This window comes from Chiloscyllium plagiosum, unplaced genomic scaffold, assembly GCF_037043375.1.
Source record: "Chiloscyllium plagiosum isolate Xiang-an unplaced genomic scaffold, Cpla_swu_hap1 HiC_scaffold_13, whole genome shotgun sequence".
Taxonomy (NCBI): domain Eukaryota; kingdom Metazoa; phylum Chordata; class Chondrichthyes; order Orectolobiformes; family Hemiscylliidae; genus Chiloscyllium; species Chiloscyllium plagiosum.
Window position 1 is genome coordinate 47837992 of NW_028270151.1, and position 144179 is coordinate 47982170.

Below are 144179 nucleotides of genomic sequence, written 5' to 3' on the forward strand. Positions count from 1 at the left end.
GGGGACTGTCTGGATCCCTCTGTCTGACAGGGGACAGTCTGGATCCCACTGTCTGACAGGGGACAGTCTGGATCCCACTGTCTGACAGGAGACAGTCTGGATCCCACTGTCTGACAAGAGACAGTCTGGATCCCACTGACTGACTGGGGACAGTCTGGACCCCACTGTCTGACAGGGGACAGTCTGAATCCCACTGTCTGACAGGAGACAGTCTGGATCCCACTGTCTGACAAGAGACAGTCTGGATCCCACTGTCTGACTGGAGACTGTCTGGATCCCACTGTCTGACAAGAGACAGTCTGGATCCCACTGTCTGACAGGGGAGAGTCTGGATCTCACTGTCTGACAGGGGACAGTGTCGATCCCACTGTCTGACAGGAGACAGTCTGGATCCCACTGTCTGACAGGGGACAGTGTCGATCTCACTGTCTGACAGGGGACAGTGTGGATCCCACTGTCTGACAGAGGACAGTCTGGATCCCACTGTCTGACAGGGCACAGTCTGGATCCCGCTGTCTGACAGGAGACAGTCTGGATCGCGCTGTCTGACAGGAGACAGTCTGTATCCCACTTCCTGACAGGAGACAGTGTAGATCCCACTGTCTGACAGGAGATAGTCTGGATCCCACTGTCTGAAAGGGGACAGTCTGGATCCCACTGTCTGACAGGGGACAGTGTGGATCCCACTGTATGACTGGGGACAGTCTGGATCCCACTGTCTGACAGGGGACAGTCTGGATCCCACTGTCTGACAGGGGACAGTCTGGACCCACTGTCTGACAGGAGACAGTCTGGATCCCACTGTCTGACAGGAGACAGTCTGGATCCCACTGTCTGACAGGGGACAGTCTGGACCCACTGTCTGACAGGAGACAGTCTGAATCCCACTGTCTGACAGGGGACAGTCTGAATCCCGCTGTCTGACAGGAGACAGTCTGGATCGCGCAGTCTGACAGGAGACAGTCTGGATCCCACTGTCTGACAGGGGACAGTGTAGATCCCACTGTCTGACAGGAGACAGTCTGAATCCCACTGTCTGACAGGGGACAGTCTGGATCCCACTGTCTAATGGGGGAAGGAGAGTGGATCCCACTGTCTGACAGGAGACATTCTGAATCCCACTGTCTGACAGGGGACAGTCTGGATCCCACTGTCTAATGGGGGAAGGAGAGTGGATCCCACTGTCTGACAGGAGACATTCTGGATCCCACTGTCTGACAGGGGACAGTCTGGATCCCACTGTCTGACAGGGGACAGTGTGGATCCCACTGTCTGACAGGAGACAGTCTGAATCCCACTGTCTGACAGGAGACAGTCTAGATCCCACTGTCTTACAGGAGACAGTCTGAATCCCACTGTCTGACAGGAGACAGTCTAGATACCTCTGTCTAATGGGGGAAGGAGAGTGGATCCCACTGTCTGACAGGAGACAGTCTGAATCCCACTGTCTGACAGGAGACAGTCTGGATCCCACTGTCTGACAAGAGACAGTCTGGATCCCACTGACTGACTGGGGACAGTCTGGATCCCACTGTCTGACAGGGGACAGTCTGAATCCCACTGTCTGACAGGAGACAGTCTGGATCCCACTGTCTAATGGTGGAAGGAGAGTGGATCCCACTGTCTGACAGGAGACAGTCTGGATCCCGCTGTCTAATGGGGGAAGGAGAGTGGATCCCACTGACTGACAGGGGACAGTCTGGATCCCACTGACTGACAGGAGACAGTCTGGATCCCACTGTCTGACAGGAGACAGTCTGGATCCCACTGTCTGACAGGGGACAGTCTGGATCCCACTGTCTGACAGGGGACAGTGTGGATTCCACTGTCTGACAGGAGACAGTCTGGATCCCACTGTCTGACAGGGGACAGTCTGGATCACACTGTCTGACAGGGGGCAGTCTGGATCCCACTGTCTGACAGGAGACAGTCTGGATCCCGCTGTCTAATGGGGGAAGGAGAGTGGATCCCACTGTCTCACAGGAATCAGTGTGGATCCCACTGTCTGACTGGAGACTGTCTGGATCCCACTGTCTGACAAGAGACAGTCTGGATCCCACTGTCTGACAGGGGAGAGTCTGGATCTCACTGTCTGACAGGGGACAGTGTCGATCCCACTGTCTGACAGGAGACAGTCTGGATCCCACTGTCTGACAGGGGACAGTCTGGATCCCGCTGTCTGACAGGAGACAGTCTGGATCGCGCTGTCTGACAGGAGACAGTCTGTATCCCACTTCCTGACAGGAGGCAGTGTAGATCCCACTGTCTGACAGGAGATAGTCTGGATCCCACTGTCTGAAAGGGGACAGTCTGGATCCCACTGTCTGACAGGGGACAGTGTGGATCCCACTGTCTGACTGGGGACAGTCTGGATCCCACTGTCTGACAGGGGACAGTCTGGATCCCACTGTCTGACAGGGGACAGTCTGGACCCACTGTCTGACAGGAGACAGTCTGGATCCCACTGTCTGACAGGAGACAGTCTGGATCCCACTGTCTGACAGGGGACAGTCTGGACCCACTGTCTGACAGGAGACAGTCTGAATCCCACTGTCTGACAGGGGACAGTCTGAATCCCGCTGTCTGACAGGAGACAGTCTGGATCGCGCAGTCTGACAGGAGACAGTCTGGATCCCACTGTCTGACAGGGGACAGTGTAGATCCCACTGTCTGACAGGAGACAGTCTGAATCCCACTGTCTGACAGGGGACAGTCTGGATCCCACTGTCTAATGGGGGAAGGAGAGTGGATCCCACTGTCTGACAGGAGACATTCTGAATCCCACTGTCTGACAGGGGACAGTCTGGATCCCACTGTCTAATGGGGGAAGGAGAGTGGATCCCACTGTCTGACAGGAGACATTCTGGATCCCACTGTCTGACAGGGGACAGTCTGGATCCCACTGTCTGACAGGGGACAGTGTGGATCCCACTGTCTGACAGGAGACAGTCTAGATCCCACTGTCTTACAGGAGACAGTCTGAATCCCACTGTCTGACAGGAGACAGTCTAGATACCTCTGTCTAATGGGGGAAGGAGAGTGGATCCCACTGTCTGACAGGAGACAGTCTGAATCCCACTGTCTGACAGGAGACAGTCTAGATCCCACTGTGTAATGGGGGAAGGAGAGTGGATCCCACTGTCTGACAGGAGACAGTCTGAATCCCACTGTCTGACAGGAGACAGTCTAGATACCACTGTCTAATGGGGGAAGGAGAGTGGATCCCACTGTCTGAAAGGAGACAGTCTGGATCCCACTGTCTGACAGGGGACAGTCTGAATCCCACTGTCTGACAGGAGACAGTCTAGATCCCACTGTCTTACAGGAGACAGTCTGAATCCCACTGTCTGACAGGAGACAGTCTAGATCCCACTGTCTAATGGGGGAAGGAGAGTGGATCCCACTGTCTGACAGGGGACAGTCTAGATCCCACTGTCTTACAGGAGACAGTCTGAATCCCACTGTCTGACAGGAGACAGTCTAGATCCCACTGTCTAATGGGGGAAGGAGAGTGGATCCCACTGTCTGACAGGAGACAGTCTAGATCCCACTGTCTAATGGGGGAAGGAGAGTGGATCCCACTGTCTGAAAGGAGACAGTCTGGATCCCGCTGTCTAATGGGGGAAGGAGAGTGGATCCCACTGTCTGACAGGGGACAGTCTAGATCCCACTGTCTTACAGGAGACAGTCTGAATCCCACTGTCTGACAGGAGACAGTCTAGATCCCACTGTCTTACAGGAGACAGTCTGAATCCCACTGTCTGACAGGAGACAGTCTAGATCCCACTGTCTAATGGGGGAAAGAGAGTGGATCCCACTGTCTGACAGGGGACAGTCTGGATCCCACTGTCTGACAGGGGACAGTCTGGATCCCACTGTCTGACAGGGGACTGTCTGGATCCCTCTGTCTGACAGGGGACAGTCTGGATCCCACTGTCTGACAGGGGACAGTCTGGATCCCACTGTCTGACAGGAGACAGTCTGGATCCCACTGTCTGACAAGAGACAGTCTGGATCCCACTGACTGACTGGGGACAGTCTGGATCCCACTGTCTGACAGGGGACAGTCTGAATCCCACTGTCTGACAGGAGACAGTCTGGATCCCACTGTCTAATGGTGGAAGGAGAGTGGATCCCACTGTCTGACAGGAGACAGTCTGGATCCCGCTGTCTAATGGGGGAAGGAGAGTGGATCCCACTGACTGACAGGGGACAGTCTGGATCCCACTGACTGACAGGAGACAGTCTGGATCCCACTGTCTGACAGGAGACAGTCTGGATCGCGCAGTCTGACAGGAGACAGTCTGGATCCCACTGTCTGACAGGGGACAGTCTGGACTAACTGTCTGACAGGAGACAGTCTGGATCCCACTGTCTGACAGGGGACAGTCTGGATCACACTGTCTGACAGGGGGCAGTCTGGATCCCACTGTCTGACAGGAGACAGTCTGGATCCCGCTGTCTAATGGGGGAAGGAGAGTGGATCCCACTGTCTCACAGGAATCAGTGTGGATCCCACTGTCTGACTGGAGACTGTCTGGATCCCACTGTCTGACAAGAGACAGTCTGGATCCCACTGTCTGACAGGGGAGAGTCTGGATCTCACTGTCTGACAGGGGACAGTGTCGATCCCACTGTCTGACAGGAGACAGTCTGGATCCCACTGTCTGACAGGGGACAGTGTCGATCTCACTGTCTGACAGGGGACAGTGTGGATCCCACTGTCTGACAGAGGACAGTCTGGATCCCACTGTCTGACAGGGCACAGTCTGGATCCCGCTGTCTGACAGGAGACAGTCTGGATCGCGCTGTCTGACAGGAGACAGTCTGTATCCCACTTCCTGACAGGAGACAGTGTAGATCCCACTGTCTGACAGGAGATAGTCTGGATCCCACTGTCTGAAAGGGGACAGTCTGGATCCCACTGTCTGACAGGGGACAGTGTGGATCCCACTGTCTGACTGGGGACAGTCTGGATCCCACTGTCTGACAGGGGACAGTCTGGATCCCACTGTCTGACAGGGGACAGTCTGGACCCACTGTCTGACAGGAGACAGTCTGGATCCCACTGTCTGACAGGAGACAGTCTGGATCCCACTGTCTGACAGGGGACAGTCTGGACCCACTGTCTGACAGGAGACAGTCTGAATCCCACTGTCTGACAGGGGACAGTCTGAATCCCGCTGTCTGACAGGAGACAGTCTGGATCGCGCAGTCTGACAGGAGACAGTCTGGATCCCACTGTCTGACAGGGGACAGTGTAGATCCCACTGTCTGACAGGAGACAGTCTGAATCCCACTGTCTGACAGGGGACAGTCTGGATCCCACTGTCTAATGGGGGAAGGAGAGTGGATCCCACTGTCTGACAGGAGACATTCTGAATCCCACTGTCTGACAGGGGACAGTCTGGATCCCACTGTCTAATGGGGGAAGGAGAGTGGATCCCACTGTCTGACAGGAGACATTCTGGATCCCACTGTCTGACAGGGGACAGTCTGGATCCCACTGTCTGACAGGGGACAGTGTGGATCCCACTGTCTGACAGGAGACAGTCTGAATCCCACTGTCTGACAGGAGACAGTCTAGATCCCACTGTCTTACAGGAGACAGTCTGAATCCCACTGTCTGACAGGAGACAGTCTAGATACCTCTGTCTAATGGGGGAAGGAGAGTGGATCCCACTGTCTGACAGGAGACAGTCTGAATCCCACTGTCTGACAGGAGACAGTCTAGATCCCACTGTGTAATGGGGGAAGGAGAGTGGATCCCACTGTCTGACAGGAGACAGTCTGAATCCCACTGTCTGACAGGAGACAGTCTAGATACCACTGTCTAATGGGGGAAGGAGAGTGGATCCCACTGTCTGAAAGGAGACAGTCTGGATCCCACTGTCTTGACAGGGGACAGTCTGAATCCCACTGTCTGACAGGAGACAGTCTAGATCCCACTGTCTTACAGGAGACAGTCTGAATCCCACTGTCTGACAGGAGACAGTCTAGATCCCACTGTCTAATGGGGGAAGGAGAGTGGATCCCACTGTCTGACAGGGGACAGTCTAGATCCCACTGTCTTACAGGAGACAGTCTGAATCCCACTGTCTGACAGGAGACAGTCTAGATCCCACTGTCTAATGGGGGAAGGAGAGTGGATCCCACTGTCTGACAGGAGACAGTCTAGATCCCACTGTCTAATGGGGGAAGGAGAGTGGATCCCACTGTCTGAAAGGAGACAGTCTGGATCCCGCTGTCTAATGGGGGAAGGAGAGTGGATCCCACTGTCTGACAGGGGACAGTCTAGATCCCACTGTCTTACAGGAGACAGTCTGAATCCCACTGTCTGACAGGAGACAGTCTAGATCCCACTGTCTTACAGGAGACAGTCTGAATCCCACTGTCTGACAGGAGACAGTCTAGATCCCACTGTCTAATGGGGGAAAGAGAGTGGATCCCACTGTCTGACAGGGGACAGTCTGGATCCCACTGTCTGACAGGGGACAGTCTGGATCCCACTGTCTGACAGGGGACTGTCTGGATCCCTCTGTCTGACAGGGGACAGTCTGGATCCCACTGTCTGACAGGGGACAGTCTGGATCCCACTGTCTGACAGGAGACAGTCTGGATCCCACTGTCTGACAAGAGACAGTCTGGATCCCACTGACTGACTGGGGACAGTCTGGATCCCACTGTCTGACAGGGGACAGTCTGAATCCCACTGTCTGACAGGAGACAGTCTGGATCCCACTGTCTAATGGTGGAAGGAGAGTGGATCCCACTGTCTGACAGGAGACAGTCTGGATCCCGCTGTCTAATGGGGGAAGGAGAGTGGATCCCACTGACTGACAGGGGACAGTCTGGATCCCACTGACTGACAGGAGACAGTCTGGATCCCACTGTCTGACAGGAGACAGTCTGGATCCCACTGTCTGACAGGGGACAGTCTGGATCCCACTGTCTGACAGGGGACAGTGTGGATCCCGCTGTCTGACAGGAGACAGTCTGGATCCCGCTGTCTGACAGGAGACAGTCTGAATCCCACTGTCTGACAGGAGACAGTCTGAATCCCACTGTCTGTCAGGAGACAGTCTTGATCCCACTGTCTGACAGGGGAGAGTCTGGATCCTACTGTCTGACAGGAGACAGTCTGTATCCCACCGTCTGACAGGAGACAGTCTGGATCCCACTGACTGACTGGAGACTGTCTGGATCCTACTGTCCGACAGGGGACAGTCTGGATCCCACTGTCTGACAGGGGACAGTCTGAATCCCACTGTCTGACAGGAGACAGTCTGGATCCCACTGTCTTATGGGGGAAGGAGAGTGAATCCCACTCTCTGACAGGGGACACTGTGGATCTCACTGTCTGACAGGGGACAGTGTGGATTCTGCTATATGATGGGGGAGAGTGAGTGTCCTACTGTCTGACAGAGACAGTGTGATTTCCACTGTCTGACAGGGGACAGTGTGGATCCCGCCATCTAATGAGGGAGATTGTGGATCCGTTTCTAACCAGGGCACAGCACAGGATCCTATGTCCAGAGAGAAGGGGGAATCAGTGTCCCTGCTGTGTCTAACTCTCTGCACAGCTGCTGGAGAATTCTGATCCAGGTAACTATAGTGTTTGAGTGTTTGTGGTTCTTCGTTCAGACGCCAGATAAAAATGTTTCCGAAATACTTATTTAATCCAATTGTTGGGGAAGCAACCATCCTCCAATCATAACTGCATGTCAGAAGAAGTCAACACCCGCTGTGATGGGTATTAATTTGATTCCAGTTTCTGCTTCTCTGTACTTATTAAAGTATACATGTGAGCAACAGATTGCTGAAGACGTCTAATTAAGTTAAGCCTTTTCTAAATATTATTTAAATTAAGTGCCCAAAGCATTGAAAGTTATGTGTACAGTGATGTTTACTGATGTAGGAAATGCACTTCTCTTCACTCCTAAACCATTGTCACCATCAACCTTCATGGTTGAAGACTGCAATTTACTATTCAGCACCATTCGCTATATTCGTCTTTTCCCCTAACCCTTATCCCGACAAAAGGAGTTTTTCTAAATGTGCTGGCACTCTGGCTCTAAATTTACAAATTTCTCTAGTTTCACCTTAGTATTCTTATTTCTAAAGATCAAAATGTATAGACATTAATCTGAAATTTGTTGGGTTAGCCAAAATTAAATGAGAATTATGTGAAGCCTATGGTGGTGAAAAGTAAGCCAGTAGGATGGTGACCCAATGATTAGAAAGGTCACTGGTTTTAATGTGTTTCTATGTCTGAAGGATGTGTGTTTGGATTAAGAGCTGTAACTCACAGTAATAAACTAAACTTTCACAGTATGTCTGAAAGTTTGTTGTTCTAATAGACCAGGCAATCAGATGTGATAATGAAGACAATTTATGCTAATCAGACAGAATTTGATCACAGAATTATGCTATGTAAATATCATAGAGTTGATTAGTTGACATAAAGGTAGGAACAGCATGAACAAGATAGCTGAGGTAAACGTTTGGTAAAACCAAGAGATAAGCCTCTTTTCAGTGAAAACGAGCAAGTCCTAATGAGAAATTTGTGGTAGTTGACACATTTGTCATGTTTACCAGTCACCAAATTGCTGGACATTAGACTGTGTCGTTGTTTGATTGCACAGTTTGTCTAAGTGGAGACAGGGAATAAGAAAGCTTGCATCAGAGCAATGGTTAGATAGTTCAGGTCAAGGTGATCTGATTAGTGGCCGGAGGCTGAGACAGAGTGACCTAATTACCTGTTTCATCTGACATGTCCACGTAAACTGGTTCACGAGTGCTTGTAAGCATTGTACAGGTAAGTTATTTTTGCAGTATTTTGTCATAATTGCTTTACTTTAATAAAGAACATTGAATATCTCCCGTTGTTAGGATTATTGATATCCAGATTATGTTTAACAGACCAGGGAAATAGGGATAAAAGCCTGCCTTTATATGATTTGTTCAGTTAGAGATAACATAACAAAGGAAATACTAATAGGAGTAATTTGTAAGTAATTTATAACATACTGTTATAATATATAACAGTAAAAATGGTACAGGACCTGATATATAGGAAGAAATAATGGGGCCTTATAAGAAAATCAAAATAATTATTGTGGGTGATTTGATTGAAGAAGCTGGCAAACGTAGCTGGAAAATTAGTTCATAGAGCATTTTGGGGACAACTTCCTGGAGCATTATGTCCTAAAGCCACGCAGAGAGCAGATTATTCTATATCTGGATTACATAACAGTAACAAAGCTTCTCAGTGGTAATGAGCAGGAAGGGAAGAGTAAGCTTAAGACTGTTGTTTTAAATTTAAACCAAAGGTCCGAAGATGGTGCTGGCTAAAGTGAACTGGGAAAATAGAGTAGATACTAGAAATGCAGAGGAAGTTATTTAAGGAGATATTTCATGACTTTTGGTAAAGATGTAACAATGAGAAAGACTCCAGGAGAAGGGTGCCCCACTAATTAAGAAAGTTAAAGCTAATGTCAAATTGAATGAAAACGCTGGAATTCTGCAAAGACTAGCAGCAGATCAGAGGATTAAACAGACTTAAAAGAACAGCAAAGAATGATTTAAAAATTGTTAAGGAGGAAGAAATTAGAAGATGAGAGACAGCTAGTTAGAAATATAAAAACAGATAATCAGAGTTTCTGCAACGATTTAAAATAAAAAATAACATAGGTTAGTGAATTCATCAGTAAAAGCATTAAACAGATATTTTCTTTCTGTCTTCATGGCAGTAGGCATAAATAACACAACAGAAATACTCTGCATTAATTTGATGCATGAGAGGGAGGGAGGAACTTAAAACTATTCCAATCAATAGGAAAAAAGCTTTGAGAAAATTAACCAAACTAAAGACTGATAATCACCAGGACCTTACAGACTTCATCAAAGGGTCACAAAATAAATGGGTGTAGAGATAGAAGATATATTCTTTGTAATTTTCCAACCAGTACATGAATATCTGATGATCTCTGACTTCTGTAACAGTCTACTTGCCATTTATGACAACGTAACTCTGCAAGCTAGAACTTCCAACTCTGGTGTACATAAAAAAAAATAACGTGAGGGAACGCTTGTCAGAGAAACAAGATTCTTGATTGGTCCTCTCATCAATTTCTCCCTGGATTAAAATGTTGTGCACACACTGGCAGGCCCCAGGATTCCTACTAACACAGTAAATTGTGATTTACTCTGCATTTTGCAATCATCTATTATTCATGAATAGTTAGAAATAGTTGAGTTGAGCAAAGTTTGAAAATGTTTGATTGCAGTCAAAAGCAGTTTTTATGGTGGATTTGAAACATCAATGCTTTTGATTCTCCTTTAGCTTGACTGTGTGCATTATGTTGCAAACCTCTCTAGTAAGGCCGTAACTATACCGTAAAAGTCAATGTGACATTTTATGAATTCATTCAACTGAGAAAAGTGAGTGTACTGTGGAATTGTTTGTCTCATTGAAATGTGCCGTGAAACTGGAAAGGTTGGGAACCACTGACATGGAGCATAATTTATTAATAGAGGCATAGAATGGAAGAATATGGAAGTTATGAAGCTTGTATAAAACAACAGTTTAGGAAAAAAAAACTGATCCTCTTATAAAATGATCAAAAATACGGGCAAAGATTTAAGGTAATTGGAAAAATCAGAATGGTGATATGAGAAATCTTTTCGCACAGCAAGTGGTTAGATTTGGAATGCATTCCCTGAAATTATGATGGAGTCAAGTTCAATTGAGGCATTGAAGAGGGACTTTGATTTGCACATTCTTTCCTTTTCCAATATTTGTATCTTTATTAATGTATCTCTACATTTTCTATTCAATGAACCCTTGGCTGGCCTTACATTCTCCACCTCTAATAAATTTAAGGTTATCCAAAATTCTTTTTCTCAGAATCCAAAATTATCAATTCTTGTACAATCATTGCTCCTGTGCTTGTTGATTGTGTTAGCTCCCAATTAAGTAATGCCAATAATTTAAAAATATTTATCCTCATTTTTAAATCCCTCTCTGCCTTCACTATTTCTACCTCCCTCATCCCACACTCTAGGCACCTGCATTTTTCAAATCTCTGGTCCTAAAAGACTGTGAGATACCAGTAATTCTGTTATTTTGGCTTCTTGTGGATGCACAGTTTTAATAACTTCACCGTGGGAGATTGTGTCTTCACCTCCCAAGTCCCAAAGCCCTAAATATGTTCACCAAACTCAAAAATTCCCCGTCCAGGAACGCAGAAACATGCAGCCTCGCAAATGCACTGATAAGAGCTGCCTGCTTAAAATAAAAAGTTTGGAGTGAAAGTTAGTCAATACTTTATTCTCCAATTGACCTTTGCAAATCTGTTATACTCAATCATCCCAAATAATCTGCAAGCCATTGTGCACTCTTCAACTTGCCTGCAGTTGTTGAATGTGTTGTTGCATTGTGATTAGAATCAGAGTGCACAGAAACAACCAAATCATGCTTAATTTTCCACAACTCTATGATTTAATATTTTTAATCAGTTTTTTGCCCTACCACAACACTGAAGAGATTCATAATAAAGTTACATATGACATTTTATACAATTGTGACCAGGGTGTGCTATAATTCTTTATTTTTAAACTGGCTGCAGTATTTGAAATGGTTAACTACAGTATCTTCCCCCAGCACCTCTCATTGTCGGGTGAGACGGTCTGCCCTCACCTAGTTCCATTTTTGTTTGTTTCATATAGATAGATAACTTTCTGCATTGCTTCTCTTCCTGCTCTCACACAATTTCCTCCAGAGTGCTCCAAAGATTCATTTTTGCCCTTCATACTTCTCAAGAGCATGCTGCTTGCAACATCATTTACAAACATGCAAACATATTAAATTCAATAAGTATGCTGATGAAATTCAGTAGTGCCTGACTACCATTTCTCCTCATTCCCTCCATTGTTTTTCCTGCCATTCAGTATTGGATGATCAGAAATTACATCCAATTAAACATTGGAAAGACCAAAATAATTATCTTTGGCTCTTGTAAGCGCAAGTTCATCTAAAACTCTGTAGCTGTATCCTAACTTACAACAAATTTGATTCTCCCATCAGCCCTGCACTTGCTACCCTACATTTATATTTAGGTCAGCAATTTGTGAAATGTAATTCCTAACCTCTCCCTATCTCTGTAACTTTCTTCAGCCTACAGTCTTCATTCCTCTTAACCTAGACTTTTGTGTGTGAAATGACTCAACAGAGGCCAGTATCCTGTCATTAAGTCACCCTTTATTTACACATGGAGAGTCCTTGACATTGATCCAGCTTCCTCAGGGCCAGCTCTCAGAGTGAACAGAGCCTCTGACACTTCTGTACTTATCTGCCAGCAGGGCTCCCTGTTTGGACCTGATTAACAGCCCCTCTCAGGGAACTCGTATTCTATGAGGTCCACTTGGAAGCCCTGTTACAATCCCCCTCCCATTGATTCTGAGGACATAGCCATGTCCTTTTGTTGTAGCTCCTCCTGGGATGTTTTAGTCCTGGGTCAGGTTCCTCCAACTCTGCCTCTGGTACGAGTGCCATGTAACACATATGAGCTCTCCTCTTGTGCCTGGAGAGTCTTAGAAGAAATTCATTCTCCTCTCCAGGAGGAAAAGGTGTCAAGGTAGCAACATCCTCCATGTTGATCTCAGTTTCTGAGGCATCTCCAACGTTTGAAGGAAAGGGGGAACCCACAGGTTCTGAAGCAGTTGAAAAGGCAGTCAAGAACTGAGTACGTTTTGCTCCCGCACTGTTTGTGAGTTTGCAGCTTTCAAATGGTCCATGTATTTGTTCAGGACCATCACACCTACCCGAACTTTAGTCATCACTGGGCCTGACCTCGCTTTGACCATGCCTGTTACCCATGCAGGACCATTCCCTTGTTTCCTACACAAACTTCATCCCCTGAAGTAAACTGTCTCTCTTGCTTACCAGAGTCTTGTGTTTGGCATTGCTGTTCCTGATGCAATTTCACCCTCTCCCACCCAGGTCCAGGAGGATCAGATTTAACCAGGTGCAGTCATCTCCCCATTGGCTACTCTGCTGGAGCTATCCCTAATGGCATGGGATAGGCATCCTATAATCAAGTAGGAACCAGGCAAGTTTGGTATCTAGTGAAACTGTAAGCTGTTTCTTTAATCCCACTCTCATCACCATTGGAATAACTCCACAGAGAACGGTATCCCATCACCAAGTCACCTTTGACACTGATCCAGCTTCTGCAGAGTCAGCTCTGAGAGTGAACAGAACCTCTGACACTCCTGTTTATATCTGTCAGCCAGGGCTCCCTGATAGGACCAGGTAACCACCCCCTATCAGGGAACTCATATTCTATGAGATCCATCTGGCTGACCTCATTACAATCACTACATTGTGCACCTCCACTTTCCTGCACCCACAGTTCCCAGCCATGCCTTTATTTAACTCTGAAAACCAAAAACTCTCCTGAAAATTCACTGCATCTTTTTTTTTCTCTCATCATTCGGACTACCCCTTAAAATATACTTCTTTTGACTAGGCCTTTGGTCACCCACCCTAATAGTTCCATATGTGGCTGGTCTCAAATTCTATCTAAGAATGCTCCTCTGAAGTATCTTGGACACTTTACTAGAAGTTAAAGCCATGGTATAAATTCAAGCTATCATTGTTTGGTAAGTATTTATAATACAAAGTTTTCCCAGGTGTGAGATCACAGAAAGCAATGCTGAGGTGTTTAGCAAAATTAGCAATATTCCTGATTCCTCAAGCTGATTTTTCCGATGACCTGGATTCTAGCTGATCTATAGCCCATTCCATTTACCTGCATTTGATCTATATCCTATATATACGTTCACATAATAAAAATCTATCCATCGCTGTCCTGAAAATTCAAAATGATGCAGAATCCATACCATGTGGGAGAGATAATTCAGCATTTTCACAAACATTTCTTTGAAAATCTATTTCTCACTTACACTCCTGAATGGCTGCTAAAATAATTCAATAGAATATATACGGAGAAACTATTTTCTATGTGAGGAAATCAAAGATAAGAGTATACTATCTTAACATGTTTATAGTAGTATTGACATCTCTCTGTTGCCTTGAAAGGACAGCAATTTTCCCTTCCCCAAGGGGATTATTGAACCAGTTTGGTTTTATCCCTTTATTTCCAGAAGTGCTTTTAAACAGAACTGAACACGTTTGTTTCCATAACCAAATCACCTGTGGTATTTTTTCATCTGTTAACCACATTTTTCAGGTGCCTAATTTACATGCAAAACCTGTTGGGGCAATACAGACCATCAAAAGCGAGGGAGAGGTTGGGGTGGGGGGGAGGGGGAGGGCGCTAAATCAAACTGGAGTTGGAAGAGGAGACAAAGCACTGTACTTCGTGGGGTGGCCAACTCCCTTTAAAGTCATCAAACGTATTGGTGAACATCACATATTTCCTCTCCAAGGGCACCTAGACACAAATGTAACTCAGGAAGACAGGCAGATAGTCAGCAGCTATCAACCCCCCCCCCCCACCCCCACAGTCCACTGCCATCAACTCAGTTTTTAGACTTCATTAGACTTTTATTCAAAATTTTATTGTATTCAAATGCTCCATTCTGCCATGGTAGGATGTGAGCCAATGTTCCACATTATCTAGGTCTCTGGATTACTACTCCAGCAAAATACCATGATGCCATCACCTTTACTTAGGTTCCATTAAGATCACTTTTTATTCTTCTGAACCTCACTGGGTAAAGGCCCACCCTGTCCAACCTTTCCTATTAATGTTCTATGATCTTTTTTACTTATTAGCCTTATATGTATATGAGCATTTAGTGATACAAACAAATCTTTTTTTCAGCTTTATTCCAATTTGTCTTCGCTAAATCAGGTGCTACCACTGTGAAATGTATTGGGACTTCTTATATTAATGCTCCCAAGGAATGCAAATTGTTGTTCTTGCTGTTGTGTTTGCAGTTGTGGTTATGGTGGTCAATGCATAATACCCAACTAATATTGGGAGCATGAGGCAGTACTGATGAAGAGAGAGGTCGAGAATGTGCATTTGGCAACTCATGGCGCGCTGAACATCCAACGATACCTGAGATCCTGGGTGGTTTCAAAACGTGAAGGATGAAACTTCAATTTGGATTCCACATGGGGTGAGTCTGAACTGGAGGCAGTCACTAAGGAATGTAATGTGGCTGTAGAAGCAAGTTTTGGCAAATACCTTGTCAAACACAAGGAGTGACAGTGAAAGTAATGATGTTGAACAAAATGAAACATCAGAATGGAAATCCTGTCAAAGAGAGGCACGGAACTTCTTCAAGGTTGTCATACCTGGAAGGGATGTTGTAGTGGAAGTCAATGGTCCAACAGGACTTTGGACCATTAGATTAGATTCCCTACAGTAAAGAAACAAGCCATTTGGCCCAACAAGTCCACATCAACCCTCTGAAGAGTAACCCACCCAGACCCATCCCCTTATTTTTATACATTTCCCCAGACTAATGCACCTAATACTACATCCAGTCCCTGTACACCTCCATCCCCCATCACGAAGGACTCAAAGCCCTCCGCTTCTTTCTTTCCCGCCGTACCGACCAGTACCCCTCCACTGACACCCTCCTTCGACTGACTGAACTGGTCCTCACCCTGAACAACTTCTCTTTCCAATCCTCCCACTTCCTCCAAACGAAAGGAGTAGCCATGGGCACCCACATGGGCCCCAGCTATGCCTGCCTCTTCGTAGGATATGTGGAACAATCCATCTTCCGCAACTACACTGGCCCCACCCCCCACCTTTTCCTCCGCTACATCGATGACTGTATCGGCGCCGCCTCGTGCTCCCACGAGGAGGTTGAACAGTTCATCCACTTCACCAACACCTTCCACCCCGACCTGAAATTCACCTGGACAGTCTCAGATTCCTCCCTCCCCTTCTCGATCTTTCTATTTCTATCTCAGGCGACCGAATCAACACGGACATCTACTACAAACCGACCGACTCCCACAGCTACCTGGACTACACCTCCTACCATCCTGCCCCCTGTAAAAATGCCATCCCATTCTCCCAATTCCTTCGACTCCGCCGCATCTGCTCCCAGGAGGACCAGTTCCAAAAACGCACAACCCAGATGGCCTCCTTCTTCAAGGACCGCAATTTCCCCCCCAACGTGGTCGACGATGCCCTCCACCGCATCTCTTCCACTTCCCGCTCCTCCGCCCTTGAGCCCCGCCCCTCCAACCGCCACCAGGACAGAACCCCACTGGCCCTCACCTACCACCCCACCAATCTCCATGTACAGCGCATCATCCGCCGTCATTTCCACCACCTCCAAACGGACCCCACCACCAAGGATATATTTCCCTCCCCTCCCCTATCAGCATTCCGTAAAGACCATTCCCTCCGTGACTCCCTCGTCAGATCCACACCCCCCACCAACCCAACCTCCACTCCCGGCACCTTCCCCTGCAACCGCAGGAGGTGCAAGACTTGCGCCCACACCTCCCCCCTCACCTCCCTCCAAGGCCCCAAAGGAAACTTCCATATCTGCCACAGATTCACCTGCACCTCCACACACATCATCTATTGCATCCTCTGCACCCGATGTGGCCTCTATATTGGGGAGACAGGCCGGCTACTTGCGGAGCGTTTCAGAGAACACCTCTGGGACACCCGGACCAACCAACCTAACCACCCTGTGGCTCAACATTTCAATTCCCCCTCCCACTCCACCAAGGATATGCAGGTCTTTGGACTCCTCCATCGCCAGACCACAACAAAACGACGGTTGGAGGAAAAGCGCCTCATCTTCCGCCTAGGAACCCTCCAACCACAAGGGATGAACTCGGATTTCACCAGTTTCCTCATTTCCCCTCCCCCCACCTTGTCTCAGTCAAATCCATCAAATTCAGCACCGCCTTCCTAACCTGCAATCTTCTTCCCGACCTCTCCGCCCCCACCCCAGTCTGACCTTTCACCCTCACCTTGACTTCTTTCCACCTATCACATCCCCCAAGTCCCTCCTCCCTACATTTTATCTTAGCCTGCTGGACAAACTTTCCTCATTCCTGAAGAAGGGCTTATGCCCAAAACATCGATTCTCCTGTTCCCTGGATGCTGCCTGACCTGCTGCGCTTTTCCAGCAACACATTTTCAGCTATGATCTCCAGCATCTGCAGACCTCACTTTCTCGCCTAACACTACAGCCAATTTAGCATGGCCAATTCACCTGACCTGCATATCTTTTTGGATTGTAGGAGGAAACCCATGCAGACACAGGGAGAATGTACAAACTCCAAATTTGCCCAAGGTTGGAATCGAATGCAGGTTTCTGGCACTGTGATTCAGCAATGCTAACCACTGAGCTACCGTGCCACCCCTAGTGGGAGAAGGGTTTGACAGTATTGTATGGAAGCAGGGTCTAGTAGTATTTTGGCATTTGGTAAATTTTAGGTCGACAAGCAGTGATAATTTCTTGTTCTCATATTACTGGTCTCTTCCTTGCCTTAAGTTGAAGAGCAGTATCCTGCAAATTGTACCAAGATCCTTCATTGTGAAATCAATATTGATCTATCTCAGAGAAACCTCTTTTAAAAGACACACTGAAAAGCAATCTATAAAGAAATATCTGATTGTAAATCTAAAAAGATTTGTTTTATACAATGTATATGTTTTTAAAATATAGTACTTTAGCATAATTAATTGATCTCCTGCTGGTCCTGGTTACATTGAAATAACAAACAATGCATCTCTGGTGCATTCTTGGCAAAGCTTCTATACAGGTTAACAATCTCTGTACCATCTGTCATACAATTTAGAAAGCAAGATCTCATTGAAAGGCTTTCTCTCACTGTTTGAAATTCAATTTTTTGACATATTTCAGAATCCAATTGGAAGCCAAAGGCTGTTATCGCTGGTTCAGCAAGTTGAAGATTGATTTGCAATTTGTCAATCAATGTTACCACCCATGTCTCTCATTGGTGTAAGAGTTATATCATCTGCAATGCCTGCTTAGCTAAATTGGGATTGTGCTAAGCAGTTTCCATTATTTTAAAACTGATGTGGTCTGGATGAGAGCACACGTCTTTGATGGCTCATTCAAACTAGAAGTAACAAAGTACTCTGCAATCTCCCATTTATTTTGTGCTTCTGAGGAATATACTCTCTTGTAAAATAAATCTAATTCAAACCAACAACATGATATAATTTAATCCAAATTCTCTTCCAGTCTAAAAAGGTAAATATCTCAAATGAAACATGGATGCAGAAACTGGCCTTACAGCCAATGTACATTTTCAGTAACTTCATAAGTTTTCTGCCTTTTTAATACTGGCATTTAAGAGTACATAAGTAGTGTTCCTCCTATTTGCTCAGAATGCATACTGAGATGGCATGGTGAAAATGTGCTCAGATTCGTACTGCAATTTGTGGATTGGAAAACTGAGGACTGGAGATGCGCAATTCACTAATATGTGCTCCCGGTATGAGCAGTGGATTCTCGAATGTGGGTCTCACTGATTAGCGTAGCATCCATTGCCTATTGTTGGTTATTTTTGGTAAGGTAGTGGTCCTGGAATCGCTACAAACCATGTGCTTTCCTAACGCTGTTACTTAGAGAGTTTCAGGACTTTGACCCAGTAACAATTTTAAAAGTATGGTGATAAATATCGAGCAGAGTATTCTAGCCCTTTGGACTTGGCCCATATGTTATTAGCCTTTTTGATTACATTTTCAACCAGTATACAATCAACTAAGGAGGAACTGAGGAGGTTCTGGGGAGATTTAATTGAGGTGTAGAGAATTATCAGTGATCTAGGTAGAGTAGGTAGGAATGACGTATTTTCCTTAACAGAAACAGATAATCAGGACCATTTATTTAAAATACTTGGTAGAAGAATTAAAGGCTCACAGAATTACAGAACTGTTAAGGCACAGAACAAGGGCATTTGGCCCATTGTGTCTGCACCAGCTCTCTAAACAAGCATCATGACTTAATGGTATTCTCCTGCCTTTTGCCCATTTCCTTGCACCTTGTTTCTATTTAAATAATCATCCAATGCCCTCTTGAATGCCTCAAGTGAAACTACCTTCACCACACTTTCAGGAAGTGAAATTCAATGTCCTTTTGAAGTTCTACATTTTCCTCATCACGGTTTACAATGCTTCCAAGTTTTGTATATTATTCCCTGCACATGAAAATCTATATCATTAATAAATATCAGGAAAAGCAAAAGTCCTAATACTAGCCTCTACGGAAATCCACTACACGTTTTTGCCCAGCCTGAAAAAATACATCGAACATTACATCAAACTCTTCCATGTGACTGCATTTCTATCTTGAATATCTTACGAAAACAGTTTTGTGATTGTTTCATGAAACATCCCCAGCACTGAGGTTAAACTGACTAGTCTGAAATTAGTCTGGATTATCCTTACAATACCTTTTGAACAAAGTTGTAATGTTTAGAATTCTCCAATCTTCTGACACTCCAGGCATGTCTCCCCCCCACCACCCCCGCCACTGACCTCCATATGTAAATGCCATTTTTGGTCCCTAGATGGCCCTACTTATCCTTCTACAATTATTTATGAGCCTACTGAACACTTTGGGATCGCCTTTATGTTAGCTGCCACTGTTTTTTTTATCATTCTTCTTATATATATTTTACAATATATATGTTCACTTGTCTCTGAAGCTTTTGTATTGCTCTTTGTTCTCAATTTTATTTTCTGGGTGGCACGGTGGCACAGTGGTTAGCACTGCTGCCTCACAGCGCCAGAGACCTGGGTTCAATTCCCGCCTCAGGCAACTGTCTGTGTGGAGTTTGCACATTCTCCCCGTGTCTGCGTGGGTTTGCTCCGGTTTCCTCCCACAGTCCAAAAATGTGCAGGTTAGGTAAATTGGCCATGCTAAATTGCCTGTACTGTTAGATGTAGAGGAATGGGTCTGGGTGGGTGCGTGTCGGTGTGGACTTGTTGGGCTGAAGGGCCTGTTTCCACACTGTAAGTAATCTAATCCCTAAGAAGCACTCTTTCTTCTTTAACTTAATTTCAATCTCTTTTTCATCTAACATTGTTTGTCCTACCTTTCCCTTTTGAGGTAAGATACTTTGACTGTACCCAAACCATCTCTAATTCTTCAAAGGTACCTCATTGCTCAGTTCTACTTTTAGTTGCCAGCATTTTATTTGAGTCTATTCAGCTCAGCCCCGTTCTTGTCCCATGCAAGCGGATCTGTGCAATTGATTTTTATTAGTCTGGATTGACCATTGTCACACTCTGTCAACATTCTAAACCTTACCTCACTGTCTCTTAAATGTTCTCCCACTGACAGATTTTCCAATCAGCTTACTTCATTTTCCAAGAAGCAGATTCAAAACTGCATCTTTTCATGTTACACTGGATGCATTGTGCTGAAATATTCTTCTGAACATAATCTGGGAACATCTTCCTCTTGGAACATGTACAGTTGAGAATAAAGAGCAATACAAAAGCTTCAGAGATAAGTGAACATATATAGTCGCAGCTAACATAAAGGAAATTCCAAAGTCTTCCACAGGTCCATAAATAGTTATACAAGAAGTTATTGCTCTTTATAAGTTTCAAGTTTATATGTGGTTAATCAAAATTCTCCATTATGATTACTCTACATTGTCATCTCTCTGCAATTTCCCTGTAATTTCTTCCTCTATGTCCTTCCCACCCATTGATGGTATATGGACTAAAACCAATAACATAATTTCACTCTTGATCCTTAACTCTAACCAAATTGATTCTGTCCTTGATGCCTTGAAGATTTCCTCTTCTGCAGCACTGCATTGCACACCTTAACTAATACTTCCTTCCCTCCTCCTTTCTTTCCTATGTTTTCTGAACACGTTGTAGTCAGGAATATTTAATACCCCGTCTTGTTTCTCCTTGAGCGTTGTCTCTGTTGTCACTGCATCACTATATTCCACATGACAATCTGCACCTGTAACTCCCCAATCCTATTTACTATGATCGATGTATTCATATATTTGCACAATAATCTTCATTTAGATTTCATTACTTTCTCCCTTACTCTGACTCCACCTATTAACTCCCCATTCTTACTGACCTATTAACTCACTATGCCAGTGCGATCTGTCTCTCCCAGTATTTAGTGAGCCCTGGTATCCTTCTCTAATATTCTCTCATCGTTGTCATACCCCTGCGAAGTTAATATAAAGCTGTTCACCTTACTGAATGTGTTAGTGCCATAACTCTCAGCCCTGCAGATAGACCACAGTGACTCCAACCACTGCTCAAGTTACAAAATCTGAAATCAAGTTTCTGCAGCTTACAGCACTTTCAGCACTAACAAAGCACGTTGCAAGTAACTCATTCCCAGCTTTATTCATGTGCAACCTGTTTCCTTGTACTGTTGCCATCTTCCCTAGAACCAGTCCCAATGTCCCAAGAATCTAAAACTCTCCCTCCTGCACCATCTTTCCAGTTATGTATTCATTTACTTTATCCTACTATTTCAGTGCTCACTAGCATGTGGCAACGGCCACATTCCTGAGATTACTACATTTGAGTTTCTGCTGTTTGTTTTTCTACCTAGTTCCTTAAATTCTGATTGCAGGACCACAATCTCAATCCTGCATACATCATTTGTACCAGTGTGGATCAGTGGGCGGCACGGTGGCACAGTGGTTAGCACTGCTGCCTCACAGCGCCAGAGACCCAGGTTCAATTCCCGCCTCAGGCGACTGACTGTGTGGAGTTTGCACGTTCTCCCCGTGTCTGCGTGGGTTTCCTCCGGGTGCTCCGGTTTCCTCCCACAGTCCAAAGATGTGCAGGTCAGGTGAATTGGCCATGCTAAATTGCCCGTAGTGTTAGGTAAAGGGGTACATGTAGGGGTATGGGTGGGTTGCGCTTTGGCGGAGCGGTGTGGACTTGTTGGGCCGAAGGGCCTGTTTCCACACTGTAAGTAATCTAATCTAATGACCTGCACCTTTTCACTCTCCCCTAGAAGAATGTCCTGTAGCTGCTCAGTGACATCTTTGATCCCGACACGAGGGGTTAACATACCATACTGGAATCACATCTGCAGCCAAAGAAAACTGTTACTTACCTGTTTCCCTAATTAGTGCATCCCCTACTGCTAGTGCTTTCTTCCTTCTTCCCCCCACCCCCCTTCTGTATAGTCAGCCACTGATTGTGCCTTAAACAAAATTCTGACTGCATTCCCTTGAGGAGCCAGATCCTCACCATTTCCAAAGCAGAAAATAGCTTTATGACCATACCCTATGGGATTCCTGCACTGCCTGCCTGTTTCTCCTGGTCTGCCTTGTGGTTACCCATCCCTATCTGCCTCCAGGCCATAAAACTGTAGTATGACTTTCTTGTGGAACATGCTAGCTAAGTAACTCTCAGCCTGGCACTGATGTTAGTTTCAATATTTAATAAGGGGGAGATCATTGAGGTTGCAGTGTTGGAGTGCATTCAGAATGTGGGCAGATGGGCATGCTGGGACTGTTACTGTGCTTGATGGAGCACTTAAGAGAATCGCATCCATAATTTTTTGATTTATATCCCCAGTAGCTGCTGGTAATCTTCAGCATCAGTGCTTCTTATCATTAGCTTTTTCCTCAGCCCTTTCCTTATCTTGCTTTTGCATTTCTTCACCTCTGTAATGTCGGCAAGTCTTAGGATAATTTACTTCTATAATTGTATTACATGCCACAAATTACTGCAAAGTGGCAAATATTTACTCAAGGCTATACTTTTCAAAGATTATTCATTCAGGGAATGTGGGCTTCCCTAGTTGGTCCAACATTTATTGCCCATGCCTAATCACCCTTGAGAAGGTGGTGGTGAACTATCTTCTTGAACTGCTGTAGCCAATTTAGTATAGTTTTATCCATAATTTTGTTAGGGAGGGAGTTTCAGGATTTTGATTCAGCAACTATGGACACCACCATATTTCCAAGACAGGATAATGAATTGATTTGAAGAGAATATGCAGGTGGTGGTCTTCCATTGTACCTGCCACCCTTGTTCACCTAAATGATAGTGGTCTTGAATTCGGAAGGTGCTGTGTAAGGAACCTTGCTGAATTTCTACAATGCATCTTAGAGATGGTTCACACTGCTAATACTGTACATCAATGTTGGAGGGAGTGAATGTCTGTGGATGTGATGCCAATCAAGTGGAAAATCATTATATCCAAATACAGCATTTTGGGCTGATAGGTGGCAAATACATTGTGTGCTGCACAAGTGTCAGGCAATGGCTACCTCCAACAAGAGAGAATGTCACCATCACTGAATGCCCCATTACGAGCATCCAGAGGGTGACCATTGACAAGAACTTGTGCTGGACTAGTCATGTAAATATAGTGGCTGTTGGAATGGATCAGAGGCTAGGAACTATGCAGTGAGTAATGCACCTCCCTATGCTCCAAACCCTGTCCACAGTCTACAATGCACAAGTCAGGAATGTGATGGAATTGCCTCTACTTAAGTGGATAAGTGCAACATCAACAGCACTCAAGAAGCTTGACACCATCCTGGACAAAGCAGTCCACTTTGGGGGCCAAAGATCTTACTGCTATGTCTTATGTTCTTGTTAAATGAGTAGAGCATTCCGCAGTAATGGAGCCAGACCAATCCTTCACAACATGGGCGACAGATGGAACCTCAGTCCTTAGTATTTACGTATGAAGGACATGAACTTTACTCAAATACATTAATCATGGCAATGTTCATTTAGCTGGGGATGGTAAAGGAATATCTTATAGTGCCAGTCACTTTCTATATGCACTTAGGGCATGAGGGCATGGGATGGCATACATGATATGGTGATCACCGAATTTTGTTTCCATAAACCTTGCAAAACTAAAATAAATACCCCACGATGACTTCTTTGTTGATCACTCTATATGCACTATCCTGTGGATCTTCATCTGTTGCTGGAAGGTCATCAACTCGTGAAGGACACTTGATGTGTGCCTGAAACCTGTTGGTCTTTCAGCTATCCATGACTGAGTGTTACAGATTGGCACTGTCCAAGGTTCAGGATGATGTGCTAAAGGATGTTTTAAAGCTTTGAACAGCCACATAATGTACCTGGTAATGTAATTTTACAATGTGAACTGCAGCTTCTTGAACTTTCACATAATATAATTTCAAATTTCATGAAGAAAAGTGTATTTTTGTGAAAAGAAGTGCTCCTTTGGTAAAGAGGTGCCCCGTAGCTTTTGATTCCATTTATTCTCAAGGCACACAGAAAAATATGGTCTAAACAGTCCTTGAGTTGGATCAGGTAGTAGGATTTAAAAGAATCAATACCTCCATTAAGGTATCTCTCTGGATTTCAAAAATACAGAAAGTTCTTGAAAAACTCAGTAGATCCAGAGATAATTTTCCTGGATTTTGACAATTAAAGATGGTAATGTATTTACAAATCATGATGCTGTGTGTCATGTATGTAGTGGTATTCCCAAGCTGAGTTGTAGTTTTAGGAGGTGCTGTCAAACAAAATCTTGGCAATGTCAACCTTGGCAATTTGTCGATGATACATACTAGAGCCATGTTTGGGTTAATGGTGAAGGATGTGATTGTTTAAGTTGGTGGATGGGATGCCAAATAATTATCTCTTTGTCCTAGATGGTGTGAGCTTCCCTAGACTGATGGTGAGCTGCAATTATTGAGGAAAGTGGAGAGAATCTATCATACTCCTGCCTTGCACCTCGTAGATAGTCAAAACTTGTAGATACTCAAAACAGTTTGGGGAGTCAGGAGGTCAATCACTCATTGAAAAATATGTAGCTTCTGACCCTTTCTTGCATCTATAATATTTAGATGCCTGGTCTACTTAATGTTTTGGTCAACAATGATTCTGAGGATGGTGCTGGAGAAATCAATGACATTTATGTCATTACATTTCAGGTGGAGGTAGTTAGATTCTCTTTTACTGGAGATAGTAATTAAATGCTACTTGAGTAATGTTAATTTTATTTGGAGTAAATAGCCCAAGCCTAATGTTGTCCAAATCTTGCAGCATGAACACCAACTGCTTCAGTACCTGACACTGAACATTGCGAAATCATTAGCCAACTTCCCCACTTCTAAAGCTATGAAAAAATCCTGGGGCTGATATGATTGCCCTTCAACAGCCTTAATTATTTTTTTGGATGGGAAACCCATGAATGGGATTGCAAGATCAGTGAAGAGAATGAAGGGGGTGCTGAGTTTGCGGCTCATCAAGCTGTATGATGACTTCCTCGGTACATCTGCAGAGAATGTGAAGTGTGGCCCAGATTGCAGTTATGGGCATGTTCCAGCATGAAATGAAAACATGATGGGAAAGCAGAGTAATAATGAAGTGTTGTCAAGTGGGAGGATGAATAAAATTCCTTTGAGGATGGAAATAAAAAGCAGCATAATGAGGAGACTGGAAGGAAAGGAGGCTGAAGATAAAGGCCCAAGACTGGCAAAGGGAGATAGCAGTTCAAATCCGGAGTCAATATACACATACACACAAATGTGGAGGGGTTTTCAGTTACATATGCATGACAGGAAAGTATTGTAAACAGAGAGGGAAGAGTCCAATGTTGAAGTTCCGAAATTCAAGAGGGAAACAAACTTGACTTGTCAAGAAGGTGAAGCAAGCTTGGACCACCCAGAAACCAGTGTCCCAATTCGGGAACATCCATTTGGGAGAGGGCAAATCCAGTATTACCTCAATAGCCAGAGTATTACTGGGACACTGCTGAAAGTAATAACTTTACCAATAAATCTCTAACTGAGATAATATGTCTGTCTGTATTATAAAGGTAATTAACGTATCAATTGTTGCTTCTTCATTGGGTTCAGAATCTAAGTCTTGTACTAGATTGCAACTTTACAATGCTTCAGGCACTCACATCTTTTACATTGGGAAATGCCACTAAATTAACAACTGTACAGTGAATTTATAGTATGTGCATAGTATGTGTTGATAGATTGATATAACATAAGATGAGAATCATTGAATATATGATTAACATAGCCTTCTAATTTAATCAGGCCCACTGTGTCAGAGAATCTTCCTCCCTGTTAATTGTATAATTCTCGGTTACCATGAAACTAAAAGTTCTCCTGGGAGGATCCCACCTGTTCTCCTCCTGTCTTACCATGATATGTGACTTTTACCTTTAAACATAAACCTTTGAGGATTAAGTCATTAATTTGGCACATCTATATCCATTCCCTTCATACTGTGACTACAGCTTTCTTTAAAAATATCTTTTAATCAATTGCCATTTAACTTAATCTCCAAATTATACGTTTAAACTCTATTTTAAAATAATGCTTTGTGGCAGAGAAATAAGACTCTTTATGCATATACAGTGCCACCTTTTCAGGTAGCATATCATTTACATTTAATACCCTGGCATTAGCTTGATAATTTTTTATTCCCCAGTCACCTCCCCGTTCAAACTGTAAAGCTCATTCTCGAGTTAGCTCTAGCCTTTGTCATTGATGAGCCTATGACCACAAGAGGCATGTTTAACTTTGTGCCTTGGGTAAGGACAAGAAAGAGATGGGACAACATAATGGGAGAGAGAGAGAGAAGACAAGGGAATGAGAAAGGTAGGGGCAGACTGGGAATGGGAGGGAGAAAGCACAAAGAGAAAGAATTGGAAGAAAAAAAGTCGAGGATGGGAAACAGGAAAAGGGGAAGAGAAAGAGAGAAAAGAAAGGGTATGACAGTGAAAAGATGCACAAGTAGTGAGAAGGCTCATTGGCAGAATAGAGACAGAGGCGGGGAAGGACTAGGAAAAACAGCAAAAGACAGAAGGTTTCTATGGGAACCTTGCAAAGAATGCTATGGTTATTTGATTAACTGCATGTGTACAGTGTAAGGTGTATTATTTATATATATTCATTTCATTTATTTTGAGTTTGGATTATGGACTAGTGACATGTGCATTTTGGTCTATGTGTATGAGGGTTTAACAATTAATGTGTCTTTCCGGAGGCATGATTTTAAACCAGTTTGTGTCAGAGAGCAAATGAATGGGGGCCCTCCTGGAGTGATGATGCAAGTTTGTTTATGTTTTGAAAGCTTTGCAATCAGAGAACACAAACATTGAAAGGCATTAGCTTGTTTTTGAATTAGAAGAATCAAGATTTTTGTTTAGGAAAACCCATAGGTTAGAAAGCCTTTCATTTCAGTTCACAAAAAACCTGACTGGGGTCAGATTTATGAACGATTTCTCCTGGAGAAAGGAGTTAGTTCAGAACCGTTATCTCCTTGTAAGAATTTTAGTTAAGAGGGTGACATTGACTTTTGGAATGTGCATCACCAACAATGTAGAAGAAACTGTTATTTATGTGGATTACAATCCATTGAAACTTTTGAGAAAAAATTGGAAAAGAAGTTATAATTCTTTCAGTGCAACTTAATTTTCCAGCTGTGCAATTTGAAAATCATTCAAATGCCTGGAAAATATAGTGTTATAGTGGGCATTTTATCAAGAGCACATATAGAACATAGAACATTACAGCGCAGTACAGGCCCTTCGGCCCTCGATGTTGCGCCGCCCTGTCTTACTAATCTGAAGCCCATCCCACCTACACTATTCCATGAACGTCTATATGCCTGTCCAATGACCACTTAAATGTACTTAAAGTTGGCGAAACTACTACCGTTGCAGGCAAAGCATTCCATACCCTTACTACTCTCTGAGTAAAGAAACTACCTCTGACATCTTATATCTATCTCCCCTCACTTTAACGTTGTGTCCCCTCGTGTTTGCCATCCCCATTCTTGGAAAAACGCTCTCCCTGTCCACCCTATCGAACCCTCTGATTACCTTGTATATCTCTATTAAGTTACCTCTCAACCTTCTTCTCTCTAACGAGAACAGCCTCAAGGCCCTCAGCCTTTCCTAGTAAGACATTCCTTCCATACCAGGCAACATCCTAGTAAATCTCCTCTGCATCCTTTCCAAAGCTTCCACATCCTTCTTATAATGCAGTGACCAGAACTGTACACAATACTCCAAGTATGGCCGTACCAGAGCTTTGTACAGCTGCAGCATAACCTCCTGGTTCCTGAACTCAATCCCTCTATTAATAAATGCCAAAACACTGTATGCCTTCTTAACAACCCTGTCAATCTGGGTGACAACTTTCAGGAATCTGTGTACATGGACACCGAGTTCTCTCTGCTCATCTGCACTCCCAAGAATCTTACCATTAGCCCAGTACTTCGCATTCCGATTACTCCGTCCAAAGTGTATCACCTCACACTTGTCCACATTAAACTCCATTTGCCACCTCTCAGCCCAGCTCTGCATCCTATCTATGTCTCTCTGCAACCTACTACATCCTTCGTCACTATCCACAACTCCACCGACCTTAGTGTCGTCCACAAATTTACTAACCCACCCTTCTAAGCCCTCATCCAGGTCATTTATAAAAATGACGAACAGCAGTGGACCCAACACCGACCCTTGCGGTACGCTGCTAGTAACTGGACACCAAGATGAACATGTTCCATCAACTACAACCCTCTGTTTTATTTCAGCAAGCCAATTAATGATCCAAACTGCTATGTCTCCCACAATCCCATTCCTCTGCATTTTGTATAATAGCCTACTGTGGGGAACCTTATCGAACGCCTTGCTGAAATCCATATACACCACATCAACCTATTTACTCTCATCTAACTGTTTGGTCACTTTGTCAAAAAACTCAATAAGGTTTGTGAGGCACGACCTATCCTTCACAAAACCGTGCTGACTGTCCCTGATCAGATTATTCTTTTCTAGATGGTTATAAATCCTCTCTCTTACAACCTTTTCCAACACTTTACCAACAACTGAAGTGAGACTCACTGGTCTGTAATTACCAGGGTTGTCTCTACTACACTTTTTGAACAAGGGAACCACATTTGCTATCCTCCAGTCCTCAGACGCTATTCCTGTAGACAATGATGATTTGAAGATCAATGCCAAAGGCTCGGCAATCTCTTCCCTTGCTTCCCAGAGTATCCTAGGATAGATCCCATCCAGCCCAAGGGACTTGTCTATTTTCACACTCTGCAGGATTTCTAATACCTCTTCCTTGTGAACCTCAATCTCTTCTAGTCTAGATGCAAGTATCTCTGTATCTTCCTCGCCAACATTTTCATTTTCTATAGTGAACACTGTCGAAAAATATTTATTTAGTGCTTCCCCTATCTCCTCTGACTCCACACACAACTTCCCACTACTATTCTTGATTGGCCCTAATTTAACTCTTGTCATTCTTTTATTCCTGACATACTTATGGAAAGCCTTAGGGTTAACCCTGATCCTATCTACCAACAACTTATCATGTCTCCTCCTGGCTCTTCTGAGCTCTCTTTTTAGGTCTTTCATGACTTCCTTGCAACGCTCAAGTGCCCTAACTGAGTTTTCACATTTTGTACTAATATAAACCTTCTTCTTCTTCTTGACCAGGGATTCCACTTCCTTAGTAAACCACGGCTCACGCATTCTATATCTTCCTCCCTGCCTGACAGGTACATAGTTATCTAGGACACACAGGAGCTTTTCCTTGAATAAGCTCCACATTTTTAATGTGCTCATCCCCTGCAGTTTCCTTCCCCATTTTACACTTCCTAAATCTTTCCTAATTGCATCGTAATTTCCCTTCCCCCAGCTGTAACTCTTGTTCAGTGGAGTACACTTATCCCTTTCCATCACTAAAGTAAACTTAACAGAATTGTGATCGCTGTCTCCAAATCTACTTCCAAATCTAACACCGGGCCAGGCTTGTTACCTAGTACTAAATCTAAAGTGGCTTCGCCCCTTGTAGGCCCTGTCTACATACTGTGTCAGGAAGCCCTCCTGCACACACCGGACAAAAACTGACCCATCTATAGTACTTGTACTGTAGTGATCCCAGTCAATATTTGGATAGTTGAAGTCCCCCATGACAACTACCCTGCCTCTCTCACTCCTATCGAAAATCATCTTTGCTATCCTTTCCTCTACAACTCTGGGACTATTCGGAGGCCTATAGAAAACTCCCAGCATGCTGACTTCTCCTTTCCTGTTTCTAACCTCAGCCCATACTACCTCAGTTAACGAGTCCCCAAACATCCTTTCTACAACTGTAATATTGTCCCTGATCAACAATGCCACACCTCCTCCTCATTTACATCTTCTCTGTTTTTACTGAAACATCTGAATCCCGGAACCTGCAACAGCCATTCCTGTCCCTGCTCCAACCATGTCTCCATAATGGCCACAACATCGAAGTCCCAGGTACCAACCCACTCTGCAAGTTCACCCTCTTTATTTCGGATGCTCCTCGCGTTGAAGTACACACACTTCACACCAGGTTCTCGCTTGCCAGTATCAGATACTTGATTTTGGAACTCCCTACTCTCACCCTCTTCTGTACCTGTTCTACAATTTTGGTTCCCATCCCCCTGCTGTATTAGTTTAAATCCACCTTAATAGCTTAAGTGAATTTCCCCCCAGAATATTGGTACCCCTCTGGTTTAGATGAAGACCATCCTGCTTGTAGAGGTCCCACCTACCCCAGAAAGAGCTCCAATTATCCAAAAACCCAAAGCCCTCCCTCCTGCACCATCCCTGTAGCCACGTGTTCAACTCCTTTCTCTCCCTATTCCTCACCTCACTAGCACGTGGCACGGGTAGCAAACCAGAGAAAACAACTCTATTTGTCCTAGCTCTAAGCTTCCATCCTAACTCCCTGAATTTCTGCCTCAAGTCCCCATCTCTCTTCCGACCTATGTCGTTGGTGTTCATTGCAACTCTAAGTATTCTCCTAGGCATGATGCAGCTGTATGGCTTTAATATTGATTCCAATAAATTCAAATCTTACCTACAATTTCCATTATAAGGACAAAACAAAACTTAAAAATCTCTGCAGGTCAGGCAAAACCTGTGGAGAAAAGCGAGTTAACATTTCAAGATGGTGATCTTTCATGAGTTTTTGTTGCATTTACTGTTATTTGTTCAGCTTTGCAGTAGCTACAGTACTTTGCAAAATGTTCACTTCCTGTCTTGGAAGATAAGAAGGCAATGTATGGTGGCAGTACTAACATTTTTACAAATAACGAGGGGATAGAAAGTATTGGTGTGCCTTTGTGTAAAGGATCCTCTGATGAAACAATATGCTGATAATGTCTTTTGCACCCTTGGTGTCAACTATTTCTTTTATCAGGCTTCTGAGCTACTGAAGTCTGCTTTGCCAAATTTCCATGTTTCCTTCTCTACTTGTGTGAATAACTTCTTGTAAAGTCATTCACACACCTGCATTTTTTTTAATTTGATTTGTTTAATCCTGTTTCAGATTGTCTCATGATAATATCACTTTGACAGTTTGATTGCCTCTTGATTTTCACCAAAACCTTCCACAAGTTATTCTATTTATCTGTATCTGTTCTACGGTTCTCACCACTTCCCTTTAAATGTTGTTCCTCAGAAATATCTTGCAGTCTTGATGTCAGTTTGACTATTCTGTGCAGAGATCTTGGCTATCCTTTGAGTGATTCCAGGATCTTCTGCTTTGATTGAATGATCTTCACTTGAATAAAGTATAAAAGACTTTTGACATATAAGAGCAATATGTCAGGATTTTCAGTGGAGGGAAGGAGCAAGCCAGGAGATGAGAAGAGGGAATTAATTCCAGAAGATAATTGTAATTTTTAAAAATTATTCAAGGGATCAGGATATTACTGGGAATGTCTGCATTTATCCTTTATCTTAATTGCCTTTAAGCAGATGGTGAGTTATTATGAACTCCTATAGACCACTCGCTGTAAGTACTCATGGAGTTGCGTTAGGAAGTTCTGGGATTCTGGTCCAGTGATGATGAAGAAACGTAAGTATCATTCCGAGTCAGGTGTATTTATACTTGAAAATGAATGTTTGATGGCCTTCACCCTCTTCATAACAAAGGTTATAAATTTGGGAGGTGATGTTAAAGAAGTCTTAGCAATTTGTTGCAATGCTTCTATTAAGTGGTAACACTTTGTTCAGTGGAAGTGGAAAGAGTAACTGTATAAAGTGATGGATGGTGAGCTGTTTTTGTCCCTGATGGTTTGAGCTTTTTGTGTGTTGTTGAAGCTCTACTCATTGAGGCAAGTGGGGCGTATCTCAACATGCACTAAGTAATACTTTGTAGATGGTTGAAAGATTTGGAAAGTCAAGCAGTGAGTTACTTGCCATGAATTCTCAATCTCTGATGTGCTCCTGTAGGCAAATAATATATTTATTTGTTATGTTTCTTATCAATTGTGACTTCATGGATGTTGATGGTGGGAGGTTCAATAATGGAATGTATTTCCTGTCAAAAAGAGTCAGTTATATACAGTCTTGTTGGAGATGGTTATATCACCTCTTTGATGCCAAGTTTTAAATCACTAGATCTATTCTGAATTTACAGCAGGTATCCTGGTAGTAGTGTCACATAATACAATGGATGGTATTCTCACAAGTACTATGCACTTATCAGTGCAGATATGGATTGATGCATCTCTGGCAGGTGGATTGGTGACAGTGAGGTTAAGCAGATTTTTCTGTCTTAGTTCAGTCACCACCTGCTATAGGTCTAGTCTGCCAGATATGAGCTTCAGAACTAAGCCAACTCGATCAGAAGTCGTGCTACCAAGGCACTTTTGGTGATGGCTATTCAAGTCTTCCACTCAGTTGCCAGTATTGATGTGCATAGCATTAAATCTGCTATGCGATGTGTCTCTACGCTGGCCTTCCTGGCCAACATTAAAGCCGATGTCCTGTTTCTGCAGGAGTGTGGGATACCTCACCTCAGCAGCTACACGAGATGGTCGAGCTCGTGGGCCCATGGGCTGTCAGTTTGGTCGGGGGGCAACAATAGCAGCGCCTCAAGCCTGGGTATCCTGTTGCGAGGAGGCAACTTCACCATCTCCAAGGTTAAGGAGGTGGTGGACGGGCACCTCCTCGTCACTGACGTCATAGAAATGCTCCCCTGAGACTGATTAATGTGTACGCCCCAACGGGTAAGAGTGAACGGTTGGCCATCCTGCAGCAGCTTCCACTGTTGCTGGCTACGTCCAGGCCGGTCATTTTGGCCGGAGACTTCAACTGTGTCATTGATGCAGATGGATGATCTGGCGGGGGGGACAGTAAACTGGACACCACATCCGGAGCACTGATGGAAACAGTTAAAGATGCCAAACTGCATGACATCCTCAGCACCCCTGCAGACGGAGCGCAGTGTAGATACACCTGGTCACGGGCAGACAGGTCTATACGCTCAAGGATAGATTACCTGTTTCTGTCCCAAACGTTCTCAGTCAGATCCACCAATGTCAAGCCGGTGTTCTTTTTCTGACCACTGCCTCCTGCTGGCCGACTGTCACTAACAGGATGGCCAGTGGACTGGCAAGGGAACGTGGAAACTGAACACTAAGCTGTTGACCCCGGGAAACATTGAGGAGCTCAAGAGGATTACGCAGGTTGGAGAACCATGAAATCCCTGTTTGAGCCTCCAGCGGACTGTTGAGAAACATTAAAAGGAAACATCAAGAGGTTCTTCATCCTCAAAGGTGTTCAGGAGGCACGAGAGTGAGGCGGGGAAAACTGTCCCAGCTCCAGGAAAGTATGCAGAACCTGCTCCTGCTGCAGACGATGGGGGTCAATGTCACGGAGGACCTCAAGTAGGTGAAGGGCCAGCAAGCCTCGCTGTTTGCCTCAGAGGCCTCCAAGATAATCTTCCGGTCCAGGGTCCGCTCTGTGGAGCAGGACGTGACGTGCTCACGTTTCTTCTTCCAGAAGGTGCACAAAGAGAGCTCTATGCTCAGCAGCCTGAAGGGAGAAGGCTGACGTCATGAGGATCAGCAAATCTTTCTATGCCAGTCTGTATGACTCAAAGCCAACTGACAGCGTGACCTCCCAGTTGTTCCTGTCCTCTATCACGGAGGTCTTAGACGACAGAACACGGGAGAGTCTGGACCAGCCGCTATCTCTGGATAAGCTGACCAAGGCCCTCAAGTCCTTCGAAAAAAATAAAACTCTCAGAAGTGACGGCTTACCGGTCGAGCTCTATTCTGCTCTGTGGGACTTGATTGGCCAGGACCTGCTGGAGGTGTAAGTCAGTATGCTTCGGACAGGTACCATGAATGAATGCATGAAGAAAGACATCATCACCCACATCTACAAGCGGAATGGGGAGAGAGAGGAAATCAGGAATTGGAGACCAATCTCACTATTGAATGCCGATTACAAAATCTTGGCAAAGGTCATCGCCAACTGGGTCAGGTCTGCTCTGGATCGGTGATCCACCCTGACCAAACCTGTGCTGTACCAGGCAGGAAGATCGCTGAGAGTCTCGCACTCCTCAGGGATACGATCGCCTATGTGCAGGAGAGGGTTGGACACCTGCCTCATCAGCCTGGACCAGGAGAAAGCCTTTGACAGGATATCATATACATATATGAGAGATGTTCTCTCCAAAATGGGCTTTGGGGAGGGAATCTGCAATTGGATCAGACTGCTTTCCACCAACATTGTCAGTGCAGTCTCAATCAGATAGCTTCCCAGTCAGATCTGGAGTCAGGCAGGGCTGCCCTTTCTATCCTGCCTTGTTTCTGTGCTGCATAGAGCCATTTGCCGAGTCCATCAGGAAGGATGTGAGCCTGAGAGGGGTGACTATTCCTGGCAGTGGAGGCCTGCAGGTTAAGGCCTCCCTGTACATGGATGATGTCGCTGTTTTCTGCTCGGATCCGCTGTCCGTGCACAGACTCTTGTGCATATGTGACCAGTTCGAACGGGCCTCGGGGCAAAGGTCAACCAAGGCAAGAACAAGACCATGCTCTTCGGAAACTGGGCCGACCAATCCTTCATCACCTTCACCGTCAGGACTGACCACCTGAAGGTGCTGGGTATTTGGTACGGGGGGGCTGGGGCGTGCGCCAAGTCTTGGGGGCAGCGAATCAAGAAAGTGAGGCAGAAACTGGGCAGATGGAAGCTACGGTCTGCTCTCCATCGTGGGTAAAACCCTGGTCATCAGGTGTGAGGCACTGTCACTGTTGTTATATGTTGCACAGGTCTGGCCTATTCCCAGGCCCTGTGCCGTCGCAGTCACCTGGGCCATCTTCCATTTTGTATGGAGATCAAAGATGGCCAGGGTCCGAAGGGACTCAATGTACAAAGCTCTGGGCAACGGGGGAATAAACATACCCAATGCAACCCTCACCCTGATGGCCACCTTTGTGTGTGGCTGCATCAAGCTGTGCGTGGATCCCCGGTACGCAAACACAAAGTGTCACTACATACTGAGGTTCTACCTGTCCCCGGTGTTGCGAAGGATGGGCCTAGCCTCACTGCCATGGAACGCTCTGAGTAGTTGGACCGTTCCGTATCACCTGTCTTTCGTAGAGAAGTTTATGAAGAAAAACACCTTTGACCACAAGTCCATCAGGAAGTGGTCAGCGTGCAGTGTCCTTGAGACCCTTCGGGAAAAGGAGAGAGCGGATCCTGTTGAGCGGTTCCCTGGGTAGACTGTCAAAGTCATTTGGCAGAATGCGTCTTCGCCAGAACTTTCCAACAAGCACCAAGACATGACTTGGCTGGTGGTGAGAAGGGCTCTGTCTGTGAGATCCTTTATGCACGCCCGTACTCTCTGCCACACCACATGCTGCCCTCGAAGCGGCTGCGGAGGGGACAAGACTATCACACACCTTCTGGAATGTGCCTACGCAAAGGAAGTCTGGAGACGAATGCAGTGATGTTTGTCGAAGTTCGTCCCGAGCAGCTTCATGACGCGGGACTCCGTGCTCTACGGTCTGTTCCCGGGACGCACACCGAGACAAACATCAACTGTGCCTGGACGATCATCAACTCGGTCAAAGACACTCTTTGGTCTGTCTGAATCCTGTTGAGCTTCCAGCTGAAGGAGCTGACCCCAACTGAGTGTTGCAGGCTGGAACATTCCAAGGTCCAGGACACGTGTTGAGGGACGCGGTGAAGCTTGGGGCAGCTCCTGCCAAGGCGCGGTGGGGAAAGACCACCGTGTAACGTCTGCCTACCAAAGAACAGGGGGCTCACGCAGTAAGTGGGCTCCACTGATGCCTCAGCTAAACATATGGATGGTAAATGTACAAACCTGTATATATGTTTGATTACTCAATCTCTGTATGCAAAGAAATAGAATGTATACGTATGTATGGCATGACCAGTTGTGCAGATCATCAAAGTATTTATGAATGAAGTATATTTTTGAAATTAAAAAAAATTCAAGTCTTCCACTCAGTGTGCCTTATTTGTCCAAGCCACACTCAGTGCTTCTTCCAAGTAGTGTTCAACATAGCAGAGTATTGATCCATTAGCTGAGGAAAAGTAGTATATAGTAATCAGAATGAGGTTTTCTTGCCCATGTTTTCCCTGCTCTCATAAATTTCATGCAACCTGTACTCAGTGTGGAGCACTCCCAAAGCCATTCATTCCCAACATTTACCTCTGTGCTGCCATCTTTGTTGACTTTGTCGTAATGCTGTTGAATGACTTAATAGATTTTACCTCACTTAAATTTCATTCACTTACGGAGAATTACAATTAGGCCAAATTGCAAAAGAAAAGGTTTTGTCAATCAGATAGTCTATGCATAAATTTCACCAGGTTATAGGCAGGTTTCATTGCCATAGCAAGGTACAATGAAACCGTTAAAATTCACAAGGACTATTGGTGAGGAATAGCAATTGTATTTCTTTGTTATTCAGCAAATTATCAACTTATTTCCTGATACACTTTCATATCTATAAGGACAGGTGGAAATAGTAAAATACCAAAGAGAGGAAAATGCAGAGCTGTTCGGGAATTATCCATTATAAGCTTTCCTAAAAGGAATGGTGGCAAAACAACAAATTCATTAACAGTTGGCTGAACTGTTGCGTTAGTTAAGTTGGGAGAAAATGAATAAACATCTCATGATCCTTTTCAATATCACCCAATCACCAATTATCATCTCGGCCCAGAATTCAATCCTCTACTTCTACTTCTATACTTCCATTACTTCTTCTTTATGCCACCCTAAAGCCCACCTCTTTGATCATGCTTTTAGTCCATCTTTCTAATTGCTCTTTCATCTAGCACTAGTTCTTATCTGATTATACCTCTGATGTTTTATGTGGTAAAGATTCTGGATAAATGTAATTTCTTACTGATAACGACTCAGCCAGTTAAGCTGTTTCCAATTCTTACAAGATACCATAATCTTACCACCAGCTCAGATTTTAACATAGAAAATGGGTTTCTTTTAAAGTCTATTGTTACTTTTAATTAATTCGAAAACACTTTTCGTTGTTTAGATATTTTGTCAGGTTATTTGGAAAGGACTGACTGGATATTTTCATTGCACTTTCATTATAGAATTTATTCAACTTGAAATGAAATGAATTTGTAATTACAAATGTCAGTACAAAATGCTGTCATAATTAGCTGTTTGCAACTCAATCCTCAAAGTCAATACCATTTGAAGGTATTAATGGTCAATAGAGGGCACTCTCATCAAAAGCTCAGTCTGTACGAGGTAAGCTTAGTTAAATATGCTACACTTTAACAACTGTAAAATCCTGGCAGAAAACATTAACTGTCCATTGTCTTTCTTGCTTTGAAGGCAGCTTCTTTTCAGCTGACATTGGAGAAATCAGGGAAAGAAAATTTGAACAGGTTTAAGGGTTAAATGGCCTACATTTGGACTTATGTTCTTATTTTAGAAAAGACAAGTTATTAACAATCTGTTTAAGATAAAGTCCTGCAAATTTACCCCAGAAGATGAGTGGAATATAAATGAAATATTAACTCAAGTTCAATATAAACAGACATTAGTCATTAGCAAATATTAAGATTTACAACCAGTGCAGCATTCATACAGTACAATAAAAAGTTTGAATTTGTAATAACATTAATAGTTACATGTTTTATTATGTTAAAAATCACACAACACCAGGTTATAGTCCAACAGGTTTATTTGGAAGCACTAGCTTTCGGAGCACTGCTGGATCACAACCACTTGATGAAGGAGCACCGCCCCGATAGCTAATGCTTTCAAATAAACCTGTTGGACCCGGTGTTGTGTGACTTTTAACTTTGTACATCCTAGTCCAACACCGGCATCTCCAATCGTGTTTTATTACGATCTCCTTTCCTCATTTTAAACTACCTTCTTGCTCCTATCCATTACTGTAAGTGCAATGGCTTTTTCTCAGTCTAAAGTCCACTAGACACTGGAAAACTGTACTGTCTTTTGGAAATGGGATTGGGATCTCTTGTTATTTTCTGCTAGTTGTTATTTTTATTATTACCAATAATATTTATTCTTGTTCCATCTTACCGGCTTCTCACTGGCTGCCTGGTGTTTTGCATTCATTATACTGGTAGTTTACTTTTTTCAGACTTCTCCCTCAGCTAGATTAAACATAGACTATCGCCTCCTTAGTTTCTCATTGCCCATCATTAATTATCCTGAAGACAGTGGTGAGCTGCCTTCTTGAGTGGCTGAAGTTTTTGGGTTTAGGTTCACCCACATCCAGGATTTTGACCTACCTGCAATGAAGAAACCGTGATCTAGTTCAAAGTTAGAATAGTATGTGGGTTGTAGGAAAGCCTGCAGGTGGTGTTTCCACATGTATCTGCTGCCTTGTTCTTCTATATGGAGAAAACTGTTTTTGGGATGTTTCCCTCAACCTAACCTACACAGAACCAGCGGCCTTCTCAGCGGCTCAGCTTAACAGCAAACTATTCTTCACAGGGTCTCCCTCTCTCTCTCTCTCTCTCTCTCCACACTCCCCAACCCCCTCCCCCACCCACCTCTCGTACACTCACTCATTCTCCAATTGTGTATAACTTTTGACTGTTCTTCAACAACTTTTGACTGACCAATTGAAAACCTTGTAACAAGTCCTGTCTTGTTCCTAAGCAGGATTGAATTTTATACCACTGGAACTCAAAAGTAATTTGGAACTGTCTGATCTCCCAATATTACACTGTTTACAGCTCGGTGGCATTCACAGTACAAATTGCCCATAACAAGAAGAGGATTTGATCACTTAGTTACAATGAGAATAGTATTTGAATTCTGCCATATTTTTCTGTAATTATATATGACTTTGCTACTCAATAAATCCCATGTGACAAATATATTTTGAAACAAGTGGTTTGTATATCTGGGAAGAAACTGTCATGAGTGGGGCAAAAGGTGGGCATTATCTGATTTAATAATTGAAACTTTCATGAAGTAAAATAGTTGTAAATGGAATAACACTGACTTAAACTGGTTGCAGTAATCAGCTTATCACAGGTTAACCCAGTTTTATGAAAGCAATGTGAAATAAACAAAGACAGTATGAGCTGAAATTGACATTTTAAAAAGGCATTGACGCTTCAGATCTGTATCTCCAGTTTGATGTATACATTTATGGATAAGTTTCACATGTTAGAGACAAAAGAGTCACCTTCAAATTATCCAACTCAGAAAACAATGAGGTCAAAAAAGGAATGCATGAATGAACTGTATTTCACACAGCTGCAGCACAGCAGAGACAGAATAGGGGAAAGCCTCCTCCCTTTAAAAATGTTTCATTTCAATATCACTCAAAGGACACAACTGCAGTGATAAAACAAATTGGAGAAACATTCTGAAGAAGAATCTCTCGCCTCGAAACGTTAACTCTGCTTCCCACTCCACAGATGCTACCAGACCTGTTGAATTATTCCAGCTATTTCTGTTTTTCTTTCACATTTCAGCATCTGCTGTTTATTGGTTTTTTTTCTTTCTTTGGTTTCTTTTTTGGGAGAAAAATCTGTTTACCAAGGACTCAACAATAACTGCCATATTCACTAATATTGAGGATACGAATGATTAATTACTAAATCATGGTCTCAGTTTAAAGCCTAACATCTTGAGAGCATTCTACAGACATTTCAACTGCGAATTTATTTTCTTCATTTCTGTGCTAGGAACTCTTCCTTTTACACTTTATATCTTTATTTATGGGAGTGTTTGATATCACATCTTTGTTCATTCCCCCTCTGTTAGCAAGGAATTAAGTCACTCAAGAAATTTTTGTAATTGGCTCTTTGTCACAGGCTAATGAGGAGGTTAAAAAGAGGGGAGCTAATTTACCTCCTCATCTGGTCAAATCAAAATTGGGCTCAACTGATACATTCTAACAATGCTGAGTAAGAATTGGAGTGAGAGAAATACTGCAAAAATGTGTTCTTTAATCTGTAATATTAAAATGTCCTCATTTGATGTTCACACTTCCATATAACAGGAAGAGGCAACTTACAATAAAAAAAGGCATTATCCTTGGAAGAATTAAAAGAGGTAGCTAGGTAATTAGAGTTGTGGAGGCTAGATCACTGGAAGTATTTTAAAATAGTGTTTTGAAGTATTTACAAGTTGAGAGCAAAGAGGATCTGGCACAAAAGAGGAATTGTGGCCTGTGGCAGATCAACCACAATCAGAATGAAAGGCAGAGCAAGGACAATGGCCAACTTGTGATCCTGTGTCTTATGTTGATGTGTTCGTCTGCACAAGGAACAACATTCACTGACAGTGAATCATATCAATCTATCAAGATTGAAAATCACAAATGCAGGGAAAGATTAGATAAACTAAGATTGGCTTCCTGAGCAAAGCAGAGGTTAGGGATGTCCTAATTGAGGTGGATAAAAGTTTAAGATGCCGAGACTGAAATGGACAAGAAAGATCTGCTTCCCCTGCACCTAGATTAATGACTAGGGAGTACAGTTGTGAGGTGGTTGGTAGAAGGGTTAGAAGAAGTATAAGGAAAAATATCTTCCTCTAAAAATGTGAGTGTCAGGAATTTTCTGCCAATTTGGTAGTGGAGGCAGAAATACCTAGCTCATTTAAAAGGAACTTAGATCTGTCCCTGAAGAGCTGTATCCTGCAATGCTATAAACTATGTGATAGAAGATGGGACTAGAATGGGTCTTTGTACTTTTTCATGTTATGCTAGCACAGATATGTTGGTCTGAATACTATTTCTTAACTTTTCTATGAATCCATGGTCTTGAGAATTCAGAAGAAATGCGTGATTTGGCTGTAATCTTCACTGTAAGGAACACACTTCCACCACTATCAACAGAATCTCCAACAGAACATCTGTATCAACTGGTGAATTTCAGTACAAGATGAGTGTGGACAAAGAAACGTGGTCCTCCTGCCTCAGATGTATGGTCTGGGATAGGTAAATGAGAATGGACAGAGACTACTTGCGTTTTGCTGCTCTTATGAGTTTGCATATTGAACATAATCTTTCAGAAAAGCAAAATGTCACAAGTTGTTACCTTGCCATCCACAATCAGAACATTGATATAAATTACCTGATCATCACCAAATCAGAGTCATTCGATTGTCTTTGCAACACATTCAGTTACAATAATGTTGACCACAAAGTCCATCACTCTCTGATATACACCAGGTTTAGGATTCAATCCTTGAAGTTTTTCATTCAAAGCTCAAAAGCCATTCTGTTATGACATCATAACATTCAAATGTACTCGAGCTTGGGGCAGCTGCCACCAGGCTCATTGTGGAAATGGTCCATTCAGTTATTGGACCTTCTTGTTTCCTCAAATGCATATAAATATAGTCTGATTCATGTGAGAGATGCCTTTGAGTTGTTTGGATGGAGTCAAACTCCAACGTTTGTTTCCTTGCAACTGTGCAGAACTGAACAGTGTTTGTGTCTACATGTGTATGTTTTTTGTATGAATAACCTATGTATTGAAATAAAAAAGTCATAACATACAAAAAGTATGCAGAACCTATACCTGCAAATGAAGCGGAAAATAACTTGGTGAATGCAACAGTGCAACTTCTGGGAATGGGCCAGAACTGCACCATGTTCAATAACAGAGAGAGTGCCTTACATCTGATGCCCAGGTTTTTACCTACAATGGAGGGGCAGCGGTAATCCCAAAAACCCAGTTTCTACCTCACCTTCGCAATTGTCTTCACAAGTTTTTGCGCATTCCCCAGCCCCTTTGATCCATATTCCCAGCACCTGACCTGACAGTGAAGGGAATAAAGGTTTGGACAGCCCAGTTCCCAAAGAACATGGCCTCTTACTTGCTTCAATTTACCTTGGCTTCCAAGGCTAGTTTGAACCGGTCGCAGATGCTGATGGTTCTGTGCACTGTCAACGGATCTGAGCAGAAAACGGTGACATCATCCATGTACGGGTAGGCTTTGACCTGCAGGCTTCCACTGCCTGGAATAGTCACCTCTCTCTGACTCTATGTCACGGTCTGTGGTCTGGACTTTAGAGCAGGATGAAGCATGCTCATGTTTCTTCTAACAGAAGGTGCACAGTTCTGTGCTCAGCAGCCAGTAACGCCATCTCAGTTTGACGTCCTGGGGATCAGCGAATCCTTTTACATCTGACTGTGTGGCATGAAGCCTTCCAACAGCTCAGCTTCCAGTTATTCCTATCCTCTATCACGGAGATTTTAGATGAGAGCATGAGGGAGAGGCTGGACCAGCCACTACCTCTGGATGAACTGACCAAGGTCCTTGAGTCCGGAAAAAGAATAGAAATCCCAGAAGCAACAGCTTACCGGCCGAGATGTATTCAGCTCCGAGGGACTGATTGGCCAGGGCATGCTCGGGGTGTATGACAGTATGCCTCTGGGAGGAAACATTTGTGAATCCATGAGAAAAGATATCATCACCTTCATTTATAAGTGGAAAGGGGACAGGGAGGAAATTAGAAATTGGTGACCAATTTCACTAATGAATGCATACTGCAAAATCCTGTCTAAGGTCATAGCCAACTGGGTCAGGTCTGCTTTGGGATTGGTGACTTACCCTGACTAAACCTTTTCTGTACTGGACAGAATGATCTCAAAGATCCTCATGCTCCTCATGGATACAATCACCTCTGTGCAGGATGGGGTGGGGGGGTGAGGTGGATGCCCGCCTCATCAGCCTGGATCAGGAGAAGGCTTTTGACAAGATTTTGCTCACCAACGTGTGGGACATGCGCTCCAAAATGAGCTTTGGGAAGATAATTTGCTATTAGATCTCACTGCTCTACACCAACATTATTAGTGCAGTCTCAATCAATGGGTGGGAATCAGAAAGCTTCCCAATCAGATCTGGAGTCAGGCAGGATGCCCATACTCTCCTGCCTTATTTGTGTATTGTATAGAGCTTTTTGCTGAGTCCATCAGGAAGGATGTGAGCCTGAGAGGGGTGACTATTCCAGGTAGCGAAGGCCTGCAGGTCAAAGCCTCCATGTACATGGATGATGTCACTGTTTTCAGTGCGCAGACCCATCAGCATCTGAGACCAGTTCAAACTGGCCTATGGAGCCAAAGTAAATCAAGACAAGAAAGAGGCCATGTTCTTTGGGAACTGGGCCGCCCAATCCTTTATTTCCTTCACCATCAGAACAGGTTACCTGAAGGTGCTGGGAATATGGCTCGGACGGGCTGGGGCATGCGCAAAAACTTGGGCAGAGCATCACGAAGATGAGGCAGAAACTGGATTTTTGGGACTACCACTCCATCACCATTGTAGGTAAAAACCTGGTCATTAGGTGTAAGGCACTCTCTCTGTTGTTGAACGTGGTGCAGGTCTGGCTCATTCCCAGAACCTGCACTGTTGTAGTCATTAAGCCATCTGAGACTTCATCTGAAGGTCAAAGATGTAATGTATCTGAAGGGACACCATGTACAGAGGTCTGGATAAGGGGGGGAAGAATGTACCCAATGCCACACTCAACACAATGGTCTCCTTGGCATAAAACTGTGTGTAGCCCCTCGTTACGCAAACAGCAAATGTCACTGTGTACTGAGGTTCTACCTATCCCTGGTGCTATGAAGGATAGGTTTGGCCACGTTGCTGTAGAACACTCCAAGTAGTTGGACGCTTCCATATCACCTGTTCCTTGTTTAAAAATTCGTGAAAAGGACATCCTGGGGATTGAAATTAACGTGGATCCAATCATTCTTCTTTTGGGGTTGCCAAATTTGCTCTCTCTGAGGGAAAACGGGAAGAGATTGTGTAACATTCTTACCCATTATGCGAGGAAGAACACTCTACTGAATTGGATGTCAGAAAAGCCACCAGGTCTCATGGGGTGGCGTAGGCTGGAGATGGAGCACCTCCCCCAAGACTACCTCACAAATATGGTGCACCATAAAACGGAACAGTTTTACAAGACATGGCGGTCCTTTTTAAATTATATTGATGCTGATTTATCAGCAATATTAATTAGGGTCGTGGTATTTCCATGGGAATCAATATGGGTGCCCGTGGGGCTCCGGGAGGAGGAGACTGGGGAAAAAGAATATGGGTACTGTAGATGGTGCTCCCAGGGATGGGAGCCTCAGTGGAGGTGTGATGAGTGAGATAGAATAAAGTAGTGAGAAATTATTTAATTTATTTGAATTTAGATTAAGTTAGTATTTATTTAATATGTTTGTAGTTTAGTTGAAGTTAAGTAGATATGTTTGTTCTGTTAGAATAGTAGGTCGTTCATTAACAATAGTACTGTGTTATGGCTTTGTTTTACTGCCTTTTTTTCTGTTTTGATGGTTTTTTTGTATATAGATGTTTTGAAAGAGATTTAAAAAGATTTTCAAGAAAATTTTTATTTTAAAAAAACTTTTATTTTAAAGAAAGATGCTCGAAACGTGTTGGTCTTCCAGAACAAGGAGTTGTCCTCAGCCAAGTGCTGCAGACTGGCACATTCCAAGGTCCAGACCTATGTGCTGATGGACATACTAAAACCTGGGGCAGCTGCTGCCAAGGTGCTGTGGGGAAAGACCACCATCTGCCAAAGTATAATTGGGGATCCATTCAGCTATCAGGCTCTCCCGGTGCCTCATATGTATGTAAGTATAGTCTTGTACGAAATGGTGCAATTGTATATTTTGAGCCTTGCTCTGAGAGATAAAAGTCTTCATCTTCTTTTAAAATGGGCAATATTTTCATTTTCACCTGTGCCCCCTATTTCTTGATTCATGGATCTAGGGGAGGGGAAACATCCTCTCAGTGTGTACCCTGGCAAATTGTCCCAATCTGATAAATGCAATCTGACAAGGGCAATATTCTGGCCACAATGCTCATCTGGGAGCTGTCTCAATAGCTGATGTAATCACTGTAGTCATGCTTGTCCATGTATACACTCTTTATTACATGCATATCCCAGGGCACTGTCCTTCCTTGCAAATGCTGGAGGAGTCTTTTTCAATTTAGGCGAGGAACTGTTTTGGTTGTATGTTGTTTTTTTAATTTCACAAATATATTTTATTCATAAAAAGGTCTTTATTTCTGTCATCACTAGAGCAATTCGATTTTGTACAGTCTTCACATATGGAGAAGAAACAAACCAGTTTGGTGTATAAATCCTTAATGCGAGGAATCGGTATTTATTTAGCTGTGAGAAATATCTTACCATTTGGTTAAAATCACACAAAGGTGAACTGACCCACTGGGCCTCACAATCGGTATGATCAGTGCTGCCCATTCCGCAAACTGGATAGTTGCTTCACTTTCCAGCCTTTTAATTTCTGCCTCTATTTTTGCCCATAAGGCAAGTGTCACGGGACAGGCCTTGCAGAATCGTGAAATTGCCTCCTGGTCAACATGCAAAATGTCTTTGGTCCCTTTGATAGTCCTGAGACCTTGTAAAAAAACTTTCTGGTATTTAATTTGGACTTCACTCAGGCAGCTGTTTTCTCATTGAAAAATGTTAAGCCAATCAAGGTGAATCTTTACTAAATCAATTACACCCCATCAACCTTGGGCCTGAGCTTTTTGCTACAATCAATGATCACTGAAACAGCTGCTTCTAATATGAGATTGGAACTGAAGTTGTACCCTTAATCTGTGAAGGTTCCATAGATTCTCAGCCAAGCCAAGGTCCTGTGCAAACCTAAGGGTTGGAGTCCAGAGCTGGTTCTGTAATGACTGAAACGGGCATGTCGGTATCAACCTCCATTAGAACCAGGTGACCATTTAACATGACGTTTATTTTGATTGGTTCTGATTTGGATGTTGCTAAGCAAGTTAACTATTCCAAACCAGGTGTAGGCGGATGTTCCAGGGTGTGCACTCTCCCGGATACTGGCCTATGAGTTTTCTTACTCCATTTAGGTCTACTGGGACTCATTTGATGTCTCAGGTCTGCAGACTGACAACAAGAATAATGGCTTGCCAGCCCAAACCTGAAGAAAATTTTAACCATTTGGCCAAGGCTTGGCTTTGTTTCAGGGTTTTGGTGTGGTCTGACCTAGAGTCCCTCTGATCAGGATATGTCCTGAGAAGGCGATGCAATTGCCTTCACTCATGTTTCCAAGTTCAGTCGGACTGGCGAGGGTGTCCACATCCATCAGAATACCCTGTAACCCATATGCTCCACTTGCTGCACTTTTTAATGTTAAAGCCAACTATAGTGTCTGTTTGAAGTCCAGTTGGGCTTCAGCGAGTAGGTGCTTTCACATGTTTACATCATTAATTCAGCTCTTGTCACCATTGAAATAACTCCACAGAGGCCATTATCCCATCACCCAATTATCCTTTATTTACACATAGACCAGATTAACAGCCCCACTCAGGGAACTCATATTCTATGAGGTCCACCTGGCTTACCTTGTTACAATCACTGCACACTACACGTTCAGATTATGTTTCTATCTTTTCTCATAGTAGAAGAAAACAAATCAATTATCAAATATGTAAGTCAGAAATTCAGAACAAGCTTCATTGTAGCATCATAGCACGGAGACCTGGGCGCTGCCTGTGACTGTCTTCTGAGACCTGAAGAAGGGCTCATGCCCAAAATGTCGATTCTCCTGCTCCTTGGATGCTGCCTGACCTGCTCCGCTTTTCCAGCAACACTTTTCAGCTCTGATCTCCAGCATCCGCAGTCCTCACTTTCTCCTCTGAGACCAGAATTCAATCATGTCTGACTAGGGGTCCAGTAGTCACATGATGGAGATGTTTTCACCTTTCAAGAAAATGGTAGCCTCTATCAGGACCACTTCCCATCTGGTTGATCGTTGTCCATTGTTTGTGAGGAAGGTTGGATCTTTCAGGTTGTGCTGTGTGTTGGGGGGGGGGGGGGTCCTTTTAATGGAATCCACCTGGTACATCTTGTATCGACTTGCAAATTAGGAGTAGGCCACTCAGCCCCTCAAACCTGCTTCACTATTCAGTAAAATTACAGCTGATCTCACTGCAAACTCCACTTCACATTCTCACCTACTCCTGATAACTTCCACCACCCACTCCCCCCTTCCTTAATGAGAGTCTTTCTTTAAAATATGCAAATTCCCTATTTCCACTGCCATTTAAGGATGAGCATTCTAAGTGCTTCAGAGCATTACTCTATCAGTTAGCAAAGTTGAGAGAGTTGCTGAAGGGCCTAAGCACATGTCCAAAGTGGTTTCTGGATTTAAGGCACATTGTTCTAGTTAATCTCAGTCATCACATTCTTGCCAAGGTAATGTTGCTTTTTTTTATTCATTCATGGGATGTCACTGGCTAGGACAGCATTTATTGCTCATCCCTAATTGCCCAGAAGGCAGTTAAGAGTCAACCATATTGCTGTGCGTCTGGAGTCACATGTAGGCCAGACTAAGTAAAGACTAGGTAAAGTTTCCTTCCTGAAAGGACATTAGTGAACCAAATGGGATGTTCTGACAATCGGCAATGGTTTTATGGTCATCATTAGAATCTTAATTCCAGATTTTATCAAATTCAAATCAAACCCGAGTAGCCAGAACATTATCTGGGTCTCTGAATTAACAGTCCAATGATAATACTGCTAGGCTGTCACCTCCCCATTAGAGATTGTACATCCATGGTGTAAATGGAGGTGTGATGTTTATAAGCACAGGCAGCTGAAGTTGGTGATGTCGATAAACAGTGATAATTCTCATAGTCGAATTCAGCTGTCTATTATGGCACTGTGGTTAGCACTGCTGCCTCACAGTGCCAGTGACCCGGGTTCAATTCCCGCCTCAGGTGACTCTCTGTCTGGAGTTTGCACATTCTACCCATGACTGCGTGGGTTTCCTCCGGGTGCTCCAGTTTCCACCCACAATCCAAAAAATGTGCAGGTTAGGTGGATTGGCCATGCTAAATTGCCCATAGTGTTAGGTGAAGGGGTAAATGTCGGGGAATGGGTCTGGGTGGGTTGCGCTTCGGCGGGTCAGTGTGGACTTGTTGGGCCGAAGGGCTTGTTTCCACACTATAAGTAATCTAATCTAGTCTAATCAATGAGAAGCAATATTTCTCTGTAAAGTATAACAGGGTAACTGCTCTATACAGTGTATCAGGTCAAGTGCTGCTATATGGGAAGTTTGGGTGTCTTTTCTTCATTAGGATTGGTCAGGTATGGGATCAGGTTGACTTTGTAAGAAAATAAAAGCAAAATTAAAGCAATAGCAGGTGGTGGAAATCTGAAATTAAAACAGAGAATGCTGAACAAACTCAGCAAGTCTGGCAGCATCTGTGGAGAGAACCAGAATTAACAGTTTCAGCTTGATGTGACTCTTCTTCAGAACTGTCCTCCTGTTTAAGCTACTGTTTATTCAATAGGGTGCAGTTGAGCAAGATCCCCACACAGAAGGTGTTGAGACCTGGCTTACCTCTGTAACACGGAAGGTGATTTTCATGTCTCTGCTTACTTGATCATGGTTAACATGGAATGTTGAAGTAGTGGGCTTTGTCAGTTTTGGTCAAATTTGCCATGGGTGAAGAGAGGTCTTGTGACTTAGGCTAATATTCAGATCTATTCATCACATTTTATTGTTTTTCTAAATTCGGTATACAAATCTGACCTTTATTGCTTCGTACTGTATAATTGATGCATATCCACTTAAAGGTCTCTTCACACTGCCACTGGTTTTCAGCTCGTGCTGGATGGAGGGCTCGACAAGCAGCAGACGGAAAAGCAAACGCTGTGAACTGGAGGTTCTCATTTAAAGATACAAAGCACCAGACCTTGCATCAGCAAGAGAGGTCCCACTAAGAGCCACACGCCTGTCTACGCTGCTTAGCTCCCTCACTCCCACACTGCACTGCCCCCATACTTCCATCACTCACCTGAGGCTCGGGTGGTCGTGGGCCTCAAATGAGTGCATTGTTGATAGCTGTCATTGCTCTATCCCTAATGACTCTGTCAATGAATGCACAGCTTTAAGTCTCTGATTATCCAGCATTTCTCTGGGGGTGTGGGGTTGAGATTGGGGGTGGGGGGGGAAGGTTTCCTGGGTGAGAGTGGATTCCTGCCCTCAAGACCTCGATGGGAATTTACTTCGACTGGCCTAACTGAAAGGAGGTGACAAAACCTTGTGCCTGTTCTTCAGCCAACACTCAGGCCCCCATCACCTTCCATGAAACACTGACCAGACTTCCACAATGTCAGACAAAGAGAGGTTATGCTCCTATGCTGTCTTCAACATTTACCCAAAATATAATACACACTAAGCGTACCAGTTTCTCTTTTATAACATTACTGTGAACGTTACAGTGGACTATAATTTCTCTGCTGTTCATTAAAGGTATGTTAATATGAATTTAAAATAAAATGAGTTCAATGTATGATGTCAAAATATCCTTTACTTCTGGAATTGCAAAAACAACTATGATTTTATATTATTAAATAATTGATTATGGACCAAACCGAAAGAGAAAAGTACATATGTATTTAACTATTAACAAGCCAATTGCAATCATAGAATCCTAAATACAGGGAGAGGCCTTCTGGTCCATCATGCATGATGATAGTCTAATGAAATATGCCTACGCTGTGAAAGCTATTTTACAAGTGGTCAAAGGGTTAAGCATTGGCTGTATATGCCAAGATTTCTTTCTGTAATGTGTAACACTGTGACTATCTGACTGATTTCTGTCCCACCCAATGTTGTCAGTGTTCCAATCAATTTGTGTGTTTATAAATTCAATTGGCTTTTCTAGCATCAAACAACAAAATTAAATTTAAGGATAAAGAGTGCACTGTGACATTGTTAAACACAGAATCAAGAAGCCCATTGGCCTTTCCTTGCGTTGTAAAATTCTGCGGTTCTATCAAATCCATCATTGCTGCTTTCATTTCCTTGTACCTTATACTGAACTCCATTAATGCTACTGTATTTGCAGGTTTAATATGTAGTGCAAAATAAACATGATTGTTGTTAAACAGAGGCCTGAATAAATTAGGTACTAATGTTTATTATAGACAAGATAGCACAGAAAGCTTTTATTTGCTCCAACCTGAATGTTGTTTAATTGAATACTATTTGCTAATGCACGCTCTGTAGTTGTAAGCTCTCACTAGCAACTAATAATTTATAACTTGTAAATTTTCTAAAAGGTTTGCTTTATAATAAGTGTTAAGACATAAAATTCACGACTGAAAAATTTCAATGCTTTTGCTTTGGACATATTATTTGTTGTAAATTTCAGTGTGATATTTAATCTTTGCACCAAATAGATAACACAAGCTTCTGAGGAGGTAAGCAAACTGCTTGGCAACTTGAAGTTTTTAGGGCTTAAACAATCAATAAAATATGAGAAAGCTATGAATGATCCAAGATCCATAAATGGACCTGGAAATTATCACCTAGGATTTATGGAAGGCTACTTCTGATCAGAATTACTTGTTAAAGTAATTCTTCATTATCAGATTAGTGGCTTTTCCCCAGTTGGTGGATTTCAGGTATTCTTAGAATTTCATAGAATCTAATTTCTATCAAGTTGTGACCATCTCTGTTACAAGGTGTACACTATGTTAGTCTATTATATATTTATTTTGATATAACCAAACCATTGCAAACAATATACCTGTTAATTTACTCTCAGTTTTCTCTCCACCTCCTCCACATGATCACTGCACAGTTCAGTGCCTTTTATTTCTGTGTTATTCACAGCAGCAAGTACCAAGGAGCTGTTCACCTACAGGAAGCATTGCAAACAAATTTCCATTAACCATTCTTAACAATCATCAAGAATCAATAATGGAACATTCCCCAGATTATCCTCTTGAAATCAAAAAGCATTGGAGATTAATTTATACATCCCTCCTGCTGCCATGCCTCCGGTCAACTATGCAACATGAAGGGATTGAACATGAATGCCTCTTGTCTTGAATTTATTTTGATTTGAATATGCACATTTCTGCTGAAAATGATCTAAAACAATGCAAAATTTTCTTAATGCTGCTGCAAAATGTGATTTGGTATGGACTATATAAAAAGTCATCCAATATTTTTTGGATATTGGAATTGTTAGCTTTGGATATATTTGAAATATACTGGAAGGTTTTCATGTATATTTCAAACATTGTGCTCAAAAATAAAATGAACAATAAATTATGAAAGCATTGCTTATAAATTATTGCAAGTATTTAATCCAATGTCTAAACAAGTGAATGTACTGGTTAGAGTCCAATTTTGGCTAAAACAACAAACATGTAAGCAGTCCAGAAATACTTCAGATATTATCTAAGAAATGACTAGTAAATGCTTATCTAAGTTCCTATAATTTTTGAATCAACTTTGATCTTCAAGGACAAAGGAAGAGAAAGGTTACCAAGTCAAGAATGTGCTATTGAGACAGATGATTAGTCAGTCAACAAGAAGTTGCCATTGTGTTCAAAACAAATACTTCTGGTTATTTAGTTTACATCCTGTATTTGGACAACCATGTCCATCGGGCATAGAAATAACTTTGACTTCAAGGAATTCTTAATTTTTTTTGCTTGGCATTTTTATTATAATTTACATTTTTAGGATGCACGTTATGATGTTACATTCCTAATAGTACAAGAAGTTGCTAAGATTAGCGATAATGTTATTATTAAAATGCAAATATAATGATACTAAAATAAAGCATTTAAAATAAATTTCACATTCCATCCAGCTGGTTAAGGCAGTGATTAGACAAACTGTTTCAGGCCAGAAAGATATTAGTTCAATTCCCAGTCTGCACAGAGTGAACAGATCTCATTTCAAGCAATGGTAAAGGGTATTATAATTGACCTCAATAGCCCTGCGCTCAGTCATGAACAAAAAAAAATCAGGGTTCCTGATAGCTATATAGCGACCTCTACTGGAGGAGGCCACGTATATCCAGTGGATGAAAACAGGGACAGATTATTCAAATACATTGTGATGTTAAATGTTAGGACTCACTATTTAAAGCAGCATAATCTAAACTTTTGACTGTTTAGCCATAAAGATGCATAGTATAAAAAGTAAGTTGGTACAACTAAAATATAGGCGAAAGTGAGGACTGCATCTGATGATTTTCATGCTCCTCAGATGCTGCCTGACCTGCTGTGCTTTTCCAGCACCACTCTAATCTAAAATATAGCTCTATGTTTCAAATTATTGATATATAATGCATGTTGCTTACAATTACAAATCATTGTGCAAGGTCGTATCCAATGCTGAAGCCTATTTCTATTGAGAGGTCAGAAAGTTCACGAATGTAGTACCTATAATATTCAAATCCATGCTTTCAGTAAACAAAGTATACTGCTACGCATGAGGACTTGGTCAAATCGATCCTCAAATGACATAATAGGACTGAGCCATATGGATTACACAGCTAAGATGCTGACCTCTGCAATCAGGATGTGCACACTGATCCAGTCTCCCAACAAAAATTCTGCACATCAAGAGAGAAAAGTTGAGAATTGAAAAAAAGGAATAAATTTTTAATAATAAAACTTAAATTGTTAAGTATGTTGTGCCTGTGTGTCCACCTTCATTATCTCATCTTTCTCTTTTCACTTCACTTTGCTGCAAAATTTCACTTTCCTGCTGCTATTGGTTGCCCCTGGAATCATTGATTGGTTAGGAATTAAACATCCAGCCCTTACTGTACAGAAAGCTGCCAGTCAATCTGAGTGGCCAGTAGCTCCATAGGTGGTCCCAGAAGGGCCATTGACAGCAGTAGCCACTGCTGGAATTTAAACAATCTTCAGAGCACAAATGCTAGAATGTCAGGACAAAGGAAGTCTGCGATCTCACTTTAGAAGGGGATGAGAAGGTCCCAAGGGTTAGTGGTGAAGAGAGGTGGGGGACATGATTTGATGTGTAAACAGTAAAGGGGCATCTCGTGCACACAGATACAATGTCAAGTTAATTTCTGATGTTATTTTTCAGCATTAAAATGGAAGTAGCACCACTCAGCAATCTGTTTCAGCCAAGATCCCAGCATTCCTCATTGCTTAATAGCTCCCCCTCCACACAATCTCTCAAGATATTATTACATAAAACATAATACATGCAACAAGGAACACTTATTTGTTCCATTTAGCCTATTCAAATATAAAATTAGGAACACTGTGAACTTTAAACCAGCTCACTGAATCTCCTGAGAGGGATTGTCTATTACAATATTCTGTGATTTCTTTTTTCCATGATCCCAATGAATAGTCATCCAACTTTATGCATAACCAATTTGTGAAATCCACAAGTGACTCATCTGTGTTCCCAGTAATGCACAATGTGTTCCAATGTGAGGACTTGCTCTCCTGTGCCATGACATAAACATTCAGGTTTTGCAGATCCATTTGGTGGAACTCCAACTCTAGCAGAATTCAAGAAAGTTTCAGAAGTTTTACATGGACATCAGATGTTCTCATCAGTAAGGAGCATGATAAGTGTACACGAGACTTCGGCAAGGTGAGACAAAAGCCAAGTGAGTATATTCTTGAAAATTTTGGTTCAAAGTGCAAAGGGTGACAAAGATGCTTTAATTCGGGTTTACTACAAAAGGTAGGCAGTTCATAGTGAGGTAAGTGAGAGAGGACAAAAGCTATGAATCAAGGGGGCAATCTGCAGTGGGACCAGTGGCATAGTAACATCACAAATCATAATAGGGTGTTACAACTGCAGGGAAAAAAGCTGAGTCATAAGCAGGACTAGTGAATATGTCTAGTCTTTAAAGTAAGAGTAAGGTGTTCAGCTTGTGTTAACATTTCCAGTTTTCGTTATCTTTTCTTTAAAGGAGTGTTTGCTGCTTGAGGAACTATGGATCTGAGTCGAGGAGCTGGAATCTAACCGTCTGACATTGTGTCACTTCAATAGAAAGGTTATCTGGATACTTTGGTCCAATGGGCAGTCAAATGTCTCAGTCTAAGTAATTCAAAATTGGCCAGTGATCATCAGCAAGAGGGTGTGACTGCAATTGAGGCAGCTACAGGGACCCATGTGTTTAAATTGAGGAGCTCAGCTCCTGCAACTACCTAACAGTTGTGATGTTCTTGTAAGTTGTGGTCGATGAGACTGGGAAGCACAGGGAGAATGAGCAAACTGACCATGGCATCTTGATACAGGGAGCCATTCAATTGGGAAGATGAATAGGAATGTAATTCTGGTAGGTGACAATATAATTAAGAGGATAGGTATTGTTCTCTGCAGCTGTGAGCGTGAGTCCTGAAGGCTGTACTGCCTGCCCAATGCCAGGGTTATGAACATCTCCTCCATGCTGGAAAAAACCTGGCGTGGAAAAAGAGTGAACCAGTTGTTATCACCTACATTGGTACCAATGACATTGATAGGACCCGGAAAGAAGGATCTCCTGAAAAAGGTTGATCAGTTAGGAACTAAATTAAAAAGCAGAACCTTCAACGTAATAATCTCTGGATTATGACCTCAGCCACAGGCCAACTGACATAGCGAAAATAAAATCAAGGAGTAAACTGCATGGTTCAAAGACTTGTTGGGTTTCAATTTGTGGGACACTGTTCCCAGCACTAGGGTGGAAGGGAAATGTTCCTGTGGAATGGGCTTCACTTCAATTAAGCTGGGACAAATGTCTTGGCAAATTGAATAATAAATATTTCAGACAGTGCTGTAAACTATTTAGAGGGGGGGAGTTGGGAGCTGTCATAAAACATTGGAACAGAAATTAGGCTATTCAGCCCATCAAGTCTGCTCTGCCATTCAATCATGGCTGATATGTTTCTCAAACCCATTCTCCTGCTTTCCCCTCAAAATACTTGGTTTCCTTGATACTCAAGAACCTATCTATCTCGGTGACCTGGTCTCCATAGCCCTCTGTGGCAATGAACTCCATAGATTTGTCACTCTCTGGCTGAAGAAGTTTCTTCTTATCTCTGTCCTAAAAGGTGTTCCCTTTACTCTAAGGCTATGCCCTCGGGTCCTAATCTCTTCGACCAAATGGAAACATCTTCCCAACATCCACTGTCCAGGCCATTCAGTATTCTGTAAGTTTCAGTTAGATCCCCCTCACCCTTCTAAACTCCATCGAGTATAAACCCAGAGTCCTCAAACATTCCTCACATGTTAAGCTTTTCGTTCCTGGGACCATTCCCATGAATCTCCCCTGAACTGGCCAGTACATCCTTCCTGAGATATGGGGCCCAAAACTGCACACAGTACTACAAATGTAGTCTGATCAGAGTCTTATAGAGCCTCAGAATTATATCCCAGCTTTAATATTCAAGTCCTCTCAAAATAAATGCCATCATTGCATTTGCCTTCCTAACTACTGACTCAACCTGCAGGTTTACCTTGAGAGAATCCTGGAATAAAACTCCCAAGTCTCTTTGCATTTCAGAATTTTCTCCCCATTTAGAAAATAGTCCTTGCCTCTATTATTCCTACCAAAGTGCATGACCTCACAGTTTCCCATGTTGTACTCCATCTCCTACTTCTTTGCCCACTCTCCTAACCTGTCCAAATCCTTCTGCAGCCTCCCCACCTCCTCAATGTCCCTCTACTTATGTTTGTATCATTGCAAGCTTAGCCAGAATGCCCTCAGTTCCTTCATCTAGATCGTTAATGTATAAAGTGAAAAGTTGGGATCCCAACACTGAGCCTTGCAGAACACCACTTGTCACCGGCTGCCATCCTGAAAAGGACCCTTTTATCCCCAGTCTCTGCTTTCTGTCTGACAGACAGGCTTTTATCCATGCTAGCACCTTGCCTCTGACACCATGGGTCCTTATTTTACTCAGTAACCTCCTGTGCAGCACCTTCTCAAAGGGCATCTTGAAGTCCAGATGGATAACATCCATTGGCTCGCTTTGGTCTAATTTACTTGGCGCAAATTATGCTGCAACTATACAAAACGCTAGTGTGGCCAAATGGAAATTGTGTACAGTTCTGGTCGCCCCACTACAGGAAGGAAGTGAAAGCATTGGAAAAGGTGCAGAGGATATTTACCAGGATGTTGCCTGGTCTGGAGGGAAGGTCTTATGAGGAAAGGCTGAGAGATTTGGGTCTGTTCTCATTGGCAAGAAGAAGGCGAAGAGGGAGTTTGATAGAGACATACAAGATGATCAGAGGATTAGAAATGGTAGACAGTGAAAGTCTTTTTCCAAGGATGATGATGTCAGCTTGTACGAGAGGACATAGCTACAAATTGAGGGGTGATAGATTTAAGACAGATGTCAAAAGCAGGTTCTTTACTCAGAGAGTGGTTAGGGCATGGAAAGCGCTGCCTACCAATGTAATTAACTCAGCCACATTAGTGAGATTTAATCAATCCTTGGATAAGCACATGGATGATGATGGGATAGTGTAGGGGGATGGGCTTAGATTAGTTCACAGGTCGGCGCAACATTGAGGGCCGAAGGGCCTGTTCTGCACTGTATTGCTTTATGTTGTATGTTCTATGCTTGAAACTTCCTCAAAGAATTCTAGCAGATTTGTCAGGCATGACCTCCCCTTGATGAAACCATGCTGACTTTGCCCAGTTTTACCATAGACTTCCAAGTATTCAGAAATTTCATCCCTCCATGATCTTACCCATGACCGAGATTAGGCTAATTAGACTGTAATTTTCCATCTATTGCCTTACTTCCTTTTTAAACATGGGTGCCACATTAGCAATTTTCCAGTCCTCTGGAAGTCTCTGTAATTCTAGCAATTCCTGAAAAAGAGGAGAAATGTAGGCTTAGAAAGCAAAAGGACATGACAGTACTGCAGGGCAGAGAGTTGGATAATGATACCCAGAGTGGGGCAGGAAGGGACAGAGTGTACAAACATAGGAAAGCAGCAGCAAATAGGGTCAAAATGAGCAAAATGGCAAAAAGGCAAAATTAGTGGCTCTTTTCTTGAATGCATGCAGTACTTGAAACAAAATACATGAAGTAACAGCACAAATACAGGTAAATGGGTCTGTTCGTATGGAGACAAGGAGACCAAAGCTGGGAACTAAATTTTCGAAAGGACAAGCAGGAAGGAAACATTGGTGGGATAGCTTTGTTGGTACAGGATAGAATAAGTACGAAAGCAAGAAATGATCGTAGATCAGAAGATATAGATTCCATATGAGTGGAGGTAAGAATCAGAAAAAGAAACAAGACACTGGTAGGAGTAGTCTATAAGCCCCCCAACAATAGCTATTTAGTTGGACTGATAATAAATCAGGTGATAGCATGTGGAATTAACTTTCTCAGGATGTAGTGGATGTAGGCATAATCACAACAATTAAAAGACACTTAGGTAAGTGCATGAATAGGGAAGGTTTGGAGGGATGGGCCAGCAGCAGGCAGGTTGAAATAGTTTAGTTTGGGATTACATTCGGATGAACTAGTTGAACTGAAGGGTCTGTTTCCATGCTGTATCACTGTATGAGTCAAGGCATGTAATCCCATTAATCGTGCATGACACAATCTTCACAGAGATTGGGGTATTCAGATTAGCAGAGGTAACCACGAGGTAGAATCCATAAAGTATGATTGCAACAGTTTCCTAGAATAATATATTATGGATCCAGTCAGGAATCAGGTTACTATGGATCTAGTTTTATAATAAGACATAGGAGCAAAATTTAGGCCATTCACCCATCGAGTCTGCTCTGCCATTCAATCATGACTAATAAGTTTCTCAACCCCATTCTCCTGCTTTCTTCCTGTAACCCTTGATCCCCCTGATACTCAAGAACCTATCTATCACAGTCTTAAATATACTCAATGACCTGGCCTCCACAGCCTTCTGTGGCAATGAATTCTGTAGGTAAACCACTCTCTAGCTAAAGAAGTTTCTCCTTACCTCCATTCTAAAAGGTCTTTCCTTTATTCTAAGGCTGTGCCCTTGGGTTCTAGTCTCTCCTACCAGTGGAAACATCTTCCCAACATTTATTCTGTATGTGTCAATTAGAACCCCCCTCATCTTTCTAAACTCCATTGAGTATAGACCCAGAGTCTTCAATCATTCTTCAAACAAACGAGGCAGGTTTAATAAATGATATCAAGGTAAGAGGAGTCCCAGGAAATACTATAGAAGAATTTAGCATTCAGTTTGAGAATGAGGAACTTGGATGAGAAACAACTGTCCTTAGATTAAATAAAGGCAATTACAAAGTAATAAGGACAGAGCTAGCTGTGTGGACTGGAGAAGAAGTTTACCAATAAAGACAATTAAGGAATAATGGCAGATATTGAAAAAAAATGCTCCTGCCTCAAAGTAAAGATATTTCCCAGTGAGAAAGAAGGATTTTAGGAAGGGAATAAATCAACCATTGTTAACCAGGAAAGTTAAGGCTAGGTTCAAATCATAAGAAAAAATATATATAGTTACCAAAGATTAGTGCTAAGCCAGAGGATTCACAAACCTATAAAAACCAACAAAAGATAACCAACAAAATCAATAAACGGGGAGAAGAGAATTTCTAACTGTAAACTTATAAGTACTATTGAGATGGACAGCAAGAGTATCTTTAAATATATGAAAAGGAAGAGTGGCCAAAGTTAACATAGATCCCCAAGAGAACAGCACTGAGAAATAATAGAGAAACCAGGAATGGCAGTGAAATTGAATAAATATTTTGCATCCCTTGTCACAGTAGAAAACAGCAATAGCAATTTCAAAATTACTAAATAATCAAGGGACAATAGGAGGAGAGGAAATGCATAAAATAACTGTCACTAGAGAAAATTGCTGGGGAAACTAATGGAGCTCAAGGTCCCTTAGATCTGCTGGGATTCTCGGACATTTAAGAAGTAGCGACAGAGATCCTGAATGCACTGGTAGTAATCCTCCAAGAAACCTTAGATTTTGGAAATATCCCAGAGGATTTGACAACTGCCAAAGTAATACCTTTATTTGAAAAGAGAGGGAGGCAAAGAAACAGGTAACGACAGACCAGTTAAGTTATCGTGTGTTATTGGGAAAATGTTAGAGTCCATTATAAAGGATGCAATAGTAGTGCATTCAGAGATATGAAAACATGCAGGGTCACCATAGTTTCACAAAGGGGAAATCTTGCCTGATAAATGTAATAGTATTCTTTGAGGCTGTAACATGAATAATGGATAAAGGGGGAGCATTCAATGTAATACACTTGGATTTTCCGAAAGTATTTAATAAGGTACCACACATTAGGGTGTTTAAAAAGATAGAAGCCCATTGTGTTGAAAATAGTGTATTAGCATTATTGGTTACCTAACTGAAGATAGAGTGTTGTAATAAGGAGCCATATTCAGGAATGCCACAGGGATCAGTGCTGGGGTCACAATCATTTACACTATGTATGATTGACTTGGATGAGGAAAGTGAACGTACTCTAGTTCGGCTTGTGGATGACACAAAAATAGATGGGAAGGCAAGGGTGAGGATGACACAGAGGGTAAAGACAGGTTAAGAAAGTGAGCAAACTTGGCAGATAGAATATAATGTGGGAAAACATGAAGTTATGCACTTCAGCACAGGAGCTGAACATTACTTAAATGGAGATAGACAGCAGAGAGGTATGACACAAAGGGGTTTTGGAATCCTCGTGTGTAATCTCAAAAAGCTAGCATCCAAATTCAACAGTTAATAAGGCAGGCAAATGGGATGTTGGCCTTTGTTTCAAAGGGAATGGAAAATAAAAATCAGAAAGTCTTGCTTAAACTGTACAAACCACAGCTGAAATACTGTGAACAGTCTTGGGCCTTTATATAAATAAAAATATACTGGCATTGCAGACACTTCAGCGATAGTTCATTATGTTGATCCTGGGTATGGAGAGACTGTTTTATGTTGAAATATTAAGCAGGTTAGGCTTGTACACTTTGGAGTTCAGAAGAATGAGAACTCATCTTATTGAAACACACAAGGTCCTTAGGGGACTGAACAGAATAGATATGGAAAGGTTGTTTCCCCTTGTGGAACAGCATAATATCAGAATAGTGGATCACCCACTGAAGACAGAGATAAGGAAGAATTTCCTCTCCCAGAGCATAGTGAATCTGTGGGATTCTTTTTGGCACAGGGCTGGGTCATCAAGTATATTTAAGGATACGATAAACAGATCTTTAATCCATAAGGAAATTAACTGTTTTGGGGAAAAGGCAGGAAAGTTGAGTTGATGGTTATCAGATCAGCCATGATCTCACTCAATGACAGAGCAGCCTGCTTCTTATATCTTACGTAATGAGTTAGATTTTGTGGTCATCAGTAAGGCACTGGTGCTCACTGCTGGAAAACTGCCCAAGTAGATGAAGTGATCTCTATCGTGTGAGATTCCTCCTTCCCAAATCAATGGGATCTGTTGGCATGCAGCAGGACTGATAATCATAAACAGATGCAGAGTCAATCCAGCAAACCAGAAACTTAAATGGATTTAATACCTGTCACTTTTAACATAACTGCCAAAGAGTGCAAAAATGTTAGAAGCTAAGATATTTATTGCAATGGTGAAAACTGACATAAATATCATATGTTTTTTCAGGTCCAGAGCGTTTACTAGTAATTAACATAACATTGAAATGCAGTTACATCTCATGCAAAAAGTTTTTTTGTTGGCAGGCTTCTGTAGTGAGACTAATACCTGAAGAGTGGAGTTCTTGTCAATACATCAGTCTCCTATTGACTGCATTCTGGCATAATCTCACCAGTTACACCCTCCGGAAAGGTTTGGAATGACTAACATCAACTTCTGGATTTCTGTCATTTCATTTATAGAGTCATAGTCATAGAGATGTACAGCACTGAAACAGACCCTTTGGTCCAACCCGTCCATGCTGACCAGATATCCCAACCCAATCTAGTCCCACCTGCCAGCACCCGGCCCATATCCCTCCAAACCCTTCCTATTCATATACCCATCCAAATGCCTCTTAAATGTTGCAATTGTACCAGCCTCCTCTACTTCCTCTGGCAGCTCATTCCATACATGTACCACCCTCTGTGTGAAAAAGTTGCCCCTTAGGTCTCTTTTATATATTTCCCCTCTCACCCTAAACCTATGCCCTCTAGTTCTGGACTCCCCAACCCCAGGGAAAAGACTTTGCCTATTTACCCTATCCATGTCCCTCATAATTTTGCAAACCTCTATAAGGTCACCCCTCAGTCTCCGACACTCCAGGGAAAACAGCCCCAGCCTATTCTGCCTCCCCCTATAGCTCAAATCCTCCAACCCTGGCAACATCCTTGTAAATCTTTTCTGAACCCTTTCATTTTTCACAACATCTTCAGAATTCCACGCAATATTCCAACAGTGGCCTAACCAATGTCCTGTACAGCTGCAACATGACCTCCCAGCTCCTGTGATCAATACTCTGACTAATAAAGGAAAGCATACCAAACAACTTCTTCACTATCCTATCTACCTAAGACTCCACTTTCAAGGAGCTATGAACCTACACTCCAAGGTGTGTTTGTTTAGCAACACTTCCTAGGGCCTTACCATTAAGTGTATAATTCCTGCTAAGATTTGCTTTCCTAAAATGCAGCACCTTGCATTTATCTGAATTAAACTCCATCTGCCACTTCTCAGCCCATTGGTCCATCTAGCCAAGATCCTGTTGTAATCTGAGGTAACCGTCTTCGCTGTCCACTACACCTCCAATTTTGGTGTCATCTGCAAACTTACTAACTGTATCTCTTATGCTCGCATCCAAATCATTTATGTAAATGACAAAAGGTAGAGGACCCAGCACTGATCCTTTTGGCACTCCATTGGTCACAGGCCTCCAGTCTGAAAAACAACCTTCCACCACCACCCTCTGTCTTCTACCTTTGAGCCAGTTCTGTATCCAAATGGCTAGTTCTCCCTTGTCTGAACTCCAGAACTTGCTGTCAGTTTCAGAGGTGTAATAACGTTAAAAGGCATCTGGATGGGTATATGAATAGGAAGGGTTTGGAGAGATATGGGCCAGGTGCTGGCAGGTGGGACTAGACTGGGTTAGGATATCTGGTCGGCATGGACGGGTTGGACCGAAGAGTCTGTTTCCGTGCTGTACATCCCTATGCTTCTAAGACTCTATGAAATGCTGACAGTTGCATCATCATTGCTATTACAAATTTTGGGCTCAGAAACTAACATGTAAAACATTTAGCAATACTGCTTGCATAGAATGGTTTTTAAAATTAAGCTAATAGATTTTACAAACCACACCCTCTCCTGCTTTCAACAGTATATGTTCCTTCTCATTAATCATCTCCTTCACAGTCGCAATCTTACCCTATGATCAAGCTCCCTCTAATGTTGGAATATGCAATTGCACATAGGCCAGATTTTCCTTTTTTTAACAATTGAACTAAACGTTTCACAGGGGTAGAGTGCATTGGGAGAATTAGTGGAGAAAGTGGTTGATCAGATATGTGTAATACAATCTGCACAAATACCTAATCAGGAATGCTTTACACATATTAAAAAATGTTTATACTTATAAGTTGTATAGGCATTGGTACTGAAAGAGTTAATGGTCAAAGCAACATTAAGCCCCGCATAATCTGATGAAGTCATATAGTCTTCAGATGAAGAAGGAGTCTGCTACAAGGTCCCCTTGGAGACAGGTGTGTCATCTCAGGTAACTTACACTTATAGCTCTCATCCAATAAACTACATCTTGTTGTTAAGACAGGTGCCTTTTCTCATTAAGTCTCAAAGAACATAGAACAGTATAGCACAGGTCCTTCAGATTTGCTGGGCCAACCATGATGACATTATAAAGTAATCCCGTCTGCCTACACATAGTCTGTATCCTTCTATTCCCTACCTGTTCACATGTCTGTCTAAATATCTCTTAAATATTGCTGTTATATCTGCTTCTACCACCTCTTCTGGCAACTTATCCAGGTACCTACCACCTTCTGTGTAAAAAGACTTTCTTTGCGCATCTCCTTTGAATGTTCCCCCTCTCACCTTCAACTTATGATCCCTAGCATTTCCAGCCTCGCAAAAAAACTCTAACTATCCACTGTATCCTTGTCTCTCATCATTTTATATCCTTTTATCAGGTCGTCGCAGGGCCTCTGACACAAACAAAAACAACCCAAGTTTGACCAACTTTTCGTTGTAGCTAATACTTTCAATTCCAGGCAAAATCCTGGTAACAAAAACAGAAATTGCTGGAAAAACTGAGCAGATCAGGCACCATCTGTGAAGAGAAAGCAGACTTTATATTTCAAGTCGAGTGACCCTTCTTCAGAACTGGTCCTATATCCCTTGCATCCCCTAAATGATCAACAGATGGACTCCCAGCAGTGTAACCACCCAGACCTCTGACCAACTTCGAAGAACAGTCCCTAGACATGACTGAGCAGACTGCTGACCTCCTGTGATTGCAGCTCCCCAACTGACATTACATGATTCCCTGACTATTTGTGATTGCCTTGTAAAACTGACTGTTGCTCACTCTGTGGATGGTGGTCAGATATACCCTCTGACAGTGACTAGTCCAAATGGATGACTGATTCTGGCCAAGTGCCTTGACTGTGTGCAGATTGTGAAAATATGTTGCTGGAAAAGCGCAGCAGGTCAGGCAGCATCCAAGGAGCAGGAGAGTCGACGTTTCGGGCATGAGCCCTTCTTGGAAGAGAGCTTCTTCAAGGAAGGCATCCTTGTAAGAGGATTCGCAGTAGGTTAAAATCAACTAGGAGAAAGTGAGGACTGCAGATGCTGGAGATCAGAGCTGAAAATGTGTTGCTGGAAAAGTGCAGCAGGTCAGGCAGCATCCAAGGCTCATGCCCAAAATGTCGATTCTCCTGCTAAGAAGGGCTCATGCCCGAAACGTCGATTCTCCTGCTCCTTGGATGCGGCCTGACCTGCTGCGCTTTTCCAGCAACACATTTTCAGCTCTGATTTCCAGCATCTGCAGTCCTCACTTTCTCCTGTGTGTAGACTGTACCTATATCTGATGGTATTGGGAATCCCTGACTGTCAGAGACTCCACCACCCCATTGACTGGGCTAACTAGCCCCCATTCGCCTTATGGCATGGCCATTTGTTACTAAAAGATAATGTGTTTGGTGTGCAGGCAGCTGACACATGCTGACAACTCCTCGTACAACAAGGTGCTCCCCCTCCCTGGACAGATCCCTGCAAGTATGACAAACATCCTGTCTGTGTGTCTGCAGAAAACAGCAGGCTAACATGGAAGTACTAACTGCCTTAGGCTCTGACACAACAAGGCAAGACATTGATGCTGTGAACATGTAGGTGGGTGCTAAATGAGTGGGCACTAAGGGAGCAAGACAGCAGCACCAAGATGTAGTCTGGATGTGGATTGGAGAGTCAAAGGTCTTAGAGACATACAGCACAGAAACAGACCCTTCGGTCTAACTCGTCCAGATATTCTAACCTAATCTAGTCCCATTTGCCAGCACTTGGCCCATATCCCTCTAAACCCTTCCTATTCATATCCCATCCAGATGCCTTTAAATTTTGCAATTGTACCACCTCCACCACTTCTTCTGGCAGCTCTTTCCATACACGCACAACGCTCTGCATGAAAACATTGCCCCTTAGGTCCCTTTTGTATCTTTTCCCTCTCACCCTGCACCTATGCTATCTAGTTCTGGACTCCCCCACTCCAGGGAAAAGATTTTCTCTATTTATCCTATCTATGCCCATGATTTTATAAACTTCTATAAGGTCACCCCTCAGCCTCCAACGCACCAGGGAAAACAGCTCCAGCCTGTTCAGCCTCTCCCAATATCTCAAATCCTCCAACCCTGGCAACATCCTTGTAAATCTTTTCTGAACCCTTTCAAGTTTCACAACATCCTTCCAACAGGAGAGGTGTCATGATGATTATTAGGGGTTAGCAAATGTTGGAAGCCAATGTTCTTGGATAAGGGGTGTGTGCAGCTGGTACCCATGGTCCATGCCCTGGATGCTGCTTGGTGCTGAGCAACATAGGGGCTCATCATGCCCAATGAAACATTGACGTTGCTTTGACTTCTGTGCTGAGAATTCTCAACATCTCGTTTGTCAGCGCGTTTGGTAAGATTGTAAGCTGAATATCAATGTGGTGAGTTGTAGCATTAATAAGGCATTAAACAAGCTGCAAAGCCCTTCATTATCAACTTGCCAATGCCTAATGAGAAACTCACCATACAACTCAGCAAATGCATGGAATGTGCAACAAATTGCTCCTCACATCAAGCTAGACCTCAGTAGATTTATTGCATGATTCTGCCTTTACCCATGTTGTTCAGGGCCCCTATAAACTTCCACTCGCAGATAGGCATAATAGTTAAAAATGCCTATTTTTTTATATAAATCCATGTTCAATTGTATTAATTAAACTTTGCCAAAGTTCCACTTTGTATGACAAAGCATATTTTAAAAATTAATTAAGAAAGAAATTGTGTTTCAAAACAGTGTCTGATTACACTGGATAGTGACAGATTTGTGTTCAGTAATATGCAAATGAATTTGAGCAGAAGCTGAGGGGAAAAACATCTTTTAAAATGAATAATTTGGGGCATAATTTGCATTGGGATCATTGACTGTGACTGAAGTGGAAACTCTTGCCTAATGTTGGTTTCTGCTCTTTTCTGAAATAGAGATGTTGAACGCCAAATAGTAGTTGTCCTAAAATGATGGATGTGACATGATTAGTTGCTGAGACACTGTAACAAATTACATATTATTTACATCCACAGTAAAACAGTAACAAAGTTAAACTCACTAAAATGTTAACCTATTATCACAGCTACTTTAAAACAAGTGCACTATGCTTTAAAAGTATTAATTATTGTGACGAGTGCCACAAGGATTGGTTCTGGGTCCACTACTTTTCATCATTTATATAAATGATTTGGATGTGAACATAGGAGGTATAGTTAGTAAGCTTGCAGGTGACACCAAAATTGAAGGTGTAGTGGACAGTGAAGAAGGTTATCTCAGATTACAACAGGATCTTGATCAGATGGGTCAATGGGCTAAGAAGTGACAGATGGAGTTTAATTTAGATAAATACGAGGTGCTGCATTTTGGAAAAGCAAATCAGAGCAGGACTTACATATTCAATAGTAAGATCCTAGGGAGTGTTGCTGAACAAAGAGACCTTGGAGTGCAGGTGCATAGCTCCTTGAAAGTGGAGTTGCATGTAGATAGATTAGTGAAGAAGGCATTTGGTATGCTTTCCTTTATTGGTCAGAGTACTGAGTACAGGAGTTGGGAGGTCATGTTGCGGCTGTACAGGACATTGGCTAGGCCACTGTTGGAATATTGTGTGCAATTCTGGTCTCCTTCCTATCGGAAAAATGTTGTGAAACTTGAAAGGGTTCAGAAAAGATTTACAAGGATGTTGCCAGGGTTAGAAGATTTGAGCTATAGGGAGAGGCTGAGCAGGCTGGGGCTGTTTTCCCTGGAGCGTTGGAGGCTGAGGGGTGACCTTATAGATGTACATAAAATCATGAGGGGCGTGAATAGAATAAATAGGCAAAGTCTTTTCACTGGGGTGAGGAGTCCAGAACTAGAGGGTATAGGTTTAGGATGAGTGGGGAAAGATATAAAAGGGACCTAAGGGACAACTTTTTCACGCAGAGGCTGGTACATGTATGGAATGAGCTGCCAGAGGAAATGGTGGAGGCTGGTACAATTACAGTATTTAAAAGGCATCTAGATGGGTATATGAATAGGAAGGGTTTAGAGGGATATGAGCCAAGTGCTGGCAAATGGGGCTAGATTAGGTTAGGATATCTGGTTGGCATGGACGAGTTGGACCGAAAGGTCTATTTCCGTGCTGTACATCTCTATGACTCTATAACATCTTAAACATATGGCAGAATCAAACAATTTGAGTATCATGTCACTGTTTGATCTCCTTTTCTACAGAAAAACTAAACAGAATTATTTAATAATTTTGCAATTTCAACACAGGGTACAATGCAGAGTACATGAACTGTACAGTTACAGTATTTCAATTTAACTTCACATCAAAATATCAGATTCACAATGTCAAAACAAAGCCAGCAGGAGGCCCATCCCATTTTTTTGAAAATTCTTACCTGCACAACAATTAAGCGATTGTATCTTTCCATGGCAACATGTTCTGACTTACCCAAGTGCATTTTCCGTAAAGGGGTGAAACGCAGAGAGGAACTGTATGGGCCGAGCTTTATCCTAACTGTCCCGCATGCAGTGGGGAGTTCGGTAGCACGTTGGAAATCTGTGGCTTTAAGTCTCAACTGAAATCCAGAAATTCCCTCCCTCATACCTACAGTGCATGGGCTGCAATGATTCAAGAAAGCAGCTCACTAACACTTTTTCAAGGGCAACCAGGGACAGTCAATAAATGCTGGCAACACATCTCTCATAAGTGAATAAAAAAGGGAATATTTCTGTTTAGAGTAACCCTAGCCACAGCCAGAATAGTTGAACTTTTCATGAATTCCTAAGATTTCAACAACCAAAGAAATGGAAAGAAAGCCTGGGAAAGCTGTTCCTCCCCACCACTCCCCTCCTAATCACTAAGTCTCAGATTCCTTCCTTCCTCAAGTTTCTCCAATGGGAGATTGTGAGAGACTGAAATGAAGTGATGTTTCAGAAGAGAGGGAGGAAAAGGCCAACCTGTCAAACTTAACTTGCAAAGTGGAAGAGGTTAGGTTGGGAGCAGCCTCTTGAACCTGCTGACTCCATTCCAAGAGGGTCAATGACCTGAAGGGTGAGTGCTTGAACATATTCAAACGACAAGCTCTACCCTCTTGCATTCCCAGCATTCTCCTACACAGGAATCCTTAGGTCAACATACTGTGCAGTTTTACACATGATTTGTCCTCCACAATGCTGTCTGAGGCACCTCCTCACAATGCTGTCTGAATAGTCAACACTAACCCTCACCCTCATCTTTGTCAAATCAAATGTATAGATCAGTTTCCCTCCACAAATGTTGACCATCTCTATTAAAACCATTTCTAATGTTAACAACTCTTTGCCTTATTCCTCCACAGAACTAAAAGTTGAAATAGAGAACTGTTAGGGATAAGGGACCTCTAATGTCATCCAATGTGGTAGTTAATGTCCACCAGATCTACAAGGAAGGTGGTATCGATCCAGGAGACTGTGAATGTCAAACATACCCCGCAGTGAGAGCTGAAGATTCCTAACTGATTCTCGGGCAAGTTCAGAAAGCTAATAGACTGCCTGTTGAACCCATGCTAGGGATTTTGCCTTCTATTACGATAGAGGTAAAAATAGGCTCTCAAATTTCCACTTCCTTCATCTGATCTTCATTCCTGTGCTTTTTCACTGATTAAAATGGTTTATAAAAAAAGGAAAAACACTGACTTGAGATGGCTGTTGTGGTGACCTGGTCTGGATGAAACAAGTTCATGTAACTATCAACAGGAAGAAATAGTTGGAACTGAAATTAGTATTGTTATAAGAAGTTGTTCAGATTCAGATTTGTGCTTCCTATTTGGTTCACATTATTTCTGGAAGTTTCACATGTTGGGATGAAAGTTGCCAATAGATGGTCGAGCTTGAAAAAGAAATGAAGCCAGACATGGAAATATACAATGCAATTCAGGCAACAGAGAAGGAAAAATGATTCATAACAGAGAACTGAAAAGTGCACACTCTTCGCTTGTTATCTCACTGCTTCTTAAAAATAAAATCTAGTTACACAGAAAATTGGAGTTCCATTCATTCATCAAGATCCCAAATATATCTTTAAACTTCATGCCTGCTAAGGATACAAATCATCAGCTAATCAACTGTGGTCTCCAGTTAAAACCTAACACCTTTTTAAACTGTCTATTCATGATCTTGCTTTTCATATTGAACACTCTTCATATACCTATTTTGATTGTGGGTTTGACATTATATTTTATTATTTTTCTCAGTTATTGGTAAGTACTGTATTAAAATTCTTCTTTTACTCAAGAAAACCGAGTAACTGGCTCTTTAATTTCGATTAGGGTCACATTTTCATAGAAGTGTGATTTAGCTGCACACTAGAAGAATTAGAAATCTTCACTGTGGCTAGCCAAGGGAATGTTAAATAGAGAACCTATTCAACTGGTTGCAACATTCCTTCAAGCTGAATCTTTGTGTCATAGCCATATAATCTTGGAAGGGTATGTTGGCTGAAGAGAAGGAAGCTGTGCTGTTGTTGATGTTCTGACTGCTGCTTCTCATCAGAAGTCCAAGCAGAGCTGCATAAGCTGCTATGAAGCTGCAATGAAGGCTGACAGCTGAAAAGTGCAGATCGAGGTGGGAGATCTACAAGTTGAATTAACTTACAAGAGGTTGCGCCTCACTTGTTGTGACAACACTTTCTCAGAAGAAGTGCTGTAAACCACAACATACCAGACATGATGTCTGTCATTCAGTTTCACCCATTTACCAACTGGGCAGTTTAATTAAAAATGTTCTCTGTGCTGTGATCTTAGCTACTTGACCCTGGTAATTTCAGGAAACCCAATCTCTGGTTATTAAAGATCGAATACTGGGGTGAATCCTTTTTGAATATTTTAACTACTCTCTCAACTGTTCAATGAAGGTTCTCCATTCATCTGCAAATCCACCAGGATAAAAGCAGTAATTGGCAGGCTCCTGACCCAGTGCTATTTTTCAGGAATTTAACCCCACTGCCTACACCAGAACCCACGCACCCTTAGCAATTAAAATTCTGTCACATGTGTGAGTGATTCTGTGCATCATCTGGGAAAAGTTTTCTTATTTTGATAAGCTTGATGCATATCCACAACTGCAAGCAATCAAAACTAAATTGACCTCAATCCCAGGGATAGAAACGTCCTTGGGGAAGTGATGGCTTAGTGGTATTATTACTCGACTATTATAGAGTCATAGAGATGCTCAGCATGGAAACAAACCCCCACCCGTCCAACTGTAACAAGGACAGAACGCCCCTGGTGCTCACCATCCACCCTACCAACCTTCGCATAAACCAAATCATCCACTGACATTTCTGCCACCTCCAAACGGACCCCACCACCAGGAATATATTTCCCTCCCCACCCCTTTCTGCTTTCTGCAAAGACCATTCCCTCCATGACTACCTGGTCAGGTCCACGCCCCCCTACAACCCACCCTCACGTCCTGGCACCCTCCCCTGCCACCGCAGGGATTGCAAAACCTGCGCCCACACCTCCTCCCTTACCTCCATCCAAGGCCCTAAAGGAGCCTTCCACATCCATCAAAGTTTTATCTCCACATCCACCAATATCATTTATTGTATCCGTTGCTCCCGATGCAGTCTCCTCTACATTGGGGAGACTGGATGCCTCCTGGCAGAGCGCTTTAGGGAATATCTCTGGGACACCCACACCAATCAACCACACTGCCCTGTGGGTCCAACATTTCAACTCCCCCTCCCACTCTGCCGAGGACATGGAGGTCCTGGGCCTCCTTCACCGCCGCTCCCTCACCACCTACGCCTGGAGGAAGAACACCTCACATTCCGCTTCAGAACACTTCAACCCCAGGGATCCAATATGGACTTCAACAGTTTCCTAATTTCCCCTTCCCCCATTTGACCCCAGTTCCAAACTTCCAGCTCAGTACTGTCCCCATGACTTGTCCTACCTGCCTATCTTCTTTTCCACCTATCCACTCCACCCTCCACTCTGACCTATCACCTTCATCCCACCCCCATCCACCCATTGTACTCTTTACTACCTTCCCCCACCCTCCTCCCTGACCTATCACCTTCATCCTCACCCCCACTCATCTATTGTACTCTATGCTACTTTCTCCCCACCTCCACCCTCCTCTGATTTACTTTCCACCCTTCAGATACTCTGCCTGTATTCCTGATGAAGGGCTTTTGCCCGAAATGTCGATTTTACTGCTCCTCGGATGCTGCCTGAACTGCTGTGCTTTTCCAGCACGACTAATCCAGAATCCTTTCGGTCCAACCCATCCATGCCGACCAGATATCCCAACCCAATCTAGTCCCACCTGCCAGCACCCGGCCCATATCCCTCCAAACCCTTCCTACTTATATACCCATCCAAATGCATTTTAAATGTTGCAATTGTACCAGCCTCCACCACATCCTCTGGTAGCTCATTCCATACACATAACACCCTCTGCCTCTTAGGTCTCTTTTACACCTTTCCCCTCTCACCCTAAACCTATTCCCTCTAGTTATGGACTCCCCACCCAGGGAAAAGACTGTCTATTTACCCTATCCACATACCCTATCCATGCCCCTCATAATTTTGTAAACCTCTATAAGATCACCCCTCAGCCTCTGACGCTCCAGGGAAAACAGCCCCAGCCTGTTCAGTCTCTCCCTATTGCTCTAATCCTCCAACCCTGGCAATATCCTTGTAAATATTTTCTGAACCTTTTCAAGTTTCACAACATCTTTCCAATAGGAAGGAGACCAGAATTGCACACAATACTCCAACAGTGGCCTCGCCAATGTCCAAAGATTAATATTAATCTTGTTAATATTAACTATAACCATGTTTTGGAATCTTGGGTTCGTATCCTGCCATGGCAGATAGTGGAATTTAATTCAATAAATATTTGGAATCAGGAGTCTCGCGATGACCATGAAATGATTGCTTGGGACAAACTCATCTGATTCACTTTAGGGAAGGAAACTCATTTTTACCTGGTGTAGCCTACACACGAGTCCAGACCCACAGCAATGAGGCCTACACATGAGTCCAGACCCACAGCAATGTGTTGATATTTCTAGGCAATTAGGGATAGGTAATAAATAATTGCCTGACCAGTGACACCCACATTGTATGAAAGAATTTTAAAAAAGAAAGCTTTCATCAGGTATAGTTGCATATACGCAATGGATGCACGTGAATGCGATTGGTCCAAACAAGTAAGCACACAAAATTGAATATTCTCGCCAATACCACTGGGAATATTCTAGTGAGCTCTAATTGATTATTTTTGTTCCTAATCTTGAATCCTTAATCTTTCATCTTTGTTTTGCTGCATTGATATCAACTAATATTATGCTGATGAAGTTAGCTAACTAATAGGATACCTTGGGCAGTGCAATGTAATTTTTTTTAAAAATTAATAGTTACATACAGAAGATTATAGCCCTTAGAAGAATATTTATCCCACGATCTTTTTGCAGTTTGTTACTAAAAATAGTTTTCCAAGTATACAGTGAGCTAATGATAGTAATATACATCTGGCAATATATAGCAATGGTGAATATATACCTGGCATCTCAACTGGCTAAGAAGTGAAATTATTTTTGCACATCTAATGTCAGTAACCTATGTCAAGCATCAATTGTATTTTCAGCAACCAAGGGGATGTAAGTGGTTTTCCAGAAGTTTCTCAAGTTCCACTCTCCAGAATATTTATGTGATTTGGAAGTGAATTCCCATATCTCAGGATTCTTTATCAGTCCCTAGAGACAAACATAACAACATAACAGTTCCAACATTTTCAAAAATGTTGCCTAGCTTTTGGAATGGATTAGAAGCAGAAAAAACAATTGAATGTTTCAGATACTGATGTTATCAATGTTACACAAAAGCTGCCACATAATAGAAAGAATATTTCTTGCATATCAAGTGCAGCAATGCCTTCATCAATTCAATTGACTTACCCATGGCCCTGTAGCAATAGATAAATTGTCTATAATCCTTCCTTTGTTGGAGTCAACAGAATGCCTGAAGATTTGCCACTTTAATGGAAGGTTTGACTTAATGATGCTTCAATTATGTAGCTACCAATTTACAGGTGCCAAGAATGAAACAAAGATAAAAACTGTTACTTATACTAATGATGTATTTAAGGCCAGTGATTTATAAATGCAAATGTCCCTGAATTTCAAGTGTAATTTATGTTTCTATCATCATGTTTACTCAGTTGTAAACTGTAACAGAGAAAATTATCATGGACGTGATTTTCTATTCCCTCAGGGGATGAGAGTAATGGCAAATGTGGTGAGCTAATTGGATGAGAGTCAACAAAATCAGATTCTTACCATTGAGATAAATGTTCACAGTTAAGTTATCCCTCCTTAGATAGTGAGATGATTTAACTATCAACCTATACACACGCACTTCCATTTCTGTACTACTTTACTTGCTGGAATTAACTTTCCAATTAGCTTGTGCTCAAATGAAGTACTCAACAATTCAGAACCTCAACAGCATAAACCAAGCTGCAAACCTGGATTTTGGATTCCGACCTCCAGTCAGGATGATTACTTTTATTGTGTCTACTCCTTCTATATCTTTGGAACCACTACAACTTCATTAGGTACCTACGTGTTGATGAAGACAAGATGCGTTCCTGGATTTATGCCACCCAACTGAGCAATGGTAATGCACCAGCATCCGCTTCTCAGTAACAATTTAGCATTTAAGGGAAGGCATGAAGATATGCCTGTTTGAAACAAAGAAGTGTTAATGTGAAAATGGCAGGGGGGAAAGGGGTAGATGTTAGTGGGCGGCACGGTGGCACAGTGGTTAGCACTGCTGCCTCGCAGCGCCAGAGACCCGGGTTCAATTCCCGCCTCAGGCGACTGACTGTGTGGAGTTTGCACGTTCTCCCCGTGTCTGCGTGGGTTTCCTCCGGGTGCTCCGGTTTCCTCCCACAGTCCAAAGATGTGCAGGTTAGGTGAATTGGCCATACTAAATTGCCCATAGTGTTAGGTAAGGGGTAAATGTAGGGGTATGGGTGGGTTTCGCTTCGGCGGGTCGGTGTGGACTTGTTGGGCCGAAGGGCCTGTTTCCACACTGTAATCTAATCTAATCTAATCTAATCTAAATGTTGCAGTAGAGCTGGGTGTGGTAGAGCAACAGATGTGGTATATGTACCAGCAGCTCAGAGTTTCGGGCTTTTTTTTCTACTAGCTGTGGGCACATACCTGGGATTTGCTCACCAGATTGTGTCCCAGTGTCTACTAAGGTACCCACCATGTTGACAGTCTTTGTGCTATTGAAGGGTACAGGTCTTAACATTTTTTCCATACATTCTCTGATGGTTCACAGTCTTCCTCCTCAGAGGTTGTGGGAGTAAAAAAAGACTCAGACTGCTGTAGGGAGTTCTGGTTGGCACTAGGGCCTGCGAAAGAAAAGAAAAATTATTGATTAGTGAAGATATTGAAAACCTTATGCAGAGCAATGTGTTTGGCTTTGTGCAGATCTAAGAGAAGAGCAGTAAAGAAGATGTTAATAGCAAAGTTGATAAGGGGGAGCAAGTGGATGTAATGTATTTGGATTTTCAGAAATCTGTGGTAAAGTTCCACAGGAGGTTACTAAACAAAATTAAAGTGCCATCATACTGAAAGTTACATACGAGCAAAGACTGAGGATTAGGTAGGAGGCAAAATGCAGACAGCAAGAATCAGTGGGTTATTTTCAGGTTGGCAGGCTGTGATCAGAGGGGTATCACAAGGATTAGTGTGTGGGCTTGTGTCCCAGCTGTTCACAATCTATATCAATGATGTAGATATGGGGGCCATTTGTAATATTTCTAACTTTGCAGATGATACAGGGCTTTGTGCGAAAGTGAGTTGTGAGAAAAATGCAAAGAGGCTTCAAAGGGTTTTAAATGGGCAGAGTGAATGGACAAGAGCTTGCAGGTGGATTATATCACGGATAAGTGCATGGTTGTCTACTTTAGTAGGAGGAATGGAGATACAGTATGTTTAAAATGTTAAGAGATTGGATAGTGTTGATGTTGAATGGGACCTGGATGTCTGCTCATAAGTCATTGAAAGCTAGCATGCAGGTACAGCAAACAATTCAGAAATCAGCAGTTAAGCCTTATCACAAGCAGAATAGAGTCCATGTGCCGTCCTTCTTCAATTCTATGGAACACTGGTGAGATAACACCCAACCTATTGTGTGAAGTTCTGGTCCCCGAGCCTCAAGAAAGATAGATTTGCCATTGATGACAGAGAAGATTCATCAGGCTGATTCCTTTGATGATGGGTCTGACCTATGAGGAGAGTTTGAATAAACTCAGCCCTTACTCTGGGGAGTTCAGAAGAATGAGAGGCACTCTCACTGAAAATCACACAATTATTAACGGTATAGACAGAGTAAATGTAGAAAAGATAATTCCTCCAGCTGTGGGGTCTAGAACCAGGGAATACAATCTCCAAATAAAAGACAACCCATTTGGGATTGAAATGAGAAGGAACATCTTCACTCAGAGGAAGGTGAGTCTCTGGAATTCTCAATCCAAAAGAGCTGTGGAAGCTCAATCATTAAGTAAGTTCAAAACAGAGATTGATAGATTTCTAATTACTAATAACATGAAGGGACGTGATGTTTGGACAGGAATGTGGATTTGAAGTAGATGATCAACCATGATCTAGAATGGCGAAGCAGGCTCACGGGAGAATGGTCTACTCCAGTTCCTGCTTTCCTAATATCCTGTTTAATTTGATCTGCAATTTTTCAGATTTGCGCTACGACTCCTGGCTTTGCATAATCACAGTTTGGAGGTTGGCAGTGTCACACAAAGGATTGAGGAATGGGTAGTTGTGGGACAAGGTCAATTGTGAGTGAGTTGAATAGTTATGCAGGAATTAACACAGGCTTAAGTTTCCAGTTTCCTCCCACTGTCCAAAGATGTCAATGTTAGGTGGATGGACAATGCTAAATTGTCCATAGTGTCCAGGGATGCATAGGTTATGTGGATTGGCTATGAGAAATGCAAGGTTACAGGGATAGAATAGGGGGATTAGTCTGAGTGGAATGCTTTTTGGAGGGTCGCTGTGGACTTGTTGGGCCAGTGGCCTGTTTCCACACTGTAGGGATTCTATGGATATAATCGCTCATGTAGTTTGAAATAGAAAAAGAGAAGCTAATGTGTAGCTAAAAGTAGACATTTTGGAGCTGTGCCACAGGTTGCCAATTATGTCATTTCATTAATGTTGCGCACGATCAAGAAGAAAGTCAACTCTCATTAAAGTTATGAACCAGCGAAAAGATCACATTGTCGAGGTCAGATTATATGCTGAGTTATAGTTGTTAGATTGGAATTCCACTTAAATCCAGGAGGTTTGTATTTTTCTGAGCAGAATATGACAATATCCAATTACTTCAATGAAACAGAATATCAGGGGCTATGTATAAAACACAGTGGCTCAGTGATTAGCACTGCTGCCTCACAGCGCCAGAGACCCAGGTTTGATTCTTGCCTCGGGCGACTGTCTGTGTGGAATTTGCACATTCTTCCCATGTCTGCACACGTTTCCTCTGGGTGCTCCGGTTTCCTCCCACAATCCAAAGATGTGCAGGTCAGGTGACTTGGTCATGCTAAATTGCCCAAAGTGTTAGGTGCATTAGTCAGGGATATATATAGAGTAGGGGAAAATGGGTCTGAGTGGGTTGCTCTTCGCAGAGTCAGTATAGACTTGTTGGGCCGAAGGGCCAGTTTCTACACTGTAGGAAACCTAATATAATCTTGAAACACAGCTAATCTGATTTGCTTATTCATCTAAGACTAACGACTGCAGGATTTTGCAAAATCTTAAAGCCCTCTGCTAAATCACTCCTCAGTTTTCTTTTTTCTACAGAAAAGATTCCCAGCCGTTTAAGTCTTTTCTGAAAAGGTGTATCCTCTCAGTCCTGATTATCATTCCAGTAAATCTCAAAACACAATAGCTTATTTTGTTCATTTTCCCCCATGAAAGACATCATATCACTAAAGTCAACCATTTTGTGTGGATATTTCGAGAATCATTCCAGCAAATCTCAAAACACTACAGCTTATGTTTTTAATCTTCCCCTGTGAAAGACGTCATATTACTAAAGTCAACCATTTTGTGTGGATATTTAGAGAAAATATCATGGAACATAAATGTTGTAGTTTATCCTAAACTTCTGATGTAAACAGGAGAAAGTGAGGACTGCAGATGCTGAAGATCAGAGTCAAAAAGGGTGGCGCTAGAAAAGCACACAGGTCAGGCAGCATCTGAGGAGCAGAGAGTCAACACTTCGGGCATAAACCCTTCACACATTCCTGATGAAGGGCTTATGCCCAAAACGCCGACTCTCCTACTCCTCGAATGCTGCCTCACTTGCCGTGCTTTTCCAATGCCACACTTTTTGATTATGTTGTAAACAACCAGTTATATCTACTTGCTAGACATGAGAATAACAGTATTTTTATTTTACTGACAATCTTGATTTGGTAAATTATTCTTTTTTGTATTTATATCCTCAACACATTGTAGATACTACCAGCCTCATTTCACAGCTTGGTGACAGCAAGATATATACTGAGAGCATGATCATCTGCTTTATTGCTCAGGAACCCATGAGAACTCACTTGTGCTTCTTGGAGTGTCATGAGATCCTTTCAGCCCACCCAACAGAGCAAATGAGAACTTTGTTTACATTTCTTCAAAATCACAACATGCCCAACAGAACAACTATCTTCAATAAGGCAGCGAAATGTCAGCCTCGAGTATTGGACATGCAACCTTCAGATTTGGAGGCAGGCGTATCACCATAGAGGCAAAACTGGCATTTATAAATAATTCTTTTCCTCCCTGCCCATAAGAACAAAACAATATTCCACATACTTCAATGGGAATATATCTGTTGAGTAGACTGGAGTTGTATCAGAACCATGGAGGCATTGTGCTTTAGTTGGCTATGGGGATTGCTTGGGGAATTTAAATTTCCTTACAGTGCCTGGAACAAGCCATTTCAAATATATTAAAACAGGCCTTTGGACATTAAGATAATTGGGAATCTCATAACTTAAATAATGAAGTATCAACTTCTGCATCTACCTAACCATCAACTTTGTCCTACTGTTACCACACTCATTGGAATGTCCGGGATGTTTTTTGTCCATGCAGCACCCTCAATATTGGTGGCTACGCGCACTGGCAGGATTGAAAGAGCCAAGCTTCCCAAATAACGGCATGGTGGCAGAAATGCTTACCTTAACTTAAAGACAGCAATTGTGAACAAATTTCTTCAGAAGCAGGCTATTCTCTCATTGCCACTGAAATAACTTCACAGAGGCCAGTATGTCACCCTTTATTTACACCCAGAGAGTCCTTGACATTGATCCAACTCCCTCAGAGCCAACTCTCAGAGTGAACAGAATCTCTGACACTCCTGCCTACATCTGTCAGCCAGAGCTCCCTGATTGGACCACATTAACTATCCCAATCAGGGAACTTGTTTTGTGGGTGAGGTTCACCTGTCTGACCTCGTTACAATCACTACAGTTGGAACATCCCTTTAGAATGGCTATATCTAATAGTATCTCCTTCTGAACCCTGTCAAATTCTTTTATCATTTTAAGCACTTTAATTAGGTTACCATCAATCGGCTAAACTCAAGGGAGTACAAGCCAAAGGTATACAGTTGGCTGGGTGGTTCAGTGGTTTCCACTGCTGCCTCATAGTACCAGGGCTCGACGTTCGATTCTAGCCTTAGGTGGCAGTCTATGTGGAATTTGCACATTCTCACTTTGACTGCATAGAGTCACAGCATGGAAACAGACCCTTCAGTGCTTGGCCCATATCCCGCTAAACCCTCCATATTCATATAACCATCCAGATGCCTATTAAATGTTGTAATTGTGGAGAAAGTAAGGTCTGCAGATGCTGGAGATCAAAGTTGAAACTTTATTGCTGGAACAGCACAGCAGGTCAGGCAGCATCCAGGGAACAGGAGATTCGACGTTTCGGGCACAGGCCCTTCTTCAGGAATGAGCAGAGAGTGTTCAGCAGGAGAAGATAAAAGGTAGGGAGGAGGGACTTGGAGGAGGGGAGTTGGAAATGTGATAGGTGGAAAGAGGTCAAGGTGAGGGTGATAGGTCGGAGTAGGGTGGAGGCGGAGAGGTCAAGAAGAAGACTGCAGGTCAGGAAGGCGGTGCCGGGCTGGAAGGATCCGGCTGAGACAAGGTGGGGGGAGGGGGGATGAAGAAACTGGTGAAGTCCAAGTTCATCCCCTGCGGTTGGAGGGTTCCCAGTCGGAAGATAAGACGCTCCTCCTCCGACCGTCGGGTTGTTGTGGTTTGGCGGTGGATGAGTCCAATGACCTGCATATCCTCGGTGGAGTGGGAGGGGGAGTTGAAATGCTGTGCCACAGGTTGGTTGGGTTGGTTCGTCCGGGTGGCCCAGAGGTGCTCCCTGAATCGCTCCGCAAGTAGGCGGCCTGTCTCCCCAATATAGAGGAGGCCACACCGGCTGCAGCGGATGCAGTAGATGATGTGGGTGGAGGTGCAGGTGAATCTGTGGCGGATATGGAAGTTTCCCCTGGGGCCTTGGAGAGAAGTGAGGGGGGAGGTGTGGGCGCAAGTGTTGCACCTCCTGCGGTTGCAAGGGAAGGTGCCGGGAGTGGTGGTTGGGTCGGTGGGGGGTGTGGATCTGACAAGGGAGTCGCGGAGGGAGTGGTCTCTACGGAAAGCTGATAGGGGAGGGGAGGGAAATATATCCTTGGTGCTGGGGTCTGTTTGGAGGTGGCGGAAGTGACGGCGGATGATGCGCTGTACATGGAGATTGGTGGGGTGGTAGGTGAGGACCAGTGGGGTTCTGTCCTGGTGGCGGTTGGAGGGGCGGGGCTCAAGGGCGGAGGAGCGGGAAGTGGAGGAGATGCGGTGTAGGGCACCGTCGACCACGTCGGGGGGGAAATTGCGGTCCTTGAAGAAGGAGGCCATCTGTGTTGTACGTATTTTGAACTGGTCCTCCTGGGAGCAGATGCGGCGGAGACGAAGGAATTGGGAGAATGGGATGGCGTTTTTACAGGGGGCAGGATGGGAGGAGGTGTAGTCCAGGTAGCTGTGGGAGTCGGTAGGTTTGTAGTAGATGTCCGTGTTGATTCGGTCGCCTGAGATAGAAACAGAAAGGTCTAGGAAGGGGAGGGAGGAGTCCGAGACTGTCCAGGTGAATTTGAGGTCGGGGTGGAAGGTGTTGGTGTAGTGGATGAACTGTTCAACCTCCTCGTGGGAGCACGAGGTAGCGCCGAATCCGAGACTGTCCAGGTGAATTTGAGGTCGGGGTGGAAGGTGTTGGTGTAGTGGATGAACTGTTCAACCTCCTCGTGGGAGCACGAGGTAGCGCCGTGCTCCTCGTGCTCCCACGAGGAGGTTGAACAGTTCATCCACTACACCAACACCTTCCACCCCGACCTCAAATTCACCTGGACAGTCTCGGACTCCTCCCTCCCCTTCCTAGACCTTTCTGTTTCTATCTCAGGCGACCGAATCAACACGGACATCTACTACAAACCTACCGACTCCCACAGCTACCTGGACTACACCTCCTCCCATCCTGCCCCCTGTAAAAACGCCATCCCATTCTCCCAATTCCTTCGTCTCCGCCGCATCTGCTCCCAGGAGGACCAGTTCAAAATACGTACAACACAGATGGCCTCCTTCTTCAAGGACCGCAATTTCCCCCCCGACGTGGTCGACGGTGCCCTCCACCGCATCTCCTCCACTTCCCGCTCCTCCGCCCTTGAGCCCCGCCCCTCCAACCGCCACCAGGACAGAACCCCACTGGTCCTCACCTACCACCCCACCAATCTCCATGTACAGCGCATCATCCGCCGTCACTTCCGCCACCTCCAAACAGACCCCAGCACCAAGGATATATTTCCCTCCCCTCCCCTATCAGCTTTCCGTAGAGACCACTCCCTCCGCGACTCCCTTGTCAGATCCACACCCCCCACCGACCCAACCACCACTCCCGGCACCTTCCCTTGCAACCGCAGGAGGTGCAACACTTGCGCCCACACCTCCCCCCTCACTTCTCTCCAAGGCCCCAGGGGAAACTTCCATATCCGCCACAGATTCACCTGCACCTCCACCCACATCATCTACTGCATCCGCTGCAGCCGGTGTGGCCTCCTCTATATTGGGGAGACAGGCCGCCTACTTGCGGAGCGATTCAGGGAGCACCTCTGGGCCACCCGGACGAACCAACCCAACCAACCTGTGGCACAGCATTTCAACTCCCCCTCCCACTCCACCGAGGATATGCAGGTCATTGGACTCATCCACCGCCAAACCACAACAACCCGACGGTCGGAGGAGGAGCGTCTTATCTTCCGACTGGGAACCCTCCAACCGCAGGGGATGAACTTGGACTTCACCAGTTTCTTCATCCCCCCTCCCCCCACCTTGTCTCAGCCGGATCCTTCCAGCCCGGCACCGCCTTCCTGACCTGCAGTCTTCTTCTTGACCTCTCCGCCTCCACCCTACTCCGACCTATCACCCTCACCTTGACCTCTTTCCACCTATCACATTTCCAACTCCCCTCCTCCAAGTCCCTCCTCCCTACCTTTTATCTTCTCCTGCTGAACACTCTCTGCTCATTCCTGAAGAAGGGCCTGTGCCCGAAACGTCGAATCTCCTGTTCCCTGGATGCTGCCTGACCTGCTGTGCTGTTCCAGCAATAAAGTTTCAATGTTGTAATTGTACCAGCCTTCACCACTTCCTCTGGCAGCACATTCCATACATGCACCACCCTCTGCATGAAAATGTTGTCCCTTGGTTTCCTCACACAGTCCAGGGATGTGCAGGTTAGGTGGACTGGCCATGCTAAATGTAGGGTTATGGGAATACAGTAGGGGGCAGGATCTGGGTGGGATCCTCTTCAGAGAGTTAATGTAGACCTGATTAGGCAAATGGCCTCTATCCTCTCTGTAGGGATTCTACGTATAAACAACAATCTTCGTAATTCTAGTGCACAGGTCTACATTTTGTTTTTTATTTGTAAAAGCATTTGAGACATCTAGTGTCACAATGCTGGTCCTTTTCTCAAAGCTGTTCTTTTTTCTCAAAGTTACCGTGTCCTTGATTTTTTTTCAGAGGGGTCATAAAACAGCCCAGGCTCTGAAACAGCTGAGTTGGTGCAGAGATGAACAGTTTATTGGGTCCCTTTTTGTTTACCCCTAAAAAGATGTTACCTCAAGCCTAAGACTTCCATGTCTTAAAAAGAAGGTATAGTAAAGGGGGCATGGCCAGCTCTTTAGCTGAGCAGCTCAGTTCAGAACTTTAGTTGGTTCAGTTACAACAGGGGACTTGTGAAACAAGCTGCTGGACATTTCTCTCTCCTTGCAAATTGCAAGCCTGTGCCATGTTTTACTGTTTGTGCTAAGGGATGTGCGTGTTTTCAGAACAGCATCATTAAGTTGGGTTTGGTCGGATAAGTAATCGGGTATTTTATTTTCTGTTCTTTATGTTTCGTTCCGTAATTTTGTGAATAAAGTTTGTTTAAAACTTGACCCAGTTAATTTACGCCGGGAATATCTACTATACACCTAGCTAAACAAATAGCAAAGTTACTGTCTTGGCTACCTGCTTAAAAATGTTTTGAGGGGTCTGGCCTAGTCTATAGCACTAGATATCATGAAAAAGATCATTTAAAAAAAGCCAATCCTCTTTATCTGTCAACAGTGAGTTAAATTGTGTGAGTGTTATTTCGGACAGTGCTTCTGCCATCTAAAGGCATAGAATAATAGAATAGTTGCAACACTGGAGGGTATTTGGCCCGTCATGTCTTTGCCAGCTTCCTGCAACAGTGATTCACTTAGTGCTACTTTCTTGTCTTGTGTCCATACCCCTGAGGTATTTTGTCTTCAGAGAAAGATCCAATCTTCTTGAAAGCCAAGGGCAACTAGGGATGTGAAATAAATGCTGGCCAGCCAGTGGTGCCGATATCCCAATAATGAATTTTCTAAAAGTTAGGTGTATCAATTAGCCATCGGGTTGGTAATCTAATTGCCAAGCTTCCAATGGCTGTCAATGTGGTATGGTAGTTTGAAAACCCCTTCCTACACCTTCCACCACACTTCCACCACACTCCCTGCCAGTACATTCCAGATGATCCAAACCAACGTCTTGTCTCCAAACATCCTGCCCTCAAGTTTCAATTTGATTTGTAACAAATATAAGAGGTGCTTACTGATTGGATAACGCCACTGTCAATCATATTGAAGCTGTGGCCTGACTTGATAATATTGTCAAACGATAAAGATGATTGCATACCAAATTAAAACCGCAGTTCACTTCCTTTTTTTGATGCAACTTTCAATTCAAGACTGGGGCTAAGTGGTGTTGAAGTGAGAATTAGCCACAATATCATGCTGACTTTTCTGCTGTCTGTATTCAGGAAATTCTGAGACATGCTCAGGGACTTGAGGCTTAGGGTCAGCAGCTCAGTCTATCAGCCCGATTGAAAATCAAGTGTCCTACAAAGCAGACATGAGTTTAGACATTTGAAATTTTATTGTCTGCTGGGGTTTGGGATCACTGATGAATGAATAGACAAAGTAGTATCATTGGCTTGCCTGCTGATTCCTGGATTCTGGTCCATTTTGGTGGAGGTTGGATGGGAAGATGAATGATAGCCAATTCCTAGTATTAATTCAGTGCCACTGAATATACTTAAGGTCTATTCACAAATTTTTACTGAAAACATTATTTAAATGATATTCAGAATTTTTCTGAGTCAGAGGATTTAATTATTTATTCTAATTTGAGTTAATGTTCCAATCCATCACACATTTTGAACTGACCTAGTTTCACTGACACGCTGTAAGCACATATTTGCGATACGCCTAAAATCATTACTTTTGCACAAACATTAGTCAGTCTACCAACAAATTGCTGTAATTCATTGACTGAAATAAACACTGGCAGATTAAATAGGACAACCAGCAAATTATCTTATTTTATATAGACAATACCTGAGAATGATAAGAGGGCAGTATTCTTATCATGACTTTCTAACGATGTCATAAAACTAAGATTAGATTGTAATGTATAACAAAAGCACAAAAAAAGTGACAGATGCTGAATATCTAATAAAAGAAAATGAATTCTGGGATTGAATTCTCCTGATATATTGGATCCATTAGATCGTATAGGAAGTGAGAGGCCTGGCAAATGGTGCAGGGGGAAAGGTGTAGGAAGGGGTTTTCAAACTACCATACCACATTGACAGCCATTGGAAGCTTGGCAATTAGATTACCAACCCGATGGCTAATTGATACACCTAACTTTTAGAAAATTCATTATTGGGATATCGGCACCACTGGCTGGCCAGCATTTATTTCACATCCCTAGTTGCCCTTGAGAAGCTGGTGGTGAGGTTCCCTTCTTGAACCATTGCAGTCCACTTGCTGTGGGTTAACCTACAATCCCATTAAGGAGGGAATTCCAGGATCTTGGCTCAGTGTCAGTGAAGGAACTGGTAGATATTTCCAAGTCAGGATAGCGAGTGGATTGGAGGGGAACTTGCAAGTGCCAGTGCTCCCATGTATGTGCTGCCTTTGTCCTACCAGATGGAAGCAGTCCTGGATTTGGGAGGTCCTTTCTAATGATAAGACCATAAGACATAGGAGTTGAAGTTAGGCTATTCAGCCCATCGAGTCTGCTCTGCCATTCAACCATGGATGATAGGTTTCTCAACCCCATTCTCCTGCTTTCTCGCTGTAACCCTTCATACTCTGTCTTTAATATATTCAATGCCCTAGCCTCCACAGCCTTCAGTGGTACTGAATTCCATAGATTCACCACTCTCTGGCTGAAGAAGTTTCTCCTTATCTGTTTTAAAAGGACTTCCCTTTATTCAAAGGCGGTGCCCTCAGGTCCTAGTCTTTCCTACCATTGGAAACATCTTCCCAACAATTGCTCTATCCAGGCATTTCAGTATTCTGTAAGTTTCAATTAGATCCCCCATTATCCTTCTAAATTCCAACAAGTATAGATCCAGAGTCCTCAAACGTTCCTCATATGTTAAGCTTTTCATTCCTGGGACTATTCTCGTGAACCTCCTATGAACACACTTCAAGGCCAGTACATCCTGCCTGAGATATGGGGCCCAAAACTGCAATCTTTGATGAATTACTGCAGTGCATCTTGTAGACAGTACACACTGCTGCCACTGGGCATTAATGGTCAAGACAGTGGATGTTTGTGGATGTGGTGCCAATCAAGCTGGCTGCTATGTCCTGCATGCTGTTGAACTTCTTGATTATTATTGGAGCTGCATCCATCAATATATGTGAGGAATATGCCATCACACTCCCAAAATGTGTCTTTTATAGGATGAACAAGCTTTGGCAAGTTATTCATCACAGTAGTCATAGCCCCTGACTTGTTTTTGTAGCCACCATGTTTATGTGGTGAGTCCAGTTGAGTTTCTGGTTCATGGTAAACCCAGGATATTCATAGTGGGGGATTCAGTGATGGTAACATCATTGAATATTAAGAGGTAGTAGTTAGATTGTCTCTTATTGGTGATGGTCATTGCCTGGCATTTGTGTGATGCGAATGTTACTTGCCTTTTGTCAGCCCAAGCCTGAAGGTTGTCCAGATCTAGCTTGCCCTTGCAAAAGTGGTGGTGAGCTGACTTCTTCAATTGTTGCAGTTCCCTTGTTATGGGTTGACCCATGAGTCACATGGAGGATCACTGGACCCAAAATGTTAAGTCGACTTTCTCTCCACAAATGCTGCCATTCCTGCTGAGTTATTCCAACAATTCCTATTTTGGTTTTGGATTTCTAGCATCTGCTGTTCTTTGGTATTTTTGCTGTCCAAATCTTGTATTTTAACATGAACTGTTTCATTATATGAGGAGGTGCAAGTAGAGTTGAACATTGTGCAATCATCAACAAATATCTCCTTTTAAGACCATATGATGGAGGGATTGTCATTGATTAAGCTAAACATGGTTGGGCCTAGGATACAACTCTGAGGATCTCCTGTAGAGATGTCCTGGAGTTGAAATGACTGACCTCCAAAATCCACAACCATCTTCTTATGTGTCAGGTATGATTCCACCAGAATTTTCCCCAATACTTATTGATCCCATATTATCTGCGGCTCCTTGATGCCACATTCAGTTGAATGCAGTCTTGATATCAAGGGCTGTCACTCTCACTTCACTTCTGGCATTCAGCTCCTCCTTTGTCCATGTTCGAACCAAGGGTATAATGATGTCAGGAGCTGAGCGGCCCTGGTATCACTAAGCAGGTTATTGCTGAGATGACGCTGCTTTATAACACTGTTGATGACCCTTCCATCAGTGTACTGATGATTGAGAGTAGACTGATGGAACAGTAATTGACTGGGTTGGATTTATCCTGCCCTTGTGTATAGGGCATACCTGGGTAATTTTCTACATTGTCAGGTAGATGCCAGTGTTGTAATTGTACTGAAAGAGTTGGCCAGGGATGCTCATTTATTAAGTGCTACTTCCTGCCTCTGGGGCAGTTTGCCCAATGCCAGTGTGGCTACTAAAGCATGAAATAATTTGGTTGCCATCCTGTTCTGAGGTAAGGGCCTCAGAGAGAACCCCACCTAGCCATCCTGGTTGCAATAGCACTTCCAGTTCTCCACAAACACTCCCTTGCCCCACCACCGAGGGCCTTTATCGGTTGAACTATCAATCATACTACTCTTATAAGGTGCTGCCTTAGAAGCCTCAGTGAAGCTGATGAAAGGTTGACGTTGCTAACTTTAGGAGATTTGAGATACTTACAGCCAATAATTTCCACTGATCTCTGGGACAGCAGGCTGAAGAAGACTGACTTTTTAAAGGTCCCTACCCATTTGCTCCACCAACTGCTCAAAGATGGATCTTTACTTTTCCAAGACAGAGCATGTGGTTAAGCTTTCACAGATGCTGGAAATCCTGCCAGTGGGAATTCCTATCAGGCAGCTCAACTTGAGGAGGTGCCCACTCTGTTATACACTGATGCTATGTAATTGATGCCCCCAGGCCGCAAGTGAACTTCTCCACTCTCTCAGCCACAGCTCTGTCAAGCTTTCTGACACCTAGCACAGTTTTCTATGTAATCCTCGACATTTACTTTCATAATTGGATCCCAAGAGGTTCTCAGCTCTGTCCTCCTCAGCAGAGTTTAGAAATGATCTTGCCATATCTGCTGTGTTGCCATGGTTGTCAGAACCTGCAGTTGCTCATTCATGTTGCATGTTTTATCACGTGCTAACTCTCCAGCTGACTGAGTGATTGGTTGCAAGTGCTTATGTCCAAGCTGGTGTCTGGGAGTGATCATTCCATTATGGTGCATACTCCTTTCGAGCATTTTCTTGTGCCAGTGTCTCCTGCAACCAAAAAGGGAGTAGAAGAAAAATAAAAGGAACAATAGTTAGGGGAGAAGGTACAAGTTGTGCATTTTCAGGTGATAACCTGGACAATGGAGCATGAAGCTATGCAGCCTTTTGCATAATTGCAAGGATGAATGAAAGATTACAAGTCAAATGCACTCATCCTGTGGTAAACACCCAATCTTGCCTTTCGCAGTACTACTGGCTGCATTTGGTTCTAATGATCTCTACAGCTTTCAGTTCTGCATGATAATGATGCTAGTTTCTCCCCTAACTTATCCCATTATATTATGAGCCTACATGAAAAAGAGTATGAGTGTCTGTTCATAAGTGAGGAGATGATAGGTTTCTTCATGTAATACGTGTCAAGAGCAGTAGGAAAGAGATAAAATGAGCAAGTGGAGGTGAGGAATGTAACATCAAGAGTGAGTAATGTGAGCGAGAAAGTAGAGTTGATGCGCAGGTTTGTGAGTGGAGGCTAGTTTAAATGTGTAAGAGAATAGATGAGCATAACTGGGAGGAGAAAGAGAAGTGTTGTAGTGTATGTTTGTGTTTGTAGGCTAAAGATGTGAAGGAGGGGAGAGACATGTTCAAAGGTGATCGGGGAGTGAATGAAAGAAGTGTTATCAGGTTCACCACACCGCCCTGTGGCCCAACATTTCAACTCCCCCTCCCACTCTGCCGAGGACATGGAGGTCCTGGGCCTCCTTCACCGCCGCTCCCTCACCACCAGACGCTTGGAGGAAGAACGCCTCATCTTCCGCCTCAGAACACTTCAACCCCAGGGCATCAATGTGGACTTCAACAGTTTCCTCATTTCCCCTTCCCCCACCTCACCCTAGTTCCAAACTTCCAACTCAGCACTGTCTCCATGACTTGTCCTACCTGCCTATCTTCTTTTCCACCTATCCACTCCACCCTCCCCCTGCCCCTGACCTATTACCTTCATCCCCTCCCCCACTCACCTATTGTACTCTATGCTATTTTCTCCCCACCCCCACCCTCCTCTAGCTTATCTCTCCACGCTTCAGGCTCTCTGCCTTTATTCCTGATGAAGGGTTTTTGCCCGAAATGTCAATTTTACTGCTCCTCGGATGCTGCCTGAACTGCTGTGCTCTTCCAGCACCACTAATCCAGAATCTGGTTTCCAGCATCTGCAGTCATTGTTTTTACCTCGTTGATTTTAACCCTACTGCGAATCCTCTTGCAAGGATGCCCGCCTTGAAGAAGTTTTCCTCCTCTCTCTACAAGAATCTCAGGGAGTCCCTCTCCCACTGCAACTTCCAGGTCATTTCCTCTGCCCTGAAGCTCTTCAACCATGTCCTGAAACAAACTCGCTACCACAGCCACATTTGCTTCCTCAGTGCCTGCCTCCGTAACCAACTCATCCCACACGGACTCCGGACCACCTTTAAACCAGCAGAGTTTGGACCCGAACAGGACAAACAGTACAGACTACAGATTCAAAAACACCAGCAACAGTTCTCCTTCAAGATCCCCCGCTCCACACTTGCAGCAATGCGCCGATACCTAACCTCTCTACAGTCAGCCCTGCCTCAGCTGAGGGCCACACTCTCTCAGAATTGCAAAGGACCCACTCTGTACTACATCCTCAGGAGAATTCATACTTTCAATAAACAGTATTTCAACTCCATCTCAAACATCAAAAACTGTAAGTACAACAAACTGTTATCTACCCACCTCCATAACCAGCGCTCCTCAAACATTCCAGAAGATTCCCCCGGCCTCTGGAACTGCTTGGACGCCATTAGCCATGCGGCTGGTGCAGCTGCCACCCCCACACTGATTGATGATGTCACTTCTGCCCCCATCATGGCCACTCCCACAACCACTTCCGCCCCTCACAATTCCTCATGCATCACACGTGATATCACTTCTGCCCCTCACATTATCGCTGATGTCACACGCTCAGTGACTTCCGTCACCCCTACTGCCGTGTCTGCCACCACTTCCGCCCCCACCAGCACCACTCACCTGCATTCTGCTGATACGCCCCCCCACATTGCCAACTGTCACCATTCCCGGCCCCCAAAACCCTGAGGGGAACACCGCCCCTGCTCATGACTCCACCCCCATTCCCCCCACCATCACACCCGCTTCGGTTACTGGCTCCGCCCCCACTCCCAGCTCCACACCCACACCAGATCCCAGCTCCCAGCCCTGCCGAGTTTTCACCATCCCTCCAGACCTTCCCCTCACTGAGGACGAACGATCAGTCCTCAGTAAAGGACTCACCTTCATCCCCCTCCGTCCACGCATCAATGAATTTAATACACGCCATGACGTCGAACACTTCTTCCGCCGCCTCCGCCTCCGAGCTTACTTTCACAATCAGGACTCCTGCCCATCTACCAAGGACCCCTTCGCCCACCTCCAACACACTGCATCCACCTGGACACCCCACGCTGGCCTATTACCTGCCCTCGACCTCTTCATTTCCAACTGGTGCCGGGACATTAACCGCCTCAACCTGTCTACCCCCACTCCAGCCTCTCACCCTTACAACACGCAGCCCTCCAATCCCTCTGCTCCAATCCCAACCTCACCATTAAGCCAGCGGATAAAGGGGGCGCAGTGGTAGTCTGGCGCACTGACCTCTACACCGCTGAAGCCAAACGCCAACTCGAGGACACCTCTTCCTACCGCCCCCTCGACCATGACCCCACCCCCCATCACTAAACCATCATCTCCCAGACCATACAGAACCTCATCACCTCAGGAGATCTCCCACCCACAGCTTCCAACCTCCTAGTCCAGGAACCCCGCACTGCCCGGTTCTACCTCCTTCCCAAGATCCACAAGCCTGACCACCCTGGCCGACCCATTGTCTCAGCATGCTCCTGCCCCACTGAACTCACCTCTACCTATCTCGACACTGTCCTATCCCCCCTCATCCAAGAACTCCCCACATACATTCGAGACACCACCCACGCCTTCCACCTCCTCCAAGACTTCCGTTTCCCCGGCCCCCAACGCCTCATCTTCACCATGGATATCCAATCCCTCTACACCTCCATCCATCATGACCAGGGCCTCCAAGCCCTCCGTTTTTTTCCTCTCCCGACATCCCCAACAGTACCCTTCCACCGACACTCTCATTCATTTGGCCGAACTGGTCCTCACCCTTAACAATTTCTCCTTCGAATCCTCCCACTTCCTCCAGACCAAAGGGGTAGCCATGGGCACACGTATGGGCCCAGCTATGCCTGTCTCTTTGTTGGCTACATAGAACAGTCGATCTTCCGTAATTACACTGGCACCACCCCCCACCTCTTCCTCCGCTACATTGATGATTTGCATTGGCGCCACCTCGTGCTCCCACGAGGAGGTTGAGCAATTCATCAACTTCACCAACACATTCCACCCTGACCTTAAATTTACCTGGACCATCTCTGACACCTCCCTCCCCTTCCTGGAACTCTCCATCTCCATTAATGACGACCGACTTGACACTGACATTTTTTACAAACCCACCGATTCCCACAGCTACCTGGATTACACCTCTTCCCACCCTACCTCTTGCAAAAATGCCATCCCATATTCCCAATTCCTCTGCCTCCGCCGTATCTGCTCCCAGGAGGACCAGTTCCACCACAGAACACACCAGATGTCCTCCTTCTTTAGAGACCGCAATTTCCCTTCCCATGTGGTTAAAGATGTCCTCTGACACATCTCATCCACAACCCGCACCTCCGCCCTCAGACCCCACCCCTCCAACCGTAACAAGGACAGAACGCCCCAGGTTCTCACCTTCCACCCTACCAACCTTTGCATAAACCAAATCATTCGCCGACATCTCCGCCACCTCCTAAAAGACCCAACCACCAGGGATATATTTTCCTCCCCATCCCTTTCCGCCTTCCGCAAAGACCGTTCCCTCCGTGACTACCTGGTCAGGTCCACGCCCCCCTACAACCCACCCTCCCATCCTGGCACCTTCGCCTGCCACCGCAGGAACTGCAAAACCTGCGCCCTCACCTCCATCCAAGGCCCTAAAGGAGCCTTCCACATCCATCAAAGTTTTACATGCACATCCACTAATATCATTTATTGTATCCGTTGCTCCCGATGCGGTCTCCTCTACATTGGGGAGACTGGACGCCTCCTAGCAGAGCGCTTTAGGGAACATCTCCAGGATACCCACACCAATCAACCACACCGCCCTGTGGCCCAACATTTCAACTCCCCCTCCCCCCTCTGCCGAGGACATGGAGGTCCTGGGCCTCCTTCACCACCGCTCCCTCACCACCAGATGCCTGGAGGAAGAACGCCTCATCTTCTGCCTCGGAACACTTCAACCCCAGGGTATCAATGTGGACTTCAACAGTTTCCTCATTTCCCCTTCCTCCACCTCAACCTAGTTCCAAACTTCCAGCTCAGCATTGTCTCCATGACTTGTCCTACCTGCCTATCTTCTTTTCCACCTATCCACTCCACCCTCCCTGCCCCAACCTATCACCTTCATCCCTTCCCCCACTCACCTATTGTACTCTATGCTACTTTCTCCCCATCCCCACCCTCCTCTAGCTTATCTCTCCTCACTTCAGGCTCTCTGCCTTTATTCCTGATGAAGGGCTTTTGCCCGAAACGTCGATTTTACTGCTCCTCGGATGCTGCCTGAATTGCTGTGCTCTTCCAGCACCACTAATCCAGAATCAGCCAAGAGACCCGGAGAAATGACAAGTCAAATTCACCCTGTAACTGTCATTGAGAGGTCTTTATGTATTGAACTGAGGAAATATTTTTCTCAACAATTAATTTGCTTAATAGCTACAGTGAAGTCTGTAGGGTTCTGGTTTACAATCAGTTATTCTCTGATCTTTAAGTAGTTTGAATCGTTCGCAGACCTCTGGTTCTGGAGACTGGACTTATTTAGGGAATGTGAAATGAAGAGACAGTAGACAGATGTTTCAGGGCAAAAGAAGCTCTGTGCTTATTTAAAATACAAAAGGTAAACATAATATAAGAAAATAAGCAATGTAATAAATAAGGAAATCGACAAAATTAATTATACAGGAGTAAAGTAGTAGTTTAAGTACACTAGTAAATAGATAACTACAATTAGAACACTATCCTACTGACACAAACATAAAACTACAGTGTTTCATTTCAGACTCTAATCAGAATTCCTACCTTTGGGGTCCCAATGTACTGTCACCACCCGCCTTCCCCTCCCGGCTAGCTAGGTCAGAACTTTGGGGTCAGAGGAAAATTAAGCTCATCACAGAGAAATGCGGCTTTGAAGTGCGCTTGGCTGTTCCAGCTTGCTGTATCCAGTCCCTGGATGAAGACTTCAGACTGTGTAGGTTTTTCAGTTCAGGTTGGGTCTGCTGATGCGGTAAGGAGCATAGTAGATCTTTTGAGTAAGTACCTGGTTTTCTTGCCTTTCCGCTGGTTTTGCAGGCCAGGGTTTCACTTCAGGTTGTGTCTGAGGACCTGTGGTGTTGGTAAAGTCAGTTGTTTGGGTTGTCAGACTTTAGTTCTGCTGGTCATGGTCGGTTACTGAGGTTCTTGCCATTGGTTCTCTTGGTTCAGAACATGCTGTGTCTGGAAGCTCTTGTTTGGATCGCGTTGGTCAGCTTCCCCCCTCTCGGATGTCTTTTGTTCTGATGAGGCACATGGTTTGGCTTCCCTGTTCTCTGTTTGGCCTCTGTGGTTCTTGGTTCCAAAGCATCTGGTGGTGGGTGGAAGCCTGTGGGGAAGCTGTTCATGCAGAAGCTTGTTGTTGCAAAATGGTCACATTCTGATGAGATCGTGGCTGGCAGTTATACTGACAGTGGGCCCTGTCATCTCCACTCAAGTCTGCAGATTTTATTGTGCTTTTGATATTCTCTTCTGAAGTCAATTGGCTTTCCAATGGTTAGAATGTGTGTGAATGGGTCTGGATTGAGGATGAATGTCTAGTGTAGGCCCCATAACTGTCGGCTCTGTGTAGCCTGAGGTATAAAAGTTTTCTCAGGCTAGGGTCTGTTGGTTTTCGTCGTTATTCTTTTCGAGGGGAGGTGTAAATTGGGCTTCTAGGCTGACCAATAGTCCCAGAAGCACTCTCTATTCCCAGGCCAGCTGGTTGTGTATTTCCCACAGACTCATTCCAGCTTTCACTTTTGGTTTGAAAAGTTTTGGAAGTCCAGAATTCTGTCCAAGGTCCAGGGTTTTGTCAACACATTTTAATATAGGGGTTTTTTGCTCCATCTTACAAGTAAATAAATGCAGTGCCAGAAATGAATAGTGATTGGTGTGCTAAACGTCAAAGAATTCACCAACTTTATACATGAAAGATGTTAAGAAACAGAATAGTAGGATGGAATCTTTCTGGTTTTTTTGTCTTAGCGTAAGTTTTGTCCAGTTTGGTGGACTGATTCTTGCCTCAACGCAGAGCGGGTTTTCTGGCTATACCTTACCAAACTCAGTGCATTACTTGGCATTTCAGCCCTCATCTATATAACAACTGATTTCCATCCCACCTTACCATGTGCCATCCCTGAGCAACCCACCACTCACTGGACATCCCGGACTTGACTGGCAACTTTGGTGCCAACACCATATTTTAAAAGACCGTTGTGCACTTGGATATGCACTGTCAGTCCAGACCTTCCCTGCATGGGTCTTAATATTTGCCCTGAACATAGCAGATAGAAAAATACCTACAAAGGGATATAGTTCGAATAAGTGAGTTGATAAAGGACTGGCAAATGGAGTATAATCTGGGAAAGTGTGAAATTGTCCATATTTGCAGAAAGAATAAAAAAGCATATTATCTAAATGGGTGAGAGACTGCTGAGCTCTGAGAGAACCTAATGCCTGAATTACAGAAGGTTAGTACACAGGTAATCAGAATATTTTGTTCTATTGCAATGGGAATTGAATGTAAGAGTTTAAGGTTATGCTTCAGTGATAAGGGCATTGGTGAATTTGCATCTGGAGTACTACATACAGTGCTGGTCACGGTATTTGCAATACGATGTAAATATTTTGGAACCAGTTCAGAGAAGGTTTACTTGATTCATACCTGAAATGTGTGGATTGCTTTATGACGAAAAGCTAAGCTGGATAGTCCTGAATCCTTTGAGGGTGAGAAGAGTAAGTGGTAACTTAATTGAAACATAGAAGATCCTGAGGGGACTTGACCAGGGTGGATGTTGAAAGGATGTTTCTTCTTGTGGGAGAATCTAGTTCAAGAGGTCATCATTTAAAAATAAGGCATCACCCATTTAAAACAAAGATGAAGAAATATTTTTTTCTCTGAGGGTTCAATGTCTTTGGAATTGCCTTCCCCAAAAGGCAGTGGATGCAAAATCTATAAACACTTTTAAGGCAAAAGTAAATATAGTTTTGATTATGAGTGCAGGAATGTAGAGTTGAGGTTAAAATCACATCAGCCTTGATCTTATTGAATATTGGTGCAGGCTCGAAAGGCCAATGGCTTCTCTTGTTCCTTGTTCAAGTGGTCCAGTCCAAGCATAGGGTGTGTGTCCTTGAGTGCAAAGCGGCCTTGTTGCTGCAATACAAAGACAGGTCCTGGTGCAGCCTTAAATGCAGCATTGAAGTTCAGAAGGATGATGCAAGTGGATCAGAGATGTGCCAAGAGGGTTCATAGAAGCTGCCACATTGTGAAATGCTAATGTCCATGAATATGGGGTGCATGTGCCAAATGCCCAACATTGAGGCCTTTTAGAGTTATAGAGATGTACAGCATGGAAACAGACCCTTCGGTCCAAACCGTCCATGCCGACCAGATATCCCGACCCAATCTAGTCCCACCTGCCAGCACCCGGCCCATATCCCTCCAAACCCTTCCTATTCATATACCCATTCAAATGCCTCTTAAATGTTGCAATTGTACCAGCCTCCACCACATCCTCTGGCAGCTCATTCTAAACCCGTACCACCCTCTGCGTGAAAAAGTTGCCCCTTAGGTCTCTTTTATATCTTTCCCCTCTCACTCTAAACCTATGCCCTCTAGTTCTGCACTCCCCCACCCGAGGGAAAAAAAATTTGTCTATTTATCCTATCCATGCCCCCTCATAATTTTGTAAACCTATATAAGGTCACCCCTCAGCCTCCGATGCTCCAGGGAAAACAGCCCCAGCCTGTTCAGCATCTCCCGGTAGCTCAGATCCTCCAACCCTGGCAACATCCTTGTCAATCTTTTCTGAACCCTTTCAAGTTTCACAACATCTTTCCGATAGGAAGGAGACCAGAATTGCACACAATATTCCAACCGTGGCCTAACCAATGTCCTGTACAGCCACAACATGACCTCCCAACTCCTGTACTCAATACTCTGACCAATAAACAAAAGCATACCAAACGCCTTCTTCACTATCCTATCTACCTGCGACTCCACTTTCAAGGAGCTATGAACCTGCACTCCAAGGTCTCTTTGCTCAGCAACACCTTCTAGGACCTTACCATTAAGTGTATAAGTCTAGATTAGAATGGTGCTGGAAAAGCACAGCAGTTCAGGCAGCATCCGAGGAGCAGTAAAATCGACGTTTCGGACAAAAGCCCTTCATCAGGAATACAGGCAGAGAGCCTGTATTCCTGATGAAGGGCTTTTGCCCGAAACGTCGATTTTACTGCTCGTCGGATGCTGCCTGAACTGCTGTGTTTTTCCAACACCATTCTAATCCAGACACTGGTTTCCAGCATCTGCAGTCATTGTTTTTACCATTAAGTGTATAAGTCCTGCTAAGATTTGCTTGCCCAAAATGCAAGCTTAGGCGAGTTGAATCAACCTGCTCTGGTTTGCACATTAGATTTCCCAATAGCTGGTTTGTTTGACAATTTTGATGAGGTCACAACCTGTGGCAAGCTGGGCTGTGAATAAGGCTGTGAATATTTAACAAGCAATGACTGCATCAGTTGGGAACTTATTGCTTCACGGTGAGAATCTCAAGATGCCAATTGGGCAAAGTGTAGAAGATGCAGCAAGATGATCTCAAGGTTGTGATAGCGCTCTCTGAGCATCTTGCTCAACTCTACCATTCATCTTACCTTACCCCTACATCACTCCGAAACTAAGATTCTGTCCTTTGAAATTTGCAGCAGCAGCACAAGTTGAAGATGCATGCATAGACTGCCATACTACAAGATGACAAATCAATTTGATTCTCTGTTTCAAACATTATAAATCTGACTTCAAAAAGCATTTTGTTTATGCAACTCATCAACAAAGTTTCTCCTCTCTGCTCCTAGGTCTCTTCCAGAAAATGCTTATTTTTGCGTGGCAACATATGTTAACAGAAATGCATTGGAAGCATAAGTTTTAAAAAGAAAGCTGGTTGGGGGGATCTAAGATGGCGGCGATCTGAGAAGATCACACTGCAGAGCTTTGCATCGCAGCAGGAGCAGGACGGTCCTTTAACTCACCCAACCCAGGTCATCAGGATTTCTTTGGGGTGTTGGAAAGATTGTGGAGCCCCAAGAAACATTTAAAAATTGACTTACCTGTATTTTCAGCTGTCCAGAAATGCCTAAAAAGGGAGGAGGAGCATCTGAGGCTGGGCCTGCAGCTCAGCCTGCAGCAGCCTCAGAGCAGATTACTCTCCAGGACCTGGTGAACCAGCTCTCGAAATCTCGCGAGATGTTGGGGAAACAGATTGAAGATAAGCTGGCTCCAGTCTCTCTCATACTGCAGAAGCGTGAGCAGCAGCTGGGAGACCTGGAGAAGAGGACGGATGAGGTGGAGCACAGGGTCACAGCAGTGGAAGCTGATGCCAGTTCATTCAAGGAAGAGATCCAAGCCCTGAAGACGCAGGTTCGTAATTTGCGTGACCAAGTGGACGATCTTGAAAACAGGGGCAGGAGAAAAAACATTCGGATCATTGGTTTGCCTGAGGGTAAGGAAGGTGAGCGGCCTGCGGAATTTGTTGAAGATTGGCTTCCAAAATTCCTTCACTTGGAGACTGGCATGAGAGGATTGAAGCTAGGGAGGGCTCACCGGGTCGCAGCACGGAGGTTGGGTCTGGGTCAACGCCCTCGTCCTTTCCTGGTGCGGTTCCATCATTACCGGGATAAGGAGAGAGTCATGGAGGCTTCCAGACTCCAGGGGAAGGATTCCAAAGGCCCTAATTTACGAGGGATCTAAGATCATGTTTTTTCAGGACTTTTCAGCGGCGGTGATCCAGAAACGAAAATCGTACGATGGTATCAAGAGAAGATTGAAGGAGCTTGGGATTCAGTACTCCATGAGATATCCAGTAGTGCTTTGGATAACCTTAGATGGATCCATGCATCTCTTTGACACATCGGAGAAGGCAAGAGACCTTGTGGCAAAACTAACCTAAGTTAAACAATTGTAGTAGGTATAAATATCGTTGCTTGGGTATGCGTTTATCATTCTGTAAAAGAAATGGAGGAAATCCGGTTGGAGCTTTGTTTTTCCCTTTTTTTTACCTCTATTGATAATAATTTGGTTCAAACTATGTCTGGCAGTGGTTAAGACATACATTTTAAATTTCTAAGTTAGGACATACCAAAGGATGGGTGGGGTATTTATTCCTTTTTTTTTATAATAGAATGATTTTTTTATTCATATTGCTATTCTGTGGGGTGTTTATTCTATTTAACTTGTGTTTGTGATGCGGCTCTAGCTGGGAGAAGTGAAGGTGGTTGAGATGGTTAGATCTGAAAATGTGTTGCTGGAAAAGCACAGCAGGTCAGGCAGCATCCAAGGAACAGGAGAATCAACGTTTCAGGCATAAGCTCTTCTTCAGGAATGGTTAGATGCCTATTTATGGGCAGTTCGGGACGGGTAGTTGCCCCCTCCGGGCAGGGGGTGAGTTCCCCTACTCAGCGCTATTGGCGCTTTATATGTTGGTTTGTTTCCTGTTTTTTATTTTTAATAATTTTGTATGTTTGTTAAATGTAGTGGTTTTAGTTAATGTAGTTTTTATATTTGGTGGATCATGCGACACTAAGGCTCAGCAATTTGTGGTTCGGGTTCCTCCTCTCTGGAATTTAAATGTAATTGCAGAAGATTATGGCTAATGATTTGATTAAATGGTGTACCCAGAATATCAAGGGAAGTCACTCACCAATTAAGAGGAAGAAGGTACTCTTGAGTCTTAGAAAGGAGAAGGTGGATATTGCTTTGTTACAGGAGACACATTTGGGTGACAAGGAGCATCTGAAATTACAGCAGAATGGCTTTGACTGAGTTTATGTTTCATCATTTAATACCAGAAGTAGGGGAGTGGCTATATTGGTTATGAAAAATCTCTCATTTAAATTGTCGGAATGTGTTAAAGACACATTCGGGAGGTTTGTAATTCTGAAAGCCTTGATAAATGGTGAAGAATATGCCATTTTAAATGTTTATTGTCCCCCAGCTCATCCTCTTAAATTCTTGGTAGATGCTTTTTCTAAACTGATAAGTCTCAAGTCTCGGCACATCATTATAGGGGAAGATTTTAACTGTCTCATGGACGTCACAGTAAAGGTCCCTCGATACCCTCTGCACAAACTAAACAGTTATTGGGTTTGTGTGGGGAATTAGGATTGGTGGATGTCTGGTCGTGTCTCCACCCTAAAGGTAGGGATTTCACGTTTTTCTCCAATCTGCACAGATGTCACACGAGGATTGATTTTTTTCTGACCCCTGCGGTAACCCTGGATCTGGTGGCATCCTGTACGATTGGTAATATTGCCATCTCTGATCATGCTCCAGTGTACCTCATGGTTAAAATTAAGGATGTTACAGTGGATTCAAGGTACTGGCGAATGGACCCCTTTATTCTCATGGACAGCACGTTTGTGGAGAATTTCTCTAGGGAATTTCAGGCATTCCTAGACATCAACATAGGCTCGGTTGATAGCTCATCTGTTCTCTGGGAAACTGCCAAAGCTTATGCCAGAGGGTTAGTTATTTCATATTCCACAAGTAGGAAGCGGCAGAAGGGTGAGCAGCAACGTCTCCTTGAAGCACGGTTGAAAGCAGCCGAGAAGGCCTATTTTGACATACCCTCGTTGGTCAAACTACAGAGGAGTACGGCACTGCGGTCTGCACTAAATTCTGTGCTCACGCAGACGGCAAAGAAGGAGCTGGCTTTTGCAAAGCAAAGGATATACGAGCATGGTGACAAGCCAGGCAAATATTTAGCATACCTTGCCAGAAAGAGAAGTGCCCCACAAACCATTACAGCGATTAGGGAAGGGTTTGGGAACCTAACTGTGATTCTAAAAAGATTAATGTGGTGTTCCAGAGATTCTACTCTAAATTATATCAGTCTGAGAATTGTGAGGAGGGGCAGGCCAAAATGGAATCCTTTTTTAGAGAGCTGAAGCTCCGGGGTGTGACTCCCGAACAACAGTCCTTTCTCAATGCCCCATTATCAGAGCAAGAAGTGCAGGAATCTGTGAGGCAGCTTCAGAGTGGGAAGGCGCCTGGTCCTGATGGACTTCCCAGTGAATTCTATAAGAAATTTATAAGTATACTGTCAGGCCCGATGGTGAATATGTTTAATGATTCATACAGTCATGTTTGTCTCCCACCATCTCTGAGAGAGGCCAATATTTCACTTATCCTCAAAAAAGGGAAGGATCCGGAAGACTGTGCTTCATACAGGCCCATCTCGCTCTTAAATGTGGACTTTAAGATCCTTTCTAAGGCTCTTGCGTTAAGACTGTGTTACCTTCTATTATTAAAGAGGATCAGACAGGCTTCATAAAGGGTCGCAGATCCTCCAATAACGTTAGGAGGCGGCTTAATTCAAGATTGCCAACAGCAGTCATTACAGGGATTGGTGATTTCTTTAGATGCAGAGAAGGTATTTGACCGAGTTGAGTGGCCGTACCTTTTCTATACTCTAGGCCGGTTTGGTCTGAGTGAAGTTTTCATAAGATGGGTAAAGATTCTCTACAGTGAACCTCTTGCTGCGGTCATTAACAACGGGGTATGATCAAGCAATTTTAATATTTCTAGGGGCAGCCGGCAGGGCTGTCCCCTTTCACTATTACTTTTTACGTTGGTGACTGAACCGTTGGCAGAGGCCATTCGTGGGGATCTCAATATATCAGCTCCAGAAATGGGGTCAAAATTACATAAAATCTCGCTGTATGCAGATGATGTTCTAATTTTCTTGACAAATCCAGCAGTCTCAGTGCCTTGCCTGACACAATGCATTCACACGTTTGGCGCTTTTTTAGGGTATAAGATTAATTTTGCTAAATCAGAGGCTATGCCTATGGGTGGTCTTACGAAAGAGTTGGCTCTTGAGAGTGACTATAGATTCCCATTTAGGTGGTCACGGGGGGTTTTGTGTATTTGGGCATATTCATTACTCCAGTTCTGGATTGGCTGTTCAAAACCAATTTTACTCAATTATTTGAAAAAATTAAACAAGATCTCCAAAGATGGGAGGCACTTCCAGTCTCATGGTTGGGTCGGATAGCGCTTATTAAGATGAATATTCTCCCTCGTTTGCTATACCCTATACGGATGCTCCCCCTGATTTTCAATAAACAAACACTCAGGAGACTGAACAGTTGGTTCAGCTCCTTTATCTGGCGCTGTAAACGGCCCCTCATTAAATTAGCCAAACTGCAGTTGCCTCACAGATTGGGGGGAGTAGACCTTCCGGGCATTAAAAATTACCAATTAAGCTCGCGTTTGACCTACGTAAGTGATTGGGTTTGTGGGGACCCTCTTTCAATATGGCTAGATATCGAAGTCTCCCAGGCAAGGTGCCCCCTTACCAGTTTGCTGTTTTTGGACAAGGTGAGGATCGTTAGGGAATATTGCCATAATCCAATAGTCATCAATACTGTTAAAGCATGGAGGGCAATTCTTTGTTTACACCTTTAGTGTGTATGCCGAGTTTTCAAACAGTTATGATAGATTCAGGATTTAAACGTTGGGCAGCTAGGAGTATATCTTGCATGGGTGATTTATTTGAGGGAGATGTAATGATGTCCTTCGATCAGTTAGTACGGAAGTACGAGTTACCTAATAGAGACCTCTTTCGTTTTTTTCAAGTTAGGGATTTTATTCAAAAAAAGACCACACTTTTGACTGATCCCTACAAAACTGACATAGAAAGAGGGGTACTAAGGGCTAAGAGTACACTCTCTGTCAGTACTCTATATCACCAATTGGGGGGTGCCACCTCAGATGAGTCTGATTGACTCTGCAAGATGTGGGAAAGAGAGCTGGGTGTTAAAGTTTCTTCAGAGGCATGGGAGGATATTTGGGAGAATGCAAGGAACATATCAATTTGCAATAGGACCCATGCTTTACAGTTGAAGATTCTCCACAGGGTCCACTTAGCCCCAGACCATTTGTCAAAATTTAAACCAGGGATATCTTCAGCATGCCCCAAGTGCAAGGTCTGTAAGGGTACTCTTACCCATTGTCTTTGGTCTTGACAGGCTTCAAACATATTGGAGCGCTGTGGTGGGTGCAATGGAGAGGATTTTAGGCGTAAGGGTGGAGAAGGACCCTATTTCGCTCCTTTTGGGCCTACCCATTGTATTTCCTGCAGACTCGCATAAGGCAAAACTTTTCAATATTCTTACATTCTGTGCAAGGAAGAATATCTTGCTAGGTTGGATGTCAGAAAACCCCCCAGGCCAGTCGGGTTGGCGGAAGATTGTTATGGAGCATATTCTCCTGGATTTTCTCACAAATATGGTACACCACAAAACTGAGAATTTTTACAAGACATGGCAACTCTTTTTGAAATACCTGGACACAGATTTATCTGCCACACTAACAAGGGCTTTTATATAGCCGTAACAATTGTGTTTCATGAGTCCAATATCCAGGGAGGAGGAACTGTGAATGTATGAGTGTTTTGTTTGGCTGAGCTGAGTTATTACTATTTATTTGTTTGTTGTTAGGTATTTATTTAGTTAGTTAAATAGCTAGTTTAGGTTTTTTTAAAATTTTATACTTCTCTATATATGTTTATACATTCGTATAGGAGGGTGGGCTGGGGAATATTTTTTATTATTTGGGTTTAATTTTGTATTATTTTTGTACTGTTTTGAATTGCATTGTTTTGTATTTGTTGTAATATTTAAAAATCTATTTTTTCTTAATAAAAATATATTATAATAAAAAAGAAAGCTGGTTGAGCCAAATAGCATTTTCATATTCCAAAAATAGGTTTACATCCTGATATGCAACTTATTCCACCAATGTGTCACAACTGATTTGTAACATATAAAATTATGCATAGGTCACTCAGCAACAGCAAATGGAACAATCTGAGAGAGGTTGTGTGTCAAAGTGAAACACAATGGAGAACTAATGCTGTACAGAAAGCTAGCTCATGGTTTTGCATCAATGTATTACACACTGAACTGGCAGGAAAAGAGCCAATGGAGACTAGATTCTTGCCAAATCTAAGCTAGGGCAAGTTAACTCGGTTAATGCCTAACACAGTCCAAAACTAATCTCCCTTAGTTTTGTGATCACAGTTTTAAAAAATTACATTCCTTTGTGCAATGATTAACTGTTATGCTCTGGTCTGTGTTGTTCGCTGATTTCATGCAGGTATTATGATCACCTTAGGTAACCTTAAATTAATTAGGATGGGGAAAGTTATCCAGGATCCTGTTACTGATCAATATTCAACAGTTTGCTAAAGATTTGTGGCCTTTGTCATTCATTGGGGAATAGATCAGGGTCTGATATGACACCTCCTACAAAACCTTCTCTAACACATAAGGGTATACATTAAGAATTTTGTACTCCATCAAACCTCACATATGAAGACTACATTTTAGAAATTCAAGTGCAGAAATCAATAACTTTAACAATGGAAACTGGAGTTTCCTTGGCAGTGTTGCTAGATGTCATTTTATGGTTAAACCATTTTTTAATAATGGACTGCAAATTTTCCCTGTTCTCTAAACCTTTCACAAGACATTGAAGTGTGAAATCCCCAAAGGCTAACAGTAGAAACTGTTGATGGTCCTAAAAGAACAAATTATTTTATGCAGCGTCATCCACGTTCCTAACAATTCGCTGATACATTTTAGAAGAGACCAAAAGCAACACTCGACATCATAGTTAGGGCATTAACCGAAACATTTGCCATTAATATTGCTACTGTCCTTTGAACCAGATTTGATGAATATTTTAAACAGTTAGTTTACTCGCTATTACCTAGAAAGACACTGGTCAGAACATCCAACAGCAGGTGGAGAGTAAATGTGTGATATTGGATTGACTAGACACCTTTTATTCCATCCAATTTTTATTTCCATTGCTGAATGCTTCAAGATATTTGTGATATCACAGTGTAAGATTCAACCTGTATTTGTCAGTTGTAAATTAATTTATACAGGGCAGCACAGCAGCTCAGTGGTTAGCACTGCTGGCTCACAGCGTCAGGGTCCTGGGTTCAATTCCAGCCTTGGGTGAACTGTCTGTGTGAAGTTTGCACATTTTTCCCATATCTGTGTTGGTTTCCTGCATATGCTCTGGTTTCCTCCCACAGTCCAAAGATGTGCAGGTTAGGTGAATTGGCCATAGTGTTCAGGGATGTGTAGGTTAGATTGCATTAGCCAGGGGAAATGTAAAGTAACAGGATAGGGGAATGGGTCTGGGTAGGATACTTTTCGGAGGGTGTGTGTGTGGACTTGTTGGGCCAAATGGTCTGTTTTCATACTGTAGGGATTCAATCATTTCATCCTTTCTTCTATTTCCAAATTTCTTTTCGTTCCATTCAGTTTTATTTTAAGGCAACCAAGACTATGTGAAGCACTTTTTTCTCTGAGTCAGAAGGTTCTGGGTTCAAAGCCCACTCCAGGACTTTAGCACAAAGATCAAAGCTGGCACAAGTGCAGTCCTAAGGAAGTGTCATACTATTGGAAGTGCCATCTTTCAGAGATCATGTTTCATCTGCCCTCAAAGGTGCATGAAAAAGACACCATGGCACTGTTTTGAGGAACAGCAGGGGATTTCTGGCATTCTCACCAATATTTATCTTTTAGTTAATATCACAATTTCACATAAACATCACGTCAACATTACTTGGTTATTATTGTTTACGGGAGCTCGCTACATGCAAAGCAGCTGTCATGTTCCCTCTATTGAAACAGTGACCACACTCCAGAAGTATCTCAATGGCTGTAAAACACTTCAAAATGCCTGCTGATCACAAGAAGAGCTTTACAATTCTAAGTTTTTCTTTCTTTAATCTTTTATGGCAATATTTTATTTCTCTTTGGTTTTATTCAACCTCTTATTTCTGCTACTCAGGCTTGCTTTTCTCCTGAGAGTTACATATAAAGTATAGTGCAGGAACAGGCCTTTTTGCTCAACAGGTTTATGCCAGTATTTATGCTCTTCCTGACTTACACCAGCTTATCTGATCAGCATTTGGTTCTTTTTTTGATTTCTTACACTGACCTGGTTGCTGATCACTACAATTGTTCCACATATTAGCAAGATCTACATTATGACTATTTTGTTCCACATCCTCACCTCACAATCATTGTGTTAGATTGAATTGATCAAAATGTGAATCTATTGGTCTCTTTCCCTTACACAGGATAGAAGCTCAATATTGCACTTCAAAGTATAGAATGCACAAGAACAGACAAGTAGCACTTAGTGGTAAATACACATTGATCTGAAGCATGTTGCGATACAGGGTTGAGATGATAGGAAAGGGGAATGACTTAATATAGGATGTGATTGAAAGTATTAAAAGATGGGATAGGAATTTTCTTCGTTGTCAAAATTAAGTACTATTTTGAAGCAATATGTAATCAGTAGAATTGGGGAAACAATAGTGATGTAAATGATTCTTTTGGACAAATAATTATTTCTTAAAAAATAAATGTTGAACAACAATGAAATGCCATGTGCATTTGTGCAAGTTTACCTTTTGGACTTGGTCCATTGTTGAAATGTGTAAGGTTGGCTGACAATTTACTCCCAGCGATATATTTACAAAGGACAAACTTAGAATTCATTGCTACTTAAAATTACAATCATATTTATAACAGAAAATATTTGAGAACATTATGCATTAACTGGTTGGGAAAATTAGCATTAACCACTACAAGAACAATTCAATAGAAGCTACTTTGAAATGGAGATCTGTAAAATGGATTAATATATACATGATCCTAAACTCAGCAAATATTTAAGTGTAGGTTCCCCAAGATCTTCCTTGCCATACGTGTATTAGTGGACAGTGGAATTTGATCTAAGTAGATATATAGTAAGCATTCGTTGAATTAATTATTAACATTAATAATTAGTAATGTTATATTTAATATGTTGGACAATATAAAAGACATTACAATGAGATAGACTATTTTGCCTAATATATTGCTTTAAACCATTGGAAGGAGTGGTGTGTGTCTGTGACCAAAGAGAATGGTGAAATAAATCAATACTGTACTCAATGTTGCAGCTCATCATTAGAGGTTACAAAAATTTCTCTTTAATGACTGATGATGTAAGAGATTGGAAAACTTTTGTATTAACTAAACAGTGATAGTCTGATTTTGTATGCGATAGGAGAATTAAATACCAGGCTCACTTTCAACCTTTTGACTCACAAATTGATAAATATTTGTTTGTACTGGCCACTAAAAGAACACAGTCAATAAAAGCTATTTTGAAACGCAGATCTGGTTCATTGCTGAAAATCAGAACTGCTTCAGTCTACTAAGGGAAAAGGTTTAGATGTAGTTGCACCCATGTTCTGGCACTGGTTCATTATTGTGACCCTGCCATTGAGTCAATAAACTACAAAAGAATTTAATGGACTTCTAAACACTGAAGCATCAAAGTCCAAGGAGAGCAGCCAGTGGCTGATTTCGTGAAAATATCTGTGGGCTATATTTGCTTTCTGACAATTGTACAATTTTGGCTCTAATCCCAATCGACAAGGTTCTCTTCATCCAGAGATCCTTGATGTCTTCTAAGATCTGTTGAAACACGTCTGCCTCTCCCAACAAAAGCATTGCTCACATCCTGTTCCTCTGTAGCTTGCACCTTAAAATGAAAATATTTGTAACCTTATCTCATAAAGGCATGTCACTGAGTTGAGTATCTTATGGATAACAAATACTCATATTTCACTGTTGCTTGATTGTCCTTATGATCAACTGTGACAGCTGCTTTGACTCATTCCAACATTTATAGGGATGTGTGAACTTTATCCACGGATATATGATGTAGAATGAGTGTGCAGTATATAACTGCTACAAATTCTGGCTCCAAACACCAAATATCATTACGTTATCATAAACCATTATTCATTATATGAGGTTATTTCTTATGTTATTTTATATATTCAGCTTTGATTGGTTAGTAGTTTTACTGGACAGAGGTCTGAATTCTTTCTGTATAGTTTGGATTCTAAACACGCCAGGCCATTTGAGAAAACCTAACATATTAAGGGAGGAAAATAAAAGGTGAATGTAACATATTAAAGTCAGGAAAAATATGTTTTGACAAATTACATTTAATGTAACTTTTATAATTTTTGAAAACGGTCTCCATCACACTTGCTGTACTGTGTTTTCTTGCTTCTCTTGCCCCTCAGGTTTTCCTAGTGTGAAGCTACAAAATGTGAGTGGAAAACTGGTGACCACAATTGAGTGAAGCCAGTAGAAGAATGGGTGTTGGAATCCCTCTTGTGGTGAAAATATGCATTGTCAAACACTGGATTTATTTTTCTATGACACAGCAGCATGTGGTTCAAAACAATTGGCAGGTGAACAATTGAAATGTAAAATAAAAACAAAACTACTTTTTAATCATTTACAGGAAGGAAGCTGCATATCTAAATACAATGACAACTGAATTACCTGAACTCTGTCCAAGGTAATTTTAATTATGTGCACAGACTGCTGGTCATAGAGATGTACAACACGGAAACAGACCCTTCAGTCCAACTCATTCATGCTGACCAGTTATCACAAGTTAATCTAGTCCCATTTACAAGCATTTGGCCCATATACCTCTAAACCCTTCCTATTCATCTACCCATCCAAATGCCTTTTAAATATTGTAATATTACCAGCCTCCACCAATTCCGCTGGCAGCTCATTCCATACACATACCCACCCTCTGCGTGAAAAAGTTACCCTTTAGGTGCCTTTTAAATCTTTTCCCTTCTCACCTTAAACCTATGCCCTCTAGTTTAGGACTCCCCAATCCTGGGGAAAAGACCTTGACTATTTACCCTATCCATACTCGTTATGATTTTATAAATCTCTATAAGATCACCCCTCAGCCTCTGACACTCCAGGGAAAATAACCCCAGCCTATTCAGCCTCTCCCTATAAATCAAACCCTCCAAGCTGGCAACATCTTTGTAAATCTTTTCTGAACCCTTTTGAGTTTCACAACATTCTTATAGCAGGGAGACCAGAACTGCATGCCAAAGGTGGTTTAACCAATGGCCTGTACAGCCACAACATGACCCCCCCACTCATATACTTAAGGCACTGATCAATAAAGGCAAGCATACCAAATGCCTTTTTCACCACCTTGTCTACCTGCAACTAAACTTGCATTTATCCTCTGGATGTAGGTTTGCATGCTAAGCTGCAAGGTTGATTTTCAGACGTTTCATCACCACACTAGGTAACATCTTCAGTGAGACTCCGGATGAAGCATTGCTGATTATTCCTACTTTCTATTTATATGTTTGGGTTTCTTTGGGTTGGTGATGTCATTTCCTATGGTGATGCCAATTCCTACAGTGATGCCATTTCCTGTTCTTTTTCTCAGGGAGTGGTAAATCAGGTCCAGGTCAATGTGCTTGCTGATGGCATTCCAACTGGAACTCTATGCTTCAAGGGATTCTCGTGCGTGTCTCTGTTTGGTTTGTCCTAGGGATGGATGTGTTGTCCCAGTAGATGTATTCAAAAAGAACAGATATCCAGTGAACACAGTCCACAGATTTCTCAGCACCAAACGCACACAAAACATGTTCAGAAACCCTAGCTACTCTCCCCTACATCTCGGAAATGACTGCAAGACTACTCAGACCCCTTGGCATCATAGTAGCCCACATACCCACCAGTACACTAAAACAGCAGCTAATGAACTTGAAACACCCAATACAGACAACAAGCAAAACTAATATCATTTACAAAATACAAGGACTGTAACAAACACTATATCGGACAAACAGGCAGAAAACTAACCACCAGGATACATGAACATCAACTAGCCACAAAACGACCCTATCTCACTAATATCCTTACATACAGATGAGGAAGGGCACCACTTCGACTGGGACAACACATCCATCCTAGGACAAGCCAAACAGAGACATGCACGAGAATTCCTAGAAGTACGGCATTCCAACCAGAACTCTATCAACAAACACATTGACTTGGACCCAATTTACCACCCCCTGAAAAAAAGAACAGAAAATGACTTCACCACAAGAAATGACATCACCAACCCAAAGAAACCCAAACATATAAATAGAAAGCAGGAATCATCAGTAATGCTTCATCCGGAGGCTCTCTGAAGAGGTTACCTAGTATGGTGATGAAAGTCTGAAAATGAACGTTTCAGCTCAGCGAGCAAACCTACATCCAGAACCTCAACCTGAGCTACAAATCTTCTCAAAACTCATTTGTGTTTATCCTTCATAATCAACTGAATGAAATTTTGCAGGAATAGTTTCCAACTGAAACATAAGTTGCTTATTTGGTCCATGCAAGAACAGTAGGTCTTTCTGCGCCTAGCTGTTTCTCAAACACTATCAGTGCTGTAAGCAAAAAGTTTTGTTTGATGTTGCTGTTCTGATGGGAGAATGTTTATATTGTCAACAGCATTCACCTTTCATCAGTGCAATGTATTGTAGCCAAAGAATTATTGCCATATAAGGATATGGTTAGCTCATGTCTTTAAAGGAAAAGTCAACAAATAATTTGAGAAATCAGGCCAAAGAATGCTTCTCTGGTGATGCAGGAAGGAATGCTCGAATCAAACTTATTGAAAGTAACATACTTGCAGAGATGAAATTGGCAAGAATCCATTCTAAGATTAACTACTTGCATTTTACTCATGCTTGGATGCAAAAGTTGTCATTGAAAAGGTTTGAATGAGCCTCTCTCTCTCAAACTGCTGCAGTCCATGTGGTACAGTACACCAAAGTGCTGTCAGAGAGGAAGTTTCAATATTTTGACACAGAGACTATAAAGGAACAACAATATATTGTCAAGTCAACATAGTGTGCAGCTTGGAAGGGAAGGTTTGTTTGGTGGTGTTCCCAGGCATCTGCTGGACTTGCCTTTCTAGGGGCTCTCAACAGACACCTGAACAGGATCGTAACTGCAACAGAGGGTCAGACAGTCAGATACAATAACCCTGTCCAAAGTCTCCTTTCTGTACAGGATCTAAACACCTGTTTGGTTGACAATGGTAGAGGATGAAGTGCTTGAGTTTTAACACAAAGATGCATGTGTCTATACAACAAAACATAATTTATTACATGATAGCAAAAGGGATAAGTCACATAGGCTTATTAGACATAATTATCAAGACTATCAGGAGCCAAAGACAACATAGAGTCATGCGGCACAAAAACAGACCCTTCCACCCAACCAGTTCATGCTGGACATAATCCCAAACTAAACTAGTCCCACCTTCCTGTTCTTGGCCATTGTACCTGCATCCACCACTTCCTCAGGATATCTGATTCCATCAGGATTTAAACTGGTCATGCAGATTCTCCATCAGGGCCGTTTGACATATTCTGCTTGGGTGGAGCCTTGTGCAACCACAACATTAACCCTTTCAGAACCACTGAATTATATGACATTAAGTTTCTTAAATGCTGTTGGAACTGCATTCATTCGAACAAATTTTTTAAAAAATTATATCACACTCCTGATTTGAAGATACTTGACAGGCTTTAGGAAGACAGCAGATGATTTAGTCACCATAGAGCTCCCAGCTTTCGACCTGGTGCTATAACCACAGTATTTTGTGGCTGGTCCAATTAATTAACAGGTAAACCCCAGCGAACCTAAAATTTAAGTCAATATGGTTAAGTTCTGTTTTTAGAGAGGACGATTGCTTGGCCCTTGCGTGGCACAAATTTTACTTACCACTATCAGCCCAAGTCTGAATTTTGTCCAGGTTTTGCTGGAAATGTACTGCTTTAGCATCTGAGGAGTCATGAATAATGCTGAGCAAAGCATAATCATCAGCAACATCTCCACTTCCGACCTAATGATGATGATTATGTTGAAAATTTGAAATGTTGAAACAGTCAAACCTTAGTGCAACACTTGCAGCAAGATCCTGGGAGCTCCAACAACCACAACTTCCATCCCCTGTATAACTAATGCTTCCCAATAAAAAGAATTCTTCAGGTAAACTAGAAATTCTTTATTATACCTACAAGATATATAATAGAAAACTCAGTTTCTATTCTACTCCAGAATTTCAGCCTGGATTTACATTAAGTGCAAACCCAGTAGATCTAGGTTCCAATGCTAAATTTCAAATTCCACTATTACTTCATTGGCTGACCAAGCTTTTCTGTCTACCCCACCCATCATCACTTTAAATAGTGTGATTCTAACATCAATAATTATTGAACACAACATTTTATTTCAATGTTCATAAAAAATTAATTTCATATTACGGTGATATATACTGTACAGAATACCAAAGCTACCATGCCAAATCATCACATATGTTTGCAGCTTGAGCCTCATTATACATGGTATATGGTACAAACGTGATGAAAAAGCTCATTACCACACGTTGTGGTGCAACTGACCAGGATACACGGTGATAGGAGCTGAGGCTGATTGATTCCTTTAACACTAAATTCCAAGCATATGAAGTCAGAGACAAGAAGCAGAGTGGACAGCAAATTACTACAAGAGAGAAAAAAACTAGATTAGGGGCCAAATGTCATTACTCAGACTGATGGAAGAACTGCTGTTCTAAAGAGTGCTGAAATTGCTATTGTTCGCCATGTGTAGAAATTGTTTGGATTCAGTTCAGGAGAATAACATCAACATTTGTAGATATCACCAAATGGAGGTTACAATAATACTGAAAATAAAACTATGATGAAATACAAGATATGAATAAACTTGCAAAATGAACATATGAAAAACAATTTCAGTATAGATAGATGTATAGTGATCACTTTTGGTTGGAGGAATAAGGAGGCCACTTATTCCATGAAAAATAAACCTAAATGGAGCACAGAAACAGAGGAGTCTCGGTGTCAAGCTGTTATAACATTAAAAGGAGAAACAAGGTTATCAAAGTAATAAAAAGTGCAAAGAAAACACATTGGTTCATTTCTAAAGAACAGAATTCAAAAGCAGAAAAAATGGTGTTAAACGTATAAGGAATTTTAAAAAACATACAGTACAATTTGCTAAAAGGATATACAGCAATTAGAGATAGTATAGTAAAAGGTTTTAAAGGATCACGCAAATGCTACGAGAGTCTGACTATTGAGGGAAAAGAAACTGAGCAGGCTGGAGCATTTCTCAATGGAAGAGAAGACTGACAGGTAAACTACTGAAGCTCCTTCAAGTTATGAGAGGATTGAAAAGAATAAGAGGCTGAGATCCTTCCACTTGTGGATGAGTTCAATACTGAAGACCATGAATACAAGATAGTCATTGGATAACTCCAATCGAAGTTCCAGAGAAACTTGTTAACCAAATGCAAATTCGAAATCAGTTCCTCTCTTTATAAACCCCTCAGTTTATAGAATAAAGGTTTTAAATTGTTTTTAACATCTAGGTACATCGCATTTTAAATAAAATGTAGCGGTAGTCCAAATTAAGGAGCCAATAACAAAGTCATCCTGAGTGAAGAGACAGAATTTTTTTATTACACCAAAACCTAAGAAAAATAACAAACATGACATCAAACATACACAGGCAGAGGTATAAAGTTTAAAAAGTATTTAGTGCAAAAAGAGACTATAGTTGTTTAATTGATGTTGTATATTTCTCAACAATGGCAAAGCCCAACTTCTCTTTGAATGAATATTTTTCCAATTTGCTTCATTACCATGTGTTGTGTTTTTGAAAGACTGAGAGAAGTGAGGAGAAAGAGCAAACCATCCAGTTCTGCTATATCAAGACCATTATCTTCTCTCACTCTGCCCAAAAGCATTTGGTTAAAATACTGTTCCTTTCTGTGTTCCCATACCTCGCTTCTCTGTTTTCAAGTTGAATCATCTGCAGGCAAATTTCATCCCAACGTGAAACTTCCAGAAAGATACAAGTCAAATAGGAATCAGATCTGAGTGACAAAATAAAAAGTACTGCAGATGCTAGAGGTCTAAATTAAAAACAGCAAGTTTGTCAGTACGTGAAGAGAGAAACACAGCTAATTTTCTTATTCCAAAATAACCCTGCTTCAGAACTTTGAAGGCTGCCGATCCAAGGGAGAGTCCTACTTCACATGAAATGCTAACTTTGCCTCTCTTTCCACAGATGCTGTCAGAATTGCTGCGTTTCTGCTGCACTTTGTGTTTATACAAATGAGTAATTGGTTTAAGTCATTTTGATAACATGTTAATTTCAGTTCAGATTGACTCTGGTTTATTGATGACTTCTTAAGTTAGCTCAAACTATGGTCAGATGATCACTGTTTGCCTCTTAAGTCTTAATTTACTTTTTTAAAACCAAATTTAGTCCATAAAATGTCACAGGTATTAAAAATTAGATGGAAGTCAAAATTGATATTTTCTTTTTACAACTGCCATAATGGATAGTGGGTATATCAAATTCACTACGGTACAGCATGTGTGTGAAATAAATAGATACATTTAAAAGGAATATAAATTACATAAAAATAAAAGAATTAGAAGATATATTTCTATGGGAGATTAGGTAAATAAATTAGAAAGTTTATGGGGCATAAACATTAGATGGTCTCTTTCTACATTTTGAACTTGATTTCAGTCGATGTAACCACTTGCTTCGAGACATTATGACCACCTTTAGGTCTGACTCTCAAATTTTAACAACAAATTACTTACAACTTACACTCTCTTTCCCAATACTTACCCATGCCAGTCCTTCTCCCAAAACAGCATTCTTAATCTCAAAGAACAAGATGCATTTTGTCAGCCTATTGGTTCATCTTCACTGTTGTTCAATATGATCAAATAATTAGTTTTTCTCCCAAAGTAAAGCATTGGGAGCAGCAACATTGGTGACAGTTCAGGGCAAAGCAGCTTTTAGTTCTCTGTGTCAGGCAGCAAAACAGGTACAAACACAAACTTAACAGCAGGAGAAATCCCAAACAACTGTACAACAGAGTTCTCTGTGCTACTTTTTCTTATGTTACATTACATACACATCCAGAGTAGTGAAAGTCAGTTTTAAAACTCTTTTTTTATGTTTGACACAAAAGAAAAATATGCTATTTTAAGGACTTGTACCTTCAACTCTTTTAATTGTCTAATTTTGGAATTATTTCTAAGTTTATAGTTTGTTTTTATACCATGAGAACAAGGCTCAAATTAAGGACTACAAAATTAAGTGCTCACTAATTTACTCTAATAAAATTTATTCCTAAGGCTGAAATTTAGAATAGATTAAATTTATGACATTAGTGCAGACAAAAATGTGGAATATCTATATGAAATTTATTATATAAAGTTACGAGACTTGCAATAATATTTATGGTAAAACAATCATTTATTCGCTCCATTAATAATTTTCAGTTATAAACTTAAAGTTCTTTTTAAAATGCAAAATCATATATAAAAACTTTCCATTTTTATTTTTGTTCTTAAAAGTTATGAAGCTTCAGTTTCTTACAAATACAGCATCCCGTTAGTCAATTTAAAACGGTCCATAACTTATTATTTAACTAATTTTACTGAAATAATTATTCAATAATTTGCATAAAAGCACTTCAGGGTAACAGATGATGTTAGACATCTCCTGCTGTTATAAACACTGAAAAAATTGCAGGACAATAACCAGAAAGATTATGTCCGTTATTTTTAAACTAAATTCATCAATTTACAATGAATAAAAATCTTTTCATTTTATTGTTGACTATTTTATTTTGCCCTTGTCTACTTACCAAAAATTCACGTTATCAGCTTAAACGAAAACAAGTCTTCCAAATGACATCAATTATTCCTACCTCCAGATTTTCAAAGAAATACATTTCCCATTCTGTGGGTTTAGTCCTGTGTGTGAGCTCAGAATTTTCCTTCACATTTTGCACTCCTGGCTGTCGTCTCTGAGTCTGAAAGCTCTGAACATTTGCCAAAAAGCTTTTAAGACTGCAACTTTGTTCAGCGACTATACCAAAAACAAGTAGATCTCTTTAATTAAAAAAGCTTACTAACTGATGATAAAATGTTCACTTTAAAAACAATAAATATTGCAAGCAAATAATTTCAAGCTTCAAATCATTTAGGATTTACATATTAAATCAGAGCATGCAGATTCAAATTTCTCAGCTTTTCTTTAATCTTAGAAGAGTAACATAGCAGCTGGATTACTTAGAGCACCTCCCATCTTCTACCCCAAATATAGTTACTCATGGTACACTCCATCAGTATTTATACCAGACAGATTCTTAACAAGGCCGGAAGTAATTTTATTTTAAGATATATGTTTTCTAATGGAAATTTCAACAGGAAAGCAATAGCAATGCAACAATAAAATTAGAACTAACAAGTTAATAATTGTGGCTTAATCGTCAGCCTGAAGGATACTTTTATACAAAATCTGTTTATTCACAAAATAGTATGTGTATTTGTGTCTGTTTCTATACACCTTGAAAGCATTACACAACTGTTGTAGGATTACAAGGGTACTTCATATACTTTCCAAGCAATGTCATGACTTAGCTGCAGCTCAAGTGATATCTTGTGTAATCAGCTATTCCTGGTCTCTGCTGATATCACAAGGTCGAACATATCTGATTCATTTTTATCCTTGTTAATGTCTTGCGACCTGTATTTTTGAGGAGGGTAATGTAAAGGGTGCAGCAGAAATCAATTAAACCAAGGGTTGCTATTATACCCAACTGAATAATGGAGGAATGTCCCAGAAGCTGGAATGTTTACACTAATGAAAAGCAGACTGGCACATCTTAGTGGAAATTCTGGAGTACTCCCACCCTAAACCCACTACTGACCAGAGCTTCCTTCAGTTGCACGTGATTAGCATGTGCTCACTTTTTCTCACGTCACAATTTATTAAATAACTTAGATTTTCCAGTAGCTGTTAGGCCCCCACTTACCAGTACCTCCAACCCAAACGAAAAGTTTAATATACAGGGTATTGTCTCTTTTTAAGGGAAAAACAATTAAATAACACAAGAGTTGAATAATCCCAACCTACTATCTCCACTTGGTAGACTGGGACAACTGGTCTTACCAGGTGCTGACCAGAATTTAGACTGAACATACGCCAAGTCCTTCCCAGTGCCAGAGATCTGGGATCCAGACACTTTGAGGCTTCATCATCAATCCAAACTTACTAAACTTGGAAAAGACTGAAAGACCATTGCAATCCCTGACATAATCAATCAAAGCTTTTATCTCTCTGAGGCACACATACCATACGTTGATAGCATTGCACAGGAAGCACCATGGATTTTGGCCCTATGTGATACACCGGTAAATTAAACAGAAATGAATTTTCTCTTGTCATAATTTCATTGATTCATGTTTGTGGCAATGTTGATTGGCAGCATGTAATAGTAGTGGGCCATATATCATAAGTGGCTAGCGTTACTTAAAGACAGCTCTCATCTTCTAAAGGGAATGTGCTTTGTGACAGAAGGGTGTCATGGAAGTATTTTCAACAGTATGACTGGAGTGTGACGGCTTGACAAATAGCTGAACATGTGAGTGAACAAGACCTATAGTTTTCAGAAAATAAGCTGGGGGTCCTGGTACAAAATATGGAGATGGACACAATCCTCTCAAGATGTGCTTGCAGGAGTAGCTGGAAGCAGTAACAGTGGAGGCCCACATCAGGAGTGTTGCTTCAAGAGGGCCATTAATGATTGGAGTTGTTAAGGCGAGTGGGGACATCTTCAAATGACAGGCCTGACCAGCTACATCATTAGCATCATCCATTGCTCAATTCATCACAATTCTTTAATGCTGCAACAACAACCTCTACCAAATTGTACTTAAACTTTCAACTCATCTTCTGAAATACTAACCAATGAAATTATAGTCAAAGAAAATCTACTTTCGTTTAACTTACAAGTGTCCCATTGAAAGTTATTTCGTTTGTGCTCGACTTTACAATCAGCCTAGGATGAGTTTAAAGATATTGTACACAAAATTGGACGTCTCTAGTTTCTGGATAGTGGCCAATTTCCACTTTCATAAAATAAGATGGGCTTCCATCATTGATTCTCTGTCAACTTCCTTCCAGAACTTTTGACTGACTGCCTTCCAGAACTTTTGACTGACTGCCTTGAATCAAAGCATGGTGGGGCGGGGGAGGGGGGTAGAAATATGCAGCAGTGGAGACTAAGCATAACAGTTAGAAGCTTCCAGTAAGCACTGGAACTTCCAGTGAGTACGGAAACAAGAGTTTTTTTTATTCTTTCACAGGATGTGAGATTTACATGAAATGTCAACATTTATTGCCCACCTTTAATCATCTTTGAGGTGGTGGTGGTGGGTTATTTTCTTGAATTGCTGCATTTGATCTGGTGCAGGTACACCCACAGTGCTGTTAGGGAGGGATATCCAAAATAATGAAGGAATGGCAATATAGGTTCAAGTCAAGATGGTGTGTTGGAAGGGAATTTGCTGTTGGTGTTGTTCCCCTCCAGATGTTGCCTTAGGGCTACTAGATGGTGGATTTATTTTTTGTTCTTTCATTTGACGTGGGCTTCACTGTGTAGAGCAAGATTTATCGCCCATACCTAATTGTCCTGGAGAAGGTGGTGGTGAGCTGCCATCTTACATTGCTGCAGTTCTTGGAGTGGGGAGACACCACAGCGCTGTTAGGAAGGGTGTTCCAGGATTTTGACCCAACAACAATGAAGGTGATGTAGTTCCAAGTCAGAAACAAAAACAGAAAGAAGCTTAGCCAGACTGGCAACAAAAATAGAAAGACAGGATAAAGGTCCAGTGACCTGTTGTCCAGTGATATGGCCAGTTATACATTTCCCATACTGTCCCAGGTTCAGTCTCAATATCAATCAGCCAGGTTTCTTAAATCAACAACAAATAACTGAGTTATTATCAAAAATAAATACAAAGGTATTGACAAATAGTTTTAATTTTGCAAATATACATATCTACCCTCCTAAGAAGCTAACACAAACATACAAGTTTTTCTCTTCAAACAAAATGAAAACTCTGCCAGATTTTACTTTTAAAGTACTTCAGCTATGTAAGAGTTAATCTCATGGGAAAAGGATAAATGACAGATTGTCCACAAAAGGTGTTCGGATTCTGAAGTTATTCCATATATACACACTGGTGTATCTTCCTGGGACAACTGTATCTGACTAAATCCTTCATGCTTGAGACAGTGATGGATTCCATTAAACCCTCCCCAGAGGTCCTCCACAAGTGGTAAAAATCGACTCCTATAATTTACTGAGAAGAACTGCAAAGAAAGATAGAGGGAGCAAAGGGCTGTTGCACATCATGCAGGTAAAATTCTTACTGACTGAGTTAAAAATACAATAGCTTTCTCTTGCCCACAAATTGGGTCATGTGATCCATCTCTGCAGGATCTCCAGACTGTATGACTCCATCTGAGCTCTCTTCCTTGCAAGCGCAACATTGTACTGTTGCGCTCAACTGCCTTTTCCTTAGCAATATGTCTTTTGTTTAAACAGCCAAGATATACTTAGGAGTCCACAAAGCCTTTTAAAAAATAATATTTGGATCACCTCTCTTCACAACAACAAGCCATGACAAAGAGGTCCTGCTGTTAAAAATACTTCAAATCAACTCACTGATCTTCTTATAAATGAGCTGGAATTCATAAACAGACTAATTGCTCTCAAAACAAATCAACTTCTCAGGAATAGGAAGTAGAAATCCCAAATGGCAGGAAGAGACCAGAAGAGATTACAACAACAATTAGCATTTATATAGTGTGTTTAAAGGAGTAAAAGTATGCCGCCTTACAGAAACATAATCAGACAAAATTCAAGGCAAAGGAATGTAAGGAGACATTAGAACAGATAACCGAAATCTTTGTCAAAGAGGTAATTTTAAGGAACACATTAAAAATACGACTAAGAGGTAGAGAAGTGCGGATGGAATTCCAAACTTTATGCCTTAGGCATTGGATGGTTTAGCCATGAGCAGCAGAGCACAGTAAATTGGGGTTCTGCAGGAGGTCAGGATTGGAGGAGCTCAGTTTTATGAGAAATCAACAATGGAGAAGGCATCAACGATAAGGCGAGGCAAGGAAATGGAAGGATATGAGCTCAAAAATGAAGAGGATGTGGTGTAAGAAGCATAGCTCATGTTCAACTAGGATTCTGAGTTAAAAAAATCAAACAATGCCAGGTTATAATCCAACAGGTTTATTTGAAAGCACAAGCACTGCTCCTTCTTCAGGACCATAAGACACAAAATTTATCGCAAAAGATTACAGTGTCATGCAAGTAAAATTATATATTTAACAAACCTCAACTGTTTTAAGTCTTTCATCTTTTAGAATATGTTACAGGTTTTGGTTCATTGATATGTAAATCCCAGAACTCCTTTTAAGTCACATTCTCAAAATAAGTTAAGTTCTTAAAAAAAAGGTGATATCTCAGCTCAGACGATGCCTTAAAGGTGTGAGGTCAGAGTCCGTCAGTATCCCCATCTTGACTCAAACTGGTTCTATTTCCAAAATGGAAATTACAAGTTATATTATATGGATTGACTGTCTGCATTGACTGCCTATTGGGTGTGGATTTTTGAGCAAAATAGAATGTGTCTATAAATATAATTCTACAAATACAAATACACCCCATAGACTTATGTGTGCGTGTGCAGGAGAGAGAGAGTGAATTTGTGCATATGAGTGTGTGCATGCGAGTGCATGTGTGAGAGTGTGTGTTTGTGTATATGCCAGCTTGGTAAACTGTATGTGCGCATGTGATGGGGTATAAGCCTTTGAGAGGGTGTGTGGGTGGGTGGAGCGTGAGGGGTATATGTGTGTGTGTATGAGAGAGAGCATATGTATGAGAGTGGCTCTGCATGAGTATGTGAGTATGTAAGAGTTCTCACAGGATTATGAAGCTTTTATTACTGAAATACAACCTGACTAACTTACAAGATATTGATCTATAGATTTGGAGGAGCCGATGTTGGACCAGGGTGGACAAAGTTAAAAATCACACAACACATGTCATAGTCCAACAGGTTTATTTGGAAGCACTACCTTGATATAACCTGGTATTGTGTGATTTTTATCTTTGATCTATAGAACATGGCATCCAGTGCATTGGTTCACATCCCTCATGTGACCCAGAAGCCTTGGGGTTCAAGTTCCACTTGATATCCATTTTATAGGTTAGTTATAAGCCTGTAAAATAGGTCTATAACAAGAAGTAAGTTCATGAAATTCTCCTGATCAGCCATGCTTGTTTGGAATGTTGCCCCTCAAATATAGCCCGTGAGAACAGGCTGGTGACTATTCCTGAGAAATTAGATATGGAAATAGTTGTCAGTTCTCACTATATTATAAGCATCGGGAAAGAAGGATTGTTCTACATTAATTTTAAGGAAATCCTTTGTACTAAGACTGGAGAGTCATGTTAGCGACAAGTAATGTAAATTAATGCAGATGATTATATTTCCATAACACACATAAAGTAGCTCAAGGGCATTTCCTTATCATGATGCAATCATTTGCTTACTGCTGTTTTGTTCAATTGTAAACATTAGGGAATTATTATGTTCATATTGAGCAAAGAAGCAGAGAAATATATCCATTTCAAGTTGGGGATGGCATCCATTAAAAAAATCAATATTACAATCAATTTTTTTAAAAAAACATGCAGTATATATTCTGATCTGAATAGTGGTTATGAAAGTGCAGTGTTACAGAAATGTGTTCATGCTTAGATGCTTCGAGGCTTAAGCTGATTTTTAGTGGGGTCCTAGCTGCTGGCAATTTGTGCTCAGTGGTCCATTAAGGATGGCTTCATGTATAATAATAAAATGCCTGAGGCAAAGTGATCCAAAAGGATGTCTATTATTCATCAATACAAATATATCATGTTAGCAAATGCAAATGTATCTGTGATTAACAATGGTACTACTTTCTTTTTAGTAAGGAGAATTCATGAGTAGGGATTCCTATTTTACCTAGTCAAGATTACCACTCCATTTTTGGTAGGATTTATAATGGTTCTGAGGAACACATAATGTTAACTGAAACTGGAAAGCTTTATTGGCTTTTTGTCCATTGGTTTCTGATTGCCTCCTTTTGAACACAAATTAAGTGGATTTTATAATGCCCAAGTAATGTACCTTTGCTGTATTGGAATAACCTTTATTTTAACTCAGTTGTAATTTCATGTCACAGAAGGATCAGTTTAAGAAGATAACATTACGTTAAATCATTATTCTTGTGAGAATAATATTAATTATTAACTCTAAACACCACACATGGTAACCTAAATGTTTTAGTTATTTTATGAATAATTCACATGTCAGCTGTGGCTCTGTGCTGCCACACTCCAGAGAACTGATCTCACAGTATATGCTGACACTTCAATGTTCTACTGGCAGTTTACTTTTAAAATAGACAGTGCGGTTTGTAGCTAAGTATGGCAGCCATTTTGTGATTGTTTGGTGACAGTTGGAAATGGCCTATAAACTGCAATATCCATATAGGACAGAGATGAGGAGAAACTTCTTCACCCAGAAAGTGGTGGCTGTGTGGAATGCTCTGCCCCAGAGGGCAGTGGAGGCCCAGTCTCTGGATTCATTTAAGAAAGAGTTGGATAGAGCTCTCAATGATTGTGGAATCAAGGGTTATGGAGATAAGGCAGGAACAGGATGGTGCAGGCTCGAAGGGCAGAATGGCCTACTCCTGCACCTATTGTCTATTGTCTATTATCCATTAAAGGTATTTTGAGGAGATTGCTAGAAAAGATGAACCTGGAATTTTCACAAAACTTTCAAAGTGGAGTATTGTGTACAATTTTGAACACCCCATTCTATGAGTAATGTCAGGGCCTGAAGAGTATTTAAAGTAGGTTTACTAGGATGGTACAGAGGATAAGGAACTTCAGAAGGTATTAAAGAAGACATAATTGTACTTTTTAGGGCAGAGATGATTAGTGGGAGATTAGTAGTAGTAATCATCATTATGAGATGTTTTGCCAAAGAAGACAAAGAGAAAGTATTACATCTTGCAAGTGATAGCACAAAATCATAAGTTTGAAATACTTGGCAAAGCACTAGAGGAAAATGAGGAGAAAAGTTTTCACAAAGAAAGTTGATAGATGTGGAATGTACCTGAAGAGATGATGTAATTTATTTATTAAGATCTTTCAAAAGGCAATTGGACACATATTTAAAGAGTTTGGAAAAGGGTAGGATGTGAGACTAAATTGGGCACTTCTTTTTAAAAGTTTCTTTCTGTGCCAAAAGATTCAGTGATTCATCGATGGCAAAATATCGAGCACATTTTTGGGTCCTAGGAGATTCCCTGCTCTTCTTCAAACAATGTCATTTGATCATTAAAATCCAAAGGAAACATTGGAGGTGGGCTTTAGGCATCTGGGACCTCAGTTTAATACACTTGGAACAATACATCACTTCATCTGTACTGCACTGGAATATTAGTTCAAACCCTGAATAATAAATCGGTAAAAAGAAAATACTTGAGCACAATAACAGTGAATGGTTGGCACAAGTTCCAGACTTCTTGGGATTTTGTAATTTCATCCAGTTCATGTTCATGAAAAGGCTTTTTGTCAACTGTGCAAACAAGAGCCTAGCATTTAAAACATCTGTGGCAGGAACCAGTGGTGTGAATCTCACAACTGAATCATGTACCAAAATATGTAATCTGAGGTGAGATGAAGGAAACTGTGTTTCAATGTAACACTGATCCACAAACTGCATTTGAAAATATGGATTTTACAATATGAAAAATTTAAAATGTGAATCATTGTAACATGAATTTAGAGCACAACAGAGTCTAAGTAATTTTTACATTTATAGAGAGTTTACAGTACAGAGAAAAGCTCTGTGACCCTTTGTGTTTGCACCAGTCACCTAGTATATGCCAATTCTCATTCATTTAGCCTGTAGTCTTGTGTGTTACAACATTTCAAATGTTTATTCAAATGCTTCTTAAAAGTCTTGAGGTTTCCTGCCTCTTCTACTCTGATATGCAATCCAGATATCCACCAAAAAATTGATTTATTTGATTTTTTATTGAAAAATTATTTCTTCAAATCCCCTCTGAACCTTCCTTTCCTTACACTAAAACTGTGACCTTTGGTTATTGACCCATCTACTAAGTAGAAATAGATTCACCATCTTCCCTATCTTTGTCGCTCATAATTTTGTATACCTGAGTCAGTTCCTCCCTCAGCCTTCTCTGTTCGAAGGAAATCATCTACAGTCAATCTGGTCTGTCTTCATAGTTGAATCCCTCCAGCACGGGCTATATCCTGGTGAATCTCCTCTGCATCCCCTCTAGTGCAATCACATCCTTTCTATGATGGGGTGACCAGAACTGCGCACAGTACTCCAACTAACGTTATAACTAATGTTACAAACATTATAACCTCCTTGCATAAGGGAAGGTACATTTTTTTAATTGATTCTTGGGATGTGAAAGCTGGAAAGACATTGAGGAAAGTGGAAGAAATATCCTGTTTCAAATTATGAATAAAAATTATTTTATTTGTAAAACAACCAGATTTAAGTTTGTGCAAGTATTTTGTTGCTTGTGCAAAAGCCATCCAAGTTTAAGGCACAACATGGTTGTGTGGAGCTGCAATTTAAGTTGATGTGTACCTTTAAAACTAGCAATCATCAGTGATTTCAGATGCGTTGTGTATCACCTCTGAAATACACATAGGATATAGTATAATTAAAATATAATATAGTTCTCCCTGATGTTTATTTTTTTACAAATGGTAGTCATACCTGAGAAAGTTTCTGCAACCTTTCCAATAGCAAACTAAACCTAGTGTACTGTTTTCATTCAACTTAAATTCCTCCTCTCATCACCATCACCACACTGACCAGCCCAAAATCTTTTTGGAAATGTGAAAATTGAGCCGAAGTACAAGTACCATTTACTTACCTCTCATTAAAGAAAATCTACTTGCTGCTTAGTTGCAACTAAGATGAAACACATCACACATCAGACTGGTAAACTTAAAATATTTGACAGTACAGGTTATTACTGCTCATGAGATTCAGAGCCAAATGAGATATGGAAGTGGGTAGTAGGTAGTGAACTACACATCCTATAATCTAACTGAGGTCTTGTAAGAATGTCATAACAAAATAAGGGGTCGGAGAGATTCATAAACATTATCTGGAATTGGACCTGAGACTGAAGGCAGAAATATCTATGTCCGTGTCTATATATATATATATTTTTTGTAAAATATGCTCAATACTATTTTAATAATAAAGTTATTATTGGTATAATAACTTTATAATATTATAAAGTTAATATTCTCATTGCCTGGGCTAATTCTGTCCTGGATTTGTGGATTAAATGACAATTCAAATTAGTTCACTAAGTGCATCACTATGGATGCAATTTTCCCATTTCAGTCAAATTGTGATGGTGAATGAGTTTCATGAATGAGTTTTAGTGCTAGTATTTCCTGGGTAGATTATCTCAAATAATCTTTGCGTTTCAACTCATTAACCACATGAGCAAGGTGTTGAGTACATTACTCACTGAATCATGTGGTGTGTGAGTGAAATATTTGCCTCTGCCAGGATCTTCAAACCTGGTGCCACATTTAAACAGAGCTACACACCACTTCAGATGCTGCAAGCCAGGAACAGCCTCTCAAACCCAATAAGTCAAAATGTTCACTCTGCACTTCCTGGACAAAGATTCAGAGATTCTAGTAGATAGGGTGAAGAGAAACTAGCTTGGTGCACCAAACTCATAAGCTGCACTTTAGAGATGCCCTCCGTGATTTTGATATCACCAGGTACCAGTCTGTCCACAACAAATTTACCAATATGCAACTTAACTCTAAACTACATATGTGACAATAAATTCAATTCATATCATCAATACTTTGCTGACTGATTGCAGAAAGAGGCGAGGCCATAAGACTGTTTATGTGCCAACAGGGAGGACTTCAATTGTCAAGCAACACAGTAAGCTCCATGTGCTGAACTGTTCTGTTGTCCCATTACCACTTGTACAAGCTCATTTTTAATGTGCGGATGCTTTAACGTGTCTTCTCCAGCTAGTTCCCACACCCTTCTCTAATTAGCACTGACTTGTATGGACAAAGAGTTGAGAAGGATAGCGACCATGTACCATACAGGGATATTGGGCAGAAGAAGCAGCTAATTGAAAAGGTAAGCTGGATAGCTGGCTCAGGCATTAGGCAAGCTACAATAGATGTTGGGGAGGCAAGTCTCCAAGCACTCATTCTGTTTTATCTGTCAAACTTTTGTACCTTTGGGTTTCTCGTTGGAGATGAAGACAATTGCAAGTGCGATGTTAATGGGCTGATTTGGGGTTTTCATGAAATACAAGTGCATGGAAATAAGCTAACTGCCACTTTAGGGTGAGGTTCTAAACTCACCATTTAAGGCTTAAGGGAAAATTCAAGCGAGTTTCTCTTAATGTCAAGAATCTGATTTTCTCATTCTCACCCTAAGGGAAGGGGAAAATAGCATCCTTCAATACTGCAGCTTTATGTAGAAATAATTCAGGATTAACAGGGTTTAGAGTGAAATGTAAGGTCAAAGGAAACAATAGGTTAAAATTGGTCTTTGACAGCATCACTAATGTAGCAAATCAGCAGCTGATTTTCCACTGTACTCAATTTTCTTTCTTCATTTCCTTTGTCCTCATTCAGATCTTTCTTAATGTTGATTCCCAAGCTTTGGGATTGAAAATTTTACTCAGTGGCCAGGAACCAGATGTGGACTAGTTTGGTGTACCAAACCCATAAGAGGTGATTTCATTGAAACACATAGGAGAAAGTGAGGACTGCAGATGTTGGAGATCAGAGTCGAGAGTGTGTTGCTGGGAGAGCACAGCAGGTCAGGCAGCATCCAAGGAGCAGGAGAATAGACATTTCTGGCATAAGCCCTTCGTCAGGATTCCTGATGAAGGGATTTGACAGGTTGAATGCTCAGAGAATGTTTCCTTTCATGGGAGAGTCCAGGACCAGATGACATAGTCTTGGAATAAAGGGGAGCCAATTTAAGACAGAGGTGATGAGGAATTTATTCTTTCAGAACCTTTGGAACTCCTTGCCTCAGAGAGCTGAGGTTAAAGAGTCCTTTTATATATTTAAGGCTCAGATAGATAGATTACTCATCAGCAGGGGAATCAAGGCATATGGGGAAAACACAGGAAAGTGGGCTATTAGAATGTCAGATTAGCCATGAACCTATTGAATGGTGGAGCAGACTCAAGGGGCCAAACTGCCTCCACACATTCTTATTTCTTATAATTCTATGGTCACCTGATGCCCAAAGGCATTACAGGTATGGGGTGTCCTGTGAATATTCATACCCCCAAAAATGTCAGCCCAAAGCTGAATTTTACAACCACTATATTTTAATTTGACTTGATTAATTTGGTGCTTTCAGCTTTTGTTCTCAGAGCTTCTGATGGGTTAACCACTAATTCATAAATTGGTACTCAGGGTCGGATGGAAATGTGGAAGGTGGAACACCAGCAGGATCAGCCATGATTTTATTGAATGGCAGATCAGGCTTGGGGGTTAAATGGCACACTTACCTAAATTATGTTTTAGCTTTTACTCATTTGTTTTGTAGGGACGTAGAAACAAGGGTAGGCCACTTACTCCATCAGCCTTGTTCCCTGGGTCAGCAGAAGAATGGATGACTTGTAATAACCAACTTTGCTTCATACCCCTCTTATACCTCTCGGACAAAATCTGTCAACTTTAGATTTTAAAATAAAAATTGATTTGGTTTCAACTATTGCATCAAAAACAATTTCAAACCTCTATTTCCCTTTGTATGCAGGAGATGGTTTGGATGAAGGATTATACCCGAAGAGTCCTGATGAAAGGTTATGCCCAAAACATCAACTTTCTTGCTCCTCAGAAGCTGCCTGGCCTGCTGGGTTTTATCCAGCGGCACGCTTCATCAACCATGCAGAAGTGTATATCACCAATCACTATTTAATCTTTTAAATTTAGGGGAATATGAGCCTAGCTTTTGTAATATCTCCTCATAATTTAACCTTTGATATGCAGGTATTATTCAGTTAAATTATGTAGCACTCCCTCCATTGTCCATACATTCCTCCTCAGGTCTGGAACCTGGAACTGCATATGGGGCTCCATACAGTTGCATTCCACTTTTGGATACAAAGGATAACATTCCATTAGCTTTTTTCAACTTTACATCTGTCCATGATATTGTAATGTCTATGTCCATGGGTTGTTTGGACCTCCACTACTGCAGTTTTGCAGAAATTGCCCTATTCTTTTACAGGTCCAAAGTGAATGGCATCACACTTGATAATATTCAAATCCATTCTGCCAAAGCATTTAGAGTTCAAATGCCCTTCTACTGTGAGAAAGTGCCATTTACTTTCCCATACCTTTCTCCTGCTTATGGGTGGAAAGGTTGCAGAAATTCTAAAAAAAAAAATAGCAAAAGCAGACAAGTAGGAGGAACTCCACACAGATTTATTTTCCCTCACACTCCAATGAGTTTTATACATCCAGAACTTGAATAAAAACTAGCAGAAACTCCAATGCCTTGCAATATCGCAAAAAATCTGATATATAAATTATTCACTTCTTTATTACCAAAGGTATTTGGATCACTTCATCCATACCAAACCAAAACATAGCCACAAAAAACAAGTTTACTGTGCCATGTGAATCATTTGTTTTTTCAGCAGCCCATAAATTAATTGTTTTTGCTAAATATAAAAAATTGCATCTGCTATATCTGTTTTTGATGCTGAGTTCATTGATGTAATTGTTACAGTATGGTGATATTCTGCTTCGTTTCTTAAAACAAGAAGTTAATTGTTTACTGTGTTTGTTAGGTTAACATTCAAATAGACTATTTTTGCAATGTGCAGTTGAAGCAATTATCATGCCTATCAAAAATTACTAATAACGTTCTTGTGCATTGCAGGGTGTAAGCAATTCCTTGAGTTGACTCTCAAACATTATGATTCAATTCACAAAGTGGTTTATTTCTTTCTTGAAAGCTAGATTGCTATACAGAGGCAAGTTGTTGTTTATTGTACCAAATTATCATTTACACATTAACATTCTCAAAACTTTCATTCACATTCACAAAAAAAGCCAGTGTATGTACCATTATAATAAATCTTCTTTTTTTCTGCTGAATATTTGGTATTCTATTAAATGTGTTCCTGATATATATCACAATGTCAATAGACCATTGCTGGAGCTTTCAAAAGGAATGTTTGTCCTCGATTTCTGTGATTGGAAGGCGTGTTACAGATTTTAGATCTCTGATTACTTTCCAAGGGATGCACAAGAACATGATCTGTTATGAGCTCACAGCACAAACAGTCTGACTTCTACTGTGTCTTTATTGAACTGGATGCAAGATGGATGACTCCAGTCACTCTATCAGGATGGAGGTCACATGACTACAGCAAGCCACAAGATACATTAACAGAATATTACATTTCTATATCAAACAGATTCTTTTTTTTCATGTAAACAAGGAACAAAAACAAAACTGCACACATTAAATTTTCATTTTAAGTTACCCAAGTTATCCATTATGTACACAACTGCTTTCAAGCATTTAATAGCTCACTGTTTTTGTCAGTTTCTGCATATGCATTGCACACACAGTCTTTAAATTGTGCCAGTCTCTTCATGGTACAAGCATGCATTGTTGTTGTATATTCAGCTGGGTGACATTCTAGCTTGTCATGTGTTTTTGCTGCAGTGCCTGGCATTGTTCCATATCTGCTGTTAGGGTATTGTGAATCTTTAAGTCTGATGATTGATATGGTGATCTGTGCAGATGATGAGTTCACATCTTGTTGATTAGTCACTTGAAGTTAAGGAACCACTCTCTAATTGTGCATATATGTTGTGGTTGTGACAATTTATCTGATCCTTCATTTCCACCACATAAAATTCAGGTGACAGCTGCTCAATACAGGTCCTTAAGTGCTAGTGGGCTGACATTATGTTTGAAAGTAGAGAGGAATTTACCTCCAATCTGCATGGTATCAAATTATATCATGGTATCAGCAATATGCCATCAATTCTGGAAAGTGTGATTACCTTCCTCAATGCTCACAAATCAGAAATCCACAGTCACTTTGTAGCTTTGGAAATTGAAACAGCTGCCAATACACATTTTGGGCTTCAATTTAGAATAATGACAGTCCAAAGGTTGGCAGATTGGTGGATTACATGTATAGGACTTTCAACAATTCATTCATTTTATGCAAACTACTCTTCCACAGAAGAGTAGATGTGATGAGCCTTAGCCCCAAAAGAAATGGCATGACATGAGCAGGACATGTTATACTCTCAAGATGTCAGCACATGTGCTCTTTCTTTATCCTTACAAACAATACCTGCCACGTGCAGCTGAGCCAGACCACCCTGGAAGCTGTCACAGCAGTAATCGCAGAGCTCAAGCATTCCAAAATTGATGTCTGCAAGTATCTTAATACTCCCAAAGTAAAGTACAGCAGTTTTCCAGCTTTGTAAAGGACAATGAGGAAATCATGTTTGCGAGGAGTAGTTGAGCAAGGAAATAATCTTCCAAAAAAGACCATTGTCAAGATCTTTATACAGGCCTGAACAATGTGGACTATGGTGAGATTTGTGGCAGAATTATGGTGAATCCAGTAAAGCCCTTCTTAAAATTGGGAGCATCCTGTTGCAATTTTTTTCTGCATCTGCCAAGTAGTGAGGCAGGTTTCTCACTAGACAGCACTGAGTTGCCTGTTAAGTGGGGAATTATAGCTTGCTAAAAAACTTATTAACAGCACAGCTCACCTCATTAGTATTCAGCATCCTGTCTTACCAAATGTGCCAAACTAAGCTAGACATCAAGAATTCCAACGTGGAAGTCAGAGTGGGTACCTGGTAACTTCGGTTTAATAGCTGCTCAGTAGGATCTTCTTGTTGGATATTGGGCAGCAAGATCTCAGGGCGCATTATGAAACACTGGTCACATACACCCTCTGTCCACAGACTTTAGCATCTGACATGTGCCACCCTCAAACATTTATATCACACCTCTAATCCACTTCTGCATTTCAGTGTGGCACCTCAGGCTATCCCGAGAGCTATCATTGCAATACTGCTGCAGACACTGCATGCTGCAGGGCACATGACCAGCATATGGACTGCATCAGGCTGCATTGTTCACTGTCGTAGCACACACTCACTCTGAGTCTACATGGGTGCTCACAACATTGTCTTACCTTTTTGCACATTGCCCTCTTAGCCAGAGATACTGAGTTTGTATTATTTCTGTTTTGCCTTGCTGTTTAGTACAGACAAAATCCAGGAAACCTGGCATGGCTGTCAGGAAGCCTCAGCAAGGTCAAGGGAGATATACCTGCTCAGGATGGGTTGAAACAGTAAGTCAAGGGCAGCCACTCGACACCAATCCAGGGCCTTGGACATGGTAGTGTCTGCCTTAGCTCTTTCTATGAGCAGCTTTCCCCTTGGAATGAGAGCGAGAGAGAGAGAGAGAGGTATTACAGGAGATGACTATGGGTGGCACAACTATTCACTTAATTTCGGTGCAGGTGGGGAGGTTTTCTGAGCGAGTGAGTACGCAGCACAGAGGACATGCAGGATGAATGCTGTCAGGGGGTTAGGGTGAGTGCTGTCAGGGGTTAAGGTGAGTGCTCTCAGGATTTAGGTTGGGTAAAAATCATTCGGGAAGATAAGACAAGCACAATATGAGACTTGGTGGGAGGTTGTGTACAGTGCAATGATGGAGTCAGTGTGAAGTATCAGAGAAAAGATGGTGGCATTTACACTGAAAGAGTGGAGAAGACATTGACCTTCTTCCTATATTCCTCCAGATCCTTAGACCAAGCTGCAATGGTCTGATGTTGTGACCTTCACTACTGGTCCTGGAGAAAGAGTGCATATGGTGTCTGCATCATCCTGTTCACCAGGACCTCGAGGTCCCTCCCACAAAGTTGGCACCAATCTCCCTTGTCTGCCATGTCTGGATCAAATGTCAGGAACTGTATAGGACCCCTCCGGGCTGACAATGTTCACTGGGTACACAATGGCCTTTTAAAAATGGCATGGACACAGAGGATGCCAGTTTTTTATTAGATATCTACTAAGTAGCGAGTTAATCTGAGAACAGTCCATGGTAAGATTGAGCGGAATCCAATACAAGGAATACCATGGGCTGACGTAGCTCATTAATGAGGCTAGTTTGGTGAGATATGGCAAGAAAACACTCCAGCAGTGAAAGTTCCTTCAAAAACACAACACAACTTGCACTTAGTCAAAAGGAAATTCAGCCCAATGGGTAATCAGTGGAGTGAGAAATGAATTAAAGTAATTACTACATTTGGTATGAAAGTGAATATGTTTCCACTTTTGGCACATTGTTTGGCAGTTCAGTTTCATAGCAACTTTTGATCTGCATATTCTTTACATCAATGATATAGAAGTTACCTAAATGGTTTTTGAATATTTATTAATTCTGCATGAATAATTTTCAAGGAGTTTTAAGCAGAAGATCTTTGTTTAGATTCTCACTGCAGAGGATGAACATGCAAGCCAAAATACTGAACAAATAGCTGCCATCTCATATACCTTGCTGAAGGCTTTTAAATAGCTCTCTACTTTTGCTGCTTTCTTGTCTTCCACCTGGTTTTCCATGTCTATTGTGGACTGTGGCTAATGGGTTTCCTCAAAATGCAAGTCTCTCTATATGTTGAGATTGTGCAGCATGTGCAACAACGTGGAAGTCTTTGTGAGGTATATCTTTTGGGAAATCTCACTCATTTCACGTGCCTGAATATTTCCTTTAATATTGATTCCGGTGTTGCTTTAGTTTGATTCTTTGTTTTCCTCAGGGGTGGTGGAGTAGAGATGTGTCATGCTCTATGTCAGCAGTGGCTATCCTGTGACCTCCAGCTTTTAACACACAGTATTCTTTGGACAACCAAATACTGGGGGCATGATAAGCTAGTGAAGGACAAATGTGTTGTGTCAGCTGCCTGACCTTGCAGAAACAAGCATGATGTTACTTTTATGATCATTACCAAATACATTTTACTGGAATGGTAGCCACTTTTATTTATAAATATTGCTGGCTGATGCCCAATTGGCAATGTATGTGCAGTCAATAACTTTGGGAAGCCATAATCTTCTGTAAATCTCCAAGCTCTTATGTTGACCATTAAGAACAATGGAAAAGGTGATGTACTGCTTTGTCTGGCAAACCGGGGATTGTCGATCCATTTAATAAAGCACAGCGTGCAATAGTAAAGTTGGCATAAGTGGGCAGTACTTTTAGTTTGAAGTAACACTGAATTAAAATGGCGCCACAAATGCCTGCAGTTAGCTACAAACACAAACACTCATTGCAACTGATGATATAAAGCCCATAAAAGAAGAACAGCAGGCAGCATTGCAAATTACCCCCATGATAATCAGCTACACAATGGTTTAAGAATTGTGCTTATAAAGCACTTTTTAATCAAATTTGTCTTACAAATCTTTACTATTGAGTAATTACCCATAAGACTTGAGTGTTGGCCATGTTCACTGAAGTGTTACCATGTGAAAACCACTTAATTATCTGACATGAAAGAAATCAAATTACTTTTCAGTGGTAAAAGTAAAACTATATTACTTCATTGGCTATATCAACATCAAGTGCAAGATGTAAGTCCTCTTATAAGCCTAGATTACTAAGTTAATGTAAAGCTAAACCAAAGGAAGTGATCAGAATTATAGATTGTCACAAGAAAGAAAATCCCAAGAGATCCTGTTTTGATATCTGAACAGTAGAACTCTTTTGTTAGCAATCATTCTAATATATATACATAGTGTGGGAATAAACAGAACTTCATCTGTTTCCTTTTGATTGCAGCTGAAGAGAGAATTGTGCCACAACACTTAGATCATATGTCCGATTAATTAAGGAAGTAACAATTCATGTTCAAGTATAATTTCTCTTTTTCCAATGTGTTCTTTTTTCTTGGTTGCTTTTCAAATCAAGTCTGTGCTACAAAATGGAATAACTTTTAAATTCAAACGTCCAGCTTTAAGATCAAACATCCAGAATCATGGCTACTTTGCCCTAACCACAAATAAGCTGACCCAAATGCATCAATGTGACATTTCTATTGCCCATACCAGTCAACCAAAGTTGAAAAAGTTGAACTTGATCTCTTGGTCAATCTTCTATTTGTTATTTTTGATCATTAGTTTAGAATCTTGCTTCTGGAACACTGGAGTACGGTGTACAGTTTTAGTCTCTGTACCTAAGAAAAGACATATTTGTCTTTGACAGTGGATCCCTGAACTGATTCTTAGGATGATCTCTCTGAGGATTGAGCAGAAGGTGCCTTTACTCTTTGGAATTTACAAAAATGAAATATAATCGCAGAGAAATATGTCAAATACTGAGAGGGCTTTCACAGTTTAGATATTGAGAATTTTAGTGACTTTTGAGAAGATTTGTAGCTCAGGTTGAGGTACTGAGAATTTTCCTCTCTCTAGTGTGGCATGAGCCATGGCATGAAAGTTGGGGAAATACATAAAAAAATTAAAAAATCAGAATCTTCACATAGAGTTTTGTGATTTTCCTCTTTAGTTCTCATGCATTTCCCTTAAATTGCATTATGTGCAAATTCCTGTCATGTAAAGTTGGGGAAATACATAAAAAATTTTAAAAATCAGAATCTTCACATCGAGTTTTGTGATTTTCCTCTTTAGTTCTCATGCATTTCCCTTAAATTGCATTATGTGCAAATTCCTGTCATGTAAATCAAAGAGGGGACCTGGCAGTTGCAATTTGCCAATTGCTTGGCCTGCCATCATCCAACTTTGACTTCAGCAAAATGCCCCTATATGCGTCATGGCCACCATTCTCCTTGAACCTTTACTCATGTAAATAGGCACCAGCAGACCACCAGCCTCACCATATCATCCTGCCTGCTCTCAAACCAGCTCACACACCACTTCACCCCTTCAACATTCCACTTTGGGGCTTATTAACAGCTCCAATGTTTCTGCTTCTGTGCAGAGAGTTACAATTGCGTCACATACATCTGCCTGGGGTGCATACTATAGCTTGCATTCTTGGTACCACTCCTCTTGCATTCACTTAGCTGCCAGCCTCCATCTATGTCATGTTACATTCTTAGTGGATATTCACTAATTCAGTCCCAACACCATAAGGAGCAGAGCCTGGTTTGTAGCATCTGAAATGGTGATCAACTCAGCTTTAAGTATGGCCCCTGTGATGTGAACATATAAACATTTCAACCTCTCAGGCAGCACAATTCCACAAGAGGGTTGTCAAAGAGCCAGGTTGCATCATTAATGAGATAAAGTGCTGGGGATTACATGAGAAAAGTCTCTGGAGCTGTGGCACCATCAATCTCATTTGACCAAACACGAACTCAGATGGCAAAATTCTGCCCAATGTTTGCCTGGTTAGAGAGTTTAGACTAAGTGGCATAGTTTCAGGATAAGGGGCTGGCCATATGGGACTGAGGAAAATGTTGTCACTCAGTTTGTTGTGAATCTTTGTCAGTCTCTATCCCAAAAAGCTGAGGATGTCTCTATCCCAAAGTTGAGATTGATAGACTTTAGGAATCAGAGGAAATCAAGGAATAAGATATCAGACAGATTAATAAATTTGAGGTTGAAGATGAACATGATTTTGTTCAAGGCATTGCATAACCTACTCAGGTTGCCATTCCTGATTTTCTCATTTTAGGTCACTATGACAGTCAATCGTGTTAGTCATATTTAATACAAAAATTACTTACCTGAATTAAGTTCACACATTCCTGTCCAAAAAAAGGTCATTGATCAATTTGCCAGATGGTATCTTGGTTTCGTAATTATTTTTAATCTATATTATCAAGACATTTGGCAGCTTCTGAAAACAATTTTTTCTTTGTCTATCTTATCTAAATCTATCCTAATCTTTTACATTTAGATGAAATTTTGCCCCCAGTCACCTGTCTCCAAGTATCACACAGTTCCTCCAACTTAACCTTATAATTACAGTCACCCAGAACTATTCTGATAACTCTACTCTGCACATTCTCAAGGACCGTCCTAATGTCTGGTGATCAGGATCTGATGCAATATTCTAAAGGCAGATTTTCATAAATGTAAAGCATAAACTTCCTGATTTTGTACTCAGAAGTCATTAAGAAGTCCAAGATCCCATTTATTTTATCAAATATTCTGTCAGTACAGTCTGTCACCTTCAAAAATCTATGTACAATAACCCCAATATTGCCCATCCTGTCATGCTAGCACTATCTCCTCAGGTCCCACTGTCCCGCAGGTCTTCAAAGATGTGCTATTCAGTCTTCCTTCTGCTTTTCCCTTCTTGACCTGCAATCTTCTTCCCGACCTCTCCGCCCCCACCCCCTCTCCGGCCTATCACCCTCACCTTAACCTCCTTCCACCTATCGCATTCCCAACACCCCTCCCCCAAGTCCCTCCTCCTTACCTTTTATCTTAGCCTGCTTGGCACACCCTCCTCATTCCTGAAGAAGGGCTTATGCCCGAAACATCGATTCTCCTTCTCCTTTGATGCTGCCTGACCTGCTGCGCTTTTCCAGCAACACATTTTTAAGCTCTGATCTCCAGCATCTGCAGTCCTCACTTCACCCTCATTGTTTGCCATGCAACCAAGTTTGGTATCTAATACAGTGCTGAAATTTTGCATAATTATAATATTCGAGTCATTTATTTACATCGAATAGTGGTCCTAGCACTGACCCTTGGGGAATGCCACTGTCCACCATGTTCCAGTCAGAGAAACAATTATTTACCACAACTCATTGTGTTCTGCCCTTAAACTAATTCTTTATTCACGTTGACATTGGTTCTTGTTTTCTATGTGCCTCCATTGTATTGACCTTTCTATGTGATGCTTTGACAAATTATTTCTTAAAATTCATTTAGATATGGTGAATAGACTAGAACGACTAAAGATGAACTGGAAAGTGCTGTAATACAAATGAAGGTGGATCAGGTTAAAGGAGAATCTTATAACAATATCAAGGTAAGGGAAGACATTAGAGTTGATGAGGTGTGAAAGCACTTGGGATATCTGGGCAAGCAGATGTCTGAGACAAACTCAAGAAATGTCAGTAAGTAGTCTAGGAAATGCACTGAAGGCAGCAGAAATGTGAGAAGCACTGTCCAATAGGAGCCCAAACTAACTCTTTGTTTTGGTCTACTATTGTTCTTGCTTGGAGTAAAGGGAAGATATTTCTGGTTGCTGAAAGCCTGTCATCTCAGCCCATAACATTGCTAAGCAATTCCTCAGGTCATCATACCTGGACAATCTATCAACAGGATCTTCCAAACCCACAACCATCAATGACTTACAGGACAAAGGCAACACCACCATCTGCATGTTCCCCTCCAGGCAGCGTACCATGCTGACTTAGATATATGCCATTGTTCCTTTATGGTTACCAGGCCAAAATTCTGGAACTCCCTTCCTAACAGCATTGTGGGTGTATTGATATCACATGGGCAGCAGCCTCCAGCAACTCACTGTCACATTCTCATAATTCCAAACAACTAACTCTTCTTCAGTCTGTGCTTTGTATTCACTGCCTGTGGACACCACTCCATCTCTCCTGCTCCTGCAACAGCACTAATGCCTCTCCCATCCATTTGAGACATAGCAGAAAGAAATGATTACCAACCAGGCTGAGAGAATGACAACCAAGAAGGGTTTGTCTTTTTCTGGGCAATACATTCTGAGCAGGCTTGGGTCCAGAAGGCTCGAATGCCATCAGGAACTGAACTGACACAAAGTGGGAGGAAAAGGTAGAATAAACTTAATGAGGGTACATATATGGCAGGGGTAATGCTTCATTGTAACTAATCTCTCACTTTAATAAATATCTTCAGTGCAAACCAGAGAGGCTGTTCTGAAGGAGTTATATTGGATTCAAAACATCAACACTTTTCCTCTCTCCACTGATGTTGCCAGACTGGCTGAATTTCTCCAACATTTTCTGGTCTTTACTTTGATCTCCAGTATCTGCATTGCTTCGCTTTCAATAATCTTTGGGTTAGGACTAAAGAACCTCTGCATCAAAAAGGAGCGCAAAAAGACAGTGAATTTGAAAAAAATAAGCTCAGAAGAATAAAATACATCCTATGTCAATGTACGAAATGTGTGACCATCCCTGGGGCAGAACAATCTGGTAGAAGAATGTAAATCATAATTGTCCCTAAGGTCCAAAGTAAAGTCCCCAAATGCAAAAGTGCTGTGTGATTGGTCCATAAGCAGCCATGATAATGTGGTGAAGCTGGTGGTTCATTCACTTGAGTAGATGTTGCTTGGAAGAGTCTGGTATCCATGAACTATGTAGGGAAATAGTGGGGGCTATGGAATTGGATGAAGGCCTGGAGAAGGAAGTAGCAAGTGGCTGATGCCAAGTAACCACTCTGATTTTTGTGTGAGGAATAGGCTCTGTCCAGGTTGTTGGAGGAAGGAAGGGAGAATCAGGAGCTGCATAGAATAGAGGTGGGATTAGCTATCAATAAGATGCAAATGCATGAAAATAAGATAATTGCCGCTCATTATTGAGATTCAGAACTTTCCTTTTAAAGACCTATGAGGAAAATTGGAATTTCTTTTCTCTATGTGGGAATCTGATATTTTTCATTTTTGCATATTCGTCTAACTTTTTCATGATTGCCCATGCTGCTCAAAGCAGCAAATAATCCTGCCCCATAAACACCAATAAACTGGCCACAACTTTGATGTTGCTGTTTTCACATTTCCTAAGCCTATAAATTCATAAGACTTTGACCAAATTACTTGTAGCCAAGTAATTAAGTCTTGCAAACCTGGAATCCTGGATTCCACCAGTCCTCTGGAGCTGGGTGGCATGTTGAAAGGCTGCTGCTTGGCAACTCACCCACCAGAGATGGGTGGCTAACTAATCCAGAGTCAAGATTAGAGTGGTGCTGGAAAAGCACAATAGGTCAGGCAGCATCTGAGAAGCAGGCAAAGCGACATTTCAGCACGTCATCAGGAAGAGCTTTTGTCCGAAACATTGATTTTCCTGCTCCTCGGATGCTACCTGACCTGCTGTACATTTCCAGCACCACTCTAATCTTGACTCTAATCTCCAGCATCTGCAGTATCCACTTTCGGCTAACTAGTTCAATTGAATGGCCTGTGCATGCCCATTTTATACCCCTGCAGGCATTTTACCAGCATTCGAATACCACCACGTACATTGATGTGACACCCTTGCACCTCCCTCGTTTGGTCTTACTTTCCGTAGTTTCCCAGTCTTTCCCTGGGCTGTCCTGGTGACAGTAATTATTGTACAAGACAATGGTACTGAAGGAGTTAATGATCATTTTACATTGGGTCCACCCATTCTATTGATTTCACACACAGCCAGTAGGTGGAGCGAAAATATGTCCACTGCATCTTTCATAAGGAACAAATATCTGTATCAACTCCCTAAGATCCTAGCGAATATAGCTGACTAAACAACATTGTACTTATTACTGTCATGCAATAACCCTTTTTGTTATATAAGAACAGTGTCGGAGCAGCTCGAGAGTTGTACACCCTCTACTCTTATCACTGGGCTGTGGTAAAATTTGTTACGCCATTTATACTTCCAAAAAGCTGACTGTTCTGAATTAATTTTTCATATTTGGTCTGCCTTTCTGGAACTGCCAATGACTGTCAGTGTTATCAATTGCTAATTCATTCATTTGACTGTGAGGTAGTGCGTCGGGAGTTGCAGTCGGATAACAGCCAGGATCCTCCCGTTGGTTATTTTTCAACTACATTTTGTTTTCAACGAAAGATAACTGATTAAAAATTCAGGACAAATGGTTCATTTTTAAAGACCTAATTGCTATATTTTACCGAATAAATATTCTTCTACTTTATACTAGAAATAGAATTAATTAAAAAGCCACACATTTACTCATAAATTTCAACACTCAAACTGACGTTTTAGTCTCTTGTTCTGCCTCTGTACTGTACAGGAGGATCATTCACAGTGAGAATATCTTTGTGTTTATTGCACTCTGTCATCCTCTAGTGGTGAGACAAATACTCTTTAGAAATGGAAGAGCATTTTTGTATTCACTCATCATGTCACAGTACGATGTCCATATTTTTGTGGTTTTCTTTTATTATTATGGTACATTTTTTATTTAGGGAATCTTCCCCTGCATTTTGGTTCTATTTTATCCCTCCTATCTTCAAGGCGATAATCCATAGAGAATGTATATCGGAGACAATGGGGACTGCAGATGCTGGAGAAATCAGAGTTAATAAAGTCCTGATGAAGAGTTTTGCTTGAAACGTAGACACACTTACTCCTCAGATGCTCCCTGACCTGCTGTGCCTTTTCCAGTGCCACCCTTTATCAAGGAGAAAGTGAGGTCTGCAGACGCTGGAGATCAAAGCTGAAACTTTATTGCTGGAACAGCACAGCAGGTCAGGCAGCATCTAGGGAACAGAAGATTCGACGTTTCGGGCACATGCCCTTCTTCAGGAATGAGCAGAGAGTGTTCAGCAGGAGAAGATAAAAGGTAGGGAGGAGGGACTTGGAGGAGGGGCGTTGGAAATGTGATAGGTGGAAAGAGGTCAAGGTGAGGGTGATAGGTCGGAGTAGGGTGGAGGCGGAGAGGTCAAGAAGAAGACTGCAGGTCAGGAAGGCGGTGCCGGGCTGGAGGGATTCGGCTGAGACAAGGTGGGGGGAGGGGGGATGAAGAAACTGGTGAAGTCCAAGTTCATCCCCTGTGGTTGGAGGGTTCCCAGTCGGAAGATAAGACGCTCCTCCTCCGACCGTCGCGTTGTTGTGGTTTGGCGGTGGATGAGTCCAATGACCTGCATATCCTCGGTGGAGTGGGAGGGGGAGTTGAAATGCTGTGCTACAGGGTGATTGGGTTGGTTCGTCCGGGTGGCCCAGAGGTGCTCTCTGAATCGCTCCGCAAGTAGGCGGCCTGTCTCCCCAATATAGAGGAGGCCACACCGGCTGCAGCGGATGCAGTAGATAATGTGGGTGGAGGTGCAGGTGAATCTGTGGCGGATATGGAAGTTTCCTTTGGGGCCTTGGAGAGAAGTGAGGGGGGAGGTGTGGGCGCAGTTCAAAATACGCACAACACAGACGGCCTCCTTCTTCAAGGACCGCAATTTCCCCCCCGACGTGATCGACGATGCCCTCCACCGCATCTCCTCCACTTCCCGCTCCTCCGCCCTTGAGCCCCGCCCCTCCAACCGCCACCAGGACAGAACCCCACTGGTCCTCACCTACCACCCCACCAATCTCCATGTACAGCGCATCATCCGCCGTCACTTCCGCCACCTCCAAACGGACGCCACCACCAAGGATATATTTCCCTCCCCTCCTCTATCAGCTTTCCGTAGAGACCACTCCCTCCGCGACTCCCTTGTCAGATCCATACCCCCCACCAACCCAACCTCCACTCCCGGCACCTTCCCTTGCAACCGCAGGAGGTGCAACACTTGCGCCCACACCTCCCCCCTCACTTCTCTCCCATGCCCCAAAGGAAACTTCCATATCCGCCACAGATTCACCTGCACCTCCACCCACATTATCTACTGCATCCGCTGCAGCCGGTGTGGCCTCCTCTATATTGGGGAGACAGGCCGCCTACTTGCGGAGCGATTCAGAGAGCACCTCTGGGCCACCCGGACGAACCAACCCAATCACCCTGTAGCACAGCATTTCAACTCCCCCTCCCACTCCACCGAGGATATGCAGGTCATTGGACTCATCCACCGCCAAACCACAACAACGCGACGGTCGGAGGAGGAGCGTCTTATCTTCCGACTGGGAACCCTCCAACCACAGGGGATGAACTTGGACTTCACCAGTTTCTTCATCCCCCCTCCCCCCACCTTGTCTCAGCCGAATCCCTCCAGCCCGGCACCGCCTTCCTGACCTGCAGTCTTCTTCTTGACCTCTCCGCCTCCACCCTACTCCGACCTATCACCCTCACCTTGACCTCTTTCCACCTATCACATTTCCAACGCCCCTCCTCCAAGTCCCTCCTCCCTACCTTTTATCTTCTCCTGCTGAACACTCTCTGCTCATTCCTGAAGAAGGGCATGTGCCCGAAACGTCGAATCTTCTGTTCCCTAGATGCTGCCTGACCTGCTGTGCTGTTCCAGCAATAAAGTTTCACCCTTTATCAACTCTGGAGTATGTATGTTCCAGGAGTGATGGCAACCCTTCGAGCACCTCTTTCTTTGATATAATGTGGGTGTCACTGGGCTATTTGTCATCACAGCTATGTTCAAATCTGTCTATAACTGATATCAGTAATGATAACAGGTAGAAATCACAGCCAGTTTATCCCTGATAATCATGTCCAATTTTATTACTGACCATCACTATCACAGTTAATCCTAAAGAGCCTGAGAATTAATCCTGGTATTTTCTAATTTGCATGGCTCAATATACTCATAGACCAGTGTTTCTGTCCTGTTTGACTTGTGCCCTCAATGGATATAACTTTATGTAATTTTCAAGATTGTTGAATTTATCTGATAGCTGCTATCTTCAAATTGCCACACCTTTGAAAGGCAATAAAATTTCCTATGTTGTTTTGAGACAAGGACCCTTCATTTAGATGGAAATGAACACAATCATTATTTTGCTGTGTGCAGTATTGTCAAAGGTGTATTCTATTTTGTCGTCGTATTGCTTCGATTTTGGTGAAAGAGCTTGTCAGTTTGAATTTTAATCAAAAGAATCAAAACATAATGACACTTAAGTACTTAGCTACTTAACTATTGGCATTCAGTTTCAGGGCTTCCTTAATTTATCAATATGATCTACTCCAGCCACTCCATGTGACAGCGAGTTCCACATTCTTACTGTTCTCTTTGTAACACATGGTGGTTACAGCTACAACTTGGATTTTAAAAAAAAGGGAGCTGCAACTGACATTATTGTATATGCTGTGAATATACACAGGTATATTCTGACAGCCCGGATTTATCTCACTAACAGAAAAATGTTGGGTTTTTCAATGGAAATCATTTTCATCTAATCTAGTGGGTGACAGTTCTTTGGATGCTACTACATAGGGCCACAGATTAAACGGAATTTGTAAACCTCCCAGGAATTAAATCAAGGTGAATGCGGTCATCTGTGATTAGTAAATTGCAACTTCACAGGATTACATTGTACCTTTGGAACGAATGATGCAGTAAATGGCTCAATGTATGACGTCTTTACTCACAAAGTAATGTTGGTGACCTATTTGAGTTCCGCCCTCAATGAACATGATTTCTCTTGGTATACAGGAGTGTTGAATTTATCTGGTGGATGCTAGCTTCAAATTGTCACAGCTTTGAAGCTAATGGTAGATAGGATAGTGAAGAAGGCGTTTGGTATGCTTTCCTTTATTGGTCAGAGTATTGAGTACAGGAGTTGGGAGGTCATGTTGCGGCTGTACAGGACATTGGTTAGGCCACTGTTGGAATATTGTGTGCAATTCTGGTCTCCTTCCTATCGGAAAGATGTTGTGAAACTTGAAAGGATTCAGAAAAGATTTACAAGGACATTGCTAGGGTTGGAGGATTTGAGCTACAGGGAGAGGCTGAACAGGCTGGGGCTGTTTTCCCTGGAGCGTGGGAGGCTGAGGGGTGACCTTATAGATGTTTACAAAATTATGAGGAGCATAGATAGGGTAAATAGACAGTCTTTTCCCTGGGGTGGGGGAGTGCAGAACTAGAAGGCATAGGTTTAGGGTGAGAGGGGAAAGATATAAAAGAGACCTAAGGGGCAACGTTTTCACGCAGACGGTGGTACATGTTTGGAATGAGCTGCCAGAGGATGTGGTGGAGGTTGTTACAATTGTAACATTTAAGAGGCATTTGGATGGGTATATGAATAGGAAGGGTTTGGAGGGATATGGGCCGGGTGCTGGCTGGTGGGACTAGATTGGGTTGGGATATCTGGACGGCATGGACGGGTTGGACCGAAGGGTCTGTTTCCATGCTGTACGTCTCTATGACTCTATATGCCCTCAGATTCATAACTAGTTAAATTAGTTAACTAGTGATAACATGTTCCCGGTGATTCAGACTGAGTGTAAGCTGCTTTTCTGTATAAGAAGCTGAGTTAAACCAGGGGAGAGGAGACACTGATGCATTGAGATCAGGAGGTGGCTGTGAAATGGGATAGTGGAAAGGGACTAAAAATGGAAGGTAGACTACATAGGAACGACAGTGCTGAAGCCCTGAAGGGAAACAATGTATAGGAAGAGGACATCGGAACTAGAGTAGACCATTCGAGCTTGCTAAATCACACAATTAGATAGTGGCTGATCATCTAGCTCAATGCCACTTTTACCCACTCTTTTCCTTAATGTCATTCATTTCCAGAAATCTCTGTTTTGAACATCTTTAATGATTGAACTGCCACAGCCCTCTGGGGTAGAGTGAAGAAATTCCTCCTCACTTCAGTGTTATATGGCCTACCACTTATCTTGAGGTTACACCCCTGGTTCCAAATTCAGCATCTGGATCAGTGGTGCTGGAAGAGCACAGCAATTCAGGCAGCATCCGAAAAGCTTCGAAATCGACGTATTCCTGATGAAGGGCTTTTGCCCGAAACGTCGATTTTGAAGCTTTTCAGATGCTGCCTGAATTGCTGTGCTCTTCCAGCACCATTGATCCAGAATCTGGTTTCCAGCATCTGCGGTCATTGTTTTTACCTCCAAATTCAGCAGCCAGGGGAAACATCTACATCCATCCTGTGATGCCTTTCAAGAATTTTGTAAGTTGCAAGGAGATTACATCATTCTTCAAACTCTCGAGGAAGACAGTTTGCCATCCCAGGGAATAGTTTGATGAATCTCCTTTGTAGGACTTCTAAGGCAAGTAAGTCCTTCCTAAATAAAGGTACCAAAACTGTACACAATACTTCAGGTGTAATCCCATCAAAATTCCATTCAATTGCAGCAAAGCATTGTAACTTCTGCAATCAAATCCCTTTGCAATGAAGGTCAACCCCCCCATTTGCCTTTTTTATTGCCTGATGCACCTGCATGTTAGCTATAACTTCAAGTGACTCATAAACAAGGTTACCTGGGTTCCTTTGGAAAACAACACTTCCCAATCTCTCACCAGTTAAGAAATACTTCGTCCCTTTTTTCAAACAAAGTGGATAACTAAACACTTGCCCACATTATATTCCAACTGCCTTGTTCATACCCTTAACTAAAACCAAAGTACTGTGGTTGCTTGAGATTCAAAATAAAAACAAAATTCTGGAGACAATCAGTGGGTCTGACAGCTTCAGTGGAGAGATTAACAGAGCTAATGTTTTAGAACTGTTCCAAAGAAGAGTTATTTTGGATTCAAAATATTAACTCTGGTTCTCTATCCACAGACGATGCCAAACTGACCATATTTTTCTGGCACATTGTTTTCTTTTACCAATTATTTTGACTGACTAAGCCCACTTGACAGCTCCTTACATCTTCTTTACAGTTTACATTCCCACCTAGTTTGTGACAAGGGCTAATATGAAAATTTTGCAACTAGCCTCGACATATAAATATTCGTATAGATTGTGAACAGCTATAGCCCGATGC

The 144179-nt window shown here is 42.3% G+C and overlaps 2 long non-coding RNA genes across 3 annotated transcripts; one reads left to right on the forward strand and one right to left on the reverse strand.

Moving 5' to 3' along the window:
* Positions 1–38932: 38932 nt before the first annotated feature.
* On the forward strand, positions 38933–49235 carry LOC148148315 (uncharacterized). The gene is made up of 3 exons (XR_015759186.1): positions 38933–41228; positions 44668–44883; positions 48882–49235. It is a non-coding gene; the product is annotated as an uncharacterized LOC148148315 (long non-coding RNA).
* Positions 49236–51702: 2467 nt separating this feature from the next.
* LOC148148316 (uncharacterized) lies at positions 51703–114540 on the reverse strand. Of its 2 annotated transcripts, none has more exons than XR_015759185.1 (5): positions 114270–114540; positions 96695–97587; positions 86965–87220; positions 74080–74227; positions 51703–53596 (listed from the first exon to the last, which is right to left on the reverse strand). It is a non-coding gene; the product is annotated as an uncharacterized LOC148148316 (long non-coding RNA). The 2 variants fall into 2 exon arrangements; XR_015759184.1 differs by having other exon boundaries at positions 74031–74227.
* Between the last annotated feature and the right edge of the window lie 29639 nt (positions 114541–144179).